The 121,896-nt window shown below is 43.2% G+C and overlaps 1 protein-coding gene across 1 annotated transcript; it reads left to right on the top strand.

Annotated features, from left to right (window-relative positions):
* The first annotated feature begins 14,731 nt into the window (after positions 1–14,731).
* On the top strand, positions 14,732–94,383 carry CHADL (chondroadherin like). The gene is made up of 5 exons (XM_075832283.1): positions 14,732–14,763; positions 66,023–66,183; positions 68,130–69,788; positions 93,431–93,597; positions 93,880–94,383. Exons 2-5 carry the CDS (start codon positions 66,028–66,030, stop codon positions 94,058–94,060), a joined length of 2,163 nt encoding a protein of 720 aa, XP_075688398.1. The 5' UTR covers positions 14,732–14,763; positions 66,023–66,027; the 3' UTR covers positions 94,061–94,383.
* Positions 94,384–121,896: the final 27,513 nt, after the last annotated feature.

Genomic DNA, 121,896 nt, shown 5'->3' with positions numbered 1-121,896 from the left:
TCTGCCATAGAGTGAGGGGTGGAGGAGTTGTACAATTCAGTGTAATATGTCCTGAACCTAGACGTAATACCCCCCGCTTCAGTAATAATTGATCCGTCAGAGTCTCGAATTCCCAACACCGTGTTAGTGTCGTTAGCTCGTCTTATGAGATGGGCTAGCAGTTGACTGGATTGATTCCCCATTTCGAAGTAATATTGTCTGGTGAAAAATAGCTTACGTTTGGACTTAAGATGAATCTGTCTTTTATATAATTGAGTTAAGCCCAACCAAGCCGCTCTGTGGACATCAGTGGGGTCTGTAACATAATTTGCCTCTGCTTCTGACACCTGTTCCTCCAACTCCCTCTCTACCCGTGCCGAAGTTTTTTTAACATATGATACAGATGATTTCAAACAACCCCTGAGGTAGGCCTTAAACGAATCCCAGCGTAATGTGTGTGATATGGATGAGTCATTGATTTGTAAAAACTGATCTATCTGATCTGGAATACGGTCAGACGAACCAATCAATTTCAGCCAAAAGGGATGAAATTTCCAGTTGGCCAACAAACCCCTGCTTGGAAATGCCAAATGGAGCAATACTGGGCTGTGATCAGATACCCCTCGAACGTCATGTGTAATCTGGGAAACATAAATAGAGACATTTGGGGACCCAAAACAGTAGTCTATTCTAGACAGTGTGTGCCGCCCTGTCGAGTGGCAAGTGTACTCCCTCTCGCCCTGGTGGTGAGTTCTCCAAAGGTCTATCCACCCCACCCCATCCATCAGTCGACCTAAGGGAGTAAGATCCAGGCTGGACGGGCAAACGGAAGTTCCAAATCGGTCTAAATGTGGGTGTATAACCTGATTGAAATCTCCCATACATAGTATAAAGGAGGTTGGAAATTGATGCGCAAAGGTGATAGCCGCCTGGATTACATATAAATTAGCTTGTGGGGGATTATAAAGGCACAGAAGTACATAGGGCCTGGTATCTATTTCAGCATATATAAACACAAATCTTCCCTCAGGGTCTCTACGGGTTTGAATGGGATTCCATCTCAAGGATCTATGAATAAGGACAGATACCCCCCTGGAGTAGGAGGTATGGTACGAGTGGCAGGACCACTGAATCCAGTTTTTTTTTTTTTAATTCTGACCTGTCAGAGGTGAGGTGGGTCTCCTGCAGACCAATAACCTGGGGATTAGAGCGCTTCAGATGAGAAAATACAGATGCACGTTTATGGGGGGTACCCAAACCACGCACATTCCACGACACACACCTTAGAGTTTGAGCCATAACAAGTAGTGGAAACAGTAAATGTATATATGATAGACAGGGACCTGGTCCCCGAGATTATGGAAAGGACTTGCGACATAGGCTAGTAACATTAAAACATAATACCAGATCAGGGTATTACTGAAGAACAATAAAAACAGAAACAAAATGACCCTATGAAGATGTAACATTAGGGTTAGATATTAAATAAATGGGGAATGCCTGACTATAGTTTGTCAGACATGTGACTAGCACACCTGGCGAGAGCCGCCTGGAACCTTAATACCAAGGGGTCAAGTATCATTCCACAGGCTATAGATCAAGTATGACACCTAGTGGATATAAAGGTATGTTACAATAAATTTAGAATTGTATAACTCCCATCTAATTATGTGGATATATCTATCAGATATCAGATATCTCCCCCCACAGTACCCTCATATAAGTATTATATCACCCAGCGTCCAAATCAAGGTCGAGGTGGATGCATCTGGAGCCATTCGGACGCCTCTCCCGGAGTATGTAGAAAGATCACTTTCCCGTCCGCCACAATTCGGAGGCGAGCTGGATAAGACATCGAGTATAGAATGCCACGGTCTCTAAACTTCTTCTTCACCTCTATGAAGGTGGCTCGTTGCTTCTGTAATTCCGCTGAAAAATCGGGAAATATGGAAACGGTGGCGTTGTCGTGTTTCAGTGGTCCCTTTAGGCGAGCCAGTCGGAGAACTGTATCTCGATCCCTATAATTCAGCAGTCTAGCCAGAAATGGTCGAGGACTTGCACCTGGGGGAGGAGGTTTCGCTGGGACTCTGTGTGCTCGCTCAACGATAAAGCAGGATGAGAAGGAAGTATCTCCTAATGTAGCTTTGAGCCATGTGTCAGCAAAGGTTTCAGGAGTCTGTCCTTCGGCTTTTTCAGGGAGACCAATGATGCGTAGATTGTTACGTCACATTCTATTTTCCAGGTCGTCCATTTTAGAGTGGTTAGCTTCTATTTTACGAGCGGCTGAGGACAGTGTGGATAGCACTGGATGGAGTTTATCTTCTGTCCGAGAGACCCTATCTTCCATATCGCCAATACGCCCTCTCAGATTTTGTATGTCTTGACGCAATAACGTGACATCTATCTTTATCTCATCGATTTTGCCTGTCAATGAGGTTTTACAGGTATTAATGGTCGCCAATAATTGCGCAGAAACCTGGCGTAAAGTGGGTTCAGGATCTGTCTCAGGTTCGGTGATATCCCTGTGAGAGTCGCCTTCTTTCGCCTTTCCTTGTGTGGAGCGTGTGGCACGTGGAGTGGCGACAGAGTCGTCAGTATCTGTATGAGCATATTCTTTCAGCCTATCCATAGTGGGCTGAAGTTTAGATTTGTGCATGTCTTTATGTGTAATATCGAGTTGTTCCAAACGCAGCGGGGTAGGGGATGGGGCCCTGTTTAGCAGATGGAAGCGTGTGACTGAGGTTGTTGCCTCTGACAATGTAGGATGGCCTCGGAGAGTAATAGCAGGATTTCAGAACTATGTACTATGTACTGTGTTCTCCTTCTTGTACCAGTCCTGGCAGACTGCAGAGTGTCAGTAGTTAGGAAGGGTATAAGCTGGGGTTACCTCTCGGTACTGTGCAGGGGCCTGGGTGCCTCTCTCAGAAGGCCCGGCTGCGTCGTGCAGGCCTCAGGGCCGTTAATAAGGTGGGAGTCTGTGATGTAAGGCGGGATTCACACGACCGGGTCGTTCCCGAGCCCGAGTGTCGGCCGGTAAAATCGGCCATTTTGCCCGGCCGGTTTGCATAAAGTTATGCATCCGTGCCGGGCCGGGCAGATCCGGACAGTGACATCAGCGGTAGCTCCTGAAGGGGAATCCCCATGTGTTCGGGGATTCCGCTTCAGGAGTTTCCCCTGATGTCACTGCCCAGATATGGACAGAGACATCAAGCGCTCTGTCCAGGAGCGGAATCCCCGAAAACACGGGGATTCCGCTCCTTCAAGGAGCTAAAGTGCGACTAGCACATAGCAGAGCGGGGAGATACCTCCTTGCTCGTCGCTGCAGTAGTAGCAGCCGCAGCAGCAGCTGCTGCTACTAGCGGCGCCATCGAAGGTGTCGCCGAGCCAGGGTGCTTTTAACAAGCAGGGGAAGGGAGCCAGCGCAGCGCTCCCTCCACCTGCTGTACACCCCGGCCCTGCAACACAGTGTACAGCGATGCCATTCGTCAGAATGGCATCAACTCCTCCTCCTCACATGCACTCTGCGCTGTGAGGAGGAGATAGAGCGCAAGCGCCGGGAAACCCGGCCATCACTCGGAACACATTCCGGTGATGGCCGTGTAATACCCGGCCCCATAGACTTCTATGGGAGCCGGGCGGCCGGGTGCCCGGGCAAAGATAGAGCATGTCCTATTTTTTGACGGTCGTGTGAATAGCCCCATTAGGGGTCTATCATTCCTAATTCAGCCGGGTGCCGGCCGATTTATGAACGGCCGGCACCCGGCCGGGAAACCCTGCCGTGTGAATGAGGCCTTACTCTTTCCTACCTCCTCCAGTAGCGATGTCCTTTCAGGAACGTCAGGTATTCCGGGCCTCGGCTGGTATAGTACTGCTGGCGTGCTATATATGTAGCCGGCGCGTCTTGGTGCAGTCGGCGGTCAGGGAGATCAGCTAGGCCGCATGCGCACGCGGCTCTCTCAGCACTCGATGGTTCTTCGGGTTCCGGTGAAGGCAGATGTTACCGCTTTGGACTGGAGGTAGCCAGGGTTATGATGGTTCGGTTCCGGCTGCTGCCGATCACCAAAGCATGCCGTCAAGTCAGAATGTTTCAGGAGTGTTCAGCGGTCCCCTGGAGAGCAGCTCACACACGTCTGGCCATCTTGCCCGCTAGCCACGCCCCCCCTGAATTAATTAGTTAATAATAAATGAAGCTGTCTGTGTTACCATTGTACCAGTCTGCTGTCATCACTTATCAGGTAATGCTAGGAGTTTTCATAGAAGTTGTCTTTTTAACAGCAACATAGCCAGAACATGTACCGTCAACCTAACTTTTACATGGAGCTGGTAAATGCTCAGCGGACAGATGGCCCATTCAAAAGGTTAGTATAGGGACCAGCATTTTCTAGCTGCTCTCCTAAGCTTCACTTTTCGCAATTGCTGATGGTAACAACAATATGGCAGCCGGTGAAGGCCATCCATGTGCCCTCATCAGCACATGCTCACGTGATATGATAATTTGACCACATCGCTCATGGTTAAAGTATCTGCATGTGCATCAGCATTGCCTAGATCAGGAGTGCACAAACCTGCGGTTTACAATGGAATTCTGTACAGCCCCCAACATAGACACAGCACTTCCGTTCACTCTTCGCTGCACTGGCCATAGTAATTAGAGCAGGTCTTGGATGATACATGTTGACACAGAGCCTGTGGGATTATCTATCCTAGGTAAGCAGATGGCGGTCTGAACCCACCTTGTCATCAAGGGATTTGACGTGGGGCTAAAACGGGGAGTGGAGTCTAATAGGACTCCTGGTCTTCACCCGTCAACCCCTGTACAGGAATTGGGACCTCGCTGCAAGGGAACCCCAGGTCGCTACCCCCAGAGTAGTCTCCCTTGGTGACGCCCAACGTAAAAGGTGTTTCACAGGAATTAAAGCAAAGTGGAAGTGAACTTTACAAATTAAATTTTTTATGCAGATATTCAATTTGAATCCATTTATTTCAGCAACATAACAGGTGTTAACATAAAAACACAACTAAATATTTATTAGCTAGATCCAGCAGTGTTCAGAAATGTCCCATATGTGGCCCTAGTATGCTACATGACTGTAACAGAGGCCTCAGAAATTAAGGAGCACCTAGTTTATTTTGGGGGCTTCTTTTTATTGTTATGTCTTCCAGGCACCATGTAATGTTTGAAGAGGCTTTGAGGTGTCAAAACATAAGAAGCTCCCTGAAAAAGACCCCATATTGGAAACTACACCTCTCAAGGAATTTATCTAGGGGTGTAGTGAACATTTTGACTCTACCGGTGTTTCATAGAATTTATTAGAATTGGGCCGTGAAAATGAAAACACATTTTTTTCCCCAATAATATGTAGTTTTAGCTCCAAATTTTTCATTTACACGTGCAATTCAGGAGAAAAAACACCCCAAAAGTTGTAAGGCATATATTTTAGCTCATAATTTTTCATTTTTACAAGGAATACAAAAAAAAAAGCCACACCATTTGGGCACAATTCCTCCCAAGTAAGGCAATAACCCATATGTGGTCATAAACTCCTGTTTGGAGATATGATAAGTCTCTAAAGGGAAGCAATTTGGTTTGCGAAATACAGATTTTACAACTAAATATTTATTAGCTAGATCCAGCAGTGTTCAGAAATGTCCCATATGTGGCCCTAGTACGCTACATGACTGTAACAGAGGCCTCAGAAATTAAGGAGCACCTAGTTGATTTTGGGGGCTTCTTTTTATTGTTATGTCTTCCAGGCACCATGTAATGTTTGAAGAGGCCTTGAGTTGTCAAAACATAAGAAGCTCCCTGAAAAAGACCCCATTTTGGAAACTACACCTCTCAAGGAATTTATCTAGGGGTGTAGTGAACATTTTGACTCTACCGGTGTTTCATAGAATTTATTAGAATTGGGCCGTGAAAATGAAAACACATTTTTTTCCCCAATAATATGTCGTTTTAGCTCCACATTTTTCATTTACACGTGCAATTCAGGAGAAAAAACACCCCAAAAGTTGTAAGGCATATATCTTAGCTCATAATTTTTCATTTTTACAAGGAATACAAAAAAAAGCCACACCATTTGGGCACAATTCCTCCCAAGTAAGGCAATAACCCATATGTGGTCATAAACTCCTGTTTGGAGATATGATAAGTCTCTAAAGGGAAGCAATTTGGTTTGCGAAATACAGATTTTACAAGTTTTTTGGACACCATGTTGCATTGCGCAGTGTGACCAGTACAGTAGAAACCCCTGAGAAGTAATCCCATTTTGGAAACTAGACACCTCAAGGAAACTACACACCTTAAGGCATTTTGACCCCAAAGGTGTTTTGTAAAAATTAGTGCACAATGGATGTTGCTACGTGAAAATGTAAATTTTTTCATAGACATGCCATTTCATTGTCCAATATGCTGTGCCCGTGCCCAGCTTGTGCCATTGTGAAAAGAGAGCTCTCTAATTTTTATGCCATTTTTTATGATTTTAAAAACACTCTACATTTGGCCCTAATCTTTTGCCTGTAGATATGATGGAGCATTACCCAAAATTTCAAAGGCTGTGAGGTAAAATAATAAAAGAAACCCCAAAGAAGTCACAAAATTTTAAAAACTACACCCCTCAAGGCATTCATCTAGGGGTGTAGTGAGCATTTGGACCCCACAGGTGTTTTCCAGAAATTAGTGCTTAATGGATGCTGCAGATTGAAAATTGCCATTTTTCTACAGATATGTAATTTCAGTGCCCAATATGTGATTATTAAGCCAGTTTTCCCAAGTAGAGTAATACATCAAATGTGGTCATAAACAGTTTTGTTTTGTTTGGGCACACAGCCATGCTGTGAAGTCTTGCCATTTGGCTTTTGGAGTGCGGATTTTGCTTGTAAGTATTTCTGTTTGGAGTTTTTACTAGTATTTTAGCTCATATTGTGGGGGCATGTGTAAGCTTTGCGGAGTATATCAGCACATAATAAGGTGTTAGAATAATTGGGGTAAATAAATAATAAAATGAATAATCCATGGATGTGTGGTATGCTTTGAACCAATCCTATATGCAGTCCAGGTTTTTCGTGGCAGATTTTGCACTGATAGATGTGTCCTTTCTTATCTCCATTTTGGAACACACTTGACACCTTTTTTTGGATACTTGTTTGCAATTTGGGGAACTTCGCTGAGTGCCATGGTAAAATTCAGATGGCCTCGCCTACAGCGGAGATGATGATATTTTGGTGAAGATGTGCTTAGGGCCTCCCCTTCCAGGTTCTCAAATATTAGGGCTTCGATAACCACTTCTTGAAACTGAAGGAATGTTCCCATCAGGCCTGCACATTGGGATAGCACGTAAGCTTTGTACAATATCATCTGCACGATGTTCAGTGCCACTAGTATGTACCATGGGACATGGCTATATTGTAAATCCGGGATATTGTACAAAATATTCGCACTCCAGTATTGCCTTATCTTTGACTTCTTGACTAGCCTCATAAGCAGCACAAGGCCTTATCTGCTTCATCTTCAGGGTCCAACTGTGGGGTCTAGCAAATAATGACGGGTTTTTGGTAAATTAGCCATGGCCATCACTTTGCATCATTGCGTAAAGTCATAACTTTTTATTATTCCTTCGACATTGGCTGTGTAAGGGCTTGTTTTTTTGTTGGACAAGCTGTTGTTTTATTGGTACCATTTTGTGGTACATGAGATTTTTATTCCATTTTTTGGGAGACGAGGAGACCAAAAAATAGCAATTCTGCCACTGCTATTTTTTTTCTTTTTTTCTACAGTGTTCACCATAAGGGCGGATTTACATGAGCGTGCGCAAAACGCACTTAACAGCTCCGTGAGTCATCACATAGGATGCGCGGCTGCGTAATTTTCGCGCAGCCACCATCATTATGACACTCTGGATGTTTGTAAACAGAAAAGCACATGGTGCTTTTCTATTTGCATACATACTTTTGACTGCTGTTGCCCGAATCATGCACGTCCTACGGAAGTTCGTCCGTGTGGTGCGGGTGATTTTCACTCACCCATTTACTTCAATGAGTGCGTGATCCGCGAAAAACGCAGAAATATAGGACCTGTCGTGAGTTTTACGCAGCGGACTCACGCTGCGCAAAAATCACTGACAGTCTGCACTGCCCCATAGACTAGCATAGGTCCGTGCGACGTCCGTGCGACGTTCGACGTACGTTCATGTAAATCCGCCCTAAACTACATTAACTTTAACGTTACCTTTATTAACTTTTTATTTTTCTGTCAACATGGGAGATGTGTCAGAGATTTTTTTTTCGTGTGATAATCTGTGGTTTTTATTGATACAATTTTGGGGTGCATGCAACTTTTTGATGGCTTTTTTAAATTCTATTTTTTGGGAGGCGAGTTAACCAAAAAACAGCAATTCTGGTAGTTATATTATTCTTTTTTTTACAGTGTAAACATGACATATTAACTTCAGTTTATGCGATTACAGTGGTACCAAATTTAGATTTTTTTTTTTCTGTTTTGCAGTGTTTGCACAATAAAATCTATTTTTTTCAAAAGTAAATCATATATTTTCTGTATCACCATATCTCAGAGTGATAACTTTTTTATTTTTCTGTCCAGAAAGCAGTGTGAAGGCTTGTTTTTTTGTGGGATAGGCTGTAGTTTTTATTGGTACGATTTTGAAGTACATGCAACTTTATGATCACGTTTTATTCCATTTTTTGGGAGGCAAGGTGGCCAAAAAACAGCTGGCATTGTTATTTCAATATTTTTTTTTTACAGTTTTCACCGTGTGGATAAAAATACTATAATATTTTTATAGTTCAGGCTGTTACGAACGCAGCAATACCAATTATGTATACTTTTTTTACATTTTTTTTTACAATAATAAAGGACTTGATGAGGTAAACGACAAGTCTTTTTTTATTACTTTAAACCTTATTTATTTTTCGAAAACATTTTTTTTTACATTTGCAGTTGCACTGGCATGTCAGCTGGGATGGCGCTGGCACGGCTCCTGTGAAGGCATAGGTAAAATGGCAGGACAGTTATGGTCAAATGCAGGAAGGAGTTAAAATACAGTGCATAATACATAGACCAACATACAAGATATACAAAATATTCAGTAGGACAACGTATAGTCCCCTACAAGGGTTGGAAATTCTCTCCCGCACCCACTCCAGAGAGGACAAGATGAGGTGGAAAGTGGCCGTGGCAGCTCTTTCTATTGTAGTTTGTGAAAATGGCAGTTGTGAAACACTCTGCTGTTTCCACAACTCTTATAAACTAAACTACTTCTCTCTGGACTGCCAAATGGGGAGCAAAAGATCTACATTCTCTTGATAGGAAGGCATGCCAGATGTGGAACCACCCCTATCAGAGATTTATGGCTTATACTGAACCCTTTATCCCCTTAAGGACGCAGCCTTGTTTTGGCCTTAAAGAGGCTCTGTCACCATATTTTGCAGCCCCTATCTGCTATTGCAGCAGATAGGCGATGCAATGTAGATTACAGTAACGTTTTTATTTTTAAAAAACGAGCATTTTTGGCCAAGTTATGACCATTTTCGTATTTATGCAAATGAGGCTTGCAAAAGTCCAAGTGGGTGTGTTTAAAGTAAAAGTACAACTGGGCGTGTATTATGTGCGTACATCGGGGCGTGTTTACTACTATTACTAGCTGGGCGTTGTGTATAGAAGTGTCATCCACTTCTCTTCACAACGCCCAGCTTCTGGCAGTGCAGATCTGTGACGTCACTCACAGGTCCTGCATCGTGTCGGCACCAGAGGCTACAGTTGATTCTGCAGCAGCATCAGCATTTGCAGGTAAGTAGCTACATCGACTTACATTTATTGGTGTTGTGACCATTCTGACCCCATAGTTTTTTCAAATAACTTATTTGAATTAGGCTGGGAATTCAAACAAAATTATTTTTTTCCAATAATATGTAGTTTTGGCTGAAAATGTCTTATTTTCACAAGAAATAAAATACCCAATTTTGTTGCCCAATTTGTCCTGAGTGCGGCAATGCCCAATTTGTGGTGACAAACTGACGTTTGGGCCCATGGGAGGGCTCAGAAGGAAAGGACCACCATTTGGTCTACTGGGGATTTTCTGGTGCAAAGTCATGTATGCAGAAGCCCCTGAGGTACCAGTGCAGTTGAAACCCCCAAGAAGTAACCCCGTTTTAAAAACTACACCCTTTAAGGTATTCATCTAGAGGTGTAGTGAGCATTTTTACCGGAGACATGCACCCCATAAACTGTAATGTGGGTTCACCTGGGTATGGCAATACCCTCAATGTGGCTGTTATCAGCTGCCTGGGCACACAGCAGGGCTCAGAAGGGAAAGATGAGGGGGATAAGATGTGCGGAGTGCATCAGGGTAAGTAAAACTGGGGTAGATTAAAAATCAAGTGATTTATGATACATTTTGAAGCACTCTTTAATACGGAGCCTTAGTTTTTCGGGACACGTGTCACATTGATATATTGTGTCCTCCCTTATCCCCCTCTTATAGCAGACTTTGTACCTCTTTTGACTTTTTCCTTTCTTGCCAGTTTGGGGAACTTCTCCTGGAAAGTGTTGCCCTGGTACGATGCGTGTGGCCCCGCTTCCAGAAGTACTGGAAACTAAAAATTAGTTTCTTGATAATCACCTCTTGAAATTCCAGGAAAGTTCCCGTCTGGCCTGCACATCGACGTAGCACGTACGCATTGTACAATGCCATCTGTATGATGTGCCCGGCCAACTTCTTATACCACACCGCATGGTGCTGCAGGCCTTCAGGACTTGATCTGACAAGTCCACCCCTCCCATGTACCTATTGTAGTCCAGGATGCAGTCTGGTTTGGGGGTCTCTGTACTGGTACCTCGTACAGGTACATGGGTACTGGTGTGGCATCTCTCTTTTCCTTGTACTTGACACACAATATATTGCTGCTAGATTGTGCCCTGCTCTCACCCCTTCTTGTTTGCCCAACGAGAGTCTTAGGGAGGCCTCTCAGATTTCTTCTAGTAGTGCCGCATGCCGCAGGACTTCTGGAAGCGAGGCACTTGAAGAGTGGGACGCTGGTATAAAAATTATCCAGGTAGAGTTGGTAACCCTGGTCCAGTAGCGGGTGCACCAAATGCCACACAATTTTTGCATTAACTCCCAGTAAGGGGGGGCATTCTGGGGGCTGAATACTGGTGTCCTTCCATTCATATATCCTAAATTTGTAGGTATACCCTGATGCACTCTCACAGCTTATACATATTCACATCATACCTTGCCCTCCTACCCGGCAGGTACAAAAGGTCAAAACTGGGGTCGTCTTGGAGTAGGCAATGCTCATTAGGAGAAGCGAGGTATTGCCTCGTTTTTATTTATTTTTTAGGTTCCAGTTCAGTTCTGTAGTTGCTTTGAGGGGCCTATATATTAGAAACCCCTATGAAACACCCCATTTTAAAAACTAGACCCCTCAAAGTATTCACAACAGCATATAGAAAATTTATGAACTCTTTAGGTGGAGGTGGAGGTGAAATTTACATATTTATTTTTGTCAGAAAATCCTTTTTATACCATTTTTTTCTATAACACAAAAGGTTTTACCAGAGAAACGCAACTTAATACTTATTGCCCAGGTTCTGCAGTTTTGAGAAATATCCCACATGTGGCCCTAGTGCGGTAATGGACTGAAGCACCGGCCTCCGAAGCAAAAGGAGCACCTAGTGGATTTTGAGGCCTCTTTTTTATTAGGCACCATGTCCGGTTTGAAGAGGTCTTGTGGTGCCAAAATAGTGGAAACACCCCAAAAGTGACCCCATTTTGGAAACTAGACCCCTTGAGCAATTCATTGTAGTTTTCTTGGGGTGCATGCAGCTTTTTGATCAGTTTTTATTCTATTTTTAGGTGGCGTGGTGACTAAAAAACAGCAATTCTACTATTGGTTTTTTATTCTATTTTTCTTACAGCGTTCACCGTGCGCTATAAATGACATGCTCACTTTATTCTGCGGGGCGATACGTTTATGGCGATACCATATGTTTATAGTTTTTTTATGTCTTATGGCGTTTGCACAATAAAATAAGTTTTGTAAAAAATCATTCACTTTTTGTGTTACCTTATTCTAAGAGCCAGAACTTTTTTATTTTTCCATCAATTAAGCCGTGCGAGGACTTATTTTTTGCGTAACAAACTGTAGTTTCGATCCGTACCATTTTTAGGTATATGCGACTTTTTGATCTCTTTTTATTCAATTTTTTGGGAGGTGAAGTGACCAAACAATTGTGATTCTGGTACGGTTTATTATTATTTTCTTTTAGGGCGTTCACCATGCGGGATAAATAATGAAATAATTTTGTAGTTCAGGCCGTTACGGACGCGGCGATACCAATTATGTATAGTTTATTTGTTTATTTATCTATTTTTATTAATAATAAAGAACTGATAAGGGAAAAAAGGGGATTTTTACTTTTATTACTTTTAAAACTTTTATTTTCTTATTTTTACACATCTTTTTTTTACTTTTTTTTTACTTTATTACTTTGTCCCACTAGGGGACTTGGGGGCAGGAGGCCCTGATCGCTATTCTAATACACTGCACTACATGCGTAGTGCAGTGTATTAGAACTGTCAGCTACTCACTGACAGCAAGCATAGTGGGTCCTGACTTTGTCAGGACCCACTAGGCTTCCGTCGATGGCATAGCCGGACGCCATTGTTTGGTGTCCGGTTGCCATAGTTACAATCGATTGTAGCTTAACCCCTAAAAAGCCGCGATCTCTATTGAACGCGGCTTTTAAGGGGTTAATCAGCGATCGGTCCTCGCTGCAGGAGCTGCGGCAGCTGCTGTACGAGACAGCAGCTGTCACAGCTCCTGTATGTGTCGAGAGAACGGCCGAAATGGCCGTTACTCCCGTGACGTACTATTCCGTCATGGAGCGCGAACAGGGCGGTTTCCATGACGGAATAGTACGTCACTGAGCGTTAAGGGGTTAAGCTTTATTGCGACTCTTGGCTAAAAGCCACCATGGGGGAAAAAATTGCCTCCTATTGAAATTATTTCGGCCGTTTTTTGGTTCTGATTCCGACCGGGATTCCTCTTCAATATCAGCGTCAAAAACTCCATGCGAACAGGGCCATAGTATTCTCTGTGCACAGGTTTTTTTTGTAAACGGAAAATAGCAAGCAGAAATCGTAAAAATGGTGAGGAATTGAAACACAAAGTATATTAGAAATTGGTAAATGTTTTCATTACACAGTTTATTTTCATCAAGTCGGAAAACCTATTTAAACCCTCAATGCATTATCACGTAACTGTACGTGATAAGGGTTAAGGAGAAATATGGAGCGCGCTCACGGGCTGAGCGCGCACCATACACAGCCGACACCTAACTGCAACGGGCGATATCAAAGATCACTTTGATTCCTCCCGTTTAACACCTTAAATGCCGTGGTCAATAGCGACTTCGGAAATTAAAGTGTCAGAATCAAGCCATCACGCCCCCCCCCCCCCGTGGGACAATCGGCCGGTTACAATGGTTGTTATGGCAGCCTGTCGGCCTAATAAAGGCCCCCAGGTCTGCCATCTTTGTACTCCTTTGAAGCTCTGCTTCCAGCAGGGCTTCAAAGGAGAGTGTCAGAATCACGATATACTGCAATTCACTAGTATTGCAGTATATCATGCCAGCGATCCAACGATCGCTGCTTCAAGTCTCCTAGGGGGACTAATAAAAATGTAAAAAAAACTGTTAAATAAAGTTTTTTTTATGTTCCAAAAAAAAGTATTAAAAGCTCAAACAACTCCCCTTTTCAAATCTTTTTCCCTAAATCAATGTTAATAAAAAATAAAAGTTAACATAATTGGTATCGCTGCGTCTATAAAAGTCTGAGCTATCACAATATAGCATTGTTTAACCCGCTCGGTGAATGGCGTAAAAAATATATATATAGAACACGCAATTTGCTATTTTTTGGTCACCTTAGCGCTAAAAAAAATTAAATAAAAAGTGATCAAAAAGTCACATATATCCCAAAATGATATCAATGAAAACTACAGCTCGCCCTGCAAAATTTAAGCCCTCACATCGCTAAATTGATGGTAAAATGAAAAAGTTATGACTATCAGAACATGGAGACACAAAAGATTTTTTTAATTTGGCAAATAGTTTTATTTTTTTTAAAGTGGTAAAACATAAAACAAAACATGTAAATTTGGTATCACCCTAATCGTATCAACCTGTAGAATTTGGTGAATATGTAATTTTTACCACCTGCTGAATGCTGTAAAAACAAAACCCCCAAAAAATGGCTGTTTTTGCCCAGTTCACACCACAAATAATGTTTTTTCAGCTTCCGAGTACATTATGCCGTACAATAAATGGTGCTATGAAAAACTACAACTTGTCCCGCAAAAAAAACAAGCCCTCATATGGCTATATCGATGGAAAAAAGAATTATAGCTTTTGGAAGGTGGGGAGGAAAAAACAAAAGTGAAAATCCGAAAAATGCCTGAGGAGGGAAGGGATAAATACAAGTTTATACGCTACATCTTCTACATTTCTAAATTGCAAACTAAATGGATGAAATAGATGAAGAGTATGATGCAAATAATCTTTATTTCCAGTTTAACATCTGTATACTGTGTACTAAGCAATTCCTATATAACGGAACTGAGGTATTTTGTAGGTATGTGGCATCTGACACAGCCCCCTCCTCTTCTCCATCCCTTCAGCTCCACCTTTTATTGCTCCTCCTTGCCACCTAAACATCACTTCTTGGGTACAAGAGACCGTCTGTACCTGCTACAATCCTATTCCCAGTGAGTCATTCTCTTTCTATTTACTAATCCAGAAATTGACTAAATAACTTGTATTCTGGTTTCTACTTGAGAACAGGGGAAGACGTATAGAAATGTGGGTCACAATTGGGACGACTGTTTTAAGTTTGATTTATTACATATTTGCATGTCAAATTCATTGTATAATTTAGAGTGTTTAAGAGGGATTAATATCCTGTTGGAGAATGTTGAGTTTCCCTGTTTGCGGTAGTCAAAAGTATAAGGAATGTGTGAGGAGCTGAACTACAGGCTCATCTTTCAGCCTGCTCATTTCCTCTGCAACCCTTGCTGAATAGCTTTTTATTCATGAAGTGAAGTAGCAGCTCTGTTAGTAGGGCACCGTGTTATGGGGGCATTATTTGTGCTGGAGATCAATGATTTCTGTACCTTTAGGACACTTTGGCGCAATATTTGATACAGGCTTTGATGCATACTTTTAGTTGTATTTTTAACCAAATCCAGGAGTGGATCCTTATGGGAAGACAGGTATAAGGTCATGTTCACTCGGCTTATGTGTGAAGCAGAAAAATGCGAGAAAAATCAGCATCTGAAAACCAGTCGTTTTTTAAGCAGATTTGTTAAGCCTATTATTTTAAAGAGGCTCTGTCCCCAAATTATAAGTGCCCTATCTCCTACATGATGTGATCGGCGCTGTAATGTAGATAACAGCAGTGTTTTTTATTTTTAAAAATGATAATTTTTGGGCAAGTTACAGTGAAGGAAAAAAGTATTTGATCCCTTGCTGATTTTGTAAGTTTGCCCACTGTCAAAGTCATGAACAGTCTAGAATTTTTAGGCTAGGTTACCAGTGAGAGATAGATTATATAAGAAAAAAAACAGAAAATCACATAGTCAAAATTATATATATTTATTTGCATTGTGCACAGAGAAATAAGTATTTCATCCCCTACCAACCATTAAGAGTTCAGCCTCCTCCAGACCAGTTACACGCTCCAAATCAACTTGGTGCCTACATTAAAGACAGCTGTCTTACATGGTCACCTGTATAAAAGACTCCTGTCCACAGACTCAATTAATCAGTCTGACTCTAACCTCTACAACATGGGCAAGACCAAAGAGCTTTCTAAGGATGTCAGGGACAAGATCATAGACCTGCACAAGGCTGGAATGGGCTACAAAACCATAAGTAAGACGCTGGGTGAGAAGGAGACAACTGTTGGTGCAATAGTAAGAAAATGGAAGACATACAAAATGACTGTCAATCGACATCGATCTGGGGCTCCATGCAAAATCTCACCTCGTGGGGTATCCTTGATCCTGAGGAAGGTGAGAGCTCAGCCGAAAACTACACGGGGGGAACTTGTTAATGATCTCAAGGCAGCTGGGACCACAGTCACCAAGAAAACCATTGGTAACACATTACGCCGTAATGGATTAAAATCCTGCAGTCCCCCTGCTCAAGAAGGCACATGTACAGGCCCGTCTGATGTTTGCAAATGAACATCTGGATGATTCTGAGAGTGATTGGGAGAAGGTGCTGTGGTCAGATGAGACTAAAATTGAGCTCTTTGGCATTAACTGAACTCGCCGTGTTTGGAGGAAGAGAAATGCTGCCTATGACCCAAAGAACACCGTCCCCACTGTCAAGCATGGAGGTGTAAACATTATGTTTTGGGGGTGTTTCTCTGCTAAGGGCACAGGACTACTTCACCGCATCAATGGGAGAATGGATGGAGCCATGTACCATCAAATCCTGAGTGACAACCTCCTTCCCTCCACCAGGACATTAAAAATGGCTCGTGGCTGGGTCTTCCAGCACGACAATGACCCGAAACATACAGCCAAGGCAACAAAGAAGTGGCTCAAAAAGAAGCACATTAAGGTCATGGAGTGGCCTAGCCAGTCTCCAGACCTTAATCCCATCAAAAACTTATGGAGGGAGCTGAAGATCCGAGTTGCCAAGCGGCAGCCTCGAAATCTTAATGATTTACAGATGATCTGCAAAGAGGAGTGGGCCAAAATTCCATCTAACATGTGTGCAAACCTCATCATCAACTACAAAAAATGTCTGACTGCTGTGCTTGCCAACAAGGGTTTTGCCACCAAGTATTAAGTCTTGTTTGCCAAAGGGATCAAATACTTATTTCTCTGTGCACAATGCAAATAAATATATATAATTTTGACAATGTGATTTTCTGTTTTTTTTTTTAAATATAATCTATCTCTCACTGGTAAAATTAACCTAGCCTAAAAATTCTAGACTGTTCATGTCTTTGACAGTGGGCAAACTTACAAAATCAGCAAGGGATCAAATACTTATTTCCTTCATTGTATGAACAATTTTAGATTTATGCTAATTCGTTTCTTAATGCCCAATTAGCCGTTTTTTTAACTTTTGACCAAGTGGCAGTGTAAAGAGAAGTGTATGACGTGATCAATCAGCGTCATACACTTCTCTCCATTCATGTCCATTTGTATTAACTGCACATATATATATATATATATGTGTGTGTGTAACCCCTTAACCCCTTAAGGACACAGCCTAGTTTGGGCCTTAAGGCTCAGAGCCCATTTTTTAAATCTGAAATATTTCACTTTATGTGGTAATAATGTCGGAATGCTTAAACCTATCCAAGCGATTCTGAGAGTGTTTTCTCGTGACACATTGGACTTTATGTTAGTATAGTGGTCAAATTTGGTCAATATATTCAGTGTTTATTTGTGAAAAACAGCAAAATTGAGAGAAAATTTGAAAAAAATTGAATTTTTCTGAATTAAAATGCATCTGCTTGTAAGACAGATCGTAATATTACACAAAATAGTGACTAGTTCACATTTCCCATGTCTACTTTATGTTGGCATCATTTTTTGAACATACTTTATTTTTCTAGGACGTTACACGACTTAGAACTTTAGCAGCAATTTCTTATATTTTGAATAAAATTTCAAAAGCCTCTTTTTTTTAGGTACAGGTTCAGTTCTGAAGTGGCTTTGAGGGGCTTATATATTAGAAACCCCCATAAAACACCACATTTTAGAAACTAGACCCCTCAAAGTATTCAAAACAGCATTTAGAAAGTTTATTAACACTTTAGGTGTTTCACAGGAATTTAAAGCAGGGGCGTAGCTAGGAGGGGCAGGCGGGGCATGTGCCCCGGGCGCAAGCCGTAGGATAGGGAAGGGGGGGCGCCGAAGAGAAGCTGATCGCTGCTGACAGGCGCCCCGTATGTGGGACACCTGCAGCAGTTTAGGAAGAGCCAGGACATTACGGCGTTCTTACTGGGGTCTGTGACGGCCAGGGAGTGGACCAGTCCAGTCACCTGACCTCACGTCAGTGACATGAGGTCAGATGACTCAGGTCAGGGGACAGGTGCTGCAGCCTCCCTGCATCTGCCTGTGCTCTGTGCTCTGCCGAGAAGCAGAGAGGAAGCTCCGCCCACAGCCAGTCCTGACCTGTCAGCAAGGAGACATGGTGAGTGTGTGTGTGTAGTGTGTAATGTGTGTCTGTGTTTGTATGTGTATATGTTACAGTGTGTGTGTGTGTGTGTGTGTGTGTTTGTGTGTTTGTGTGTGTGTGTGTGTGTGTGTGTGTGTGTGTGTGTGTGTGTCTGTCTGTCTGTCTGTCTGTCTGTGTCTCTGCATGCGTTTGTCTCTTACATCTACTACATTATCTGTACTGAGAGATTTATCACTGTGTTATCTGTGGTGTTACATAGGACTGCAGGTAACACTACTACATTATCTGTACTCAGAGAGATATGACTGTGTTATCTGTGGTGTTACATAGGACTGCAGGGAACATCTACTACATTATCTGTACTGTGTGCTAAATTACAATCTCAGCTCTGCTACACAGTACAGATAATGTAGTAGATGTTACCTGCAGACCTATGTAACACCACAAATGACACAGTGATATCTCTCTGAGTACAGATAATGTAGTAGTGTTACCTGCAGTCCTATGTAACACCACAGATAACACAGTGATATCTCTCTGAGTACAGATAATGTAGTAGTGTTACCTGCAGTCCTATGTAACACCACAGATAACACAGTGATAACTCTCTAAATACAGATAGTAGTGTTACCTGCAGTCCTATAAAACATCACAGATAACACAGTGATAACTCTGATTACAGATAATGTAGTAGCTGTTGCCTGCAGTCCTATGTAACACCACAGATAACACATTGTGCTAAATTACAATCTCAGCTTTGCTACAATGTGTTATCTGTGGTGTTACATAGGACTGCAGGCAACAGCTACTACATTATCTGTACTCAGAGAGTTATCACTGTGTTATCTGTGGTGTTACATAGGACTGCAGGTAACACTACTATCTGTATTTAGAGAGTTATCTCTGTGTTGTTACATAGGACTGCAGGTAACACTACATCAATAAAAAGTTATTATAGTAACTAGGGCCGCGGGCCTCTGTTACTATAGTAACAGACTGTACTTACCTTCCTGGTTCCGGATCGCAGCGGAGGTCCTGAAGTCAAACGCTGTGCGCAGCGCATGACGTCACAGCGCTATGCGCCGCGCACAGCATCGAGAGGACAGAACTTCTGCCGCGGCTGAAGAGGAAGGTAAGATTAGTAGCCCTGACTGGCGCGGTCCGACTCCCGGGAACAGCTAATCAGCTGTTTTGAAGGGGCCGCAGCACTCGTACGAGAGCTGCTCCCCTTCATTCCGGTCACTTCATTCAGGTCACACTGTGAATCGGTGTCGGCGATTCACAGTGTGAGCGAGTAGTGAAATGAAGGGGAAGCAGCTCTCGTACGAGTGCTGCGGCCCCTTCAAAACAGCTGATTGGCGGGTCCCGGGAGATGGACCCCGACACATCAGCTATTGATGGCCTATCCTGAGGATAGGCCATCAGTGTTTAGGGACTGGACAACGCCTTTAAGCCTACGATGTAGCAGGCTTAGAGGGCCCATGAGACAGGATCACAGATTGTGTGATCCTGTCTGCTGGGCCCTGTATCTAAGCCAATCACATGGTAGACTTAGATACATGGCCCATGTGTGATCCTGTCTGATGGGCCCTGTATATAAGCCTACCACACGGTAGGTTTAGATACAGGGCCCCAGCACACAGTAATCTTATACTGTATAAGATTACTGTCTGCTGGACCCTGTATCTAAGCCTACCTTGTGGTAGGCTTAGATACAGGGTCCCACAGACAGTATCACACATGGGCCCTGTATCTAAGCCTAACACATGTGTTACTAATCGTTTGTTTTTGTGTGTTTTCTTACATGTTTGGTCGTTGGACTACGTCAGATTCCAGGACTACTTCGATGATGGCTTTTTTTTATTATCAATAAAATGGTTAATGAGGGTTGTGTGGGTTTTTTTTATTTCAATAAAATATTTTTTGTATGTCTGTGTTTTTTTTTTAAACTATATTACTACCGCCTTAGTAATGGCCACCGGCTGATTGACAGCGTCCGTTGCTAAGGCGGGGCTTAGTGTTAGTCGGTGGAGAGGCTAACACTAACCCCCTTTATTACCCCGGTACCCACCGCCACCAGGGGTGCTGGGAAGAGCCGGGTACCATCCAGTACCTGACCATCTGTAGGGATGGTCGGGCACTGGGGTGGCCGCAGGCTGGTATTATCAGCACGGGAAAGGCCAAAAACAGTGGCCCTTCCCACCCTGGTGATGCTAGGCTGCTGCTGCTTTATTGTATCTGGCTGGTTATGAAAAATGGGGGGGACCCCACGTCATTTAAAAAAAAAAAATAATAATAATTGGAAAGAACGATGTCGGGTCCCCCCCCCCCAATTTTCATAACCAGCCAGATACAACACAGCAGCAGCAGGCAGCATTACCAGGGTGGTAGGTACCACTGTCTTTGGCCTTCCCCAGCCTAATACTACCAGCCTGCGGCCACCCCGGTGCATGCCTGTCACTCCAGATGGTCGGGTACTGGTTCGTACCCGGCTCTTCCCAGTACCCCTGGTGGCGGTGGGTACCGGGGTAATAATGGGGGTTAGTGTTGGCCTTTGCACCGGCTAACATTAAGCCCCACCTTAGTAATGGAGGTTGTCAATCAGCCAGCGGCCATTACTAAGGCGGTGATAATAAAGTTTAAAAAGATACAAGCACATAGAAAAAATATTTTATTGAAATAAAAAAACACAACCCTCATTAACCATTTTATTGAGAATAAAAAAATTCCGTCATTGAAGTCCTCGTATCCGAAGGCCAACAACCGAACCTCTAAAAAAACACAAACACACAAAAATAATCAGTAACACATAAAGAAGCAAAATTATTATTCTTACCTTTCCTGGGTCCAGCGCTGGAGCCGCAATGTCAGCGAGCTGGGCCATGTATCTAATCCAATCATGTGTGATACTGTCTGCTGGACCCTATATCTAATCCAATCATGTGTGATACTGTCTGCTGAGCTGTGTATCTAATCCTATCATGTGTGATACTGTCTGCTGAGCCACTGTATCTAATCCTATCATGTGTGATACTGTCTGCTGAGCCACTGTATCTAATCCTATCATGTGTGATACTATCTGCTGGGCCCTATATCTAATCCAATCATGTGTGATACTGTTTGCTGAGCCATTTTATCTAATCCTATCATGTGTGATACTGTCTGCTGGGCCACTGCATCTAATCCTATCATGTGTGATACTGTCTGCTCAGCCACTGTATCTAATCCTATCATGTGTGATACTGTCTGCTGAGCCAATGTATCTAATCCTATCCATAGTTGATAGGGTCGTAGTGCTATAGATATGCTATGCTGTCTCCTATACACACACACATTTTTTTTTTGGGTGGACACATATGTATTTTGACTATTTCCCCTGACACTTTAAGTCCTTAGTGACGCCCCTGGCTGCTAGTGCTGCATTGTTGGGTCACTTAGGAGACCCAGCGATGCAGCTGAAAGCTGCGGACCGTCGGGCATGATAAGTTTGCGTGGGGGGCCCAATAAGAACTTTTGCATCGGGGCCCATGAGCCTTTAGCTACGCCCCTGACTACTACATTATCTGTACTCACAGTTATCACTGTGTTATCTGTGGTGTTACATAGGACTGCAGGTAACATCTACTACATTATCTGTGCTGTGTGCTAAATTACAATCTCAGCTCTGCTACACAGTACAGATAATGTAGTAGATGTTACCTGCAGACCTATGTAACACCACAAATGACACAGTGATATCTCTCTGAGTACAGATAATGTAGTAGTGTTACCTGCAGTCCTATGTAACACCACAGATAACACAGTGATATCTCTCTGAGTACAGATAATGTAGTAGTGTTACCTGCAGTCCTATGTAACACCACAGATAACACAGTGATAACTCTCTAAATACAGATAGTAGTGTTACCTGCAGTCCTATAAAACATCACAGATAACACAGTGATAACTCTGATTACAGATAATGTAGTAGCTGTTGCCTGCAGTCCTATGTAACACCACAGATAACACATTGTGCTAAATTACAATCTCAGCTTTGCTACAATGTGTTATCTGTGGTGTTACATAGGACTGCAGGCAACAGCTACTACATTATCTGTACTCAGAGAGTTATCACTGTGTTATCTGTGGTGTTACATAGGACTGCAGGTAACACTACTATCTGTATTTAGAGAGTTATCTCTGTGTTGTTACATAGGACTGCAGGTAACACTACTACCACTGGCGTAGCTATAGGGTTCGCAGCGGCCGCAATTCCGACCGGGCCCCGAAGCCAGGGGGCCCCCCACACCACATCAATAAAAAGTTATTATAGTAACTCGGGCCGCGGGCCTCTGTTACTATAGTAACAGACTGTACTTACCTTCCTGGTTCCGGATCGCAGCGGAGGTCCTGAAGTCAAACGCTGTGCGCAGCGCATGACGTCACAGCGCTATGCGCCGCGCACAGCATCGAGAGGACAGAACTTCTGCCGCGGCTGAAGAGGAAGGTAAGATTAGTAGCCCTGACTGGCGCGGTCCGACTCCCGGGAACAGCTAATCAGCTGTTTTGAAGGGGCCGCAGCACTCGTACGAGAGCTGCTCCCCTTCATTCCGGTCACTTCATTCAGGTCACACTGTGAATCGGTGTCGGCGATTCACAGTGTGAGCGAGTAGTGAAATGAAGGGGAAGCAGCTCTCGTACGAGTGCTGCGGCCCCTTCAAAACAGCTGATTGGCGGGTCCCGGGAGATGGACCCCGACACATCAGCTATAGATGGCCTATCCTGAGGATAGGCCATCAGTGTTTAGGGACTGGACAACCCCTTTAAGCCTACGATGTAGCAGGCTTAGAGGGCCCATGAGACAGGATCACAGATTGTGTGATCCTGTCTGCTGGGCCCTGTATCTAAGCCAATCACATGGTAGACTTAGATACATGGCCCATGTGTGATCCTGTCTGATGGGCCCTGTATATAAGCCTACCACACGGTAGGTTTAGATACAGGGCCCCAGCACACAGTAATCTTATACTGTATAAGATTACTGTCTGCTGGACCCTGTATCTAAGCCTACCTTGTGGTAGGCTTAGATACAGGGTCCCACAGACAGTATCACACATGGGCCCTGTATCTAAGCCTAACACATGTGTTACTAATCGTTTTTTTTTGTGTGTTTTCTTACATGTTCGGTCGTTGGACTACGTCAGATTCCAGGATTACTTCGATGATGGCTTTTTTTTATTATCAATAAAATGGTTAATGAGGGTTGTGTGTTTTTTTTTTATTTCAATAAAATATTTTTTGTATGTCTGTGTTTTTTTTTTAAACTATATTACTACCGCCTTAGTAATGGCCGCCGGCTGATTGACAGCGTCCGTTGCTAAGGCGGGGCTTAGTGTTAGTCGGTGGAGAGGCTAACACTAACCCCCTTTATTACCCCGGTACCCACCGCCACCAGGGGTGCTGGGAAGAGCCGGGTACCATCCAGTACCTGACCATCTGTAGGGATGGTCGGGCACTGGGGTGGCCGCAGGCTGGTATTATCAGCACGGGAAAGGCCAAAAACAGTGGCCCTTCCCACCCTGGTGATGCTAGGCTGCTGCTGCTTTATTGTATCTGGCTGGTTATGAAAAATGGGGGGGACCCCACGTCATTTAAAAAAAAATAATAATAATAATTGGAAAGAACGATGTCGGGTCCCCCCCCCCCCCCAATTTTCATAACCAGCCAGATACAACACAGCAGCAGCAGGCAGCATTACCAGGGTGGTAGGTACCACTGTCTTTGGCCTTCCCCAGCCTAATACTACCAGCCTGCGGCCACCCCGGTGCCTGCCTGTCACTACAGATGGTCGGGTACTGGTTCGTACCCGGCTCTTCCCAGTACCCCTGGTGGCGGTGGGTACCGGGGTAATAATGGGGGTTAGTGTTGGCCTTTGCACCGGCTAACATTAAGCCCCACCTTAGTAATGGAGGTTGTCAATCAGCCAGCGGCCATTACTAAGGCGGTGATAATAAAGTTTAAAAAGATACAAGCACATAGAAAAAATATTTTATTGAAATAAAAAAACACAACCCTCATTAACCATTTTATTGAGAATAAAAAAATTCCGTCATTGAAGTCCTCGTATCCGAAGGCCAACAACCGAACCTCTAAAAAAACACAAACACACAAAAATAATCAGTAACACATAAAGAAGCAAAATTATTATTCTTACCTTTCCTGGGTCCAGCGCTGGAGCCGCAATGTCAGCGAGCTGGGCCATGTATCTAATCCAATCATGTGTGATACTGTCTGCTGGACCCTATATCTAATCCAATCATGTGTGATACTGTCTGCTGAGCTGTGTATCTAATCCTATCATGTGTGATACTGTCTGCTGAGCCACTGTATCTAATCCTATCATGTGTGATACTGTCTGCTGAGCCACTGTATCTAATCCTATCATGTGTGATACTATCTGCTGGGCCCTATATCTAATCCAATCATGTGTGATACTGTTTGCTGAGCCATTTTATCTAATCCTATCATGTGTGATACTGTCTGCTGGGCCACTGCATCTAATCCTATCATGTGTGATACTGTCTGCTCAGCCACTGTATCGAATCCTATCATGTGTGATACTGTCTGCTGAACCAATGTATCTAATCCTATCCATAGTTGATAGGGTCGTAGTGCTATAGATATGCTATGCTGTCTCCTATACACACACACATTTTTTTTTTGGGTGGACACATATGTATTTTGACTATTTCCCCTGACACTTTAAGTCCTTAGTGACGCCCCTGGCTGCTAGTGCTGCATTGTTGGGTCACTTAGGAGACCCAGCGATGCAGCTGAAAGCTGCGGACCGTCGGGCATGATAAGTTTGCGTGGCGGCCCAATAAGAACTTTTGCATCGGGGCCCATGAGCCTTTAGCTACGCCCCTGACTACTACATTATCTGTACTCACAGTTATCACTGTGTTATCTGTGGTGTTACATAGGACTGCAGGTAACATCTACTACATTATCTGTGCTGTGTACATATGTGCCTGTGTGCGTATATATGGGTCTGTTTGTGAATGTGTCTTTGTGCTTGTATATTTGTGCCTTTTATGTATTTGTATATGTTCCTGTCTGTGTATTTATATGCCGGTGTGTGTGTGTATATGTGTCTGTACGTCTATATATTTACCTGTATGTATGTATTCCAGAATGTGTGTATGTATATTTGCCTGTATGTCTAAATATCTGTCTTTTTGTATGTACAGTATACACTACCGTTCAAAAGTTTAGGGTCACTTAGAAATGTCCTTATTTTTGAAAGAAAAGCACAGTTTTTTTCAATGAAGATAACATTAAATTAATCAGAAATACACTCTGTACATTGATAATGTCCTAAATGACTATTCTAGCTGCAAACGTCTGGTTTTTAATGCAATATCTCCATAGGTGTATAGAGGCCCATTTCCAGCAACCATCACTCCAGTGTTCTAATGGTACATTGTGTTTGCTAACTGTGTTAGAAGGCTAATGGATGATTAGAAAACACTTCAAAACCCTTGTGCAATTATGTTAGCACTGCTGTAAACAGTTTTGCTGTTTAGAGGAGCTATAAAACTGACCTTCCTTTGAGCTAGTTGATAATCTGGAGCATTACATTTGTGGGTTCGATTAAACTCTCAAAATGGCTAGAAAAAGAGAGCTTTCATGTGAAACTCGACAGTCTATTCTTGTTCTTAGAAATGAAGGCTATTCCATGCGAGAAATTGCCAAGAAACTGAAGATTTCCTAAAACAGTGTGTACTACTCCCTTCAGAGGACAGCACACACAGGCTCTAACCAGAGTAGAAAGAGAAGTGGGAGGCCCCGCTGCACAACTGTGCAACAAGACACGTACATTAGAGTCTCTAATTTGAGAAATAGACGCCTCACAGGTCCTCAACTGGCAGCTTCATTAAATAGTACCCGCAAAATGCCAGTGTCAACGTCTACAGTGAAGAGGCGACTCCGGGATGCTGGCCTTCAGGGCAGAGTGGCAAAGAAAAAGCCATATCTGAGACTGGCTAATAAAAGGAAAAGATTAATATGGGCAAAAGCACACAGACATTGGACAGAGGAAGATTGGAAAAAAGTGTTATGGAGAGACGAATCGAAGTTTGAGGTGTTTGGATCACACAGAAGAACATTTGTGAGATGCAGAACAACTGAAAAGATGCTGGAAGAGTGCCTGACGCCATCTGTCAAGCATGGTGGAGGTAATGTGATGGTCTGGGGTTGCTTTGGTGCTTGTAAAGTGGGAGATTTGTACAAGGTAAAAGGGATTTTGAATAAGGAAGGCTATCACTCCATTTTGCAACACCATGCCATACCCTGTGGATAGTGCTTGATTGGAGCCAATTTCATCCTACAACAGGACAATGACCCAAAGCACACCTCCAAATTATGCAAGAACTATTTAGGGAAGAAGTAGGCAGCTGGTATTCTATCTGTAATGGAGAGGCCAGCGCAGTCACCAGATCTCAACCCCAAATCATTATTTCTAACCTTGTCAATGTCTTGACTATATTTTCTAGTCATTTTGCAACTCATTTGATAAATATAAGTGTGAGTTTTCATGGAAAACACAAAATTGTCTGGGTGACCCCAAACTTTTGAACGGTAGTGTATATGTTCCAGCGTGTCCATATATGTGGTTAATTTTTGGTTTGTGTAGGGGGCGGCAATAGAGAGTCCTGCACAGGGCGCCATCCAACCTAAGGCCGGCCCTAGCTGTCACCAACCCTAGTCAGAAGAAACTCCGCCGCTGCCTGCGCCGAATGACCTCCTCGGCTCCTCCGGTAAGTCACACCAGGCAGAGCAGAGATTGGTAGCGGTAGGCTACTGCTCACCGGTCTGTTCACAGTGTGGCGCTAAGTACAAGGGGTGGGAGTGTGGCGCTATTTAAAAGGGGTGGGAGTGTGGCGCAATTTAAAAGGGAGGGAGTGTGGCGCTATTTACAAAGGGGCAGCGGGCTGTGTCTGGCACTATCTACAAGGGGGGCTGTGTGGCACTATTTACAAGGGGGTCTGTGTGTGGCACTATTTACAAGGGGGGCTGTGTGTGGCACTGTCTACTGGGGGCTGTGTGTGGCACTATCTACAAGAGAGGGGCTGTGTGGCGCTATCTACAGGGGGCTGTGTGTGGCACTAACTACAAGGGGGCTGTGTGTGGCCTCTTTAATTTATTTTCTTTTGATTTATTTTTATGTTAATTACATTATAGAACTATATCGCTTGTAAAATGTAGATATGCTTTTATACTCAAGTTACATTAAAAAAATTGTGAACAAAAAATTACATCTCATTGATTGGTAGGGAAAGAAAACATGGCGAGGGGGAAGGAGATGTTGGGAAATAAGTTGGGGCGAGGGAGGGCGCCAATCTGAATCTTTGCCCCGGGTGCAGGAGAACCTAGCTACGCCTCTGTTTAAAGCAAAGTAGAGGTGAAATTTACAAATTTCATTTTTTTGTCAAAAAATCCTATTTATTCCACTTTTTTCTGTAAAACAGAAGGTTTTACCTGAGAAACGCAACTCAATACTTATTGCCCAGATTCTGCAGTGTTTAGAAATATCCCACATGTGGCCCTAGTGCGGTAATGGGCTGAAACACCGGCCTCCGAAGCAAAGGAGTACCTAGAGGATTTTGAGGCCTCCTTTTTATTATGCACCATGTCCGATTTGAAGAGGTCTTGTGGTGCCAAAACAGTGGAAACCCCCAAAAAGTGACCCTATTTGGCAAACTACACCTCTCAAGGAACTTATCGAGGGGTATGGTGGGCATTTAGATCCCACAGGTTTTTTGCTGCAATTTGTGGAATTAGGCTGTGCAATTGAAAATCAAATTTTTCCAATAAAAGGTACTTATTTTTAATTTTGACACGGAATAAAAGGAAAAAAAGCACCCCAACGTTTGTAAAGCAATTTCTCCCGATTACGACGATACCCCATATGTGGTCATACACTGCAGGTTGGACAAACAGCAGGGCTCCATGTAGATTTTGCTGGATTGGTTCCTGGGCGCCATCTCACATTTTCAGAGCTTCTGAGGTACCAGAACAGAGGAAACCCCTTAAAAGTGACCCCATTTTGGAAACTTGAGGAATTCATTGCAGTTTTCATGGGGTGCATGCAACTTTCTGATCAGTTTTTATTCTATTTTGAAGAGGCGTGGTGACTAAAAAACAGCAATTCTACTATTCTACTGTTTTTTATCCCTTTTTTTTTACAGCGTTCATCATTCGCTATAAATGACATATTCACTTTATTCTGCGTGGCGATACAATTACGGCGACACCATATGTTTATAGGTTTTTTTATGAATTATGGCGTTTGCACAATAAAATACTTTTCGTAAAAAATCATTTACTTTTTGTGTTGCCATATTCTAAAAGCCAGAACTTTTTTATTTTTCCATCAGGAAAATCATGTGATGACTTGTTTTTTTGTGTAACAAACTGTAGTTTCGATTAGTAACATTTCTAGGTACATGCGACTTTTTGATCTCTTTTTATTCCATTTTTTGGGAGGTGAAGTGACCAAAACATTGTGATTGTGGTATGGTTTATTATTATTTTCTTTTATGGCATTCACCATGCGGGATAAATGATGAAATAATTTTGTAGTTCAGGCCGTTACGGACCAATTATGTATAGTTTATTTGTTTATTTATCTATTTTTTTTATTAATAATAACGGACTGATAAGGGAAAAGGGGGGATTTTTAGTTTTATTACTTTTAAAACTTTTATTTTATTATTTTTACACAAATTTTTTTTTGCTTTTTAACACCTTTTTTACTTTGTACCACTAGGGAACTTGATAGCAGGAGGCCCTGATCGCTATTCTAATACACTGCACTACATGCGTGGTGCAGGGTATTAGAGCTGAAATGGCCGATCCTCCTGTGACGTACTATTCCGTCATGGAGCGCGAACAATATGGTTACCATGACGGAATAGTACGTAACTGAGCATGAAAGGGTTAATGACATGCCATGTACAGTTACGTCATTGCAGTTTAATACTTAATGCAACAGCGCGTAACTCTACGTGGCATTGATGGAGTGGGTTTAGAAGCTGAGCCTGTGTCATCGACTGACGTTCTCTCCATGCAGAGGACTACAATGGGTACGTTACACATTCTATCTTCTAGGTACTGTTTCATTTAATTTGCCTTTATCATAGACTGCAGGTACGCTGTCTCCCTTACAACGGACCTCAGCCTCAAGCTTGGTGCTTGTTGATATACTTTACACTGGGTATACTTACTTGTTATGCAAGTTTCCTCTCATGTGTATATATAATTTTTTTCTTTACAAATTCACATGCTAAAATATATATAGAGGTTTTAATTACCATCTGATCAGGCTAACTCTACCTAGAAATAGACATATATTTGTATCCTTGACATTGCTATTTACCATTTTTTGTATGTCCTCTGTAATTGTCAGACGTCTTTGTGTTTTTGCTCAGTATGACCTATTTTTTAATGTTGTAACATTCAATAAAAATTGATATATTTTTCCAATATATTTGTGTTAATTGTGCCCTACACTTTATAGGTTTATATTAGTTGTTTAGGGCAACACACCAAGGGTTACTTGGCTTCACTGAGGTCTAGCCTTTATATATAGGCACTAGTATAGCATATATTTATATGTATACCAATTAGACCTCTTTCCTGCATGTACCAATAGGTTTATGTACCCTGAATATAATAGTACTATACACTGTGCTCCTGAATATAATAGTACTATATACTGCTCCCATAAATATAATAGTACTATACACTCTACTCCTGAATATAATAGTACCATACACTGTGCTCCTGAATATAATAGTACTATACACTGCGGCCCCAGCATATAATAGTACTATACACTGTACTCCTGAATACAATAGTACTATACTCTGTAATCCTGAATACAATAGTACTATATACTGTGCTGAATATAATAGTACTACACACTTCGCCCCTAAATATAAAAGTACTATACACTGCGCCCCTGCATATAATAGTGTGTGTGTGTGTGTGTGTGTGTATATATGTATATGTGTGTGTATAGGAGACAGCATATCTATAGCACTACGACCCTATAAACTATGGATAGGATTAGATACAGTGGCTGAGCAGACAGTATTACACATGATAGGATTAGATACAGCAGCTCAACAGACAGCATCACACATGATAGGATTAGATATAGGGACCAGCTTGCTGACATTGCGGTTCCAGCGCTGGACCAAGGAAAGTTAAGTATAAGAATTGTTTTGCTTTTTTATGTTACTAAGTATTTTTGTGTGTTTGTGTTATTTTACAGGTTCGGTTGTTGGACTACGTCGGATTTGAGGACTACTTCAATGACAGCGTTTCTTTTATTCTCAATAAAATGGTTAATGAGGGTTGTGTGTGTTTTTTTATTTAAATAAAATATTATTTCTATGTTCTTGTATTTTTTTACATTTTATTATTACCACCTTAGTAATGGCCGCTGACTGATTGACAATGTTCATAACTAAGGCGGGGCTTAATGTTAGCAGGTGCAGAGGCTAACACTAACCCTCATTATTAACATGGTTCCCACCACCACCAAGGGTACTGGGAAGAGCCGGGTATGAACCAGTACCCGACCATCTGTAGTGATGGTCGGGCATCGGGGCGGCTGCAGGCTGGTATTATTAGGCTGGGGAAGGCCAAAAACAGGCCCTCCCCACCCTGGTAATGTTAGGCAGCTGCTGTTGTATCTGGCTGGCTATGAAAATTGAGGGGGACCCCACATCGTTCTTTCCAATTATTTTGTTTTTTTTAAAATGACGTTGGGTCCCCCCATTTTTCATAACCAACCAGATACAATAAAGCAGCAGCAGGTTAGCATTACCAGGGGGGAAGGGCCGCTGTTTCTAGCCTGTCCCAGCCTGATAATACCAGCCTGCGGCCGCCCCATTGCCCGACCATCGCTACAGATGATCAGGTACTATATCGTACCCGGCTCTTCCCAGCACCCCTGATGGCGGTGGGTACCAGGGTAATAATGGGGGTTAGGGTTAGCCTCTGCACCGGCTAACACTAAGCCCCGCCTTAGTAATGGACTCTGTCTATCAGCCGGCGGCCATTACTAAGGCGGTAATAATAAAGTTTAAAAAACAAAACAAAAGACATAGTAAAAATATTTTATTGAAATAAAAAAAAACACACATTCCTCATTAACCATTTTATTGATAATAAAAAAAGCCGTCATCTAAGTAGTCTTCGAATCCGACGTAGTCCAACGACCGAACCTGTAAGAAAAGAAAAACACAAAAAAAACGATTAGTAACACATGTGGTAGGCTTAGATACAGGGCCCATGTGTGATACTGTCTGTCAAGGTAGGCTTAGATACAGTGTCCAGTAGACTGTAATCTTATACAGTATAGGATTACTGTCTGCTGGAACCTTGTATCTAAGCCTACCATGTGGTAGGCTTATATACAGGGCCCATCAGACAGGATCACACATGGGCCATGTATCTAAGCCTACCATGTGATTGGCTTAGATACAGGGCCCAGCAGACAGAATCACACAATCTGTGATCCTGTCTCATGGGCCCTCTAAGCCTGCCACATCATAGGCTTAAATGGGTTGTCCAGTTCCTAAACATTGATGGCCTATCCTCAAGATAGGCCATCAATAGCTGATGGGTCAGGGTCCGACTCCCGGGAACCCGCCAATCAGCTGTTTTGAAGGGGCCACAGGGCTCGTACAATAGCTGCTTCCCCTTCATTTCCCTTACTTACTCACACTGTGAATCGCCGACACGGATTTACAATATGAGCAAGTGACCGGAATGAAGGGGAAGCAGCTGTCGTACGAGTGCTGCGGCCCCTTCAAAACAGCTAATTGGCGGGTTCCCGGGAGTCGGACCCCACCAATCGGTTTCAGCAGACAGGGATATTAAACTTACCCTCCTCTTGGTCCTGACTCTATCCAGGATCAGGATGCTATGCACAGTTCATATCGTTGTGATCTCATGCGCTGTGCACAGCGCTGTGACGTCAGGACCTGCGCGGCGCTCCTGAAGTAGGAAGGTAAGTAGTGTAGTTGGTATAGTAACAGGGGCCCCAGTTACTATAGTAAATTTTTATTGATGTAGTGCGGCCCCTGGCTTCGGGGCCCGGTCACAGTTGCGACCGATGCGACCCCTATAGCTACGCCACTGGTTGGGTGAGATATCTCGCTTCACTCCGGTTCTCTGAATCGGCTGTAATCTTAACAGCCAGTACGGGAGAACCGGGGTGAACTTGGCTCCCTTTCAGCCTCGGGTCCCAGGCACTTGCCCAGATTGCTCTTATTATAATCCGCCCCTGATGATAACTGTTTCCGTAACTCCCATAGTAGTGAATGGGACATAAGGAAATAGCGGAGCTCAGCGAGCTACGCTGTTTTCATCTAAGATGTTCGGAAATCACTTAGTTCAGCTGGAACACAGAGTGCTAGAACGGGGTTTGGGGGGCCCCGTTCTAGAGATAGGTGCGGATCCCAGAGGTAAATTACACTATTGAGTTTATTAATTTACCACATAAATCCACGCCCACCCACTCTAGATGACACAATTATGCTAAATTACTTACATAGGTTTCCAACACCCTATATTTTTTAACACAGTATGCTACCACGACCTATACTTATCTAGACAAAAGGGGCCTACGTCTCTATATTCCCTTAACACTACAGTAGTTACAATAACACAGGTTATCTAAATGGAACATAAAATACAGGTAACGTTCTTCACCTTCGGAAGACTAAGTTTTTGCAAGACTACAAGGAAGAGACTTATTAATATTTCTAATTTAATACACAATAGTGCAGTGCAATACAAAAAATAATTGTCCTATTAGAAGATGAAAAAATATACATAAACTACAATGCATTCAGTTTATGAAAATAAAAGGGGTAAAAGAAACAGAACAAAACCTTACTGATGAACAGCAGTGATATCCTGGCTGTGGGGACAGCTGAAAATATGGGCAGTCACTCCAATCGAGATATGGATCCCCAACGATCGACACTGACCCTTTCTCTTTACCCGGCATTTTAAACCCAATTTTTTTCCCTCTAGTTCAAAGGCTGTTCATATGATAATGAAGCGTACTCCTCCCATAACACAGTTATATTTCTATTGAGAAACACAAAAATGGTTAATATTACCTGCATTCACCTGTGCATACATTTACCAACCAGGGCATATCAAACACAACTATAATAGGCCCATGTTTTTAGCCAATAGCCAATTCCAGGTAGTTCCTCTGGATGTATAGATGTGAATTTGACATCTATATGAGGGCTATTTTCCCTGATCATAACTACTTATGTGGGTCACTCCAAATATCAATTATGATCGGGTTTGCCTCGATGAATCAGATTTTTTTTTTAAACTTTATCACATTGTCACATGTTTCACCAGGTCCGCATGGCAGACACACAACAGATATATCCATTTGCATAGCTTTTGATGTTTGGTTTGGATGTGTGAGTAATTACCTCCAACCCTGGGTGAGAATGTTATCTTATGCTAGATACAGGCCCTAGTGACAAAATTCTTAGTCAATACTTCTGCCCCTTTGGTGAGGAAAGGGCCAATTAAACATTTGCCTGACAGTGGACATCCTTTGATGGTCAAAGATATGCATTTCTAGCTGATGGTACAAAGTGAAAACTGGAATTATCCACTAATATGCCATTTTAGTGTGCAATATGTTTTGCCTAGTTTGTGTCACTGACGACAAATACCTCATAAACTGTTGAGCAAGTTCTCCCGGATACAGTAGTGACATGTATGTATATGTAAACTGCTGTTTGGGTACACTGTATGACTCTGGAGGGAGAAAGCGCCATTTGGCTTTTTGAGCGCGGATTTTGCTTAGTAGTACTTCCGTTTGGGCTTTTATTAATATTTCAGTTTATAATGTAAGCTAGGTGAAGTACATCAGGGCATAATACGGTGGTATAATTATGGAGTAAATAAATAATAATCAATAGATGTGTGGCCGGTGTCACACTGATAAATGGTGCCCAATCTTATCTCCATTTGGAACACATTATGCAGGTCGATACTATTATGGGAACACCATATGTATATAGTTTTTTTTCATAATAAAATCACTTTTTCCCTGTACATCCCTCATGACACCGCCACAGGAGGTTGCCCTCTTGACCTCTTTAGGGACAGGAAGACTGAGAGATTAAAAGGCCTGTGTTTTTCCTGCCATTTCAGAGGGCATGTGCAGAGAGATTCCGCTACCTGGATGAGGACAAGGAGGCAAGGGGCAAGATCTGGGAGCCAAGCACTTCTCATTCCCTTCCCCTAGCGTTGCCTTATGCTAACACCTCTCATGGAAGAGGTTCCTTAGCTTCCCAACCCCAGATGTTAACCTGGGGAGCGGGGTCGTAAGCTGGATCCCAGGGCAGTTTGGGGTTTGAGGCTCCGATGGCCGCAGCGGGGCTCCGGCGGCATAGCTTGGTGTGCGCAGCCATTTTGGGGAAGACCAAATAGCAAGTCTTCCCCTTTTACTGGTGGAGGCGACCCCGTAATACCGGAAGTAGTGTCAGACTACTTCCAGTCTGTGGCCATCTTGGTGGAAAGAGGGAAATTTCAAACTTCCCAGCTATAAAAGGGACCCGCACAGGTAAGCAAGCTGTTTATTAGTAATATCCTGCTAATATTATATCTACTAAAAACTTGTTTGGAGATTATCTGTATATTGGATGCAGAGAAAAAGACTGCAGGATACTCCTAAAAAGAAATTGTGTCAGGAATGCATCACAAAGTTATTAAAGGAGGAACAATCTTCATTTATGTTCAAAATAAGGGCTATAATTCAAGGGGAAGTGAAACAGTCGGGAGCCTCCCTTGTCCCACCTCAAGAAACTCCATCAGTATCCCAGGCTAAAAAAAAACCTCAGATGGAAGTGGATCAATAGTGGTACCCCCCTTCTCAGGGACAATCACTGGAATAGGTCTGGAATATTTTTTTTAAAACATAACTTTTACTGTAGAAAAATTATTCAACTGACATCAATTGCAATGTTCCCTTGTTTCCATGCCATTAAGAGTTACGATTTAGATCTAGTTGTTGATACACTGTTGATATGGTATTACTCTTATTCATCCCAAAGTAAATATTATCCTGGGAGGTACACCACATTGCATACAGCAAAAAACCGTAGATGTAAAAATAAGGTAACCTACGATAGATATATGAAATTTCCCCACTAAATACCCCCATAGAGCATTCTTCCATCTGTCCATTATAGTAGATGTTTAAAAAGCTGCAAGTTTTAAATGATGGCCAAAAACTAACCATGGTCAATGCAATAAGTATCTATTTATTTTACTTTTGATACCAACCCTTCCAAAATAAAACTATTCAGGGGTATGAATAACAAACATACTGCCTTTCTTAGGTGGAGTGAGATGCGCATAAGAGGTGAAGGGAAACACATGTCAGATGATGTCAAATAACGAACATACAGCGCCGAACAAGATAGGGACAAGAAAGTGTTCCTGCCATGGCTGTTCCCTTGCCACTGCAAGTTCAATAATGAAGAAGCTGAAGAATATTGGATCCCTCTCCATATGGAAGAAAAGGGAAAGGGCTTAATCTCCCCTGAGGAATCCGTAGCCACGAGGAAACACGTTGGGAGAGAAATAAATAAACAGCAAAGGAGTGATCCCGTGGAACTCTCTTGATCTAAAACAAGAGGAACAATCCAAATCGAAACGGGTAGGGGGGTAAGTAGCACCCCGGAAAAAAAGCTCCATTCATAAATGTACCACATGTTAGGAACTAAATGAATATTGAAACATATGTACCACATGGTGGGGACTAAATGAACATTGGAACATTCACTCAGTTTTTTTGATGTATTCAATGTGGCGTTCCTCCCAGGAAAATATTTATTTTGGGAGGAATAAGAGTAATACCATATCAACATCATATCATCAACTGGACATCTAAGTCATAACTCTTAATGGCATAGAAACAAGGGAACATTGCAATTGATTAAAAACCAATATTTGTAGTATTGTCTATTTATGTTGTTTTAATAATTTGTCATCAGTAAAAGTTGTTATAAAAGAAATACTCCAGCCCTATTCCAGTGATTGTCTATTTGATTTTGTGGAGGACGACTATTCTAACACTATAGTGAGGGTGAATCACTACTTAAGGTATACCCCCTTCTAAGGGATCAGACTCAGAGCAAGCGTGCTACTATTTATCAGAAGGAGAATTGGAAGAAGGAGAAGAACCGATACCTTCATCCACACAAGAGAATATTTTTGGGGGTTTTTACAGATGTCAGATATCCTAATTCAAGCGATGAGGGAAACCATGGCTATTCAAGATCAGCCCCGTACCATCCAAGACGAGATGTTCGGTGGTCTTACAGAAAGAACAACAAAACTTTTTCCTGTAAATATAAACCTTGTGGAAATTATTTTTGCTGAGTGGGAAGATTCAGAAAAGAGGCTATTTTTTTTTACTCTGAAGACACAAAACCCTGGGTTGAAGTCCCAAAAGTAGACATCCCGGTGGCAAGAGTGTCTAAAAAAAACAGCAATCCCCTTTGAAGATTCATTCCTCACAGTGAAAGGATACCATGGACCGCAAAGCCAATGGACTGCTAAAAAGAACCTTGGAATCATCATCTGCCTTAATCTCTACTTGATTGCTGCCACGTCAGTCGCAAGATCAATCTTTATCTGGTTGAATCAACTGGAAAACCACTTGATAACTTCCAAAGAAGATATACTAGAATCTCTGACTATGACAGTATTTTTTGGCTGACGCATCAGCCGAATCAGTCAGATTTTCCCCCAGGAAAAAGGACCTTCCTAACCCCGCTAGAAAAGCGTTGTGACTTAAAATGTGGACAGCAGACACAAAATCAAATAACAAGTTTTGTTTGATGTTTTGGCCCCTCCTGGATAACATGTTGGAGAACGCAATAGACAAGAAAAAAGTGTTTCCAGACAAAAAACCCAAGTAGACTCCTGTATTTCGTAGATTTCGACAACTGCCGAGTTATAGAGGTAAAGGGAAGTCAGGTCGCTGGAGTTACCCTAAAGGTGGAAAAGGTCGAGGATTCCTTCTTAACCCCAACAATTCATTCCAGCCCACTAAACAATGATGCCAGGAGTGTGGGGGGAAGATGTCTGTACTTTCATACCAAGTGGAACAAGATAACCCAGAATCCTTGGGTGTTACAAATGATCAAAGAAGGGTATAAAATAGAATTCTCCTCCCTACCTCCAGAGAATTTTCAAGTGACCTCGTACCAATCAAAAAATCTCCAACAATTTCTCATCATGTTCAAAAACGTCTACGAACTTCTGAAGGTGATATCTCCCGTGCTTCACAATGAAGCATACAAGGGCCATTATTCAAAAATCTTTTTGGTCAAAAAAGCAAATGACTCTTACAGGACAAACATCAACCTGAAAATGTTAAACAAATTGGTGACATATTGAAGGTTCAAGATGGAGTCTATCCGATATACTACTCCGCTGATAAATCAAGGTGCAACAATGTATACGATACATCTAAAAGATGCTTATTATCACGTCCCTGTCCACCCAACATATGGGAGATATCTCTGGTTCGCAATTCAGGATAGTCCCTTCATCCTTCATTACCAGTTTGTTTGCCTCCCCTTCTGCATTTCCTCGGCCCCCAGGGTGTTTACAAAAATCATGGCAGAAATAATGGTGTTTCTAAGAAATGAGGATTTGATTACTATTCAATACCTAGATGAATTTGTACTTCTGGTAGATACTCCATTCATCCATCAAAACCGGGTCCTTGCCCTGTTACAAGATTTGGGTTGGATAATAAACTTCAAAAAGTCAAATCTTCCTCCCCAAAATCTGAAAATCTCTCTAGAAGTACTATTGAACTTCTCCCTTCAACATTCCTTCTTACCAAGGGAAAAACAAGAAATTTTTGGGAGAAATGTAGCTGTTCAGTAAGAGATGGGATTCAGATTTTAGGATTAATAACGTCCTACATCCAGTCCATTCCATGTAGCCAATTCCACTCTTGACCTTTACAGAATCTAATCCTATTCCAGTGGGATCGCAAACAAGATTCCTTAATTTCTAAAATATTGATTCCTGAGTCAGTGAAGACATTTCTACTCTGCTGGCTTTCTCAGAACAATCCAAACAAAGGGGTACCATGGAAACCTTCTCCATACGTGGTAATTACCATAGATGCGAGCAAACACTGTTGGGGGTCTATAGTTCAAGACAGACACTTCCAAAACACCTGGTCTCCTCAGATGAAGAGAATGTCTTCAACTACAGGGAACTGAGAGCTGTATGGGAAACTTTCAGAGAAGCTCTTCCACTTATAGTCCCTTTAAAGGAAGGCCCTTCCACTTCTGTTGCCAAACTATTCTCTCCTGCAGAGCAAAACTACTCCATTGGGGATCAGGAGTTACTGGCTGTCAAGTTGGCCTTGGAGGAATGGAGACATCTGCTGGAGGGCGCTATTCACCCCATCATCATCTATATGGACCACAAGAATCTCCCGTACCTACAGTCTGCACAATGATTAAATCCTCGCCAAGCCAGATAGTCGTTGTCTTTTGCTCAATTCCAGTTACTGCTCCACTTCCACCCTGCAGATAAAAATGTGAGAGCCGATGCCTTATCTTGATCATTTGAGATGGATGACTCTGAGGAGGCTCCCCAATATTATAGATCCTTCCAGGATTATTGCCATTTATCCTCTGCAAATTAGAGACATTCCCCCTGGAAAGTCTTTTGTTCGTCCGGCAGACAGGAAAAGGATTCTCCTCTGAGGACGCAATTCCAAACTGGCTGGGCACTCTGGTGTCCGTAAGATACAGGACTTTATCTCTCGTCGCTACTGGTGGCCCACGCTGCCTAGAGATGTTGCTTCTTGTACCAATTGCGCCTGAGACAAGTCCTCTCATTCCAAGCCTCCTGGTCTGCTCCAACCTCTGCCCGTTCCTGATGGACCTTGGCAACACATTGCCATGGATTTTATCATTGACCTTTCCCATTCTGCAAGTTGCACTACTGTCTGGGTCGTGGTGGATAGCTCCTCTAAAATGGCACGTTTCATCCCACTTACTGGTCTTCCCTCTGCTTCTCGTCTGGCAAATGTATTTATACAGCATATCTTTCATATGCACAGACTGCCCCTCCATATCGTGTCTGATCGGGGTGTGCATTTTACTTCTAAGTTCTGGAGAGCCCGGTGTAAACTTCTTGATGTGAAATTGAACTTTTCTTCTGCTTATCACCCACAATCGAACGGCAAAGTTGAAAGGATTAATCAAATACTGGAAAATTATCTTTGTCATTTTATTTCTGTTTAACATGACAATTGGGTGCAGCTCCTTCCTTGGGCCGAGTTCTCCTACAACAACCACATGAGTAAATTTACTGCTTCTTCATTGTATACAGTAAACATCCATGTGTTCCTCTTCCTGGGCCTGCTACATCTCAAGTACCTGCAGCTAACTCTTAATTTGGAGTCTTTCTTCATATCTGGTAGCAAACCAAGTCCTCTATTCTACAAGCGGTAGACTGCATGGAGAATTGCTGATAGAAAAAGCCCTCCTCATTTTCTTCCTGGAGCCAAAGTCTGGTTATCATGAAAGAATATTAGTTTGAAAATTCCCTCTTACAAATTTGCCCCCAGATTTCTTGGTCTTTTTGAAGCTCCCCAACAGATTAATCCTCTGTCATATAAGCAACAGCTGCCTCCGACTCAATATTCCCAACTCCTTCCATATGTCCCTCCTAAAGCCTGTGACCCTGAATCACTACAGCAAATCCCCTGGCCCTGTAATTTCTCCCAGTGATGCTTCTGACATCTTCAAAGTCAAGGAGATTCTGGACTATAAGTGGGTAGGAAGAAAAATCTACCTGGTTGACTGGAAGGGGTTTGGTCCTGAGGAGAGATCATGGGAACCTGAGGAGAACATTGATGCTCTTGCGCTCATCAAGAGGTTCGTTCTTCATTCTGGTCCTAAGAGGGGGCGTAATGGGAAGTACTGTAGCGCTGACGGCCACCATTCGCCGCTATCCGGCTTCTTTTAGCAGCCGTCAGCATCTGATACCTTTGTGCCGATGTCCAGCTCCTCCTTCCAGGGGGACGCCGGCATGTACTTCTCCCGTCTGTGCCTCACTCCCGTAGGGTGACCTCTTAAATGGGCCAGCGCGCGTACCACTGTATTCCTGCCTAGGCTATCCCTTTGCACCCTGCCCTACATAGGTCCATCCTGCCCATCCTTCCTGTGCTTTCCTGTGCCCGAGCATTGTTGTGTCTACCCATGTTCATTATTGCAAATGGTCCCTTAGTTACATAGTTACATAGTAACTTAGTACGGTTGAAAAAAGACACATGTCCATCAAGTTCAACCAAGGGATGGGAAAGGGATGAAACAAAATTTCTACACATTCACATATGAGCTGATATTTTTCAGTTGTATCCTGTATTCTGTGTCCCTGTATTCTGTGTTCCATATCCAGTAATTGTGTTTGTTCCTGAGCAAAGTCTAGTTTGGGAGTCAAGTTCATCGTCTGTGCCAAGTGTCAGCTGCCACCCCAGGTGTCCTCTGTGCCAAGTGTCATTTGTGCCAAAGTGTCTGCTACGCCAAGTGTCTGTCAGAACTTCTATACATGTACTCTAGTTCTAAAGACTTTAATTGACTGTAGTTTGGCCAGCTGCTTCTCCGCTACGGTGGAGCGGCCTAGTGGGTCCACATACCCCACAGCCGTTACACAGATGAGGATTATTCCATAAGGGTGAACTCCAAAAATCGCTCGTATGACACCAAATTTTTAATCTCTTTCCAAACTTTTAGTCTTGGCAAAGGATCTAAAGAATATTGAGGATTAGCAAACACTCCTGATTCCAATAATTTTAAAACACTCCAACTTTGTCCCTGTCCCTTCTTTTGCAGTACCAGTCTATTAGCAGCAAAATGATTCAAAAATATTAACTGTTGTAGATGGGATGCTAAGAAATAAGGTCCAAACTCAGGTAGCGCAAAGCCCCCTTCCTTAACTGGATGACAAAGTCTAGCAAATCGATTAACGATCGATTGCAGGGTTACAAAGATGTTTCAGGGCAGCCAGACCGGAGCATTGCCAAAAATATGGTGTATCGTAGGCAAAATTAACATTAATAATAAGAATAATCACTATTTATAAAGCGACAACATATTACGCAGCACTTTACAATTTAGAGGGAACATGAAACAAACAATATCAGACATTACATAGTGACAAAGTTGTGTAACAGTGTTTGTTCTGTACAATAGTCCAGCCATTTTTTATACACATGGGTGGTACACATAAAGCTGCATGAGCTGGTCACCAGCCAGTATCCAAGTATGACGGACATGAAGAGAAGGAGTGTGAGGGAATCATATTCGGATGACTAATCTAAAAGGGGGGCCATGGAAAGGAGTCCGATTAGGGAATGTTATAGGCCTGTCTAAATAGATGTGTTTTCAGGGCACGTTTAAAACTTTGGATATTGTGAATTAATCTGATTGTCTGGGGAAGCACATTCCAGAGGACGGTGCAGCACGAGAAAAATCTTGGAGACGGGAGTGGGAGGTTCGGATTATGGAGGATTTTAATCTAAAGTTGTTAGTAGAACGTAGAGCGCGAGTCGGCTGGTAGACAGAGATGAGGGAGGAGATGTAAGGAGATGCAGCACTGTGGAGAGCTTTGTGGGTAAGAGTAATGAGTTTGAATTTTATTCTGAAGGGGACGGGCAATCAGTGCAGTGACTGGCAAAGATTAGAGGCGTTGGTGTAGCGGTTGGTCATAAATATGAGCCTGGCTGCTGCATTAAGGATAGATTAGAGAGGGGAGACTTTAGTGAGGGGAAGACCGACTAATAATGAGTTACAGTAGTCAAGACGAGAGTGAATCAGAGCAACAATGAGAATTTTGGCTGTTTCCTCCGTAAGAAAAGGGCGGATTATGGAGATGTTTTTGAGGTGAAAATGACAGGAGCGTGAAAGTGATTGAATGTGAGGAGTAAAGGAAAGATCTGAGTCAAAAATAACCCCGAGACAGCGGGCGTGCTGCTTAGGAGTTATGATAGTGCCACACACAGGGATGGAGACATCAGGTTTAGGGAGGTTAGTAGATGGTGGGAACACAAGGAGCTCAGTTTTAGAAAGATTCGGTTTCAGATAGAGATAGGACATGATGTTAGAGACAGCGGACAGACAATCACTGATGTTTTGTATTAGAGCAGGGGTGATGTCATGGGAAGAGGCATATAATTGGGTGTCATCAGCGAAGAGATGGTACTGGAAGCCAAATCTGCTGATGGTTTGTCCAATAGGGACTGTGTAGAGAGAAAAGAGGAGCGGACCTAGGACTGATCCCTGAGGAACCCCGATAGCAAGGGGAAGAGGAGAAGAAGTAGAACCAGCAAATGACACACTGAATGAGTGGTCAGAGAGATAGGAGGAAAATCAAGAGAGAGCAGCGTCCTTGAGGCCAATAGAGTGTAGCATGTTAAGTAAGAGTTTGTGGTCTAGAGTGTCAAAGGCTGCAGAGAGATCCAGAAGAATCAGGAGAGAGTATTTACCGTCTGATTTAGCTGCCAAGAGATCATTTGAGACTTTAGTAAGGGCAGTTTCTGTGGAGTGTAGAGGGCGGAAACCAGATTGTAAGGGGTCTAGAAAGGAGTTAGCAGAGAGATAGCGGATAAGGCGAGAGTAGACCAACGTTCCAGGAGTTTGGAGATGAAGGGCAGATTAGAGACTGGTCGGTAGTTAGCAGCGCTGGATGGGTCAAGAGTTGTTTTTTTCAGTAATGGGTTTATAATGGCATGTTTAAAAGAGGAGGGAAAGATACCATAGGAAAGATAGAGGTTAAATATTTTAGTCATGTGACTAGTGACAGCTGGGGAGAGGGACTGGAGGAGGTGTGAGGGGATAGGATCACTAGGGCTGGTAGTAGGACGAGAAGAAGAGAGGAGCCTAGAGACTTCTTCTGTTATTGGGTCAAATGCTGAAAGTGAAGAATAGGGAGTGCGGGAGGGAAGGGGATCGATGTTACTAGGGGACTGGGAGATAATATCATGCCGGATGTTGTCAATTTTAACTTTAAAATTAGTGGCCAGGTCTTCAGCACTGGCCAGGTCTTCAGCACTTGAAACCTGTGATTGGCGTCTGCACTATTCATGAAACGTATTGAGGTAACAGTCTATTCCAGATTTTAACCTTCTGTCTCAGAGTGACAAATAAAGGAAGAATATTCAATGTCACATAATCCAACAATGTTTTAGAGATTTTTACACACAAATACTGGAAGGAGTCCACCACCCAAAGTTTAATTCCATCTCTTGCTACATAATTAGATTCAAAAGTCATCAAGTTTGATTTTTTCCAATTCATTTTAACTCATCCAACTGCTCCAAAATAGTCATACACATCCACCACATGTGTCACATCAGATATATCCCTGAGAAATAAAAGCATGTCGTCGGAATATAAAGAGATTTTTTCTTCTACTCCACCCATCACAAACCCACTTATCGGACTATCAGCTCTTATTTTAACTGCCAAAGCTTCAATAAGTAAAATAAACAGCAGAGGTGAAAGGGGGGCATCCCCGACGAGTGCGGTGAGACAAAGAGAAGAACGGGAAAAAAACACCACCCATACCCATCCTAGCTCTGGGTCTAGAGTATAACAATTTGATCTATTTAATAAAATCATCACTGAATCCAAAACATCGTAGCACCCCCTCAGAGAAAGCCCCATTCCACTGTATCAAAAGCCTTGCATGCGCCCAATGACAGCAATCCCAACCTGTGGATACCTCCCTCCTCCATATTGAATATTAGTAAAGGCTCTCCTAAGATTCCAGGAGATAGATTTCCCCAGAATAAATCCGTTCTTATCTGAGCCCACTAGCGAAGGCATAACTGCCATAAGCAAGGATTTAGCAAGGATTTTCAAATCTGAATTTAAAAGAGATATAGGGCGATAGGAGTCCAAACAAGTTGGATCCTTTTCCTTTTTAGGTATCAAAATAATATTTGCTTCCATCATTGAAGAAGGAAGTTCCTCTTTGGCAAAAGAACAAGTAAAAACATGGTGAAGATGTTCTAGTAGGACTTCTTGATCCCAATATATCCCTCATATGAAATTCCATCTGGACCCAGGGCCCTATTCTTCGGAAGACTCTTTATCACATTTCTTATCTCCTGCATATTAAGTAGAGCCTCCAAACACCCTGTCTGTTCTAATGATAAGACGGGAAGATCCACAGTCTCCAAATAACTCATAATATACCCTTCCTAGCTGCTAGGGTTAGTTGAATACAGATCTGTTTAATAATTCGCAAACTCTATCAAAAAATCATCCGGATCCGTACATACTCCTGAACCATCCATTTTTCTAATTGCTGAGATAAATGGAGATGCATTCCGATTTTTAATTATTGAAGCTAATAGCTTCCCTCTCTTCCCCATCTCAAAAAAACTATTTTTACATAAAATAAAAGACTCATTTAGATCCATTGCAGACGGTCTATCTTCATATTGTAGTTGTAAATGGCACCACTTCTGTTTATTAGGGTCCGAAGAACTTTGAAGTTGTATTCTGCCTCTGCCAGTGTAATGGCAGGGGGTAGGGAGACGGACAAGTGAGCCCTAATCTACCCGCCACTCTGTCCCTGCCTACTTGCAACGACCCGCCCTAGGCGACGGGGTACAACTGGGCGGCGGTCCCTGCGCTCAGTAAGTGCACGACAAACATACAAAGGAACACAAGCAAGAAAAAGGGGCCGTTGCCCACGGCAACACCATGAGCAACCAGAGTGGTGAACGAGCCGAGTCAAGCCAGGAGTGTGCGAGGTACAAAACGAAAAGCAGAAGAGTAGTCGGTAAGCCAGGGTCTGTATGGAGCAGGATCAAAAATAGCAGGAGCTGTAGCTGGGCCAGGAAACCATAAGGAAAGAATCACAAGCACCGAGGGACAGGAAGTGCAGGCTTAAATAGACCGAGGGCGGGAGCTAGCTGAGTCTGGCCAGGTTACGATAGGTTCTCCCACTCCTAAGCCTGCCAGCCTGAATGGTGGAAGCAGGAGTCAGTCTCAGGGATGTATTCTCAGGTGCTGACTGATTAGTTCTGGGAGTTAACCCCGAAGCTGTGCCTGGCAGATCCTTTACAGTACCCCCCCTTTTATGAGGGGCCACCGGACCCTTTCTAAGTGGACCTGGCTTACTGGGGAAACGCAGGTGGAACCTCCTGACCAATACCCCAGCGTGAACATCCCGGGCGGGTACCCAAGTCCTCTCCTCGGGCCCGTATCCTCTCCAATGGACCAGGTACTGGAGGGAGCCTTGGACCATCTTGCTGTCCACAATCCTGGCCACCTCGAATTCCACCCCCTCAGGGGTGAGGATGGGAACAGGAGGTCTCCTCGAGGGAGCCAAGGACGGGGAGCAGCGTTTGAGGAGGGAGGCATGAAACACGTCGTGTATCCGAAAAGACGGCGGTAACTCCAGCCGGAAGGAGACAGGATTGAGGACCTCAATGACCTTATACGGCCCAATAAACCGGGGAGCAAACTTCTTGGACGGAACCTTGAGACGCAAGTTCCGAGACGACAACCACACCAGATCCCCGACCATAAACAGGGGGTTAGCAGAACGTTTTTTATCAGCCTGAGTTTTTTGTACGCTCTGGGACACCTCTAGGTTTTTCTGAACCTGGGCCCAGACTGTGCACAGTTCCCGATGAACGACCTCTACCTCGGGATTGTTGGAACTACCAGGTGAAACGGAGGAGAACCGTGGATTAAACCCAAAATTACAAAAAAAAGTAGAGACCCCTGACGAGTTACTGACCCGGTTATTAAGGGAAAATTCGGCGAGGGGAATGAAAGAGACCCAATCAAATTGACAGTCAGAGACAAAACACCTTAAGTATTGTTCTAGAGATTGATTAGTCCTCTCCGTTTGGCCATTGGTTTCAGGATGGAAGGCAGAGGAGAAGGACAGATCAATCCCCAACTTCATACAGAAGGCTCTCCAAAACAATGAAACAAATTGTACCCCTCTGTCCGAAACAATATTGACAGGGACCCCATGGAGACGCAGGATGTGTTTGACAAACAAGGTAGCCAACGTTTTGGCGTTGGGTAGTTTCTTGAGGAGCACAAAGTGGCACATCTTACTGAAGCGGTCCACCACCACCCACACCACCGACTTGCCTTGGGATGGAGGCAAATCGGTGATAAAATCCATGGAGATATGTGTCCAAGGTCTCTGGGGAATGGGCAACGAACGCAGTAAGCCTGCTGGTCGGGACCTGGGAGTCTTGGACCTAGCACAAACCTCACAAGCGGCGACGTAGGCCTTAACGTCTTTAGGCAACCCAGGCCACCAATAATTTCTGGTAATGAGGTGTTTGGTACCCAGGATGCCTGGATGGCCAGATAGTGCGGAGTCATGATTTTCCCTAAGTACCCTTAGCCGGAATTGCAGGGGAACAAACAGCTTGTTCTCAGGAAGGTTCCCGGGAGCTGCACCTTGATCAGCAGCAATATCAGAGACTAAATCAGAATCGATCGAGGAAATGATTATACCTGGAGGCAAAATACAAGCAGGATCTTCCTCCGAAGGAGGGCTGGCCATGAAGCTACGCGACAGTGCATCAGCCTTAATATTTTTAGACCCAGCCCTATAGGTAACCAAAAAATTGAATCTGGTAAAAAATAAAGCCCATCAAGCTTGTCTCGGGTTTAGCCTCCGGGCAGATTCTAGGAAAACCAGATTCTTGTGGTCGGTAAGGACCGTTACCTGGTGCCTAGCCCCCTCCAGGAAGTGGCGCCACTCTTCAAATGCCCATTTAATGGCTAAGAGTTCGCGGTTGCCAATATCATAGTTACTTTCAGTTGGCGAAAACTTCCTGAAGAAGTAGGCACAGGGGCGGAGATGGGTGAGGGACCTGGTACCCTGGGACAAGACAGCCCCCTCTCCCACCTCAGATGCGTCAACTTCCACGATAAATGGCTCCATTTGGTTGGGCTGAACCAGCACCGGGGCCGAGACAAAGCACTTCTTAAGGACCTCAAAAGCCTGGACAGCCTCAGGAGGCCAGTGGAGGAGATCAGCACCTTTGCGAGTGAGGTCCGTAAGGGGCTTAGCGATGACCGAGAAGTTAGCAATAAATCTCCTGTAATAATTAGCGAACCCCAAAAAACACTGTAACGCCTTCAGGGAGGCAGGTTGGACCCATTCCGCTACAGCCTGAACCTTGGCGGGTCCATGCGGAATTCATGAGGAGTGAGGATTTGACCCAAAAATGGAATCTCCTGTACCCCAAACACACATTTTTCGGTTTTGGCAAACAGTTTGTTTTCCCGAAAGACCTGGAGCAACTTCCTGACATGCTCAATGTGGGAGGACCAGTCCTTGGAAAACACCAGTATGTCATCAAGGTACACTACCAGAAAAACCCCCAGGTAATTTCTCAAAATCTCATTTATGAAATTCTGGAAGACCGCAGGGGCATTACACAACCCAAAGGGCATGACGAGGTATTCGAAATGGCCTTCGGGCGTGTTAAACGCAGTCTTCCACTCATCCCCCTCTTTGATGCGAATAAGGTTATACGCCCCCCGTAGATCCAATTTAGAAAACCATTGGGCCCCCTGAACCTGATTAAAGAGATCAGGAATCAAAGGAAGGGGATACTGGTTCCTTACCGTGACCTTATTCAGGCTACGGTAGTCAATGCATGGCCTAAGACCACCATCCTTCTTCCCCACGAAGAAGAAGCCAGCACCTACCGGAGAAGAAGAGGGACGAATGTAACCCTTGGCCAGGGATTCCTGGATATACACTCTCATAGCTTCACGTTCGGGACAAGAAAGATTAAATATCCTACCCTTAGGAAGCTTAGCTCCTGGTACCATTTCGATAGCGCAATCGTATTCTCTATGAGGAGGTAACACTTCGGAGGCCTCCCTAGAGAAAACATCAGCGAAGTCCTGAACAAACTCGGGTAGCGTATTCGCCTCCTTAGGGGGAGAAATAGAATTAACAGAAAAACATGACGTACAACATTCATTACCCCATTTGGTTAGCTCCCCAGTATTCCAGTCAAACGTGGGATTATGCAACTGCAACCAGGGAAGACCTAGAACCAAATCGTACGATAATCCCAGCATCAACAGTACAGAGCATTGCTCCAAATGCATGGAGCCAACAAGGAGTTCAAAAACAGGGGTATGCTGTGTAAAATAACCATTAGCAAGAGGAGTGGAGTCGATACCCACTACCGGGACAGGTTTAGGCAAATCAATCAGAGGCATAGCAAGGGACATAGCAAATTCCACAGACATGATATTAGTAGAGGACCCTGAATCCACGAAGGCACTGCCGGTAGCAGACCTACCACCAAAAGAGACCTGAAAGGGAAGCAAGATCTTAGTACGTTTCATATTTACGGGAAATACCTGTGCGCCCAAGTGACCTCCCCGATGATCACTTAGACGCGGAAGTTCTCTGGCTGCAATCTTACGCTTAGGACAGTTGTTCACTTGATGCTTGTCGTCCCCACAGTAGAAGCAGAGACCATTCTTCCTGCGGAATTCTCTACGTTGTTGGGGGGACACGGAGGCCCCGAGTTGCATAGGTATCTCTGAATCTTTCGGGGAGGAACGAAGCAACAGAGCTTCGGGAGGCATCATGGGGGAGTCGGAGGAGAAAACACATAAATGTTCACGTTGTCGTTCCCTGAGACGTCGGTCAAGTCGTACCGCTAAAGCCATAACCTGGTCTAGGGAGTCAGAAGAGGGATAGCTAACTAGCAGGTCTTTCAGGGCATTCGACAGACCCAACCTAAACTGGCACCTTAAGGCAGGGTCATTCCACCGAGAAGCTACGCACCACTTCCGAAAGTCAGAGCAATACTCCTCAACAGGTCTCTTACCCTGACGTAAGGTCACCAGCTGACTCTCGGCAAAGGCAGTCCTGTCAGTCTCTTCATAAATAAGTCCGAGAGCAGAAAAGAAACAATCAACGGAGGAAAGTTCAGGGGCGTCAGGAGCCAAGGAGAAGGCCCACTCTTGGGGCCCTTCCTGGAGCCGGGACATAATTATACCCACCCGCTGGCTCTCAGAACCTGAGGAATGAGGCTTTAAACGAAAGTAAAGCCTACAACTCTCCCGAAAGGAGAGAAAAGCCCTCCGGTCCCCTGAGAACCGGTCGGGCAACTTGAGGTGGGGTTCAAGAGGTGCGGTGAGGGGAACTACCAGGGTAGCATCAGGCTGGTTGACCCTCTGAGCCAGGGCCTGGACCTGTAGGGAGAGACCCTGCATTTGCTGAGCCAGGGTCTCACGGGGATCCATAGTGGTGTCAGGGACCAGGGGTAGACTAGGTATGGGCTTGTGATTATGTAATGGCAGGGGGTAGGGAGACGGACAAGTGAGCCCTAATCTACCCGCCACTCTGTCCCTGCCTACTTGCAACGACCCGCCCTAGGCGACGGGGTACAACTGGGCGGCGGTCCCTGCGCTCAGTAAGTGCACGACAAACACGACAAACATACAAAGGAACACAAGCAAGAAAAAGGGGCCGTTGCCCACGGCAACACCGTGAGCAACCAGAGTGGTGAACGAGCCGAGTCAAGCCAGGAGTGTGTGAGGTACAAAACGAAAAGCAGAAGAGTAGTCGGTAAGCCAGGGTCTGTATGGAGCAGGATCAAAAATAGCAGGAGCTGTAGCTGGGCCAGGAAACCACAAGGAAAGAATCACAAGCACCGAGGGACAGGAAGTGCAGGCTTAAATAGACCGAGGGCGGGAGCTAGCTGAGTCTGGCCAGGTTACGATAGGTTCTCCCACTCCTAAGCCTGCCAGCCTGAATGGTGGAAGCAGGAGTCAGTCTCAGGGATGTATTCTCAGGTGCTGACTGATTAGTTCTGGAAGTTAACCCCGAAGCTGTGCCTGGCAGATCCTTTACAGCCAGTTTCATCTTAAGAGCCGAATCTGCTTGTATGTTTCTCATTTGTTTAGCTGACTGTAGTTTAACTATGATGCCCCTAAAGTATGCCTTAAAGGTATCCCCACACAACCCTAGCTTAGCAGAGGGAAAAAAATCGCAATCTGTTGCAGTACATTGTTATCTAATAGCCACTCCTGTAGCAGTAAAGGGCTAATCCTGATACTACTCTGCCATCGATCCTTCAAAACTATATCTACCAACATCGGCGAGTGATCAGTTTCTCCTTGTGTTTCATATTGAACCCTCAGGGCTGCACCATCCATGAGGTGAGATGAACTTCTCGCTCAGGCGGCGGCCTGCTGCCTCTCTGAGGGGGTGGCGGCGCCATTAAAACCCCTCCTGCAGTATAATTGTACCTGCGTCTATAGGACACAGATACAATTACATGCATAAATGTTCCATGCCCTGCCATTCAGCACCTTTCAATGTTGCAAGCGGTGCAATGATGTAATCATGCCGCTTGCGTCCTTGAATGCCAATCAGCGCCTTTCAACAAGGCAAGTGGCGCGATGACATCACATCACATCATCCTTGAAAGGCGCTGATTGGCAGGGCAGAATTACCTCCCATGCAGTGCCTTTCAATGATGAGTGGAATTATCTATGGGGGCTCTATCTACAGGGGGCTATATAGGGGGGCTATATAGGGGTATATGTGGGACACTATCTACAGGAGGGGTTTTATGTGGGGCACTATCTACAGGGGGCTATATGTGTGGCACTATCTATGGGGGCTACAATCTATAAGCGGCTCTATGGGAAGGTACTATCTACAGGGAGCTCTATGGGGGCACTATCTACAGGGGGCACTATTTGTGTGTGTGGGACACGGTGTATGGTGCTATTATATTTAGGGGCATAGTGTGTGGCACCATGATAATTATATCTTGGTTTTTAGGTGCAGAAATGTTTGTAAGGTGAGAAGCTAAAGAAATCTGAGCGGCAAACTGCAGAAATAGGCTGTAACTGGGAGAAGTCATAATAGAGATCTGGAGCGGATGGAGAAGAAAAGAGAAAAAGAACAACTAGAATCTGAGAAGAGGTCACATGTGAGTCACTTAATGTAAATTTGTATTCTGTCTCTAATCAGTACTGTAGTCACTGTATGATGTGCTGCGAGATGATGGGTGGCATGATTATTTATTTTTATTGTGAAACAGCAACTCCCAGCGTATACTTACCATTGTTCGGGCCATGCGGGAAGCTGCAGCTTTATGTCGTACAAACCTCTATGCAGGGGTTGCACTAAATTTAGCTGTATTTCTGCTGGTGCTGTATTTATGTACTGATCTTGGTTCTGGTGTTGTATTTATGTACTGAGCTTTGTTCTGGTGCTGTATGTATGTATTGAGCTTGGTTCTGGTACTGTATTTATGTACCGAGTTTGGTTCTGGGGCTGTATAAATGTACTGAGCTTGGTTCTGGTGCTGTATTTATGTACTGAGCTTGGTTCTGGAGCTATAATTATATAGGATTTATTTATAATAACAAAATTGCAGGGCAGATGGAATTGTTTTTAATTTGATGTATATTTAATAGGAACATGTCAGGTAGTTTTAATCCCTTAAAACGGCACCATGCGGTAATACATGACCTGAAAATATTTCCAAACATTCCCTTCTATGCTTTTTTCAGATGCAGCAAAATTTATCAAATCAACTTTTAAAACCACGCACACTATATGGTATTTACTCATTAAAGGTTCATGGGGTGGTGCCGCTATCCTGAAGAGTCACATAGTCCTGCCTCCAAACCGACCTTTCCATGCTTTATTAACATCCCTCTGGCTGCTATACATCACTAGCAGTCTCCTCCAACTTTCCCAGATGCGCCATTGCCTTGTACTACTTTTTCACGCACCCTGCAGCTAGGTGTACTCTGCCAGGCTTCATCGCTGCACGGCGTATGCCAGGGTACAAGGCAACGGTACATCCGCAATAGTTTGAGGAGGCTGCTAGTGATCTAGAACAGCAAGGGGAATGTCAATCAAGATCTGGGGGGCCCCATTTAAATTTTCGCCTCAGGCATCAGAAAAGCTAGAATCGGCCCTATGAACCCTCTTAGGCGGGATTCACACGACCGGTTCCCGCCCGAGCCCGAGTATCGGCCGGTTTGCATAAAGTTTTGCAACCGTTCCGGGCCGGGCAGATCTGGACAGTGACATCAGCGGCAACTCCTGAAGGGGAATCCCCATGTGTTCGGGGATTCCGCTTCAGGAGTTTCCGCTGATGTCACTGCCCAGATATGGATATGTAGCAGAGCAAGCAGCAACTAGCGGATGGAGAATGGGGACAGCAAATAGCACGGAGAGAACTGTCAGGGAAGCAGACAGAGCAGGCAGAGAACAACCAGTGAACAGCGGTAGGTTATCGTATAGTTTATCTGATAAGCTTCAGTGACTTACTAGGACATTGTCAGAGCAGAACACATCGGCAGGGAGATAAGCCGGAATCTGGCCACGTGGAACAGTGTGGGAATGAGACATCCATTCCGGCCGCAATAGCAAAGCTTCATTTCTATGGTAAGTGCGGAGGGTGGTGGATGTGACGACGGGGGGTGGAGCAAAGGCATTACGTCCGCTTACATGCTTCCCTTCCGCCTTACCTATTTACATATATTGTTGACACCATGAATGGTTGTAGTGATTCTGGAATATTTTTTGTGCACCATGGGTGAATGCTAAATTTCCAGAATTTGAGCTATGATGATTATTAACTCTTCCAAAAGAAAATATAACACTGTACTGAAATTGATTGGCAGGACTTTGGAAATATCTTCTAGTCACTTCCTTTCTCTCTGGTATAAGCCTCACTTTCCTACTCCTAGCTTCTTGACCATTATCCTTTTCAGTTATGTTTATGGTTATTATATCTGATGGTGGAAACACTTCTTTCCAAATTCCTCATTTGGATATGTATCTACTTCACGGTTTCCCGAATGTTTAAAGTTATTTGATCCCATAGTATATGTGACTGCAATTGCCAACAAAATAGTTGGAGTTCTCATATCCAGAATCCGTAATTTTCAGCCTGTTAAATCACGCTTCATTTAGGATCCTGGAAAACAAGAACAAGAGCAGTATCAATATTTTTTATCAGTTATATCCTTTTACATTGATCTGCATGAATCCATTTCTCCATATCCCTCCTTTTCATGCACTTGACACTTTCTTGTTGTTGTCACGACCTAGGGGTATGTGGACCCACTATGCCGCTCCACTGTAGCGGAGAGGCAGCTGACCAACTCACAGTCTATGCACAAAGTCTATGGTAGGAGTGTAACACATAGGTACCTGGGATAGTCTGGATGGAAGCAAGGGCTCTGGCACAGATGGGGCTGGAGGTGGTGGGTTGCGCCAGACGTGGCAGATGGTATTCAGAATGACAGGCGACAGCCGACGTGGAATATTCCAGCAGGCGAGGCAAGGTACAGCTCAGGTACTATATAGGTTTGGAACAAGGCACAGCATGGGATACAGGATATAGGAGGCAGGACAAGGGAACACTGGGAGCAGGAAAACACTAAGGGACCAATTGCAATACAGACATGGGAAAACTACAACAATGCTCAGCCAGGGGGTGGAACGGCAGAGCCCTTATTATAGTCCAGGATAGGCAGGGGTTGATTAGGGAACTTTAAACATGTGTGCGCGCTGTCCCTTAAAGGCCGGGGACGCACGCACATGCGCACCTTACAATTGAGAGCAGCACCGGCCAGCTGCGAGTGCTGGCGTCTCCTAGGAGGGAGTTGCCAACAGGAAGACTGTGGTCGTGGGCATCGACAAGTAAGGAAAGGCGGCGGTCCGTGACCACGGCCATGACAGAACCTCCCTTACGCCCCCTCTTAAGTCCGGAGCGCAAGAGGAACTTCCTTATGAGGGTAGGAGCATTGAAGTTCACTGCTGGCTCCCAGGACCTCTCCACAGGACCAAACCCTCTCCAGTCCACTAGATAGAAGTTTCTTCCTCATATTCTCTTATAGTCCAGAATCTATTTCACCTCAAACACCTCAGACGACCCGCTGGGAGCAACTGCAGACCTAGGAGCTTTGCTGAAGCGGTTCAGAACCACAGCCTTAAGGAGAGACACGTGGAATAAGTTGGGGATCTTGAGAGTGGGAGGCAACCGAAGTTTATAGGATACAGGGATAATCCATTGCAGAACTTCGAAAGGACAGAGTAACCTCCAGGAGAGAACTGAGGATGAACTTTTCTCCTTTTATCGGCATGCTTTTTCATGCAGTCCACTGCTTGGAGAATCGCAGACTTAGTCTCCTGCCAGATGTGAATTCTTCCCAAAAGAGTCATGGCTGGCACAGGAAGAGGAACTCAAGGATGCTGGCTGTACACGATGTAGAAGGGAGACGAGGCGGTAGACTCAGTTGTGTGATTGTTGTACGAGAACACCGCCCAAGGCAGAAGTTGCACCCAATTGTCGTGTTGGTCAGAAACAAAATGGCGGAGATAGTTCTCCAAAATTTGGTTGGTCCTCTCCACTTGACTATTGGACTGTGGGTGATAAGCAAAAGAGAAGTCGAGTTTTACATCAAACAGGTTGCACAGGGATCTCCAGAACTTGGATGTAAACTGTACTCCCCGGTCCGTGACAATATGCAGAGGAAGGCCGTACAGGCGGAAGATGTGTAGAATAAACAAATTTGCCAGGTGAGGGGCAGACAAATGGCGAGTCAGTGGGACAAAATGTGCCATCTTTGCGAAACGATCCACTACTCCCCAGATTGTAGTACATCCAGCAGAAGAAGGAAGGCCAGTGATGAAGTCCATCGCAATATGCTACCAAGGGACATCAGGAACCGGCAGGGGTAGTAGCAGACCAGCACCTCCATCCCCATGCGCACCTGCATCCCCACGCAGAGCCGAGATGCAGGCACGCATGGAAATGAGCAGTCTGTATCTTCCGGACGCCAGGGTAGTGTGGGCATAAAGTGAATGGCAACGTTCTTTTCAAGTCAGGTGGGTGCAGAATCCCTATTAGTGTAAGTAATAATGCCTTAACAGGAACAGCTCTCATGTTTTTAAGTTTTGGTAACCATGATTGGACCATATAGAGAAAGCTCCCCCTTACAATCCATCTATAAAAGATGTATCCATTACACCACACAGTACCCCTTGAAAGAGCTGACAGTGAAAGTTGAACCTATCCATAGGGTATATACATGCATCATTTTACATAGACATTTCCCCACGTAACACGACTGTGCTCCTTTAAATATTGTACCAAGAAAGAGTGCATGGAGTCTTTAAGTCAAGAGATAAAACATATACTTTATTTAGCAAAATCTAAAAAGTTACTACATGAATTATTTAAAAAATGAAACACACAGATGACAGACAAAAAGATCGCCAAAACATGAGGCAATTTGATCATGAGAATTCACATAACCATTATATATCCACATATACATTGGTGTACAGTATCATAAATAAATAAATAAAGTGCATAGTGCAACATGATTACTTTGACCATTAGTATATCTATTTCTAAGGGTATGGAAATTTGTGTATACTGTTACCAGCCTCAATACAAGGGCCAATAGGGATCCCCTACCACTATTCTATTTAGTAAAGAGCTAAGTGCAACAATGAACAACTTGAAAAAAGGTGGACTACTGACCCATGATGCTGTGTCTCAAGAAAAGGCGACCTGCCCCTACGCGCGTTTCGACTTCCGCCTTCGTCTGGGGGTGGCACTTGCTAGTTTCTACTTCCTATTTATCCTATCTCCTGACCAATTACAAGCTTTTGTGCTTATCTGCAAGATATTATTACCTGAGAGTATCTGTGTCATTCCTCGGCGTCATGACCGCGATTGTCCATGGTAGCTCATCACATGATGTGGGCATCATGTGACACGTGGAGTGCGTGCGTGATTACATCATCGCAACGCATCACCATCACGTGTGTATTGCAGACGCTAACTCATAGTGAGTCGCCATGGACGCCTGGCATGCGCACTTGACACAGATTTGTACTTTGAGAAAAAAGAAGAAAAAAACTTCTCTACATGTCTATATTAGAAAGTAAGTATCATAATAGATAACAATTGTCATATATAGAATCGGACATATATACTGTTACAGAGATATGGAGAGGAATAGTATCATCGCAAGATGTTATGAAATATGTTTGTTCTTATGACAATAATGTCTATACATTTTTATATGATACCTACATCTAAGGTCATACACACGATATTATCTCATTATTCCAAATTTCATATCTTTCAAGTACATAGATGAACTTATTTAAATGCATGTACACAGTAAAATATACACAAGAAGATTTATATATAATCGTGCATGAATATTACCAAATATGAAAATAAAATAAATAAATATTACGAAGAAATAAAGAAAATGTATAATAATATACAACAAACAAGAATTTATTTTAATTATACAAAAATATATGTGAAAAAGAAATATAATAAAAAAGAAATAAATAATTATATATTTTTATTTATGTGTAGATGTAGCTATACTACTCTACAATTAGTGCATTCCAGTGGAAAAATATATTTGTTATATATAATAAAGTGAATTAGTAGTAAGAACAAAATAATATTTGTATAAAAAGTGAGATCTAAATATTGTGTATTAATGTGTCGTTATTACAATTGTGCCATTAGGTCTATATGTCTTCTTGTGTATATGTGTGTATGTGTTCTGCACATAATCGTCTGTATATATCTGTATATGTTATAAGAGTATATGTCCTGCCAGCGGTATTCATTTGCATCTAGAAAGTAAGAGAACATGGTAGACGAAAAACGTCTTATTTTTATCTTGCGTAGATCCATCAGATGTTATGGTGTAAATTGCAGTGTAGAACAATGTCCTACATATCAAGATAGATTGCATCATCTGTAACTAAAATAGGAAGAGAAAAAGCATAAATTAAAATCATGGCATCATATTGAAATAATACTTTAACCAGTTACGGAATGCCACAGCACATACTAATAGTCAGAGAAAAGAGGCATAACCATGGGATTCATTTAGCCCCCTGGGCTGCATGGTCCCTAACGTCCATATCCACTTGCTCTCAAGTCTTAGTAATTTTTTCATTAAATCACCCCCTCTCATGTTCATTTCTATGTGATCTATTCCTTTTACTTTCAATAGTCTGGAGTTACAATTATGATACAGCTTGAAGTGACGGGGAATGGTTTTTAATTTTTCCACTTTGTCCGCATCATGAATTTCTTTTGCGGACTCAATATCGCGTACATGCTCCCGAACGCGAACCCTAAGTTCGCGTGTGGTCAGTCCTACATAAATTTTGTCGCAAGGGCATGATGCATAGTAAATTACACCCCGTGTGGCACAAGTAATGTGCCATACAATTTTAAATATTTCATCCCTTTTTGAGTTTCTGAATTCGACAGCCCACTCGATATTTGGACATGAGATACAATCTCCACAGGGAGAGCAGCCCCACTTTGGCCCTTTAGTTCCAAAATACCTTTTACCTGGAGCATAAAAACTCTGTACCAGGTGATCCTTAAGGTTCTTTGCCCGTCGGTATGTTACCGAGGGGGATTGTGGTAGATTTTTATTAAGTATTGGGTCAGCTTTTAGTATTGGCCAATATCTGTTCAATTGATATTTCATTTCATCCCAACGAGAATGGTATGAAGTGATGAACCTTACCTCGTTATTCTTAGTTGTTTTCACAACTGGTTTTAGAAGTATGTTTCTTTCAGCGTTTTCTGCTCGCTTTTTGGCCTTCCTGATACATCGTCTACTGTATCCGCGGTCAATGAATCTGTTTGTCAGGTCTTTCGCTTGCTTTTGAAAATCTTCTTTTCTTGAGCAAGTGCGTTTCAGTCTAAGGAATTGGCCTGTGGGTATAGCTGCAATGGTCTGTTTTGGATGCGCGGATGTGGCATGGAGAAGTGAATTTACCGATGTCTCCTTCCTAAATAGATCAGTTTGAATAAATCCATTACCGTCACATTGGATCAAGATATCCAAAAAATCTACTTGTTCTTTATTGTATTTATATGTTAATTTAATATTCTGGTCATTTGAATTCAAATCAATCATAAATTGCTGTAAATGTTCCAATGTCCCCTGCCAGATCATGAAGATGTCATCAATGAAATGGGCCCAAAATATGACCCGCTCCATTGATGTACCACGATCTGACATAAATAGGTCTCTCTCCCACAGCCCCAGGAACAAATTTGCATATGAGGGTGCACATGCTGCTCCCATCGCAGTTCCCTGGAGCTGCAGGAAAAATGACCCATTAAATGTAAACACATTGTGTGTTAGAGCAAACTCTAGTAGGGTGGTAAGTAATTGAGCAAATTTCTCATCTAAATTGCTCATACCTAGAAAGTATCTAGTGGCTTGTATTCCGTCACTGTGTCTGATGCTGGTATACAGCGATTCGACGTCACACGTCACCAGCCACATATCCGCATCCAGATGTATATTTTCTAATTACTGTAATAAATCAGATGAGTCTCTAATATAGGATGGCAAGCATTCTACTAGAGATTTGAGATGATGATCTATAAATTTACAAACATTCTCGGTGAAATTACCTTGCCCGGAAATGATGGGTCTACCCGGTGGATTCCTCAAGTTTTTATGTACTTTTGGTAGTAAATATAAAGTTGTAATCACGGGTGTTGGTACAATGAGTGCATCATGTTCATTTTTAGTTATGATTTCATCATCCATTGCTCGTTTTAAAATATTTGTTAATTGCTCACTGTAAGAGAGGATTGGATTGAAAGTTAGCCTCTTATAACATTTGATGTCTCTTAATTGGCGATTTGCCTCTTTCTCATACATAGCCCTAGGCCATATTACGATGTTACCCCCCTTATCAGCTGATTTATACACCACGTCTTTCAGAGCTTTCAATTTCTGAAGACTCGCTCTCTCATTTTTAGTTAGATTATCATTAATTAGGGACTTTGGCATAGACTCAAATTCTTTTGTTACCGTTTTTACGAATGTATCAATCACGGGACATAAAAACAGCGGTGGAAATTTTTCCGACTTTCTTTTGATACATTCAGGAATCGTTCTTACCTGTATATAGTCTTGCTCCCCCATAAGGCTCTCTAGGTCTCTCAGTGTAGTCTGTTCTTCCACTGTTTTGAAAATATGATCTTCCTCTTTAAAATGCCACCTTTTGAACATTAATGTTCTGGCAAATAAGTTGAGATCTTTTATAGCTGTAAAAGCATCAAATGGTGCAGTTGGCGAAAACGTTAGACCTTTACTCAAAACACTTTCGTCAATCTCAGAAAGTACATGCTCTGATAAGTTAATTACCTTAGGATTACGATCAAATAGTTCGCCTTGTCCATCAGGTCTCCTTTTATTTCGGCCATTGTATTTATTATCAAATTTGCGTTTAGATCTTGTTGATCTTTGATTTGATATGGAATGCTGTTGTAACCGTTCGTCATTGTCGCTTTGGAGCGACATGGATGACATGGATGAAGATCTACTTATATTTCCTTTTAGTTCTTTGCGTCTCCATCGATACACCCTTTGTTGTATTACATCATTGTGGTCTCTAGATAGTTTTTTTATTTTCAAATTTTGTATTTCCTTCTCCCATACTTCAAATTGTTTGTCTAGTTCTTTGTTAAACCCTAGTAAATCATCTGGGGTGATGGTATCTATCAATAATTTTTGATTTACATCAATTTCATTATCTATTGTTTCTAATGTTTGTTTATTCAAGCCGATAAGCAGCTCCATGAATTTTTTTGAACAAAAATTGCAAGCTTCTTCCCAACTTGAGATAAAGCTCTCACTTTCTATGGGGAAGGAGGGAAATAGCTGTATACGTAATCCTCTCGGTATTAATATCTTCTGTATATACTGTTTAAGAGAGGCTTTATTCCACCAGACTTTTGTCCGCCTGTGGAATAGATTTTTGAGAGTTTTTTGAATTTCTAGGCCGTTTCTCTGACTATTAGTACTGGCATCTGTGGGTGCATTATTAAAAACCGATTCAATTTTGGACTGCCAGGCACGTTCTCTGGCTTTGTAGTCCATAGGGATAGTATTACCCAAATCTGTAATGAAACAGAAAAACAATATAATAGAACCTATCCATAGGGTATATACATGCATCATTTTACATAGACATTTCCCCACGTAACACGACTGTGCTTCTTTAAATATTGTACCAAGAAAGAGTGCATGGAGTCTTTAAGTCAAGAGATAAAACATATACTTTATTTAGCAAAATCTAAAAAGTTACTACATGAACTATTTAAAAAATGAAACACCACAGATGACAGACAAAAAGATCGCCAAAACATGAGGCAATTTGATCATGAGAATTCACATAACCATAATATATCCACATATACATTGGTGTACAGTATCATAAATAAATAAAGGGCATAGTGCAACATGATTACTTTGACCATTAGTATATCTATTTCTAAGGGTATGGAAATTTGTGTATACTGTTACCAGCCTCAATACAAGGGCCAATAGGGACCCCCCTACCACTATTCTATTTAGTAAAGTGCTAAGTGCAACAATGAACAACTTGAAAAAAGGTGGACTACTGACCCATGATGCTGTGTCTCAAGAAAAGGCGACATATATATGACAATTGTTATCTATTATGATACTTACTTTCTAATATAGACATGTAGAGAAGTTTTTTTCTTCTTTTTTTCTCAAAGTACAAATCTGTGTCAAGTGCGCATGCGCAGGCGTTCATGGCGACTCACTATGAGTTAGCGTCTGCAATACACACGTGATGGTGATGCGTTGCGATGATGTAATCACGCACTCACTCCACGTGTCACATGACGCCCACATCATGTGATGAGCTACCATGGACAATCGCGGTCATGACGCCGAGGAATGACACAGATACTCTAAGGTAATAATATCTTGCAGATGAGCACAAAAGCTTGTAATTGGTCAGGAGATAGGATAAATAGGAAGTAGAAACTAGCAAGTGCCACCCCCAGACGAAGGCGGAAGCCGAAACGCGCGTCGGGGCAGGTCGCCTTTTCTTGAGACACAGCATCATGGGTCAGTAGTCCACCTTTTTTCAAGTTGTTCATTGTTGCACTTAGCACTTTACTAAATAGAATAGTGGTAGGGGATCCCTATTGGCCCTTGTATTGAGGCTGGTAACAGTATACACAAATTTCCATACCCTTAGAAATAGATATACTAATGGTCAAAGTAATCATGTTGCACTATGCACTTTATTTATTTATTTATGATACTGTACACCAATGTATATGTGGATATATAATGGTTATGTGAATTCTCATGATCAAATTGCCTCATGTTTTGGCGATCTTTTTGTCTGTCATCTGTGGTGTTTCATTTTTTAAATAGTTTATGTAGTAACTTTTTAGATTTTGCTAAATAAAGTATATGTTTTATCTCTTGACTTAAAGACTCCATGCACTCTTTCATGGTACTAAAACAATAGCTGTTTATCCCAAGCTCAGGTGTACACTTCATTGGTATTATTGAAATGTTTATTCCAAAACAATAGCTGCCCCTTCTACGCACAGGTGTGCCCTTCATTAGCATCATTGACCATAAAGCTACTTTCACATGGCCCGACCTGGGCCGTGTAAACGAGCGCCGATCAACTAGACAGCTCGTAGATCGGCGCTCGTTTACTCTTTCACAAGAAGCTAGTATGGGGATGAGAACTCATTACTCCGATCGCTCGTCCCCATACATGTGTATCATGTCGACATCGCATCTCCCTGTTTAAAACGATAAGTATCAGCTGGTGAACGAGCATTCGCTCGTTCATCGGCTGATCGTTGCTCTGTTTACACAGGCAATTATCGGAAATGAGCGTTCTGTGAACACTCAATTGCACAAACTGGCCAGTTTAAAAAGGGCCTTAAGGTACAGTAACCTCCAGCACCACATTGGTTAATTCTTTGGTCTTTCTCAGGATATACATCAAAGGCAAGCAAGATAATCCTGTTGATAATCAGATACCATTTACAACAGGCAGCTGTCCAACCCATTGATATTCTAGCAATATTATTACGAATGCTGCCTGATAGGGCAAAATTAATCACTTGAACTTTTTGCTAATGCATCAATATGGAAAATGGTCAACGTGGATATTGAGAAGTCACTACAATGCCGTAACACAGCACATTTTGGCTTCCAACACCCCCCCCCCCCTGCGTGATTGCCCCAGGTGCTGGAATTCTGTCTGCTAAATCTTGCTGACTGTCTGTCTGATCCTCAAATAGCGCAGGTCCCCAATGCCTGAAACCTGGGAGCATTGGTGGATTTGTGCAAAATTGAATAGGGCTGTTCAGTAATGCTGGCTCATTAAAACCTGGCGCATTGGCATTATGTGATGTTGGGGCTATGCGGCGACCAAAAGTTCCGGATGCCCCACTTCCAGTCTGTGATAGCGTGGCAGGGAGTGGGGCTAAGCCATGGTCAAAAGTTTAGGGCGCCACATTTCTGGTCCGCGCTAATAGGGTTGCGCGGCAACCGGAAGTCCCTGCTGCCCCTATTCCGGTGAACACAGAGGATACGCCAGCGTCCACCGGAAGTCTGAGGAGCACAACGCTGCCATGTGATAAATTGGCGGTCGAATCTTTGGGCCAGAGGGGGGACTTCACTACCTCGGAAACGCGGTTAGCGCAAGGTAATGATAAGGCTACAGCCCCTGCTCCCGCCACCTCCCCAGGGATGAAAAAACCTAAAGCTTGCAGATCTTCTGCTACTGCCAGCACTGGCCTTCCTCCCACCACACCTACCCTGCTAGCCACAGAAAATAAAGGGGTTACTGACCGGCGCGTGCAGTCGCTCTGTAGCGCTTGGGGACTGCAGGCTGGCGGTGAGGTTTCTTTGGCAGGCGCACCATCTCCTCCAGTTGTGAAGTAGAAGATCCTGAATCCACGATGACCTAGCTCATCTTCTTGCTTGCTGCTGTCTTCAGATAAACCAAAAAACTTCTGTCTGCTTTCCCACCTGCCCATTCTTTTTATGCTCCTAACTCCTCCCCCTTTTGTCACCTAACCCTAGCCCCCACCTTTTCCCGCCTAAAACTACCTTCCTTTGTTCCTCACAAAAGGACCTTAAACTATCCTCTCCCCCTACCCAGGCTCCCAGCGCCGCTTTGGCCAACTCCTTAGCTGTACCCTTTAGGACCCCCTACCTCCTTATCCTAAGCAACTCCTAGCCAACCCTACGCTACCCTGGGTCGTATTGACCCCCCCTCCCCGCATGGCTCCTTATTCAGATTCCACCGTATTCGTTGCTCTTTAACTCTGGCTTGGTCTCTCAGTTTTGCTTTTTAGGGTATGTTCACACGACAGCGTCCGTAACGGCTGAAATTACGGGGATGTTTTCAGGAGAAAACATCCCTGTAATTTCGGCCGTAACGGCATGTGCAGGCGCTGGAACGCCGCGTCCATTACGGACGTAATTGGCGCTGCTTTTCATTGGAGTCAATGAATAACGGCTCCAATTACGCCCAAAGAAGTGACAGGTCACTTCTTTGACGCGGGCGTCTATTTACGCGCCGTCATTTGACAGCGGCGCGTAAATATACGCCTCGTGTGAACAGACAAACGTCAGCAACGTCAGCCCATTGCTTTTAATGGGCAGATATTTGTCAACGCTATCGAGGCGTATTTTTCGGACGTAATTCGTGGCAAAAACGCCCGAATTACGTCCGTAATTAGTGTGTGTGAACATAACCTTATGTGTATGCATGTATCTGGCCTAGCTTAGATTACTCCCTGAACCACACTTTTATAACTTTGGATTTCTTGGATTTGGATTTCAGCTTTGCTTTGGATTAACCCTCTGGTTCCTGATTTTGATTTTCCACACTCAGCTGGTTTTTGGCCTTTACTACCAACCTGGTACTCTTCAGTTTTTCGATTTGGACTTGTGTTGTCTCTCCTGGTTACTTGACTCTGCTTGTTTGACTTCACCTTTAGTCTGTCAGGTTTTCTGTTCTGGTATAGCCTGCAAGTGCACCTCTTGTCTAACATCTTACTCTGCAGCCGTAGCCTGGGTCCCAAGAAGCCAAATCCAACCTACCGCGCAGCCGCTCTTGTGGAAACCTCCGGGATGCCTTAGACTCTGCCAACTAGAGTGGTGAAAGATTTGTGGTTGCTTATTTACTTGTGCGCCTAAACCAGACATTTTCCTGCTACTTTTAGGGTATGTTCACACGGCCTATTTACGGACGTAATTCGGGCGTTTTTGCCCCGAATTACGTCTGAAAATAGCGCCTCAATAGCGCTGACAAACATCTGCCCATTGAAAGCAATGGGCAGACGTTTGTCTGTTCACACGAGGCGTAATTTACGCGCCGCTGTCAAATGACGGCGCGTAAATAGACGCCCGCGTCAAAGAAGTGACCTGTCACTTCTTTGGCCGTGATTGGAGCCGTTATTCATTGACTCCAATGAATAGCAGCGCTAATTACGGCCGTAATTGACGCAGTGTTCAAGCGCCTGCACATGCCGTTACGGCTGAAATTACGGGGATGTTTTCAGGCTGAAACATCCCCGTAATTTCAGCCGTAACGGACGCCCTCGTGTGAACATACACTTAGAGAATCGCTCTCATAGTAATTTCATGAGTTTACATCCCAGGAAACTTCTCAAGTAACTATTCCTTGACAGTTACTTAGTTGCATAGGTTGAGAAAAGACACAGGTTAATCATGTCTTGCATTTCTAGTTTAGTTATAACCCCCAATGCCATTCATCAATAAATAAACATATAGCCTTTTTTGCTGACATAGTATCTACAATTAGTACCTCTTAGAGTAGGGCATTCCGTAGTTTGACTACTCTGACTGTAAAGAACTCGTTTAACACATATGTCATGAGAAGTGTCATGAGAGTTAATGACATATACATATAAAGTATACCATTATAATCTATGAGTGACGGATGCCACTGTTAGAAAAATGGACAAGGAGGCAGCACTTCCAAAATGTAGAAAAACCTAATGCCACTGTTAGGCACCATGTACACGAACATGCTTTTGTGGCCACAATTCCCCTGAAAATCCATTCATTCCTATGGGGCCATGCACACGACCGTGGTTTTCACGGTCTGTGCATGGCCCAGGAGACTGGACCGCAGAAAGAAATGGCATGTCTTATTACGGCTGTGTTCTGCGGTCCAGGCTCATAGCAAATAATGGCCACGGCCATGTGCACGGCCCACAATTTGCGGGCGGGTCGCGTGCCGCCAAATCACAGTCATGCACACGGCTACGGTTGTGTGCATGAGGCCTTAGGCATATGTCACAACCTGCATTTAACGTATACATTAGGTGCTTTTCCTGGGATGTTAAACGTGTGATTGGGATGTCAAATTAAAAATGTAATTTGAATGGGGCCTTAGTCTTTCCGTTATACTTTTCCTCTCTTTACTATCTAGTCCTGGCTTTCGCTTAAAAAAAATTCATCAAAAACTGCATCAAACTGTCTTGTGTAAATCTGGCCTAATAACCAGCCTTCCAGTTGCTCGCTTTCAGTAATCTGGTTTCCATGGTTATGTTCTATGCAGGTATTTCTGTAGAATATAACCATAGATGACCAGATGGAGTACTGCAAGCTTATAGTGAGTAGTCTGATTATTAGGAAATACTTTTTAGTACAGTCTACAATATTTCCACAGCTATTTCAGAAGCTAATCATGGAAAGTTATAATTTTTGTTTGAAAATTAAATCACAATTGTGTTTCAATTTATAATGTCATATTTTTGCCTAGGTTCAATGAAGATGTTGTTCCTGCATTGTTTTCTAGTCTTGTCCTTCGCAAGTCCAACTTTTTCTGATCCCTGTCCTCAGGTCTGCATTTGTGACAATATCAAAACATTTGTGACTTGTGCTAACAAGAACCTGACTGAAATACCAGCCACTATCCCACAGGTCTGTATTGAATTTGTGTGTACGTGTGATTTTACCTATATCTTTGTATAAACTTTATAGAACTGCTTTGATTATAAATACAAAACAAATCAGTGTAAGGGCTTATGCACATTGCCATATTATGAATCAGTACCTAGTCATAATATGGCACCCATAGGAACCTATGGGCTCATACTGTACCACCATACTATTTAGATTTCTGAGGCACGCTCGTGTGAGCGCTGAGCCGATTTTGTTTCTGTTCGGCTTTTCTAGGAAAGCTGATGTAGCAGTGTACAGGCCCATAGACTTTCTATTGAGTCTGTACACTGCTACATCGGCTTTCCGAGAAAAGCCGAACAGAAACGAAGCGGCTCATCGCACACATGAGCGCTTATGTCGCTTCATTTTAGCGGTTGGTGGGGGTATCAGTGCTCAGATCCCCACCAATCAGAACTTCTGACATGTCACTATGACATGTCAGAAGTTTGTTGAACGTTTAGTTACACTTTAACTGGTTGCCGACACAGGACGAGTATGCTCATCCTGAGCGGCGAGCACTTCGCGCATTAGGACGAGCATACTCGTGCTGTGTGACAGCCGTCCCTGCGCGCGTCTGTGCGCGCGATCGAGAGCGGGGCAACGTAATACACAGCCACGGCCCCGCTCTGACAGCGGAGAGGAGAGAAACATCTTCTCTCCGCTGTTAACCCTTTGAACGCCGCGATGACAGCTGATCGCGGCGTTCAAGGAGAGGGGACTGCACATTGATCGCGTCACAGAAAATAACTGTGACGCGATCAAAGCCCACAACTCGTATGGCCAGACAGCCCAGGGTCCAGTGAAGGACCCCAGCGCTGTCTGAACATATTTCCTGTTGTTAGGGCATACCTCAGTATGCCCTAACAACTGCCTGTGTACAATCAGTAACAGGCTAATGTACTGGCATATAGATCTATGCCAGTACATCACAGTTACAAAATAAAAATCAAAATGATAAATCCCTTTATGGGATTAAAAAAAAAAGTTAAGTGAATGTAAAAAAAAATAATGGTAAATAAATAAATAAAAAGTAAATAAAATACACAGAAACACAAATTTTTTATAATAAATAAACTTTTTAAAATGTAAGTCCCAAAACATGAAATAATATAGACATATTTGGTATCGCCACGACCGTAACAACCTGTACAACAAATGTATAACATTATTTATTATGATCGGTGTATGGTGTAAAAAAAATAAATATTAAAACTGCTGCGCAACTGCTTTTTTTCTGCATTTTAATCTAATTAAAAATTTATAGAAATTAAACGATAATGTATTTGTACCAAAAAATGGTACGTACATAAAGTACAACTCGTCCCGCAAAAAACAAAGTCTCATACAAATACGTCGTACAAAAAATAAAAGCGTTATAAGCGTCGGGATGCAAAGAGGGAAATGTAAAAAAAATTGCTCTGTCCTCAAGGCTAAAATTGGCCGTGTCCTTAAGGGGTTAATACCATTCTTGTGTTAACTTTTTTAAGATTTTATCTTGAAGGTGTTTTGTAAATCTTTCCAATGACCGTCTGATAATCCAGAATATCTGAAAATCCAGTATTACGCACATGAATGGGGATTTTCAAAACAGCATCCACATGTAGCGGAAAAAATCAGCACTGTATTCTGGACATGCTGTGGATATGTCACGGATGTGCAATGCAAAGGGTGAGATTTACAGCAAGCCTGCAACAAATTCGCAATAGAATTGACATGCTGCAGATTTTTACATGTGCATCATGCCCTTAATTCCATGCAGATTTTTTCCCACTACGTGTGGATCCATGACATGAATACTCAACCATAGTATACAATGATGTTGATGCTTATAAAACATTAGAGCTACATGTTCTATGTCTACAGATTTTTTCCATTCTGTATATATGTTGCATAAGTTTTAAAAAGCTTACCATTTGTGTTTGCAGTATACACAGAAACTGATCCTTCAAAAAAATGAACTAAAGAAAATCCCTCCTGGAGCATTCCTTTCTACTCCTTACCTAACTCATCTCAGTCTTCAAAACTGTAGCATTGAAGCAATAGCGGAAGGTGCATTTAGAAGTCTTGGACGTCTACGGTACCTTAATCTTGGCTCCAATCGCATAAGTTTAATACATCAGGAGTCCTTTGATGGACTTTCATCTCTTGAGAATTTAATACTTGAGAAAAATCGCATTGAGGAGATTAAGCCAGGAGCATTTAGTCAATTAGGATTTCTAAACTTTTTGAACCTTGAAGACAATTTCTTGGTCTACTTGCCAGATATGGTTTTTCAGGGACTGCTGCAGCTTAAATGGATGTGTCTCTCTAAGAACATGATAAGTATTGTGTCAACTGAAGCATTTGCAGGGCTTCCAAATCTGAAAAGACTAAGTCTAGACCACAATGAACTGCAGTATCTACCTAGTGAAGCACTTTCAAGACTGTCTGGCCTGACAAGGCTAGAGCTGGGGTGGAATCCAATGACTTTCATTTTAGAGGAAGCTGTCCAAATGGCATCTTTAAAACAGCTCCTTCTCAATAACATGGCATTGCAGGATGTGTCTTACAAGGCATTTGAAAAAAGCAAACAACTCTCCTTTATTGACATGAGTAACAATCAGATCAGATCGATTGAACCATTGTCTGGAGTGGAACAACTGAAACGACTGAACTTGACAGGAAACACGATCATCTGTGATTGCTTTTTGAGACCCTTTAAAAATTGGGCTGATATTTTAAGGTTAAAAGTTGATCTATTTTGCTTTGGCCCCAGCCATTTCCTTGGAGATCACTTGGATTCGCTTAGAGCTATAGATCTGAAATGTGGGAACTTCCATGAAGATATTTATAAGCTATCAGTGGTCACAGAAAAATCACATGTCGAAAACTCATGTCCACAGAACTGTGATTGCAAAACGGATGTCAAACATGCAATTTGTGAGAATAAATCTTTACAGAAGATTCCAAAAGGTTTCAATGTGGACACCACCCTCATTGATCTACGTAGAAATTCTTTCAACTCTGTTCCTAAGGGTGCTTTCTTAGATATGAAAAATGTAGCATCACTACACCTACAGAACTGTGAGATTAATGACATCCAGCCAGGAGCATTCATGGGAATGACTAATTTGGTTTACCTCTACTTATCACATAATAAGATTTTCTCATTAAACCCTGAAGTCTTTCAAGGGGCTACGAAAGTTGGCTATCTATTTCTTGACCACAACATGTTTGCTAATGTTCAAAAAGAAACATTTAGGCTTCTTCCAAACCTCTTTTCACTGCATATGCAGCATAACTCAATTAAGTCACTTACCAACAACAATATGGCTGGGGCAGAAAAGCTTCACTGGTTATATCTAACAGGAAATAAAATTAATGACATTGCTCCTACATCTTTTCGGAATATGAAAGATCTAGAAAAACTCTATCTCGATGAGAATATGCTATCAGAGGTACCAACACAAGCTCTTAAAGGAATGCCTAAACTAACAGAGTTAAGGCTATCCAAGAATCCTATAAAAAATATTGGAAATGGTGCATTCTTGTCAGTATCTCAATCAATACAGCATCTATATCTGAACGACATGAGATTGCAACAGGTATAGTAAAATAAAAGAAAACATCCTCCAAACTCGACAATACTAGTCAAAATTGTCGCAGTCTGCTACTTGATATTAGTCAATATTTCCACTGTAGTAAATGCTTTGCAGAACCTACAAAAACATATATAATATGTTTTGGGAAAAGCGATTGTATATAGTATTATGTAGTCTAGGTATATAGAATTAAGAAAAGCAATATAAAGGGAACGAGATCTAAGAAAAAATCACAACCAGATAGTGGAAATCTAATGTATTGCTTATTTGTTTTTCTCAGAAGATATTTGTATTTTAATGTGTTTTTCTTGCTAAATTAACATATTTCCGTTTCTTATTGGTACATCTCACTAGATAATATTTTCACCAGCATACTTTTTGCAATCAGCTTAAACATGTGACTTCTGTTTTTTAAGAGGAGTTCAGTCAAAATAATCTCACTGAATAGACCATCATTTAGAAAAAAAATTCAACATAATTTTTTTTTTCCTGCATAGAGAACGGGCATTAACAGATGCATGGTAACATATCCATCTAATAGGGGAATACAGGAAGTGTTTTGCAAACATACATATCCAGTATAACCAATCTGACACGGGTACATAGTGCAAAACAGAAAGACCCAAGTCAACATAATCACATAAAAAACACCAACGCAGTTAGCTACCCGACCACACAATTTTGAGCAAAGAGAGACTATTAGCGTTATTAGGGTAAGTTGATGGGCAGAGAATATTATGCTTTCGGACATCGGTCCACTAGGCCCATATTTGCTGGAATTTTGTGCAATTAGCCTGTCTGACAGCCAACAATTGCTCCATGATATAGTTGTATTGGATGGAGTTTGTAATTTCTGATATGTTTTTTTTTTTTTTCGTATGTGTGATCTAATGACTGTAAGAATGTGGGATAACAAGTACGCATCCACCACATGGAGTTGGTCTAGTCCTAGGGAAAAGAGGGCTAGTGCATGCGTCCAATCCATCTCAAATGACATTGTTTTGTGGGACTAAATATGGATTGTTTCCCAAAATGGGCATATAACCCTACAGCCTCACAATATGACATATATTAGATGCGGTGGGATACATTTGTGCAAGGCAGTATGAGGTGAGACCATCTCATCTCAAAGTTTTCTTGAGGCCTCAATATGATTGGCACATGCAGAGGATTTATGGTTTAATATAAAGACAAATTCCCATTGCTGGCCGTAAAACGTTCCTAAAATGATATAAGATTTTTGGGAGGACCATATCTTGACTGTAACAATATGGCCAAGCCATGAAGTGAAGGGTTTAGCATATGTAAAGAGGTCTGTTTGTAATATTTTCATTAGTTTTGTATCGTTAACTGAGTGAAGTTTAGATAAGAGATATGTAAGGAGAATACCTAGATATGACAGTTCCCTTTCCACCCAAATGAAAGGGTTACGGGCCACCAGTCTGGTTTTTATCACATATTTAGAAATTTCCATATTTAGGACCAGTGAATTAGATGGGTTAATGTTATAATAAGATATGCCACTAAAACGTTGAAGTAAAGTATGGAGGACTGGAAGAGAGGTCACCAGGGAGGATATAGATAAAATTAGAAAAACAAGGATATCTGGGTGCTGCTGGATGAAGGACATAGACTAGAATCCGTTTAAAAGAGTTGTTTTATTTCATAGGGCTACGTGTTTCAACACCGAATAGGTGTCTTCCTCAGGCAAGTGTAACCGCATAACCTTATACAGGGATTTATATACACACACCAGTAAAAGGGAGTGAAAATAAAAGTATGACATAAAAGGGTCAAGGTGGCGGGGCCTAAAGGGTTCAAATCAATTGAGATTGTTCACATGTAACCGAATTGCTGCAGAAAATGGTACGGATTTTGGTGCGTTTTTTTCAAGTCTGAGAGATGGTGATATCTCCTCTGAAAAAAAGCAATTCAGTCCACTATCCAGATCAGGAATTGAAAAAAAAACACTGCAGGTGAATTTTCGGGACGAAAATTGTACGCAGCGTGGGAATGAGATTTGCTAAATCTCACCCACTATTCTACGACCGTATTCCGCTGCGTATTTTCCGTCCGCAATTCTGGACGGAAAATACGCAGCAATTCCGTTACGTGTGGACAAGCCCTTGAAATACAAAGATGATCAGCAAAAAAATGGCTCAAAGTAATATTATAAATAGATAAAATAGGCAACGTTGGTGGACTATATACCAGCAGAAAAGTTAAAACAGAGTTAAGGAATGAGAAAAGGTTTAAAAAAACAAACAAAAACAATGTAAAATGTAAACCAATAACTTAAAGGGAATGTGTTGCCAGAAAAACATGTTTTTTTTAAAAAAATTAAACATTTAGTGTGTGGGTGATTAAACATTGTTCAAATTTTTTTTATTTTTTTCACGAGTCAGGAAATATTATAAATTAATTCTAAATTTATAATACTACCCATTTTTGGTCACTAGATGGAGCTATTCCCAAAATTGCAGCAGTGCAACATAGGGTTAAAAGCCCTCGCTCTAGTGAGCTCTCAGCATCCCCCCCTCCTTTATCCTGGCTAGTGCCGGGATAAACGAGGGGTTTGAACGGTGTAACCTCCTACACTGTGTGTCGCCATTTTTTGAGCTAACACACAGTGTAGTAGGTTTACATACAGTAGTAAACACACACAAACACGAACATACATTGAAATCTCTTACCTGCTCCTGCCGCCGCGGCTCCCTCCGGCCCGTCCGCTCCGTTTGCTGCCGCTGGTCCAAGTGCACAAATCCGGAAGCCGCGACCGGAAGTAGTAATATTACTGTCCGGCCGCGACTTCCGGTCCACAGGAAAATGGCGCCGGACGGCGCCAATTTCGAATTGGACTGTGTGGGAGCGGCGCATGCGCAGTTCCCACACAGACGCCGTACACGGAAGTCAATGGGACGGGAGCCGTTCGCAGTCCCTATGGGACTGTGGCTGCCGTATTCCATGTCTGTATGTGTCGTTAATCGACACAGACAGAAATGGAAAAAAAATGGCAGCCCCCATAGGGAAGAAAAAGTGTAAAAATCAGAAAAAGTAAAACACAAACACACAAATGAATATAAACGTTTTTAATAAAGCACTAACATCTTTAACATATAACAAAATAATTTGTGATGACACTGTTCCTTTAACTGAATAAATAGGATTCCCAGGGACTAGGCTTTCTTTCTCCTCGTTTGTTTTCCTTTCTGTCTTTCTTTCCTTCTTTCTTTCTTTCTTTCTCTCTCTCTCTCTTTGTTTTTCTTTCTTTCCTTCTCTCTCTGTTTTTCTTTCTTTCTCCTTGTTTTCTTTCTCCTTGTATGTCTTTCTCCTTGTTTTCTTTCTCCTTGTATGTCTTTCTTGCTCTTAGTTTTCTTTCTCCTTGTATGTCTTTCTTTCTCCTTGTTTTCTTTCTTTCTTTCCTTCTTTCTCCTTTGTCGTGGAAACCCTCTTCCAGGTAGCACCTTTTGGGGTGGGCGCTTCAATGGGCTCCCTCTGCTTTGTCAGGTGGTATTCCAATTGGTAATTTAAGTATCAATAAAAACAATAGCAATCTCTTGTCTTTAACAATGTTCTCTCTCTTTATTATTAACGTACATACGTTTATATACCCCCAGGGTGTACCCTTTAATCAAGGTGTTGCCTTACATGGAACAACCAATTATAACATTCTACATGTATACACTGAAAATACATCAACCCATTGAAAATACGTCAACCCACCTCCCACTGAGGTCACATGACCTTTCTATCACCTGAAATTCATGGCCTACGAACTAGGGGGTGTAGGAGTTGTTTCCAAATATGTATGTGAATGCTGGAATAAAGAGAAATAATTACAAATGTGATGATTATTTCATGTGTAGGTTTTTTTGCCAAACTGCTTACTGCTTAGCATATCAATGCCACTGAAAGAACACACAGAGTTTACATATTTCTTACAAACTAAGCAGAAATGGGGGGGGGGTCAGTGCAGATGTAATATAAATTACATCTCTTCATAATCCGGCATTCTGCTTGATAATTCATAATGAAATTTAAACAGAGAATATAAGCAAATTGACCATCCATCACAAACCCCCCTTTTTCTCATATTAAATTACAGAGATTATATATTATGATCATAAACCTCAAACAATATAATCAATAGGGCCACAGCTAATAATATGATGCTATCACCAATCTCAGGTTTGGGTTTTTCGGGTCCCATCAGTTCATTGGCAAATCCTGTACATCGTCATCCTCTTCTGTCTTCTGCTCTTCACTTACTGTCATCCTTAGGGTAACCCACACAGTTGTGGAGACAAATTGTATGGTGGTGTCCAGTGGGGGATTTATAATTACCCACCTCCTGGTTACTTACATGTCTTCCACTGTAACATTTGAATGCTGCTGACTGGTTCACTCAGGTCTTTGGCCTTTGCTTTACTTTGATAATTGCTGATGTCACCAGGACTTGGTCTGGTCCTTCTCATCTGTCAGTCACTGTGGCTTGTTGGTGTACATCACCGGGCTGTACACAGCACTTTCTACTGTGAGCCTGTGGTGAGAGCCCTCGTAGGCGGATTAGTGGAGTTTTATTATGACTGCCACAAACCCCCCGCATCAAAGTCTTCTTCCTCCAGAAAGTTGCTTATCTGCACGACTGTTTGGATTTGTGACACTGCCTTCAATTTATGACAATCACGTTGTATTGGCTCAGGCTGTGCCTAGATTATTTTAATAAGTCTTTGGTTTGAATTTTGTTTGACCCAACCTTTGTTCGTTTTTTCAAATACAAATTCATATGGTGATAACAATAACAGTATGCCCTATATTAAAAATTTTAACCTATATATATATATATATATATATATATATATATATATATATATATATAGTCCTGCAAATAGATGAACACAGCACTCCACAATAACAGAAAATCAGGCCATGTGCTCGTCACCCAGGGATGAATCAATTCCCCCTTCTTTTGAAATAGAGAAAAGCATAGAACACAGAGACGGCACCAGGACTTCAAGTCAGATGGAAAGCAAAGTGGATTTATTCACCTCAGAAAAAACAGCAACGTTTCGGTTCAACAGGAACCTTTCTCAAGCCAATATATATATATATGCTTGAGAAAGGTTCCTGTTGAACCGAAACGTTGCTGTTTTTTCTGAGGTGAATAAATCCACTTTGCTTTCCATCTGACTTGAAGTCCTGGTGCCGTCTCTGTGTTCTATGCTTTTCTCTCTCTCTCTCTCTCTATATATATATATATATATATATATATATATATATATATATATATATATATATATGTATATATATAATATAAAAGGCAAACCTTTGGCAAATTAACTCACACTTATACTGTTACAAGGTAGGGTGTTCACCCATTTACCTGTTTGTGTCCTTGTGTATAAAATCCCTGTGACATGGGGTATTATTGATTAAAAGGTTTTCGGCTTATGATGGACAATTTTCTTAGCCTTCTTACATATCATAGGTATCAGACATACTGCTAATTTAACAAAAACGTATATAATCAATAATATGAGTAATATATGTAAGACGCTTTGCATGAGTCCTGCAACCCATCCTCCAATACCTCTGAACCATGAGGCCAGGTTCAGCCATGACAACCAGTCTGGCCAATCTAGGTCCCAATCTTCGTCAGAATAGGCTATCCTAAATTCCTCCATTAATTGGTTTGCTTGTTCAATATCATGTTTAATCTGTACTGTCCCTTGGGGATCTAAATAATGACAGCATGCAGGAACCACTATCTGGCATATACCCCCTTGACTTGCAGTTAAGTAATCTAGCACAAGTGTATGTTGCTTAGTAACAGTAATAAGCTGTTGGGTAAAGACTGAAGATATGTTTAAAACATCAAACATTAATTCGGTGATATTGTCAAACAACTCTGCTAGTTTTTCTATTTTTTGTGCATTTCTAACTGGTCCTCCAAAGATGGATATGGCATATCCTAACTTGGTATACCAAGGTAAGTGTATCAGTGGGTAGGAATCCTTCTTTGCCTCTCTTTTGTACAGCATATGTTTTGGTACCTTGTCATAAGAAAGTGAACCCTTGTTCCATGTCTAGGTAGCAGACTGTAACCTAGCTAGGGTACAGATACCTGTGGTTGTCTGCGGGATCCATTTATATGCATTGTGTCCAAATAATAATATATATATATATCATAGGGAATGTCAAACCATCGCATACTTCCTAGGGTCAACATGTGAGCAAAATGAATTAAGGGAAAATACTGCTGTAATACACACCAAGGATAATTTGTTCCCAAAGACCCATGGGAACCCATAATCCTGTACATCCACAATACATGCAGTTAGGTCCAGAATTATTTGGACAGTGACACAATCTTCATGATTTGGGCTCTGCATGCCACCACATTGAATTTGAAATGAGGATGCGATTGAAGTGTAGACTTTCAGGTTTAATTCAAGGGGTTGAACAAAAATATCCTGTGAAACGTTTAGGAATTGCAACCATTTTTCTACACAGCCTCCTCATTTCAGGGGCTCAAAAGTAATTGGACAAATTAACATTACCATAAATAAAATGCTTTTTTTAATACTTTGTAGAGAATCCTTTGCAGGCAATGACTGCCTGAAGTCTCGAACCCTTGGACATCACCAAACGCTGGGTTTCCTTCTTTGTGATGCTTTGCCATCCCTTTACTGCAGCTGGCTTCAGTTGTTGCTTGTTTGTGGGTCTTTCTGCCTTAAGTTTTGTCTTAAGCAAGTGAAATGCAGCTCGATCGGGTTGAGATCTGGTGATTGACTTGGTCATTGCAGAATATTCCACTTCTTTGCCTTAAAAACTCCTGGGTTGCTTTCACAGTATGTTTTGGGTCATTGGCCATCTGTACTGTGAATCAACGTTCAATCAACTTTGCTGCATTTGGTTGAATCTGAGCAGAAATTATATCCCTGAACACTTCATTATATCCCTGAAGAATTCATCCTGCTGCTTTTGTCTTCAGTCACATCATCAATAACCACTAGTGACCCAGTGCCTTTGGCAGCCATGCATGCCCATGCCATCAGACTGCCTCCACCATGTTTTACAGAGGTTGTGGTGTGCTTTGGATCATGAGCAGTTCCAAGCCTTCTCCATACTTTCTTCCTCCCATCATTCTGGTACAGGTTGATCTTAGTTTCATCTGTCCATAGAATGCTGTTCCAGAACTGGGCTGGCTTCTTTAAATGTTGTTTGTCAAAGTCTAATCTGGCCTTTCTATTTTTGGGGCTGATTAGTGGTTTGCACCTTGTAGTGAACCCTCTGTATTTGCTCTCATGAAGTCTTCTCTTTATGGTAGGCTTAGATACTGATACCCTCACTTCCAGGAGATTGTTCTTCACTTGGATAGATGTTGTGAAGGGGTCTTTCTTCACTGTGGAAAGAATTCTGTGATCATCCACCACTGTTGTCATCCGTGGACATCCAGGTCTTTTGTAGTTCAGGAGATAACCAGTGCGCTCTTTGTTTTTGTTTTTTTCAAGATTGTACCTAACATTTGTGCTATTCCTGTGATGGATTTCTTCATTTTTCTTCAGCCTAACGATGGTCTGTTTCACTTGCATTGAGAGCTCCTTTGACCTAATGTTGTGGGTTCACAGCAACAGTTTCCAAATGCAAATGCCACACCTGGAATCAACTCCAGACCTTTTACCTGCTTAATTGTTGATGGATTAATGAGGGAATAGTTCCTTACGAGGTATCAGGGTTAGATTTACTGCCACCAGGGATCCTCCATTCATCTTGCTACGGCTAAGGGTACACTGGTGTTAGACCATGTGTTCCTTTTTGTGCTATTCTTTACCTTTGAGGGATCCCAACATGTAGTGTTAAGAAGTTCTTTCTCACTAAGAGCACAGCCATGTATGGCATGGCTTTTGTACTTATGGGACTGTGTGTGCATATCAAACAATCAGATAAGTTTGTTAATGCTGCAATAATTTGATGATGTTTTATAAATTTATTGTCCACTTCCTCCTTGAGAAATTGGTTCATCATCCCCATGAGGGACAACATCAACACCAACCCTGCCAAGGGCAACATCGTCGATACATGCGGCGTCATCTGGGCTGATAACGTTTTTACAATGGCTTGTATGTATCCAATTGGGTCATCCTTGGAGCTTCACTGATGTGGCGTTGACCAACTGTACTTCTAGTATTTGGCTATATCTTTGCTCCAGACTGCTCCTGTTATGTATCCTTGTTACCACCCAGTCTCCATGTTGTATTGAGTGGGTACCTGAAAGAAAGATTGGATCTGGAATATAAGAAACTATTCGTTTATGTGTCCTTTCAAGTCATTTGTGTAGGGCTGCCAAGTATGTGGTCATATTGTCATAATGCTTTTGTAACTGCTGAGGAAAGTATAGTCCGGTATTTGGCATATTTCCAAACAATATTTCATTAGGAGAAAGATCAGTTTAGTCTTTCTACCTTACCACTGCTTTGTGGGTGGTAGGGAGTATGGAATGCCTGTTCTTTCCCAAGGCTTTTTAATATTCTCCTCAATAGTTCTTGGGTAAAGTGAGTACCTCTATCACTTTCAATCATCTCTGGTACTCCATAGTGGCATACTACCTCAGCTATCAGTTTCTTTGCTGTGGAATCTGCATTTTCTTTAGCCACTGGAAAAGCTTCTGGCCATCCTGAATATAAATCAGTGCAAACAAGTACATATTGATACATTCCCGCCTTAGGTAGTTGTATGTAGTCCACTTTTAATTGCTGAAAGGGGTAGTAGGACTTAGGAGTGTGTTTAGCTGGTGTATTGGTGGATCTACCAGGGTTATGTTGTGCACATGTTATGCAGCCCTCTGTATATTTGGCTGCTGCGTTTTGAAAACCTGGAGCATGCCATGTCTGTAACACCAACTGGCTCATAACTCCCTTTGAACAGTGTGTTTTCCCATGGGCTAGGGCACACATCATTGGATACAGTGCTCTTGGCAGGCAAACGTTAGAATTAAGTTGCCTCAGCTGTCCTAGACCTATTGCTGCACCACTCTCCTTCCATTCTGTTTGCTCTTGAGGGGGTGCTTGGTCCTGGAAAGCACGCAACAGAGTCTCTGTGATGGGTTGTAAAACAAGCTTCACAATCATCAAAGGGAGGGCAGCAGCGTATTCTGCCACTGCATCCGCAGCCTCATTCCCTTTTGATATGAGATCACTGTTACTAGTGTGGACCTGTACTTTGACTATAGCCGCTTGGTCTGGCAGGTGCACTGATTCTAAAAGTTCTTCTATTGCTTTTGCATTCTTTATAGGTTTACCTGCTGAGGTCAAGAACCCTCTGGCTCTTCATATTGTCCCAAAGTCATATGTAACTCCAAAGGCATATCTGGAGTCAGTGAATATGTTGACACGCTGTTCCTTATCCAATTGAAATGCCCCAATGAGTGCTTTTAGTTCCACCTCCTGAGCTGAGCTGCTGGAGGGTAGGGACTGTTGTATGACGGCCTTACCATTGTGGACCAATGCATACCTGGTGAAGAAATGTCCTTTGTCTTCGCTTCAATATTGAGATCCAGCTACAAAATACTCAGCATCAGGGTTAATCAGAGCAACATCAAATACATTGTTTATGCCTTTTGTTTCCATATCCACCAGGCTTTGACAGTGATGTTCATGTTCGAAATCAAATGGTTCATCAGCAGTGGATTGTTGAAAAATAAGGGGATGTCCATGTTCCTGTCCCCCCACTCCTCCCTCCTTTTGTTCACAATCTAGGGGCAGGAGTGTAGTTGGATTCAGAACAACATAATGTTTGATAGTCACATTAGGGGACAGAAGAGTAAGTTCAATTTTAGTAAGTCTTGCAACTGCCAAGTATTTTGTCTTGACTTTGTTCATCAACTCTTGCACTGCGTGTGGAACTTGCACAGTAATGTCATGTTGGAGTACAATATCTGTTGCTTTATCGACTAAAGCTGCTGCTGCTGAGACAGCACGTATGCAGGTTGGGGATCCTAGTACAATGGGATCCAGAGCTAGGAGTAATAGGCAAGTGGTCACATCTTGCCTCCATGATCTTTGGCTAATACTCCAGAGGCATGGCCTGCCTGTTCATGGCAGAACAGAGTAAATGGCTTATTGTAGTTAGGAAGTCCCAATGCTGGTCTTGTAGTCAGTTACAATTTCAGGGAGTGAAAATTGTCAATTGCCTCAGGTGACAGTACAAATGGGTCAGAGGTGAGACAGTCATATAATGGTTGCATCATAGCAGAGGCATCCCTGAGCCATGCTCTGTAGTACCCTATTAGGTAATCTACATAATGCAGTAGAACTGCTAACTGATTGGTGGGCTGCCAGGTGTCTAGAATATCTTCCACAATACGTGAAAAGATATCAGGGGAGTTTGCGGCACTCTGTGGCAGCACTACCCAAGCATACTGTCTTCCCCTATGTGTAAATGCAAAATATTGCTGGCACTCTTTGGCCAGCGGGATGGAAAAATGGAAAAGAAAGCATTGGCTAAATCCACAACTGAGAAATAGACTGCAGTGTTGGGGAACTGGTTGAGCAAGGTATATGTGTTGGGTACTTGTGGTGTATTAATTATTCTAATATCATTTACAGCCCGTAGGTCATGTACCATCCGGAACTGTACAGGTTAACCGGGCCGTGTCTTTTTCTTTACTGGGTAGAGGGGAGTGTTGAAAGGCGAGATTATGGGTACTATAAGGTTGTTTTCCAGTAAGGAGGTTATATCCTTTTCTATAGCAGCGTCTCAGGGGATACTGTTTTATACAGACAGGGTGATTCTGTATGTCTGGTTTCAGATTTTCTTGCACAGGGGGCACATTTAATGTTCTTACATCCATCTTATCTTGTGCCCATAGTTTTTCTTGGATGTCTGCCAACCAAAGGGGAGGTGTACTTGGATCTTTTTCAGTGTCTGGCCTATTTGCCATGCTAAGGAGTGTGCATAGCAGGGACTCTGGAATGGCAGAGGTTAATGTGGGGGTGCCAGAAGAAAAATCCAATTCTGCTCCCAGGGCACTAAGTACATCTTTCCCTAGTAAATTGCAGGGAGTGTGGCGTGACACTAACACACAGAAGACAATTGATTGTGTGTCATGAATATTCAGTCACGTTGGTTTTGTTAGCTGTAACTGAAATGATGTTCTCGCGACCCCTTCACAATCTATATAGTCTGGTGATAATAACTCTGCCGGCACATATTTGGTTTGTAATACAGTTCTGGCTGCCCCTGTGTCTACTGGAAAATAGGTATTTTCCCCTGTGGGTAAAGTTACAGGTACCATGAATGATGGACCTGTCGGAGGGATCACTGGGCAGAGGGAGACCTTAGGGTTGCCAGTTTCCTATGCAGCAATATAAGAATTGGGAGGCTTAACTATACGGGAGGGACATCGGGCTGAATAATGACCCTTCTCATCACAATTCCAGCATGTAACCTGGCTAAGATCCCTACTTTGGGTTTTCAAAGTATCTCTCTCTTCCATACCTCTTCCTCTATTGTCCCCCTTTTGTTGCATCGATGCAAGCCGGGTTCTTTTAGGAGCTAGATCTAACTCTACCCCTTTTGCAATGCTTACTAAGTCATTAAATCGACATGTATGCCAGTCAGACGGGATCTTTTAACAGCTTCTTGTATTGCTGGTTTCAGGCCAGGCATAAAAGTTATTTTTAGTAGGCCTAAGTCTTTTGCATCGCCTTCTTCATACCCTCTGATCTAACCACTGTTGCTGTAAGGTTGTGGCATAATCAGGGACAGACTGTTTGACATCTTGGACAAATTACATAAAACTATCAGTTCGATCTTGTTGAGTAGTATTTACCCAGGGCCCTATAGCATTTAGGTATTCTAGTCCGGATTGCTCATTGGTTTTATTTGCTGGTATAGAATTTGTAATAGCAGCATGTAGCATGTATTTGGTTCTTGAGAACCCCCCTTTTTTCTACTAGGCTCTCCATATCTGACCATGTAGCACGGTAAGCTAGGTACTACTTGCAGCCTTCTATGGAAAGCGCTGGGTGTTTTTTGAGGGTCTGGGAGTGTTTCACATACAGCTAGGAACTCGGCCAGGCTCCAGGGGTGATAGATAGTGGCTTCATGTGTCTGGATTTCCCCTACTGTCCCAGGTATTGTTTGCCCGTCTACATCTACTGCCATTGGTCTTCTGTGAGTATGGATACTTGATACTAACGGAAACAATCAAGTGGGGCTCTGTATACCACAACTGAAACAATATCCTACAGTGAGGGGGTTCTGCTGCCCATAATGCGAGCATGTCCTGCAGCCGCCCTTTTTGCTATTTTCAAGATAAGGGTCTGGCGCAGTCTTCGCTGTGGGACTTTGGCCATTTAAAGAAGGTAACACACTCGTGAAGGGCCTTTCACTGAGGGAGTCATATAAATCATACATCATTCCATGATTTGCTCCCATACTCTTATGTTCCGTGTTACTCACTCTCTGTTCTACCTTATATCACATTTGTGCTTTTACCATCATGTTATTGTCTTTCAACCATCCATCACAATTTGTTATAAACCTTTTCCATTCACGTTCTTCCAATGTTCTACAAGACCCAACTCCCATCATTTTAAACATTCTTTTACAATCCTTCGCAGCCTCAGCTCCTTTTGCTCTTCTACTATAGTGATGGCCGGGACCTATGGCCCAATGCTATCCCGCATTTTTGTCATACTATCTCCTGACCGCATGGCCGGAGAGCGTAGGGTAATCTCCAGAAAATTCCCTAGCTCCAGACAGACCGGCATTGCCTGTCGACAGATATCTCAGACTCCCCTTCTTACTAGTTTCAGACAGAATGTCTTACCAATACGATATCAAAGTTGTTCCTTCCGACAATTCTAGCAGTGGGGTATCCTTTTCTCTGATCTCTCAACATCAAGAACAGACAAAATGCTGCCAATCCAAAAATTACAAGAGCAAATCTTCAACACAATCAATATTCATGATCCTCCATTGACTCAAGCAGGAGTTGGTCACATTCATTTCAAATGTCTACAAACCCCTCATCTTTTTCTGTTATGTAAAACACTTGCTGCCGGGGTGTAGTTTTGATTCATACTGCCTGTGATGTAGCATATATCCCAAATTCTTTCCTCTTGCACTTGACAATGGTTTTACAAGCATATTATATTTGATCACATATATCTCATCCTCCCCGCTCAACCACTCACCCTGTGGGTTGTAGTCTAGGTGTCTGCTATGTATTTTGGTGATAATTTCTTTAGGGGCCCTGGCTGTGAGCCAATACCAATCTCCTTCGCTGTAATTTTGTGTAGGTAGTTATACTACTACGTCACAGGTGGCACTTTGGGTATGTGTCAGGGTCGTTCATTGAACACAGGTTGTTATTTTACAAAGGTATTCAGTCCGGAAAGTCTGATGTTATACCACTAGAGACTTACTTGGTTGTTATGCTACAACAAAGTCTATATGCCGGATTATCAAATGCGTGCTAAAAATCAGTCTGTACTGATTCCTACCTTATGCTAGTCTGACAATGCATACAACTGACGGTTTTTAAGGACCCGTACACACAATATTACAAGCTGACAGTGTGCTAGGAGGGTATAAATGGTTACTCAATACAACATTCAAAGTTCTCCCTATTGCACTGGGTAATGGTACAGCATGCAAATTCAATATAGACACAATTGCTCCTCCTTGCGCTGAGTATAGGTCTCTTATTATATAGTGGATATTACTTCTGGGTTGGGGGTTGAGCCATACAGTTTTCACAATTTGAAATGTATTTCTTCTCACGGACGTATTCAATACCACACTACATACACATTTATCACACTTGTCATATACACTCCCATGTATATATTTCTTACAAACTCAGCAGAAATGGGGGGGGGGGGGGAGGTCATTGCAGATGGAATAGAAATTACATCTCTGCATAATCCGGCATCCTGCTTTATAATTCATAATGTAATTTAATATGGAGAATATAGGAAAATTGACCAGCCATCACTCCTTGAATGTCTTTCGTTCTTTCTTTCTTTTTTCCTTGTATGTATTTCTTTCTTTTTTTTTCTCCTTGTATGTCTGTCTTTCTTTCTCCTAGTATGTCTTTTTTCCTTGTATGCCTTTCTTTCTCCTTGTATGTCTGTCTTTCTCCTAGTATATCTTTCTTTCTCCTTGTATTTCTTTCTCTCTCCTTGTATGTCTTTCTTTCCTTCTCCTTGTGTCTTTTCTTTCTTTCTTTCTTTCTTTCTTTCTTTCTGTCATGATCTCGGGGGTATGTGGACCCACTAGGCCACTCCGCCATAGTGGAGAGGCAGCTGGCCAAACAACAGTCTATATATAGTCTTTGCAAAGTCTTTAGCACAAGAGTACCTGTAAGAATCCAGGCAGTAGCAGGGGCTTTGGCACGAATGACACTAGACGTGGCGAATGACACCAGACATGGCAGATGACACCAGACTTGGCGGATGACACCAGACGTGGTTGATGAAACCAGTCGTGGCTGATGACAGCAGATGTGGCAGACGATACACACCACTCCAACTAAATGCTAGGCTCAGGAAACAGACACAGCAATAGGATACAGAATACAGGAAGCAGGATACGGGACCACTGGGAGCAGGAAACAACTAAACAACTGCAATATGAATATGGGTAGAAACAACTGCAATATGAACATGCGTAGACAACAACAACACCTGGCAAGGAGTGGAAGGGCAGGGTCCAGGGTGATATGGGGATTGGTCAGGGAAGATTAAACACCCTTAATGTCCGCCCATACACTTTTTAATGACGGTCATTAAGGGTACTGTAACATCCAATGTGGTTGTGGAACCACTGGACTACTCAGTCGTAACAGAGTAGCTCCATGCCAGACAGGTGTAAGACAGTCACTAGCAGATGGTAAATTGGTGGCAGCTGGATACAGTCAGATAGCAGGTAGTGGATTACTGGAAGTAGGCTGGTGCCAGATTAATGGAAGCAGACTGGTGCAGGATTACTGGAAGCAGTCTGGTGCCGGATTACTGGAAGCAGTCTGGTGCCGGATTACTGGAAGCAGTCTGGTGCCGGATTACTGATAGCAGGCTGGTGCCGGATTACTGGAAGCAGGCTGGTGCCGGATTACTGGAAGCAGGCTGGTCATGGACAATGGACTCAGGGTGCAGGGCTGGTCATGGACATTGGACTCAGGGTGCAGGGCTGGTCATGGACACTGGACTCAGGGTGCAGGGCTGGTCATGGACACTGGACTCAGGATACAGAACTAGTCACAGACACAGGATACAGAACCTTCACAGACTAACACTAGGTTAGAAACCACACTGTTCAGGCACTGGGTTAGTGGGCAGAGTTCCTTAAATAGTCCAGGGTATCCAGGGATAGGCTGAGGACACTTTTACTGGTGCGCGCTGGCCCTTAAGCACTAGTGCGCAGTCCGGGGAGAAGAAGGCAGAGAGCAGGGCATAGCGGCGTCCCTGGGAAGGGAGACACCGGCATGCACAGTCCTGCGCTGGCGGAATGCCAGCGGTCAGCGATTGCGGACATAACAGTACCCCCCTTACGCCCCCTCCTCTTAGGTCCAGAGAATAGAAGGAACTTCTTGATGAGAGCTGGCGCGTCAATATTCTCTTCAGGCTCCCAAGACCTCTGCTCAGGACCAAAACACTTCTAATCCACTAGATAAAAGGTCTTCCCTCCTACTTTCTTGTAGTCCAGAATCTCCTTGACCTCAAAGACATCTGAAGAACCGCTGGGAGCAGTTGCAGAGTTAGAGGACTTGCTGTACCGGTTGAGAACTACATGTCTCAGGAGGGATTCATGAAAGGAGTTCAGAATTTGAGAGTAGGAGGGAGACGTAGTTTGTAGGACACAGGATTGATCTTTTGTAAAACTTCAAAGGGTCCGAGAAATCTAGGGACAAATTTGTAGGAAGGAACCTTTAAGTGGATATTCTTAGAGGACAACCAGACTTTAGCTCTGGGGGAAATTGGAGGCGGTGGCCTTCTATTCCTATCAGTGTATTTCAACATCCGCGCCACCGCCTACAAGATCGCTGACTTGGTTTGATACCAGATCTGGAGAGAGCTTCCATAGAAAATATTGGCTGCGGGAACTTTGGAGGTAGCAGGCATGGGGAGAGGCACACAAGGATGTTGGCTGTAAACTATGAAAAACGGAGAAGTGTCAGTGGATTCAATTGTATCATTATTATATGCTAATTCGACCTACGGAAGGAGCTAAAACTAAATGGCAGAGATAGTTTTCGAGCACTTGATTAAATCGTTCAACTTGGCCATTTGATTATGGGTGGTATGCAGAAGAGAAGTCCAGTTTTATGTCCAGAAGTTTACACAGAGCTCTCCAGAAATTGGATGTGAACTGGATGCCACGATCAGAGAATGTGGGGAGGCAATCCGTGCAGACGAAAGGCATGCTGAATAAAAAGCTTTGTCAGGCAACGGACTGAGGGAAGACCAGACAGAGGAATGAAATGTGCAATCTTGGAGAAATGATCTAGAACTACTCAGACAGTGAAGCATCCAGCAGGGGGAGGAAGATCTGTAATAGAATCCATGGCAATATGCTGTCAGGAACCGGAAGCGGCTTGGAATGAGCAGCTTTGTTTTGGGCGCACTTGGTATAGGTGGAGATAAAGGTCCTGGACATCCTTGGATAGCGTAGGCCACCAATAGTGGCAGGTGATGAAATCCAGGGTTTTTCAAATGCCAGAATGGCGTGCCAACTTTGACCTCAGGAGAGAATTTTCCTCCTGTTTGCAGGAATGATGTAGGTTTTTCCCAGGAGGAATGTCTTTGATCTGCAGAGGAGTAACAGATATAATGTGTGAGGGGTCAATTATGTACTGTAGATCTTCTTCATGGTTGGTTGTCTCAAACGAGCTGGATAGACTGTCTTCTTTGACATTTTTGTCCACGGGTCGAAAATGAAGTTGAAAATTAAACCTGGCAAAGAAAAGCGATCATTTGGCTTGACGTGGATTTAAACATTGTGCTGACTGTAAGTAGGTAAGGTTCTTGTGGTCTGTGTAAAGGACAACTGGGTGTGCCAAAACCTCCAACAGATGTCTCCACTCTTCTAAGGCCAACTTGATGGCTAGGAGCTCACGATCTCCAATAGAATAGTCCCTCTCCACTGCCGAGGAGAGTTTAGAGAAAAAGCCACAGGAGACAGCTTTTCGCTTAGAGTTTCTTTGGAAGAGGAGTGCTCCAGCACCAATGGAAGAGGCGTCAACCTCCAACAAGAACTGACAGGAGATGTCTGGATGGTGCAGAACGGAGGCAGAAGCGAAGGACCTTCTAAACTCTGAGAATGCAGATTCAGCTTCACGGGGCCAATCCTTTGCATTTGCTCCCTTTTTGGTGAGGGCAGAGATGGGAGCAGTAAGTGAAGAAAAATTAGGGCTAAATTGACTGTAGAAGTTCGCAAAACCCAGAAACCTCTGTACAGCACCTTGCGGACGGTGCCAATCTAGAGCGAACTTTACTTTTTGCGGATCCATCTGGAGTCCATGATAAGAGAGCATATAGCCCAGGAAGGGCAAGTATGTTTTTTCAAAGATGCAATTCTTCAATTTAGCGTGGTTGTTCCCCCTTTACCTTTATAGGACTTGGCGAACATGGTTCCGGTGTGTCGTCAGATCAGGTAAGTAGATCAAGATGTCGTCTAGATAAACCAACACACAGACATAAAACAGATCCCAGAATATATCGTTCACAAATTCATGGAACACAACTGGAGCGTTACACAAACCGAAGGGCATCACAAGTTATTCATAGTAACTGTCTCAGGCGTTGAATGCGGTTTTCCACTTGTCATTCTCCCGGATACGGATCACGTTATAAGCCCCACGGAGATCCAGCTTAGTGAAAATCTTGGCTCCACATATACCTTCGAAAAGCTCAGAGATCAGCAGAAGGGGTACTTGTTTTTGACAGTGATCTTATTCAGACCACGATAGTTTATGCAGGACCAGAGGGATCCATCTTTTTTCCCTACAAATAAAAATCTGGCTTTCGAGGTTCCCCTTGACATATGCCAACATGGCATGGTTCTCAAGCAGAGAAAGAGTATATTCCTGTCCATGAGGAGGTGGAGTCCCAGGAAGTAACTCGACTGGAAAGTCATAAGGACGATGCAGAGGCAGGGTTTCAGCCTCCTTCTTGCTGAACACGTCTGCATAGCAAGCATATTGCGGAGGTAGACCAGGTAGCATCTGAGGTATTGGAGGTCGGGTAGTACATACCAGAGGCAAACAGTTGAAGTGACAGCAAGGTCCCCACTGAAGAATTTCTTCAGAATTCAAATCAAGCACTGGAATATGCTTGCAAAGCCAGGTTAGTCCAAACAGAATTGGAGTGTAGAGCAGCCACTTCTAACTTCAATGGTTCAGTTATTGGGTCTGGCAACAGATGACCATTCATAGATGCCACGGCTATATGTTTCTTTAGAGGAGTCGTGGGCAAGTGGAGACGGTTTACTAAGGCCTGGTGTATGAAGTTCCCAGCCTCTCCATAGTCCAGATAGGCCGAGATGAAATGTGAGGCTTCACCAACGAGTATAGGGACTGTGATTGAGAGTTTAGGAGAGGATTTTACAGAAGACATGGGTTGACCTAGGGTAGTCTATCCTATCAACCCTAGGTGCTGGAGTCTCCCGGCTTCTGAGGACACTGACGCACAAAGTGACCCTTTCTCCCACAGTACATACACAAGCAACGCGTCTGTGCTGCCGCTCCTGGTCTGATATTCTGACCAGGTCAACCTGCATAGGCTCTTTAGAAGCAGTAGTGGAAAGAGGCATCAGGGGTCTTTGAAACTTAGGCTCCAGTCTAGAGAACTTTCTCTCCTGGAGGGCTTCTTGGGAGCGTTCCCAGAACCTCAGGTCTATGCGAGTGGCCAGCAGAATCAGGTCATCCAGAGAAGAGGGGAGATCACGACCTGCCATCTTATCTTTGAGCCTACTGGCTAATTCTTGCCAGAAGGTCGCCACCAGAGCCTCATCATTTCAGGCAAGCTCTGCTACGAGAGTATGAAATTGGATGGCATATTCTCCCGCAGTCGAACTTGCCTGAAGTAGAGAGAGAATGGATTCTCTGGTTCCTCAAAGACGGTACGAAAGGTGTACAGGAAGAGTTGCAGAATAGTGGACTCCGGTCCTTCACATTCCCAGAGGTGATGCACCCAAGCCAAGGCCCTGCTAGACAACAGGGAGACGATGAAGGCTTTTTTCATCTGGTTTGATGGAAACAGATGAGAATGCAATTTAAAGTGGATCTTACACTGATTGAGGAAGCCTCGACGGGTTTTGGAGTCCCTATCATAGCGGAGTAGAAGTGGCAATTGAATTCTGGCTCCGGAGCTGACTGGAACTATGGCTGGCTGAGGAGTAGATGGAGCTACAGCTTGTGGAGCTTCCAGAGTAGGAACCAAAGCGATGTCCAGGTGACTGTCTATGGTATTAACCGCCTGCAGTAGCTGATCCTGGCGTAATCGGAGGTCTTGCATATCATCTTGCATAACTTGAATCGTCGTCTTGAGTTTGCCAGCAGTGTCCACGGCCTGAGCAAGCTGTAACATCCAATGGGGTTGTGGAACAACTGGGCTACTCCGTCAGAACGGAGTGGCTGCTGGCCAGACAGGTGTCTGATTACTGGAAGCAGGCTGGTGCCGGATTACTGGAAGCAGGCTGTTGATGGATTACTGGAAGCAGGCTGATGTTGGATTACTGGAAGCAGGCTGATGTTGGATTACTGGAAGCAGGCTGGTGCCAGATTACTGGAAGCAGGCTGGTGCCAGATTACTGGAAGCAGGTTGGTGCCGGATTACTGGAAGCAGGCTGGTGCCGGATTACTGGAAGCAGGCTGGTGCCAGATTACTGGAAGCAGGCTAGTCACGGACACTGGAGTGAGGATGTAGAACTGGTCACGGACACTAGACTTGGGATGCAGGACTGGTCAAGGACACTGGACTCGAGATGCAGAACAAGTCACGGACACAGGATACAGAAAACCGGATACATAACCTTCGGGGACTAACACTGGGTTAGAAACAACATTGCTCAGGCACTGGGTTAGTAGGCAGAGTTCCTTAAATAGTCCAGAGTACCCAGGGATAGGCTGGGGAAACTTTTACTCGTGTGCGCACTGGACCTTTAAGAACAGGCACTAGCATGCGTGTGCCCTACAGTCACAGTCTGGCGGAAGAGGCAGAGAGCAGAGCACACTGGTGTCCCTAGGAAGGGAGAAGCCGGCGAAGATACACAGTGCAGCGGTCGCAGCTGCCGGTAAAAGGGGAATGCTTAGGGTAAGCGACCGCATGCATAACAGGTACTTAGGCAACATTGCAGTGAATTGGCGGCACTGTGTCATAAGCCCAGTACAGGTGTCCTGTGCCAGCTAGAACGGGTCTCGAGCTGTCTAAAGACAGCCAGGCTCCTGCTCTAACGGGAAGGATGGACGTTCACTTAGATCCTGCCAGTTTAACCCCTTAGATGCCATGTTCAATAGCGACCGCAGAATCTAAGTGGTTTCAGAGGGAAGGGGCTCCCTCTGTCCCCCATCGGCACCCCTGAAATGCATTCGCAGGTTGCTGATGGTTTCCATGGCAGCCAGGGACCTTACAAAGGCCCCCCAGCCCTGCTTTCAGTGTATGCCTATTAAGCCCTGCCAAAGGCAGGGCCTAACAGAGTGCCTGTTAGTTTTACACTGATTGCTTTTATAATACACAGTGATACCTCTGTATTGCAGTGTATTATGCCTGTCAACTATTGCATAGTAAAGTTAATTAGTGGAACTAAAAAAGTAAAAAAGGTTTCATAAAGTTAATAATAAAGAAATGAGAAAATCCCAAGTAAAAAAAATTAAAAACTCACTTTTCCCCTTACAAAATGCTTTATTGGGGAAAAAAAATTAAAAAGCTACACATAATTGGTATTGCCACATCTGTAACATACCTTATATAACCTGCACAGTGACAATTTTGAGTGGAGCACGCTGCTCACTGAGCAAGCAGTTAGTCAGTTCGATCTGGAGGGTGAAGATATGGGTCAGCAGGACCAGGCAAGTAGGAATTAATCTAGTTAGGGGCAGTAGAAAGAGCCCCACTAAAGCAAGGCCACTCCGGTTTCTGTTATTGCGAGCAAAATTGCCAAGTTGGGTGATGATGCGAGGGCATCAGTCCAAAAAATGGCAGCCCTAGTGGATACTGATCTCCCTAACAGCTGGGAGAACTTTCCAGCTAGTAGTCGGCGGGATGGAACTGCAGGTAGGGCAAGACAATTAGTAGTTGTAGGGGATTCTATAATCAGGAAGACCGAATTGTTTGTCGCTAAAACTGCCTCAACCAAATGATTTGCTGTCTCCCTGGTGGCAGGATTTGGCATGTGGTGGAACGAGTGGATAAATTACTGGGAGTGGCTGGTGATGATCCATCTGTCGTAGTCCCTGTGGGAACTAACAACAGAATACATGGTAGGAGGAGGAGCCTTAAGAATAATTTTAAAGAACTAGGCTACAAGCTGAAGGGAAGGACCTCCAAGGCTGTGTTCTCTGAAATACTGCCTGTGCCATGCGCATCGCAAGAAAGACAGCGGGAGCTCAGGGAGTTAAATGCACGGCTTAAGTCTTGATGTAAGGGAGAAGACTTTCAGTTCCCAGAGCGCTGGGCTGACTTTTCATTGGAGTACGAACTGTATTCTGCAAATGATTTACACTTGAATGGAAGTGAGTCCACTGTGCTGGGGGAAAGAATTCTAGCAGTGGTGGCGGAATACTTATACTAGGGCTGAGGAGGGAGGTCAATGTAGAAAATAAAGGGGTAGTTAGGTTAGAGAGGGGTCAGACTATATTGGTGGGGGAGAAATAGACTGTGGGGAGGATTAGGTAACAGGATAAGGAGATCCATGTGTTACAAAACAAAATTGAAGACCAATATGCCAACAATTTCAAATAATCACAATTCTGATACTGATTGTGAAAAATTGGAAGGCAAGTTAAAGTGTATGTTCACAAATGCCAGAACTCTAGCAAGCAAAATGGGGGAGCTTGAGGCCTTGGTACTGGAGGAACATTTATATATAGTTGGTGTTGCTGAAACATGGCTATACTCTTCATGGGATCAGAAATTTTATTATTTGACATTATTTGGGCATTTTTACCTTCTATGTTGTTTTATAACAAAAGGATCTCCTTATCCTGTTGCCTAATCCTCCCCCCACAGTCTCTTTCTCCCCACCAATATAGTCTGACCCGTCTCTAACATAACTACCCTTCATTTTCTACATTGACCTCCCTCCTCAGCCCTAGTTTAAATACCCCACCACCCCAGCTAGAATTCTCTCCCCCAGCACAGCGGACCCCTCCCATTTAGGTGCAAATCATCTGCAGAATGCAGTTTGTACCCCAATGAAAAATTAGCCCAGTGCTCTAGGAACCCAAAGCATTCTCCTCTACACCAAGACTTAAGCCAGGCATTTAACTCCCTAAACTCCCACTGTCTTTCCTGTGATGGCACAGGCAGTATTCCAGAGAATACTACCTTCAAGGTCCTTCCCTGCAGCTTGTAGCCTAGTTCTTTAAATTTATTCTTAAGGCTCCTCCACCTACCATGTATTCTGTCGTTGGTTCCCACATGGACCACGACAGCTGGATCAACACCAGTCCCTCCCAGTAATTTTTCCACCCATTCCACCACATGCCAAACCCTGGCACCAGGGAGACAGCAAACCACTCGGTGAGGTGGTCTTGGCGATAAATTATTCTATCCGTCTTCCTGATAATGAAATCCCTTACAACTACTAATTGTCTTGCCCTACCTGCATTACCATCCCACCGACTACTAGCTGGGCTGTTCTCCCGGCTGTTAGGAAGATCAGTATACACTAGGGCTGCCATTTCTAAGACTGACCCCTCATCACCCAAATTGACAATTTTGCTTGGAATAACAGAAACGGGATTGGTCTTCCTTTTCTTGGACCATTTTCTACTGCCCCCTAACTACATTAACCCAGCTACTTGCTTGGTCCTGCTGACCCATGTCTTCACCCTCCAGATCTACCCCACTAACTGCTTGCTCAGTGAGCAGCATGTTCCGCTTAATATTGTCTATCGCCATACAGTGTTGCATTTTGCTCCTCCAGATCTCTAATGCGAGCTTCCAGATGAACAACATGCTCACATCTGCCTCAGAGGTATTCTCCCTGAAACTCCTGCTCCTGTTGTACGTACATATGGCAAACTGTGCACAAAAGAAAACCTCTAATCTTGCTATTCATTATCCCAGTTACAAAGAACAGCGAACATTTTAATTAGTGAAAGAAAAGAAGAGAACTTACAGGGACTTTAACTCCTATTTTACACTCCGGTTTAATAACACCACTTATTACACAAGCCATTTAGTCCAGCAAGCTCAAAAGTGAATTTCAGCAGTTCAATTTTTATATTTACTTATTTTATTTTTAATTTTAAACCTTCCTCTTGATCAATAGGGGTAAAACAAAGTTCTATAGTTTCTTCCTTCCCTTTCTCGCATTTCTTGCTTTAACTTGATGGACATATGCCTTAAATTGTGAAATGAATCATATTGATAATTAAATTATTGAATCTGACAATCATGATCTGGTCTGTTTAGATTTCCAGTGGTGCATTTATAGGCCTTGGAAAAAATATTAAGAGTCTTTATCTGGAAAACAACAATCTGCAGAAGCTTCCTAACATGAAAAACTTCAATGGACTTGAAGTAATTAACTTGGCTAACAATCCATTTAACTGTGACTGCCAACTGCTCCATGTTCACAGGTAAGTTTCCATGTGTATACCTGACAAAACCATCACTGAACCATTCCAATTGCTAAATCATATCTTATAAATAATAAATGTGGCACATTGCATGTGTGTCAGAATTCTGGCGCATTTTTAATTGTAAATCTGCCCCAGTGAGTTTAGTGGTATAATTTGTCTCATAGTCAGGAGCCTTCACTATTCAAGTATCAGGTCTCTGCAGCAACATCATTTCTTGTTTGCTGCATTAGACTAGGTGAATAATTTTATTTCGTAGATAATTTTATATTTATCTTACAGATGGATCAACAGCTTGAATCTAAAGGTGGGGGCCACCTGTGCAACTCCCAAAAACCTAAGAGACCATAAGGTCAGAAAGGCTAAATTCTCTTCCTGTCCTGGGTGGGAGGGTAATAAGGACAGAAATAAGAGAAAAATATCTGCCATCCCCACCAGTAAGAAGAACAAACCCAGGAAGTAGGAAAGCATATTTTGTGGACATTTTGAAAAAAGAATGCAGACGTTTTTTTCTTCTTTATATCATAATCCACCCCATCCACATGTAAATGAACACTGTAACTTTTTCTGCATTGTTATGTTGTAATAATATGTACTTAATAGCTGGATTCAATTGCATAGCATCAGCCCATGTAACAGCAAGGTGCCCACCATCTCTTTTGGGTTTTTGTATAATGTTGTAGTCATCAATTCCATCTGAACCATTTTACGCCAAAGATACAAATTTGGAATGGACATAATACTTACCTGGCTGTGCATTTTAAATGTGAATTTTGGTGAAACCATTCAAATGACTTCATATTGTCCCCTCAATGGAGGCAATATTTAGTGCTATAAGTCAATCAAGTCTGTGTGTGTATATATATGTGTATATATATATATATATATATATATATATATATATATATATATATATATATATATACATATATATATATATATATATATATATATATATATATATATATATATATACACACACACACACACACATGCTCTAACAAGCTGTAAATCAGGCCATGTGCAAGTTACCACTGAAGGGATGAATCAACTCCTTGGTATGAATAGCGGCAATGTAGAGCAACTAACAGAACCAGGACTTCAATATTGATAGGGAGATGTTGGTTTATTCAACCACAGAGTGAGTGACGTTTCGGTTCACATCTGAACCTTTCTCAAGCAAATAAAAAGTGCACAGTGCCAAGTATATATAGGAAGTACATAAAGTATACAATAAATAATGCATTAGATATATAATTAGTGATAATAGACATATATAAAAAACACATATCTATATAAATCAGTGTACCCATATTAGACAGTGTAACATAATCAATAAACAAACACAATATCTCTAAAAAATGCAAGTAAAATTTCTAAATAAACAGCTAATATATTAAATATATCGATAATTGATAATGAAGAGGGGAGGGCAGAGGCCAATCATATATTCAAATTACTTATAATGAAAGTGCCGAAAGTGCATAAGTGGAATGCACAAGGAAACCCTAATAGAAAAATCGCAAATGCACAGAAAAGACATAGCATCCGCGTATGCGTGTGTAACGCTACTATCGAAAGACAGTACATACAGAATATAGGATTATAGTTGTCATCACCGCGCATGCGCAGACGTCGCAATGTGCTTGAGAAAAGTTCTGTGAGTGGACTGAAACATAGCTTGCTTTCGACATGGAACAATAAACCACATTTTCTATTTGGAAACTGTATCCAACTTAGGGTAAGGCCACACGGAGTGGCCGTGACACGGTCGCAACGCGGCCAACAACCACGCTGGCACTATGTAGGCGCGGCTGTTAAATACCTTGTTAAGGGGTATTCCGGTTACATGCTCATGCGCACTGCCGCTCCATTCATTCTCTATGGTAGCACCCGAGATAGCTGAGTGCAGTGTTCGGCTTTTTCCGGCGCTGCCATAGAGAATTAATAGGGGGTAACATGTTGTAACTTGCAAAATCGTGCGGCCATAAAGAGTGTATTAATTTATGTCCGCAAAATTTTGCAGATAAAGGGACGGTTTATCCGCATTATCGTGCGGCCACTAACAGGCTATTTGACAGCTGCACCGAACATGGTGCCGGCGCGGGTTTTGGCCGTTTTGCGACCGTGTCAGGGCCGCTCCGTGTGGCCTTACCCTTAGAGTCCATGAAGGAGTATTTTAATAGGTCCTTTGCGTAGCTAACGATCACCCAATTGGGGAGACTGTTTTCATCACTGGTATTTTCTTGATCCGGCAACACTCCGTGTTTCAAGGGTGTGCGTGAGTAGGCTTTCACGCCAACGTACAAAAAATGGGAACTCAGCACTCCAATGTATTATGCAATAAGTGATATTTTATTTCACATATAGCGAAAAAGTAATCCAAAAATGGGTTTTTAACGTTTCGGTCTATACATTCGACCTTCTTCAGATACTACAAAATTAATATACACAGAAATAAAAAAAAGTAAGATCAAATCCACAAATATATACAATCAATATTAATCTCCCCTAGGCTTAGGTGGAGCTAAACCGAAGTTCACATACTGGTATACAGAAGTTTATCTATAGCTAGATCTGTTTTACAATGTATGGATCATTTTGAAGAATACATAGTACAAAATGGGAGAGGAAGACACGGAGAGAGTAACTGTGATGTGACATTGGTACAGAGCACACATTGAAATGGTTACTAGTAATAAAGCATTGAGATTTAAGAAAAAAATGGAGCTGTATATCCTACAAAATGGTGTCAGTAATTACTGAAATGAATAGTATGGTACTACTAAACAAAAAACACAAAAAGAGTAGATAACTCTAAATTGGTCCACACAATGTACTCCAACTGGCATAGTATTAACAGTGTGTCCCACAGAATTTTTGTTGACTCTAGACGTTACCAGTCTATATACCTCGATAGAACACAACAAAGGTATGGCAGCAGTACACACTATACTCACTAAGGCGGGACTAGATGCCAAGTACATGGACCTACTAAAACTGGTTCTCAAAGAGAACTTTTTTCTTTTCCAAGATTACTTTTTCCTACACATTCAAGGCAACGCGATGGGGTCTCATGTGCCCCCACCCCCATATGCAAATTGTTATATGTCGAGTTTCGAGGAAACATTCATATATCCCAACAAACTATTCAAAAAACATGCCACAACATGGAAACGTTCCATAGATAAAAAAAATTGCATTGGGGGGAGGGTGGACAGGTTGAATAGAATTGTGGATAGGAATTTGTGGATTTGATCTTAATTTTTTTTATTTCTTTGTATATTAATTTTGTAGTGTCTGAAGAAGGTCGAATGTATAGACCAAAACGTTAAAAAACTATTTTTGGATTACTACCTTTCGCTATATGTGAAATAAAATATCACTTATAGCATAATACCTTGGAGTGCTGAGTTCCCATGTTTCCATGACTGATGTACTGTTGTACGGGTACTGTCTGTGAGTAAACACCGACACCCCCTATGAGCAACAGTACCTGAACCGAGGGCGCAATTAAGGCATATGACAGTATTAGAGTAAATAAAGCTGTCACATAGTAAGTGAAATTAAGTTAGACATTGACTTCTTGCTAAAGAAACCACACATAAACCGCATCATAGCCACAAGTAATGTGAACTCCGCCCAGAAACTAGTGACCAGTTACAGGGACCTATTTAAGTCTACAAAAGGTACAACTGCACAAGCGACATTTTTTATGTTAAAAAAAATAATTACATATGGGATTTCATACAGAAAAAGGAAAAAAGGATAGAGACGTTCTCTGGTGAGCAAAAACAGTGTGGTGACTTCAATCAGGTGGATCTAAAAGTTAAAAAAAGACTATTGTTAGTAAAAAGTAACAATAGATCACAAATATATATATATAGAATCAAAATGCCATAATTGGGAAGGGGAGCAAGCCACACAGCAAGGACATATCGAGGGCAAACATAGTTTCAACTAGAATCTCAAGAAAGACCGCTTAGTTTAAAATCCACATTCATACCATTAGGTTTAAGTGTCCCCAGTCTGTGGATCCACTGCTCATAAGGAGTTGTGACCTATTGCCCCCATGTCTCAGTGATTGGACATGGTTTATCACCCTAAACCAAAGTTTCCACTTGTTGTGTTTGTCGTTGGCAAAGTGTTTAGATACTGGTAAATCTTGATTTTTGATGTGGATAGTGTACCTATGTTGATTGAGTCTCATCAAGCGTGGTTTCACCAATATACCACATATTACATAGACACTGGAGTAGATAGGCAGGGAAAACAACCCTTGCGAGTAATGCCGGTCAGGGACAATGTATAATTTCTCTAATAGTACCTTTATGTCAAGAGTAGTTTAAGGTGTCTGGTGGTCTAATTTCAGTAAGAGTTTTAAAAGTGCCTCTTGGAGATGTAGCTGGGAGAGGGGGTGGTTCTGTAGCCTAGGCACCAATAATAGGACCATTACAAGATGGGCTTCTATTATTGTACATTATCTATACTGCAGGACTGCTGCCAGGGCCAGTCTTTCTTTGGATGATGCCCTGTGGGGTACATTCTTTTGGAGCCCCCAAATGGTGTACTGTCAAATAACCATGTCATACAGTGACCAATATAAGTTATATGCAGTATGATGCCCAAATAAAAGTGCTATATTTTGGCCAAATAACACTTCCATATAGTTGAATAGCAATGCCATACAGTGCCACCTCAACTATACACAAAAATGCAAAAATACTGCACAGTGTCTATGTAGCAGTACCAGACAATGCCTATGTAAATACCACCATACAGTGACCGAATAGAAAATCCATACATAAGTAGTCTAATATCAGTGCTATACAATGTCTAAAAGTGGTGGTTACAGGTTATGGGTGCCAGGCCAGGGGCTCCTAAGTCCTACCCTGACCACTGCTCTCTCAGCTACACATTAAGGCAACGTGTAATTTTGCAAAAAGTGAAGTGACTTTGCAAATATTCTTAATTTAAAAAAGTCACAAAGGCTAGAGCATTGAGAGAAGGGAAGGGGCTGCCACTAAGGGTCCTCTTACATGGCCCGACGTGGTCTGTGTAAACGAGCGCCGATCAACGAGTCAGCTCATTATTACAATCGCTTGTCCTCCTACATTTTTATCATGCCGGCAGCACGTCTCTCTGTTTACACAGGGAGATGTGCTGCCGACAACAATAATATTTTCGACTACATAAACGATACAAACAGACGATGATTTAGCGTTTGCCCATATATCGGCTGATCATTGCCCTGTTTACACAGGGCAATGACTGGGAATGAGCATTCTGTCATACCTCCCAACTTTCAAGTATCGCAAAGAGATGTGACATGTGGCAATTTTTTTCTTTTTAAGCCACACCTCTAACCTCACCCATACACACCCAGTTTAGTCCACACATTATCATACTCCCATAGTGCCTCCACTCAGTATAATGCCCCCATAGGACCCCCACACAGTATAATGCCCCTATAGTTGCCCCCCATAGAGTATAATGCCCCATAGTGCCTCCCACACAGTATAATGACAAATATCTGCCCCCACACAGTATAATCCCCTCTAGCTGCCCACATACAGTATAAAGCCAACACAGATGCCCCATACAGTATAAAGCCAACACAGATGCCCTATACAGTATAATGCCCACACATATGCCCCCATACTGTATAATGCCCACACAAATTCCCCCATACAGTATATTGCCATATAGCTGCCCCCATAGCTGCTCGCCTCTCATACAGTATAAATCCCACACAGATGCCCCCATACAGTATAATGCCAACACAGATGCTACCACACAGTATAATGCACCCAAACAGATTCCTCCATACAGTATAATGCCCATAGCTGCCACCATAAAGCATAATGCACCCATAGCTCCCCCCATACAGCATAATGCCCCCATAGCTGCCCCATACAGTATCATGCTCCCATAGCTGCCCCATACAGTATAATGTCCCCTTATCTGCTACGATACAGCATGTCTCCTCAGCTGCCACCATACAGAACGTGTCATTAGCCTCCCCGTACAGTATAATGCCCCCATACAGTATAATACCCTTAGCTGCCCCTAGTGCCAGTGCCCACATAGATAGCGCCACAGTGTCCCCTGTATATAGTACCAATATAGTTCCACAGTGCCCCTGTAGATAGTGCCACCCCCCCCCCTGTAGATAGCACCATTGGGGCTCCTTCTAAAAGCGAATCCCCTGCTAGAGTACCGCCCACACTGTAGTCAGGGATTCTGCTACAGAAGTAGCCTTTGACGTCACTATCTATCAGTGACATCAGGGGTTCCCTCTGGGACCGAAATCCCAGACCAGAGAGTCGGCAATGCTCTGGCAATGGATTCCACTCCAGGAGGAACCCCTGATGTCACTGTCCATATGTGGACAGTGACATCAGGGGTTCCCTCTAGGAGCAGAATCTCCAGCCAGAGCAATGGCAGCGCTCGACGTTTTCAGTGCGGTTTTCGGCTGCGCGGCAAAACTGCACCAAGTGAATACACCCTGTTATGATGCAGCGTTTGCAGCAGAGACATCTTTGGCCCTTCGCTTCTGAAGCCATCCCCAGCCTTTGTAATAACAAAAATAAATTCAGACCACAGACTAGACCCCTAAATTATTCAGTACCCTTAAATTACTCAGACCCCAGTTCAAACCCCCTAAAGTATTTAGACCCCATATCAGACCTTGCATATAAGTCAGAGCCTAAGTCAGACCAATGAAATTAATCAGACCCCTATATTATTTAGACTCTAGGCCAGACCCCGTAAATTAAACATACCCCAGATCAGACAACACTGTTTCTAGCTCTAGCTCCTGCTGATCTGCTCCCAGCTCCTGCTCAGATGCCGTTTGCCACACACTACATCCTGATGCCATCCAGAATCAGGACATTGTGTGCCATTGCACACTACATCTTAAACGCTGTACAGCGTCAGGACCCTGAGCTTCCAGAACTCACGAGGAGCGAGAAAGGTAAGTATAATTAATAATCGGCTGCTAACTCTAGGATGAATCCAAGCGATAACGACCCCCCTAAATCTGCCCCTGAAACTGCTGTGACATTACAACTGTGTTTTTGTCAGATAACTACCGTGATATCACAGTCATTTTGATAGATTCTATAGATACTCCATTGATATGTAAGAGGAACATTGCTAAGGGCCCTTTTACACTGGGCGATTATTGTGCAGACGAACGTTCATATAATGCTCGTTGCCAATTATTGCCGTGTGTAAATCAGCAGATGAACGAGCAAACATTCGATCATCTGCTGGTCGTGTCGTTTTAAAAAACGAAAAGATTATCGTTGTTGGCAACTCATCTCCCTGTGTAAACAGGGAGACGCGCTGCCGACATGATAATAATGGATGGGAACGAGCGATCGGAATAAGGACCGCTCGTCCCAATCCATAGCTCCGTGTGACAGGAGCAAACGAGTGCCGATCAACGATGTTTCGTTGATCGTCGCTGGTTGCACCGGCCTATTGTCGGCCGATGTAAAAGGCCCTTAAGTCTTTAAGTCTTCTTTAAATAGCACGTGTGTTAGTAGCTTCCTATTAATTATGAGTAAGCACCAGTTTTGGTTTGAAACACGCAAGCAAAGTATGCTTTGGAGATGTTTGTTTTTAAATAATGATTCAAATGAAACTTGGATGTGTTATAATTTCTATGGATGCTAGAGGAACATTTTTTTGGTGAATCTCTGACTTTTATCTTGAATACATCTGCGGATGGAAAACTATGAGGTGGTGAGCTGATCTATTTCTTTTCAGATTTGCTTTATGCAAGTCCATTGGCACTACGCCATTCATTAAAGATTCCCTAAAAATTATTAACTAGCTGTAGGTATTATAACCCTAGCCTTATAATACTACTACTACTACTACTCCTACTACTACTACTTCTAATAATAATAATAATAATAATAATAATAATAATAATAATAATAATAATAATGTTAGAGTATAAGGGTTAATTCCTTGTTATTGAACTTACTGAGACTAACTTTCTGGGAGTGCAGCCAACTTTGAGTATGTATTTTTTTTGCCATTTTGTTACAATTTTACTTTTGATCTACAGGGAAGCGCTTGTTTCTGATTGGCCAAGCTAAAGGACGGGTGGCTCATACTTGTATATTGAATATAATAACATTGAATATGCTTATACAATAACTCTTTGTGTATAAATAAAATCTGTAGACTGGGGCTTTCCAGAATCTGCATAATACACCCACCTATCACTGCGTGTGTCATATTATTCTCCGGCCATACTTGAATTTATCTACCTGTGAGAGTAAATATAACAACTTGGAGGCCCCAGCGAGAGTTCCCGAGCCACGCATTCATGGACTGAACGGAGTACGACTTTCCCTGTTACGGGAACCCTAACCCCGGGTAAGTGAGCCTTTTGTCTCGCTGCTTTCCCTTTCTAAGTCGGAAGTCCCTTGTCAGTCCAGTGAGGAATTGGGAAATCTCAAGGTAGATCTGTATACTTCTGTTTTTTTTAAATATTGCTGTTTTACTAACTCTGCTTGAAATACCAAGGCGTATGACTGAGTGATTGATTGTATATGCTCTCTGTGTGCAGTGTGGTCATCCTTGTGAAGCTGGACATCCAATAGATGAGGAGATTAAAACCTCTTGCTCATCTGAGGTCCGACGGAATTGCATATGACAATCTCACCAGGGGCCGTTTGAAGTGACGGGTAACAGGTAACCACTCCCACCTGAGTCTCGGGATAGCATCTCTGCAGTTCCCAGGTTGAACCTGGTCCGGGCTTCTTGGGTCAGGGATAAGTGTTTTGTTGATCCAGTTCTGATGCATGAAGAATACATTGCAATAGAAAGAGGGATCCTTTTACTTTTATATCTACTCACCTCTTTGTAACGATATATACAGATGTATCAATCTTTATCTTGACTCTTAACGCATTAAATATACAGTGGCAAGAAACTAACTTGACTTTTTCAATTACTTTTCAATGGCTTTTGTTGTGTGATATCACGCTGCAGCAAGTTATCAAGATAACCTTGGCTACATCTGTACAAGAAAGCTAGACAGTGGTTCGATAACTCTGCACTGAACCCATGTCCTAATCTTCCTGCAGACATTATACCTGGGCCAAATTTACTTAGTAGCGGCACTGAAGTATCGGGCGATACAAGGAGGAAGGTATGGGACATACACGTGGACAATCGGCGGGTGAAAAGCTCCAGGAATGTGCAAGGGGAGAGGGGCAAGATGGCGGCCGCTCCCCTCTTCCTCCGCAAGCTCGCGGGTCTGATGGCGCGGCTAAATCTGCAGCTGCAGGTGCTTCAACAGCGGGAGAGACGGCACCCACCCTACAGGAAGTCTCTGAGACGTTACTCCAAGCCATCTCGTCCTGCAAAACTTCGTTGATCGGCAAGCTGGAAGAGGTCAGAATTTATATAGGCCTGCTTAGGCAGGATATGCATAATCTGCGTGAGAGACTGACACATGCTGAGGAACGTATATCATGTGTGGAAGATAGGGTGGCCCCTGTACCGGAGGCGATTGCGGCATTAGACTGCGCTGAACTCTGGAAGCAAAGATCCAACTATTTAGAAAACCGGCTGCGCCGGAATAACCTCAGAATTCTAGGCTTACCTGAGAAGGGACAGAATCCGATTGAATTCATCTTAAAATGGCTGCATGATTTATTTACGGTTTTTTTCTGCTGCGTTTGCTGTGAAGCGGGCACACAGAGTTCCAGCGAGACCGTTACCGCCGGGTGCGCCTCCTAGGCCTATGCTGGCGCGTCTCTTAAACAGCAATGACCGGGACTTGATCCTGAGATTGGCTCGCAAGTTGCCGGAAATCCGCTTCAATGGCTCAGCGGTCTCCATCTTTCCAAATTTTAGTGCGGACCTGCAGAAACGGAGGGCTAGCTTTATGTCAGTTAAGCGACGACTGCGGGATCTGAACATCTCGTATTCCATGGCATACCCAGCCAGACCTCGGGTTGTGGATGGAGATCGCTCTTTATTCTTCACGACGCCGCAGGATGCTGATGACTGGGTGAACCGCCAACGACAATCACCACACCGCTAAGTTACCTTTCCCAGACTTTCTGGAATATTCTGTGTCACGGAAGCCGAATACTGCTATTGTATGATTATCTACTAGCAAGGATTGTATTCTTATTGCTTGCATTTTTGCCTTTCCATATCCTTTTATCTTGTTGGTAGATGTGATATTGGCGCAACTTTAGTATAATTTTTGTTTTTTACTTATTTCTATGCTTTACTACAGGTATTAATTAATATTGAGACACATGCCCCCGTACATGCCCGACCACAGTGCTGAGAGGGATGTATTGACGTTTTTGATCTCACGTCATGTTGACAATATAGCTTATGCTGTATTATACTGTTTCTTCCCTGCTATACTACAGGTTGGCCTTCTGAGAGGTCTGTTAGTTATGTGTTTTACCATGCACACGTTTTACGCCTATATTCTGTCTACTGATGCTTGTAATGATGATGAGTCCCAGCTCCCCAATACTTTTCATTCTCTCCTGAATGGCTAGGATTACTGTTATGTCCTGGAATGTCCGGGGGATGGGCCCTGCAAAGAAAAGAGCTATGATTTTTTCGCAAATACGCAAATATTCTCCGCACATTCTTTGTATACAAGAGACCCATTTAACATCCAGCACATTATTGAATAGACCATGGGTCCAATGGTCCCGCCACTCATGTTGCACCTCCTATTCCAGAGGGGTTTCTATCCTTATACATAGGTCGCTTATATGGGAGGTGGACACTGTTAAGGTGGATGCTGAGGGGCGTTATGTTTTTATTCACTATTTTATCAATAATAACACCTATGTGATTATAGGATTATACCTTCCGCCGCCGGCATAATTAACTGTAATTTACAAGGCGGCAACTTTTGCGGCCTCCTACCCAAATGCTAAACTTCTCTGTATGGGGGAGCTAAATATGGTAATGGATGTTGGATGTAGTGCTTGATAGATTTCGAGCTTCCCAGATTTCCGGTTCCAGGTCGTCGATTAGTTCGTCCCTCAAAATATTGATGGCGGAGCTGGGATGGATAGACTTATTTAGTTTTGCACACCCCTCCACTAAGATGTACTCATGCTCCTCGTTGGGCCATAACTCCCTATCCCGCATTGATTATGTCTTTGGCAATTCCTTATTAATGTCCCTATCGCCACAGGTTGTATATAAGACCAGGGGTGTATCGGATCACTCCCCTGTCTTGACGTATATTCACGTGTCTGCTCCACCTAGACCTATGGGTTGGAAAATTCACCCTTTTTGGTTAAAGGCTATTGGCCTGCAAGATCGGATCCCTGATCAACTGTCGGTGTTCCTACAGGATCATAGTCTGTTTGAACATACTGGTATTAAGTGGGACACCCTTAAGGCGTATCTGAGAGGGTGCCTTAAATCTACTATTTCATATTTAAGATGTAATGCCACAAAAGTGGAGGAAGATCTCGCTGCGCAATGTACAGAGCTTGAAAGAGTGTACGTAGCAGATCCATCTGACCTTAATAGGCAGAACTGGCTTAAAGTCGGTCGACAATATTTGATGTATTTACAGTATAGATCGAACAGGAACTTTTTTTTCATGAAACAGACCCACTTGGAATTAGGAAATCAGTCTAGTAAATTGTTGGCACATATTGTAAGACAGAATACTCAATCCCCCTCTATTCTTAAAATTCGTTCTGTAGATGGGACTGATCTGATAGATACCTTTGATATTGCTGACAGATTTGCACAGTATTATAGAGATTTATATTCCTCACGGGTTAACTACACTCCTCCAGACTTGCACTCCTTCTTGAATAATATTGTATTTCCCACTCTGTCTGAATTGGATAGAACACTCATGGATGCAGATATTACTTTGGAGGAGGTCTCGAGAGCCATTCATGATCTTGCAAAGAGTAAATCGCCGGGACCCGGTGGTATTCCTATAGAAGTCTATTGTAAATATGCAGAATATGTTGTCCCTGATATGCACGCAATGTTCTCACATTCGCTGGAGACGGCATCGTTACCTGAATCCATGAATGATGCGACTATTGTTGTATTATTAAAGCCGGATAAGGATCCATTGGACTGTGGGTCGTATAGACCTATATCGCTTTTAAACAATGACTATAGGTCCTCACAAAGATATTGGCGACTAGGCTGAACTCAGTCATACACACTATTATTCATCCAGACCAGACGGGCTTTATGCCTGGGAAATCCACATCAGACAACATTAGGAAAGTACAGGTGGTGACACAAGTTGGTATTGCTATAAACAAGGATTGGGCGATGGCCTCGCTGGACGCTGCAAAAGCGTTTGATTCAATTGAATGGCCATATTTGTTGGAGGTGTTACGCCGATTTGGTTTTGGGCCTCAGTTTATAAAGTGGGTTTGCATATTGTATAAATCCTCTAGGGCCCAAATATTGATTAATGGTGTCCTATCCCCGTATTTTCTACTTGCTAGAGGCACACGGCAGGGCTGCCCATTATCCCCATTACTGTTCAATATGTCTATAGAACCATTGGCCTTACTTATACATCAGGACGCCTCATACCAAGGGGTTCAATTTGGGGGGAAACTTGACAAAATAGGCCTTTATGCTGATGACATGATCCTCTTTATGCAGCAACCTAAGGAATCTTTACCCATCGCGATCACTTTAATTGACGAATTTGGTGGTTATTCTGGCTTATGGATAAATTGGGACAAATCGTACTTTATGCCATTGCAGGGCCAGGGCTGGGAGCCTACAGTGTGTGGGCTTGAGGTGACTGATGGCTTTAAATATCTTGGGATCATGATTTGCAGACACCATGGTGCAGATTTCGATAATAATATAAGACCTCTGCTGGATTATATCAAGGCTAAATTTAAACTGTGGAGCTCATTGCCCCTGGCTGTTTCTGGTCGTATTAATCTCATAAAAATGATTATACTCCCTAAATATTTGTACATGCTGGAACATGCTGCAGTACCTGTACCAATGTCTTTTTTGAAAAATGTTCATGCTCTATTTCCGTCCTTAATATGGGGGAACAATAGATCAAAGCTTAAACTCAGTACTCTACAGAGACCCAAGTCTATGGGAGTGGCCTCTCTCCCTGATATTTATTTGTATTATCTGTCTGGACAGCTCCGCTATCTTACTTCTTGAACTGAACTGGGAGTCCTCCCTAATCGCGATCATTATCTAGCATCTTATTTGGCTATTCCACATCTGTGGCCTGTATTGGAGGGTTCAACTTCATTGTTCAGGAGCTTACTTCCCCTACATAGAATAGCGGCGCAGGTGTGGTTGGCTGCCAAGAAATTACTTAATTTTGTTGATATTATAGCTGAAACTCCCTTGTGGCACAATCCGTCTTTGCCTCATGTCTCAGATGCCCTGGACCCTCAGTTTTGGACGCTGCAGGGGGTTGAATGTGTTGGGGATTTGTATGTGGAAGTATCAAGTCTTTTGTGCAACTACAGTCTGATTTTGATATACCTAGAGAGTCTTTTTTTAAATTCCTTCAGCTTCGCCACGCTTTGCAGACTCAGGAATATCTCAGATTTTCCTCTCATTGGAGTCTTTCGGTCCCAAGGACCTAGAGGCCTGATTTCGGTGATCTACTCCTTCCTCATTCAGGCTAGATTAAAAGCGGCACCGCTGGTTGTTGAGACGAGATGGAGGGAGTTCATTCCTGAGATATCCTCCGAAATATGTATCGACATGTTAAGCTCCCATACACTGGTTTCTCCAGCCGCCAATAATAAGATGACACAATTATTCATTACTCATCAGAGCTATCTGACTCCTGTCCGCCTACATAAGATGGGTAGATGTCTGACTGCTGAGTGTCATAGGTGTAGAGTCTCCAGATCAGATTTTTGGCATATGATTTGGGCATGCTCTTGGATTTCTTCTTTTTGGGCAGACATGATAGCATTGTTATGTGACGTACTGAAGCTGCCGATACCCTTTACGCCCTTGGTATGTTTATTTGGAATTGTATCTGAAGATCATTGGACACATCACAATAGAATATTTTTGAGGGAGGTATTATTCCTAGCACGCAAAGCAATAGCTCTTAGATTGATGGGCCCAAGACCACCTTCCATCTCACAATGGAAAGCTCTGGTAAGCTCCATGTTACCGTATGCCAAGATAGTGTACAAAAATAGAGGGTGTGAACATAAATTCTCTAAGATTTGGGGTCCCTGGTGCGACTCACCACACACACTACATGATTCACAACGGTTTATTGACCTTAGAAATATAATGTTAACGCATGATACTGTTTAAACTGTAATGGATTTAATTGACTGTTTATATTGTCAGCATTATCTGCTACACTGTGATGTATAATCCAAGACATATGTTATGTATCTTCTTTTATTATTGTATCTAAACTGTGCATGGTTTGTATGTTGTTCAATAAAACGAGTTTAAAATAAAGAAAGCTAGACAGGAACATAAAGCAGTGCAGTGTCTTATAGCCCAGGAACAGGTTCTGGTAATTGATCAGAACTGACGGGTTTTATATAGCAGATTGATCAAAAACAGGGATTGCTACGCTTAGTGTTGATCGCTAAGGTAACTTTGCCTACCAAGTCAGGATTAATGCAGACTGAGGGTTCACCACCCAAGATGTAGCCAGAGACATGGTTAGTGGAGAAAATGGACAGTTAACCCCTTCCCGCTCCTGGACATACTATTAGGTCATGGTAAGTGTTAGTTAGTGTTAGGGAACCATCAAAAAGTGTAGTTAAGTAAAGCGTCAGGGAATTTCGCGTCAGGAATCCATTACCGTAGTTAGGTTTAGCGTTAGGGATCCATCCCCGTAGTTAGGTTTAGTGTCAGGTTACGTAACATAAAATCTAGTTAGGTTTAGCGTCCGGCTCCCATCACCGTAGTTAGGTTTAATGCCAGGGAAGCTCGGAATCATCTAGCTAGGTTTAGCATGAGGGAAGCTCGTAATAATCTAGATAGGTTTAGTGTCAGGGAATCGTCGCCATTGTTAGGTTTAGCGTTAGGAAAGTTCACATAAAATCTAGTTAGGTTTCGTTTTAGGAATCCTCGCCCTAAGGAATTCCACTTGTCCTCTAAAAACAGAAAAAAAAAACAGAAACGCCCCTGCCAAAAAAAAAAACGCTTTTGTGCTAGTTTAAGTAGCAGCCTATTGCTCCCAGTTAGGGAATTTTTTATTTTTTTTCCGTATACCTGTTAGGGATCTGCCAGGTACTTCATCTAGCTATACTCCTGGGATTAATCAATCCACACCTGAGGCCAGACCTGTTCGACTGACACCATCTCCCACCAACCAGGGTGGCAGGCTCAGGAGTGGGAGAGCCTATCGCGGCCTGGTCTCTCGGAGTTAGCTCCGCCCCCTGCCCTTTATTACCTGCCCTGTGCTCTCCCTCAGTGCTTGTAATTCTTTTGGATTCCTGGCCCCACTGCTGCTTGCTCCAGCCTGCTTCTGCCGTGCTTCTGCCTTGCTGCAGTTCTGCTTGACCTGCTTTGCTTGCCCTGGCTTGCTTCTGTCTCCGTGCCCGCTCGGGTGTACTCACTTCGTCCTGGTCCTGACTGTTCGTTCGCCGCCCCGTTTCCTTGGCGTTCCGTGGCTACTGCCCCTTCCCTTGCGTGTTCCCTGTTTGTCTTCCAGTGCACTTAGCCAGCGTAGGGACCGCCGCCCAGTTGTACCTCGTCGCCTAGGGCGGGTCGTTGCAAGTAGGCAGGGACAGGGCGGTGGGTAGATTAGGGCTCACTTTCCCTTCACCTCCTTCCTGCCATTACATAATTACAAGCCCTTACCTAGTCTACCCTTTCTCCTACGCTGACGCTATCATGGACCCCCTTGAGACCCTGACCCAGCAGATGCAGGGCCTCTCCCTACAGGTCCAGGCCCTGGCCCAAAGGGTCAATCAGGGTGACGCTGCTTTAGTAGTACCCCTCACCTCACCTCTAGAACCCGACCTCAAGTTACCTGACCGGTTTTCAGGGGACCGTAAGACGTTTCTCTCCTTCCGGGAGAGTTGCAGACTGTATTTCCGCCTAAAGCCCCACTCCTCAGGTTCCGAGAACCAGCGGGTGGGTATCATCATATCCCGACTCCAGGAAGGGCCCCAAGAGTGGGCCTTCTCCTTGGCTCCTGACGCCCCTGAACTTTCCTCTGTTGATCGTTTTTTCTCTGCCCTCGGACTCATTTACGACGAGACTGACAGGACTGCTTTAGCCGAGAGTCAGCTGGTGACCTTACGTCAGGGTAGGAGACCGGTTGAGGAATACTGTTCTGATTTTAGGAAGTGGTGCGTAGCTTCTCAGTGGAACGATCCGGCCCTAAGGTGCCAGTTTAGGTTAGGATTATCTGACGCCCTGAAGGATCTGCTGGTTAGCTACCCCTCGCCTGACTCCCTTGACCAGGTTATGGCCCTAGCAGTACGACTTGACCGACGTCTCAGGGAACGTCAGCTAGAACGCTTCAGTGTGCTCCCCTCTGACTTTTCTGCGATTCCCCCCGAGGTCCCGTCTCCTCGCCCCTCCACGGAGGACTCGGAGGTACCTATGCAACTCGGGGCCTCCATGTCCCCTCGACAACGTAGGGAGTTTCGCAGAATGAATGGTCTCTGCTTCTACTGTGGGGACGACAAGCATCTACTGAACACCTGTCCCAGGCGCAAGAATAAGAAGCCGGAAAACTTCCGCGCCTAAGTGATCATCGGGGAGGTCACTTGGGCGCACAGGTATTTCCCGTTAATGTGAAACGCAATAAAATTTTGCTTCGCTTTCAGGTCTCGTTTGCTGGCCGGTCTGCCACGGGCAGTGCTTTCGTGGATTCTGGCTCATCTGCTAATATCATGTCTGTGGAATTTGCTATGTCTCTAAAGATGCCTTGTATTGATTTACCTTATCCTATCCCTGTAGTAGGAATCGACTCAACCCCCCTTGCTAATGGTTATTTTACACAGCATACCCCTGTTTTTGAACTCCTGGTTGGCTCCATGCATTTGGAGCAGTGCTCTGTACTGGTGATACAGGGATTATCGTCTGATCTGGTATTAGGTCTTCCCTGGTTGCAGTTGCATAATCCCACGTTTGATTGGAATACTGGGGATCTCACCAAATGGGGTAATGAATGTCTGATGTCATGTCTTTCTGTTAACTCTATTTCTCCCCGGGAGGAGGTAAACACGCTTCCTGAGTTTGTTCAGGACTTCGCCGATGTGTTTTCCAAGGAGGCCTCTGAGGTGTTGCCCCCCCCATAGAGATTACGATTGCGCCATCGATTTGGTGCCTGGTGCCAAGCTTCCTAAGGGTAGGATATTTAATCTTTCATGTCCTAAACGTGAAGCGATGAGGGTATATATCCAAGAATGCCTGGCCAAGGGTTTCATTCGCCCCTCGACTTCTCCTGTAGGTGCTGGCTTCTTCTTCGTGGGGAAGAAGGATGGTGGTCTTAGGCCGTGCATTGATTATCGTAACCTGAATAAGGTCACCGTAAGGAACCAGTACCCACTTCCTTTGATTCCGGATCTTTTTAATCAGGTACAGGGAGCCCAGTGGTTTTCTAAGTTCGATCTACGGGGGGCATATAACCTTATCCGCATCAAAGAGGGGGATGAGTGGAAAACTGCGTTCAACACACCCGAGGGTCATTTCGAATACCTGGTCATGCCCTTTGGGTTGTGTAATGCCCCTGCTGTCTTCCAGAATTTTATTAATGAAATCCTGAGAGATTACCTGGGGATATTTCTTGTTGTGTACCTTGATGACATACTGGTGTTTTCCAAGGACTGGTCCTCCCACGTGGAGCATGTCAGGAAGGTGCTCCAGGTCCTTCAGGAGAATAATCTGTTTGCTAAGACTGAAAAATGTGTCTTTGGGGTACAGGAGATACCATTTTTAGGGCAAATCCTCACTCCTCATGAATTCCGCATGGACCCTGCCAAGGTTCAGGCTGTGGCGGAATGGGTCCAACCTGCCTCCCTTAAGGCGTTACAGTGTTTTTTAGGGTTCGCCAACTATTACAGGAGATTTATTGCCAACTTCTCGGTCGTCGCTAAGCCTCTTACGGACCTCACCCGCAAGGGTGCCGATGTCCTCCATTGGCCCCCTGAGGCCGTCCAGGCCTTTGAGACTCTCAAGAAGTGCTTTATCTCGGCCCCCGTGCTGATTCAGCCCAACCAAGAGGAGCCATTTATTGTGGAGGTTGACGCTTCCGAGGTGGGAGTGGGGGCCGTCTTGTCCCAGGGTACCAGCTCCCTCACCCATCTCCGCCCCTGTGCTTACTTCTCTAGGAAGTTTTCGCCCACGGAGAGTAACTATGATATTGGCAACCGCGAACTTCTAGCCATTAAATGGGCGTTTGAGGAGTGGCGGCACTTCCTGGAGGGGGCCAGATACCAGGTAACGGTCCTTACGGATCACAAGAATCTGGTTTTCCTAGAATCTGCCCAGAGGCTTAATCCTAGACAAGCTCGGTGGGCACTATTCTTTACCAGATTTAATTTCTTGGTTACCTATAGGGCTGGGTCCAAGAATATTAAGGCTGACGCTCTGTCACGTAGTTTCATGGCCAATCCTCCTTCCGAGAAGGATCCCGCTTGTATTTTACCCCCTGGTATAATCGTCTCTGCCACGGATTCTGATTTAGCTTCTGATATCGCGGCTGATCAGGGTGCAGCTCCCGGGAACGTCCCTGGGGACAAACTGTTTGTTCCCCTGCAATACCGGCTGAGGGTACTCAGGGAAAACCATGACTCCGCTCTATCTGGTCATCTTGGCATCTTGGGCACCAAACACCTCATTACCAGAAACTATTGGTGGCCTGGGTTGCCTAAAGATGTTAGGGCTTACGTCGCCGCTTGTGAGGTTTGCGCTAGGTCCAAAACCCCTAGGTCCCGACCTGCGGGCCTACTACGTTCCTTGCCCATTCCCCAGAGACCTTGGACCCATATCTCCATGGATTTTATCACCGATTTGCCTCCATCTCAGGGCAAGTCGGTGGTGTGGGTGGTAGTCGACCGCTTCAGCAAGATGTGCCACTTTGTGCCCCTTAAGAAGCTACCTAACGCCAAGACGTTAGCTTCTTTGTTCGTGAAACACATCCTGCGTCTCCATGGGGCCCCAGTCAATATCGTTTCTGACAGAGGGGTACAATTTGTTTCCTTATTTTGGAGAGCTTTTTGTAAAAAGTTGGAGATTGATCTGTCCTTCTCCTCCGCCTTCCATCCCGAAACTAATGGCCAAACGGAAAGGACCAACCAATCCCTGGAACAATATTTAAGGTGTTTCATCTCGGACTGTCAATTCGATTGGGTCTCATTCCTTCCCCTTGCTGAATTTTCCCTGAATAACCGGGTCAGTAACTCGTCAGGGGTCTCCCCGTTTTTCTGTAATTTCGGGTTTAACCCAAGGTTCTCCTCCGTCTCCCCTTGTTGTTCCAATAATCCTGAGGTAGAGGAGGTTCATCGGGAACTGTGCACTGTCTGGGCCCAGGTTCAGAAGAACCTAGAGGCGTCCCAGAGCGCACAAAAGATTCAGGCGGATAGTAGACGTTCTGCTAACCCCCGGTTTGTCATCGGGGATTTGGTCTGGTTGTCGTCCAGGAACTTGCGCCTTAAGGTCCCGTCCAGGAAGTTTTCTCCCCGATTCATTGGACCTTATAAGATCATTGAAGTCCTCAACCCTGTATCCTTCCGTCTGGAGCTCCCCCCATCCTTTCGCATACATGACGTCTTCCATGCCTCCCTCCTTAAACGCTGCTCCCCGTCCTGGTCCCCCTCGAGGATACCTCCTGTTCCCGTTCTCACCCCTGAGGGGGTGGAATTCGAGGTGGCCAAGATTATGGACAGTAGGATGGTCCAGGGCTCCCTCCAGTACCTGGTCCATTGGAAAGGATACGGGCCGGAGGAGAGGACTTGGGTACCTGCCCGTGACGTTCACGCTGGGGTATTGATCAGGAGGTTCCACCTCCTCTTCCCCACTAAACCGGGTCCCCTTAGTAAGGGTCCGGTGGCCCCTCATAAAAGGGGGAGTACTGTTAGGGATCTGCCAGGTACTTCATCTAGCTATACTCCTGGGATTAATCAATCCACACCTGAGGCCAGACCTGTTCGACTGACACCATCTCCCACCAACCAGGGTGGCAGGCTCAGGAGTTGGAGAGCCTATCGCGGCCTGGTCTCTCGGAGTTAGCTCCGCCCCCTGCCCTTTATTACCTGCCCTGTGCTCTCCCTCAGTGCTTGTAATTCTTTTGGATTCCTGGCCCCACTGCTGCTTGCTCCAGCCTGCTTCTGCCGTGCTTCTGCCTTGCTGCAGTTCTGCTTGACCTGCTTTGCTTGCCCTGGCTTGCTTCTGTCTCCGTGCCCGCTCGGGTGTACTCACTTCGTCCTGGTCCTGACTGTTCGTTCGCCGCCCCGTTTCCTTGGCGTTCCGTGGCTACTGCCCCTTCCCTTGCGTGTTCCCTGTTTGTCTTCCAGTGCACTTAGCCAGCGTAGGGACCGCCGCCCAGTTGTACCTCGTCGCCTAGGGCGGGTCGTTGCAAGTAGGCAGGGACAGGGCGGTGGGTAGATTAGGGCTCACTTTCCCTTCACCTCCTTCCTGCCATTACAATACCAAATACATTTTCTACGTGTCTAAGCACAACAAACATGTCCCAACGGACATTTACTGCTAAAGAGGCATATTAATTTCTTGCCTCCAACACAGACTCGTTGGATAGTGAGACTGTTTTATTTGTCGACCTCCTGACCCAGGGATGAAGAGGAGGGACCCCCTAGGAGATGCCCCAGGACCACTACGCAACAATTGATACCCCTCAAAGTGACTCCATTTGGACCGACACACCAGACAATTCTGAACCCAAAATCCCTGAGTACATGGGCAGCCCAGATATCAAATTTAACATGGCAGGGCTCAGTGAGATGGACTTTTTCAAGTTCTTTTTCACTGATGAGTTTGTAGAGCTTATGGTGTCCCAGACAAATTTATATGCCCAACAGTATATCACCAAGAACACCACATCATTTTATGCCCAAACCCACAGGTGGACTCCTGTAGACGCAGCAGAGTTGGGCAAGTTCTGGGGACTGCTCTTGAACATGGGGCTTCTGAAAAAGCCATCCATTAGGACCTATTGGCGTACAAACATATTATACCACACCCCAATGTACCGCATGGCCGTGTCCAGGATGCGTTATGAGGCAATACTTCGCTTCTTACATTATGCTGATAATGAGCAGTGCCCACCCCGAGATGACCCCAGTTTTGACCGTTTATATAAACTGAGAACTCTGTTAGACAATTTCAGTGCCAGTTTGCTCAAGCATACACCCCCGAGAAGTGTATTTGTATTGATGAGTCCGTGGTACATTTTATAGGGAGGCTTCAATTCCGCTAGTACCTCCTGAGTAAGAGGGCAAGTTATGGCGTGAAGATGTATAAGCTGTGCGAGAGTGCATCAGGCTATACTTACAAATTTAGGATATATGAAGGGAAGGACATCTGTATTCAGCCCCCAGAATGCCCCCCTTACTGGGAGTTAATGCCAAAATTGTGTGTGATTTGGTGCACCCTCTGCTGGACCAGGGTTACCCCCTCTACCTGGCTAATTTTTATACCCGCGTCCCACTCTTCAAGTGCTTCTCTTCCACAAGTACTGTGGCATGCGGCACTGCTAGAAAAAAAAATTGAGAGGCCTCCCTAAGACACTGCTTGGGGAAAAACTCAGAAGGGGTGAGAGCAGGACACAATCCAGCAGCAACATATTGTGTGCCAGGTACAAGGACAAGAGAGATGTACTTGTATTGACAACAATACATGGCCATACCAATACCCATGTACCAGTACGAGGTACCTGTACAGAGACCCCCAAACCAGAGTGCATCCTGGACTACAATAGGTACATGGGAGGGGTGGACTTGTCAGATCAAGTCCTGAAGCCCTACGGCGCCATGCGGAAATCAAGGGTGTGGTATAAGAAGCTGGCCGTGCACATCATACAGATGGCATTGTACAATGCGTACGTGCTATGTCCATGTGCAGGCCAGAGGGGAACTTTCCTGGAATTTCAATAGTTGGTTGTCAAGAACCTAATTTTTAGGGACCAGGAAGGGGGGGCACCCAGTACTTCTGGAAGCGAGGCCACACGCATAGTACCAGGGCAATACTTTCCAGAAGAAGTTCCCCAAACTGGTGGGAAGGGAAAGAATCAAAAGAGGTGCAGAGTCTGCTATAAGAGGGGTACAAGGAAGGACACAACATATCAATGTGACACATATCCCAAAAAAAAAGGGCTCTGTATGAAAGATTGTTTTAAAATGTACCATACATCCCTTGATTTTTAATTTACCATAATCCACTCCGCACAGCTTATCCCCCTCATCTTTCCCTTCTGAGCCCTGCAGTGTGCCCAGGTAGCACATAACAGCCACAGGTAGGGTATTGCCGTACCCGGGAGAACCGACATTACAATTTATGTATGTCCCCGGTGGCACATGCTGGGCACAATATATTGAGAATAAATATTGGGATGCACTCCTCGATTTGTTAGTGCGGTGCTAGTAGGGTAGAGACGAGATCCCACAATATAAAGAAAGATAACCCCAGCACTCACAAAAGTACAAAAGGAATCAAGATGCAAAAAATATTTAGGTTTTATTGCAACAAAATAGTAGTATTGTACTCGTGAGCGACTTAATAGGGCGTTTTGGCCGTTCCACGGCCTTTGTCACTGAAATGGTGAAAGAGAAGATTTTTTAATAAAGTGACAATATAACACATGAATGCGTCATGAACAAATTGAAATAACAATAAAATAAACATATAGAAGTAAAACATATAGATGATCTGATCTTTACTTGTATCACAGACGTATAAAGATGAATCACCTAAGGCACTCCAAAGAGTACCATGCAAAAAGAAACAATACAACCACAATCGAAAGTGGTAGTAGACAATCGAAAATAGAGCATCACATAATTACAAGGTTACAAAAAAATATTTTTTGGGGGTATATTAATTGCATGTGGAAATCACAATAAATGAACTTGACATGAAACTATCGCATAACATATGAGAATCACATTGGAGGCTGAATAGTTAGACTAGGAATGACCATGTACACTAGTGAAGTGGAGAGAGGAGAGGATCCTCACTGTAGACCATACCACAAAATACCGGTAAGAGGAAAATGGAGAGAAGAAAGTAAAGAGATAGAACAGAAAGAACAGACAATAGAAAGGGAATAGGGAACGAGAATAAGCTTAAAGAGGCTCTGTCACCAGATTTTGCAGCCCCTATCTGCTATTGCAGCAGATCGGCGCTGCAATGTAGATAAGAGTAACGTTTTTATTTTTAAAAAACGAGCATTTTTGGCCAAGATATGACCATTTTCGTATTTATGCAAATGAGGCTTGCAAAAGTACAACTGGGCGTGTTGAAAAGTAAAAGTACAACTGGGCGTGTATTATGTGTGTACATCGGGGCGTGTTTACTACTTTTAATAGCTGGGCTTTCTGATGAGAAGTATCATCCACTTCTCTTCAGAACGCCCAGCTTCTGGCAGTGCAGATCTGTGACGTCACTCACAGGTCCTGCATCGTGTCGGCACCAGAGGCTACAGTTGATTCTGCAGCAGCATCAGCATTTGCAGGTAAGTAGCTACATCGACTTACCTGCAAACGCCGATGCTGCTGCAGAATCATCTGTAGCCTCTGGTGTCGATGTGTCCTCGCTCGTCTGACACGTTGCAGGACCTGTGAGTGACGTCACAGCGTGATCTCTGGAGAACACAGCTGTGTCTGCACTGCCAGAAGCTGGGCGTTGTGAAGAGAAGTGGATGATACTTCTATGCACAACGCCCAGCTAGTAAAAGTAGTAAACACGCCCAGATGTACGCACATAATACACGCCCAGTTGTACTTTTACTTTTCAACACGCCCAGTTGTACTTTTGCAAGCCTCATTTGCATAAATACGAAAATGGTCATAACTTGGCCAAAAATGCTCGTTTTTTAAAAATAAAAACGTTACTGTAATCTACATTGCAGCGCCTATCTGCTGCAATAGCAGATAGGGGTTGCAAAATCTGGTGACAGAGCCTCTTTAAGAGAGAACATAAAGAGCTGTACCTTATTGTAGATGTCACTGGTATGGAATGTCTGCCGGATCTGCCCTGTGTGTCTGTAGTGTATTGGTAACATCTCTGTATATACATGATGCACCGGAAGTGCTTCAATGTCGAAATGGCGGAAGTGACGTCGGTGGCACAGCGATTGCCGTCTGACAGCTGATACAGGAGTAGAGTGAGATTAATAAGGTAGGTATGATAAAGTAGTGTGTATATGTGCTGGGGATGATATCTATATGTGATAAGATGATCGTAAGGTGGATCTGGAAGGAACTCTGACGGGGAATTGTAGGAAGATTTTAGTTGTCATGACAACGGGACTCATGTAATAGATGATAAAGGGAACGCTGATAATGGCATAGTGGATGTCATTATGCACTATTTACGGAATGTCATGTGAAGGGTGAAGAGATCAGGAGGTGTGTACTGAAGATGTATATGCTGAAAGATAAAGTGCTTCGATGTCGAATGGCGGAAGTGATGTCAGTGGCGCAGCGATTGCCATCTGACAGCTGGTACAGAAGGGGAGTGAAGTTAATAATATAAGTATGATCTAGATGTGTATATGCATGTTGGTGATTACATCTGTATACTATGGAATGCTCGTGAGATGGGTATGGAGATAATACTGAAGGGGAATGGTACGATGATTAGAGTTGTCATGGCAACGGGACCCATATAGTGGGAAAAAAAGGGAATGATGATAATGGTGACACTATAAATGTCATTTTGCAATATGTATGAAGTATAATGTGAAAGGTGAAAGAGATCAGAAGGTATCCAATAAAATTGTGTGTAATGGAGGTGTCTAATGAAAATGTATCTAACATCTATACTTTTATTAAAGAGTGTATGTGAGAAAGTAAATATAAATTGTTACCATGGTAATAGGTGTAGTAAATCGTAGGCAGCAGATGAGAAACAGATAGAGAAATAAAATGGGAAAGAAATAGACATAACACATGACAGCCGGTTTTATGGTACTTGTTACCTGGTCCATGTGGATGTATTTTTTCTCTAGCGTGTCTAAAATAGGAAAGAAACATGAAGTTAGAATATGTAGATCCAACAGAATGAAAATAACATTAGTATTATACTAGAACTAGGAAGGATATAGTAGAATGCTGTGTTAATTCATTAGATCAAATTCCCTATTGAGTCCTCTAGGACTTAGAGTTTGGAGTGTGTGTGTATCCAATAGGATTCCCGTTCCTCTAGTAGATGGATATGGTTACCACCTCTACGTGGTTTTAGAACGTGTTCTATTATCTGAAACTGAAATTGTGAAAGCTTATGCTTTGCCTTACTGAAATGATCAGGTAGTGGTTTCCAAATTTTATTGCAGCGGATAGTTGATTTGTGACTTGGTATGCGATCCCTAATATGTTGTTTGGTCTCACCCACGTATGTTAACCCACATGGGCATTTGATGAGGTATACCACGAAGTTACATAGTTAGTACAGCTGAAAAAAGACACATGTCCATCAAGTTCAACCAAGGGACGGGAAAAAGGAAGGGAAAAATTTCTACACATAGGAGCTAATACTTTTTTGTTCTAGGAAATTATCTAACCCTTTTTTAAAGCCATCTACTGTCTCTGCTGTGACCAGCTCCTGCGGTAGGCTATTCCATAGATTCACAGTTCTCACAGTAAAGAAGCCTTGTCGCCTCTGCAGGTTGAACCTTTTTTTCTCCAGATGGAGGGAGTGCCCCCTTGTTTTTTGAGGGGGTTTTAGATGGAACAGGATTTCACCATATTTTTTGTATGTGCCATTAATATATTTATATAAATTAATCATGTCCCCCCTTAGTCGTCTTTTTTCAAGGCTAAATAGGTTTAATTCTTTTAATCTTTCCTCATATCTTAGATTCTCCATGCCCTTTATTAGCTTCATTGCTCTTCTTTGTATTTTTTCCAACTCCAGGGCATTCTTTCTATGAACTGGAGCCCAGAACTGAACTGCATATTCTAGATGAGGCCTCACTAATGCTTTGTAAAGTGGCAATATTACATCCCTGTCCCGCGAGTCCATGCCTCTTTTAATACACGACAATATCCTGCTGGCCTTTGAAGCAGCTGATTGACACTGCATGCTGTTATTTAGTTTATGATTTACAAGTACACCCAGATCCTTCTCAACAAGTGAATCCCCCAGTGTAGTTCCCCCTAGGACATATGATGCATGCAGGTTGTTGGTACCCAGATGCATAACTTTACATTTATCTACATTAAACTTAATTTGCCAACTGGATGCCCAAACACTTAGTTTGTTTAAATCTGTTGCAATTCACGAACATCTTCCATAAACTGAACTATATTACATAGCTTGGTGTCATCTGCAAAAATAGAAATAGTGCTATTAATCCCATCCTCTATATCATTAATAAATAAGTTGAATAACAGTGGTCCCAGCACTGAACCCTGGGGTACACCACTTATTACCGGGGACCATTCAGAGTAGGAATCATTTACCACAACTCTCTGGATACGGTCCTTGAGCCAATTCTCAATCCAATTACAAACTATATTTTCTAAACCTATAGTCCTTAATTTACCCATTAGACGTCTATGAGGGACAGTGTCAAATGCCTTTGCAAAGTCCAAGAACACTATATCCACAGCGGCCCCTCTGTCTAGGCTTCTGCTCACCTCTTCATAAAAACAGATCAGGTTAGTTTAACAACTTCTGTCCTTAGTAAAAACCGTGCTGGCTGTCACTTATAATACTATTTTTTGTCACATAATCCTGTATATAGTCCCTCAATAGCCCCTCAAACATTTTCCCCACGATGGATGTTAAGCTTACTGGGGTATAATTACCCGGGGAAGACCTAGAGCCCTTTTTGAAAATATGCACCACATTTGCCCTGCGCCAGTCCCTTGGCACTATACCAGTCACTAGAGAATCTCTGAATATTATGAAAAGGGGGACAGAAATAACTGAACTAAGCTCTTTAAGAATTCTAGGGTGTATCCCATCTGGTCCCAGGTCCTTGTGCACATTTATTTTATTTTATTTAGCTTGGACCATATCTACATTCATCCAATTCAGTATATCCCCTGATATATTAACAGCACTGGCACCGGCTACAACAGCTGCTCTTTCTTTTGTTGTATATACAGAGCTAAAGAACCCATTTAGTAACTCTGCCTTCTCTTGATCCCCTGTGACCAACTCCCCATTACCACTATCTAGGGGTCCTACATGTTCAGACCTTGGCTTTTTTGCATTTATATACTTGAAGAATTTTTGGGGATTTGTTTTACTATCCTTGGCCACCTGCCTTTCAATTTGTATCTTTGCTAATTTTATTACATTTTTACAGATTTTATTAAGCTTTTTATATTTTACAAAGGCTACAGATGTACCCTCAGATTTGTATTTTTTAAATGCCCATTTTTTGTCATGTATGGCCCCTTTCACAGAAGGTGTAAGCCATGTGGGATTTAATTTTACTCGTTTATACTTGTTACCTATAGGAATAAATTTTGCACTATAATTACCCAAAGTAGATTTGAAAATCGCCCATTTATCATTTGTCCCATTATTTAACATTACTTCTTCCCAGTCTATATCCTGAATTGCAGCCCTCATCCTGGGGAAATTGGCTTTCTTAAAATTAAATGTTCTTGCCCTCCCAGCCTTTGTTTTTTACAGTATAGGTAAAATGTAACTATATTGTGATCACTGTTACCAAGGTTTTCACAAACATTGACATTCCTAACGGGATCTGCATTATTAGAAATGACCAGATCCAACAGAGCTTCACCTCTAGTCGGGTCTTCCACAAACTGGCCCATAAAATTTTCCTGCAACTGGTTGAGGAAATGTCTCCCCTTTGCAGTTGAAGCCGAACCATGACACCAATTAATATCCCGGAAATTAAAATCTCCCATTATTACTACAGTACCCGCCTGTGCAGCCCGCTCCATCTGTTTATATAGCTGACCTTCCATCTCCTCAGTTATATGTGTTGGTGTCACATGTGTAGAAACCTTTTATGGGGAAGGATTTATTCATATGGGGATGCTGAAACCGATCACCCTTGATGACATTAGAGCAGCATGAACAATGGAGGCATGGAAAAGTTCCATTGCGTTTGGGTCGTAGGAAAATTTGTGTCAGTAATTTAATGTTGCTGCC

Source organism: Rhinoderma darwinii, chromosome 7 (genome assembly GCF_050947455.1).
Source record: "Rhinoderma darwinii isolate aRhiDar2 chromosome 7, aRhiDar2.hap1, whole genome shotgun sequence".
Lineage (NCBI taxonomy): Eukaryota > Metazoa > Chordata > Amphibia > Anura > Rhinodermatidae > Rhinoderma > Rhinoderma darwinii.
Note: the sequence above shows the minus strand (reverse complement) of the source record. Positions and strands in the feature narration are given on the sequence as shown.

What these genes read in the sequence shown, in the direction of transcription:
- CHADL (XM_075832283.1), top strand. Translation starts at nt 66,028, where the DNA reads ATGAAGATGTTGTTCCTGCATTGTTTTCTAGTCTTGTCCTTCGCAAGT. An exon ending in ACGACATGAGATTGCAACAG is followed by an intron (nt 69,789 to 93,430) that starts GTATAGTAAAAT and finishes TGGTCTGTTTAG; the next exon opens with ATTTCCAGTGGTGCATTTAT. An exon ending in CAACTGCTCCATGTTCACAG is followed by an intron (nt 93,598 to 93,879) that starts GTAAGTTTCCAT and finishes TTTATCTTACAG; the next exon opens with ATGGATCAACAGCTTGAATC.